The sequence below is a fragment of the Balaenoptera acutorostrata genome, chromosome 3 (genome assembly GCF_949987535.1).
Source record: "Balaenoptera acutorostrata chromosome 3, mBalAcu1.1, whole genome shotgun sequence".
Lineage (NCBI taxonomy): Eukaryota > Metazoa > Chordata > Mammalia > Artiodactyla > Balaenopteridae > Balaenoptera > Balaenoptera acutorostrata.
The window spans coordinates 84,995,984-85,140,162 of NC_080066.1; the positions used below are offsets into that span (position 1 = coordinate 84,995,984).

General features: G+C 40.3%; 3 protein-coding genes across 9 annotated transcripts; 1 reads left to right on the forward strand and 2 right to left on the reverse strand.

The window, feature by feature from the left end:
* Nucleotides 1–3,402: 3,402 nt before the first annotated feature.
* On the reverse strand, nucleotides 3,403–64,194 carry TMOD2 (tropomodulin 2). 3 transcript variants are annotated; one of them, XM_057544207.1, is made up of 11 exons: nucleotides 64,074–64,187; nucleotides 51,354–51,446; nucleotides 50,319–50,513; nucleotides 48,671–48,827; nucleotides 43,665–43,787; nucleotides 41,488–41,574; nucleotides 27,856–27,986; nucleotides 26,203–26,310; nucleotides 18,654–18,797; nucleotides 13,217–13,361; nucleotides 3,403–11,291 (listed from the first exon to the last, which is right to left on the reverse strand). In XM_057544207.1, exons 3-11 carry the CDS (start codon nucleotides 50,442–50,444, stop codon nucleotides 11,257–11,259), a joined length of 1,056 nt encoding a protein of 351 aa, XP_057400190.1. In that variant the 5' UTR covers nucleotides 50,445–50,513; nucleotides 51,354–51,446; nucleotides 64,074–64,187; the 3' UTR covers nucleotides 3,403–11,256. The 3 variants fall into 3 exon arrangements, with proteins under 3 accessions (XP_057400190.1, XP_057400189.1, XP_057400188.1); XM_057544206.1 differs by lacking the exon at nucleotides 51,354–51,446 and having other exon boundaries at nucleotides 64,074–64,194; XM_057544205.1 differs by lacking the exon at nucleotides 51,354–51,446 and having other exon boundaries at nucleotides 50,319–50,516; nucleotides 64,074–64,181.
* Nucleotides 64,195–79,343: 15,149 nt separating this feature from the next.
* LYSMD2 (LysM domain containing 2) lies at nucleotides 79,344–95,404 on the forward strand. Of its 5 annotated transcripts, XM_057544516.1 has the most exons (4): nucleotides 79,344–79,401; nucleotides 79,717–80,183; nucleotides 93,464–93,792; nucleotides 94,820–95,404. In XM_057544516.1, exons 2-4 carry the CDS (start codon nucleotides 79,911–79,913, stop codon nucleotides 94,860–94,862), a joined length of 645 nt encoding a protein of 214 aa, XP_057400499.1. In that variant the 5' UTR covers nucleotides 79,344–79,401; nucleotides 79,717–79,910; the 3' UTR covers nucleotides 94,863–95,404. The 5 variants fall into 5 exon arrangements, with proteins under 5 accessions (XP_057400499.1, XP_057400500.1, XP_007194940.2 ...); XM_057544517.1 differs by lacking the exon at nucleotides 79,344–79,401 and having other exon boundaries at nucleotides 79,707–80,183; XM_007194878.2 differs by lacking the exons at nucleotides 79,344–79,401; nucleotides 79,717–80,183 and adding an exon at nucleotides 80,197–80,527.
* A 2,846-nt stretch (nucleotides 95,405–98,250) lies between these two features.
* SCG3 (secretogranin III) lies at nucleotides 98,251–134,728 on the reverse strand. The gene is made up of 12 exons (XM_007194876.3): nucleotides 134,332–134,728; nucleotides 133,594–133,646; nucleotides 133,049–133,094; nucleotides 132,738–132,953; nucleotides 128,619–128,761; nucleotides 127,642–127,791; nucleotides 124,592–124,769; nucleotides 121,964–122,080; nucleotides 117,782–117,865; nucleotides 116,048–116,185; nucleotides 102,951–103,031; nucleotides 98,251–98,574 (listed from the first exon to the last, which is right to left on the reverse strand). Exons 1-12 carry the CDS (start codon nucleotides 134,420–134,422, stop codon nucleotides 98,456–98,458), a joined length of 1,416 nt encoding a protein of 471 aa, XP_007194938.2. The 5' UTR covers nucleotides 134,423–134,728; the 3' UTR covers nucleotides 98,251–98,455.
* Between the last annotated feature and the right edge of the window lie 9,451 nt (nucleotides 134,729–144,179).

Sequence of the window (144,179 nt, forward strand, 5' to 3'; positions counted from 1 at the left end):
TTTAAAATGTTAGTGCTAAAATAGTAAAGTTTAACATAGTATAGCATAGGAACAATAATTTCCCAGTTCTGTGAGCTGTTAGACTCTCCTACAGTCACTGGAGAGTCAGATTTCAGCAGAGGCGAGTGGATGAACAAGAGCCATGTCCTAAATGGAACTAAATAAGAATTAAATTCTGGTTTTAAATTATACATGCTAGGTACACCAAAGATTTCTATAAAGAATAATAGTATGATGTAATCTCTACTTATCTTTCCTTGTATTATTATTTTAAAATTTTAAGCATATATTGACTAAAAAAGATATTCTTGTTCTTCCTAAGTTATCTAATGCAGTCTCCCTTTATATTTGTAGTAACTGTCAACCTATTTCCCTACTTATCTACTTGAAAGTTCTTAATACTTTTTAATAGTTTTTGAATTAATTTATTTTTAATTGATGTTGAAGACAAAAGAAACCTTTCACAATCAGCAATTATTACAGCATTTTACTTATCCAATTAGCAATATACATTTATATTTGATAGAATTTCAACAAATAAATAACAGATTTTTCACTCAGATTAAATCTAGAATACCTGCCTATATCTGAAAATCAATATTCATAAAATAATAGCAAATCTAAATGACATACTTTGTTCTTATCAGTGACACTGTTGACTGATTAGATATAAGAATTACCTTTAAAAATACCTATCACCAACCATGCCAAAGTTCAAGGATGATGGGAATAATATTGAAGTAGGCATTCCAAAAGCTGAGGCCCAAAGCCCAGGACAAATAACAGATTTTTGGACAAATATCAAGACTCTTTGTCTACTGTCACTGAAGCTAGAGTTGGCTTTTAGGCAGGCTCATTCTACTTCCTACTCACAGTTAAGCTTTTAGTCAACACCAAAGTCTTTATCCACACAGATGGCAATTAAGTCACATTTTTCCCATTCTATCTTTTGTAGTTGACTTTTTGGATTAAAAGGAGAAAACTAGAGACTTTCCTGGTGGCACAGTGAATAAGAATCCGCCTGCCGATGCAAGGGATATGGGTTCGATCCCTGGTCCAGGAAGATCTCACGTGTTGCTGAGCAATTAACTCCATGCACCACAACTACTGAGCCTGCGCTCTAGAGCCCGCGAGCCACAACTACTGAGCCCGTGTGCCACAACTACTGAAGCCCACGTGCCTAGACTAGCCCGAGCTCCGCAACAAGAGAAGCCACCGCAATGAGAAGCCCACGCACCGCAACAAAGGGTAGCCCCCGCTTGCCACGTGCAGCAACCAAGACCCAACACAGCCAAAAATAAATAAATAAATTTATATATATATTAAAAAAAAAGTAGAAAACTACTATTGTTTCTATTCAATTTCATCTGATTAGACACAGGCTTAGATTTTGGCCTGTCCAGATATTTTTGAACCTCTCGAAGTATTCCTTATCTCTCCCAGTGCCCATTAGTTAAAGACTCAGTCTGTATTCCATGAGTATCACATCCAAATTACTGATGAACTGCTAACCAAAACTCATCAAGGAAAGAGCCATGTAGTGGCTAAGCCCTCCTGGTTGAAATTCTTCCATTCATCAGCCTTTACTTATGATCATGAGTCAAAAAAAAAAAAAAAAAAAGACTGTTTAAACCAGTCATTTAACTATTTAGTTGAACTGTTATACAGCCCACATTTCTCAAGGGTGTTGAGACTTTCTCAAATGTCTTGATGAAATCCAAACACAGTATGTTCTTTTGACTGTACTCTCATGATTTCCTATCATTTAATATAAGTGAATTTGTGCTACCTGTTAGAGATCACTGCTTCACTTCTAAGTGCTTACAAACCACTACAGCGGATAATACACTTTTCTAAGATTTTGCTCAGGATTGATAAGTTCAGTGGTCTACAATTTGGAGACCTCCCCCACCTCCACCCGGCCTCCACCACCACGCCTTTTGAGTCATGCATTGATTTTCCTACATCATCTCCCTTCTTAGGTTGGTTGGGCCAAAGCATAGCGCCGCCTCATCCAAGCTCATGTACATCTAGTTCCTACAGAGGCCCTGTGATATGTGGGATAATTGCAGGAAGCTGTGGGCATCTGACTGTGTTCCCTGACTGGTGGGCTGAGAAGCAAGCTGTTCGCTGAGGCAGGGAGGGTGTGGGGCACCACTTCTTACAGCCCCAGAGAAAGGCTGAATGATCAAGAAAGGGTGGTCCATAACAGAGTCAAGTCTAATATACAACACACCCAAAGTCAAGGAGTCACTGCTCAAAGCCAGACTGCCAAATCCAAAGGAGGGCACCCAGAAAGCAGGGCAAGTACAAGCAAGTTGAAACATCAGGGAATTCATGAGGAGCTAAATGAGAGGGTGGGTCAGGAGTAACTTCTGAGTCAGCTGTATCTTATTTATATCTGATTCTTGGAGTGATGGGGGAGGGCCTGTCTGCCAGAAGGGAATGGACAGTGGAAACACAAAAATGAGTAAGATTCAGTCCTCCTTAAATTCCTGACATTGTCAGCATTAAACAGGGAACTTTGTTGCTGTTAATATCCATGGATATTAATTTAGGTTAGAATTTAGGATACTAATACCTAAGTGCCTTCTGTATGCCAGGCACTGCTCTAAGTATTTTTACACATGAATCCTCATAATAGTCCTACTGTGAAGTATGACTGTGATTCCTATTTCAGAGGTGAAGAGACTGAGGCTAGGTAATTTGCAGAAATTCACACAACAGAAGTGAGATCTGAACTAGGCAAGTCTGACCCCAAAGTGCACACCTGTAACTCCCATTCATTACAGCCTCAGAGACTGAGAGAATTCTTCAGAGAAAATAATTACTTTACCTCCTTGACCATGAAAAGGTATGAGACAGCAAATATAGAAATTAGATACAGGCCTTCTATGCTTCTTCTTGGACCTCATCATCAGTCTAGGTGACGAAGAGTTAGGGCAGAGTTCAACAGGGTGGCAGAAAGAGTAGGTTTTCTTGTTTTTCCAGGACAAGCCTTTACAATGTTACTTTATTTTTAGTGTTCCCTGTTTTGAATCCCAGCATAGCTTACAAAAAATTTAATTCCAAAGTTAATATAAAAGATTCAAGGTAAAATACTTAACGCATTTGGGGTTAAGTATATCTGTATTCTTGCTCCCATTTATTCTAACAAATGTTGACTGTTTAGCTGAATGTGTGTGTGTGTGTGTGTGTATTTTCATTTTAATACGGAGGTCTTGTTTCTCCTCTGGCTACTTCTGGTTGTCTGTCTACTTCTTATCTTCCTCATGGTAAGGGCACTCTATGGTCCTTTCTAGCAAATGTACTTTTCTAATATGAGAACATGGTGCCAATCATTTATTTTAAAGAGACAATGTGTCTTAAAATTATCTAGATTAAATCAGTCTTTACTTTCATTTTAAAAGAAAAGTTTATTATTCCTAATGTTCTGTACATTTTCACTTGGAAATTTCATTCCAGACACAAATGAATACATTACATCTTTGAAAGCAGAAAGATCTTGATTAATTAAAACAGTATACCTTTACCTTAGCATTAGGTCAGGCTGGCAAATTCCAAAAGGCCAAACACTGCACTTATCTGTGCCGACTGGGATCCTTATTAATTATCATGGTAAAAGTATTTCATGCTTCATACATTTTGCTTTTTTACACATTTATTTCCCACATAATGTTCAATTTCACATTTAAAAGGCAAATTAATCTTTAATTCCCTAATGAATATAATCAATGTCTACCTTTGAAAAGTTTCAAAATGAAAAATGAAACTATGTGGATTTATCAATAACTGCTTAGCCAGATAAATGTTGCCAATATAAGTTTAAACAGCTTACTAAGTATTATTTCCTTTGTTCTCTTCAAAACAATACAGGTACACATAAGGTCACACATTACAGGCATCTGAACTGGTAAGATATTACACATTGGTGGCATGCAAGTATTTTACATTTTTAAATGCAATGAAAAATGCTGCTTATTTGTTTTCTTTAAATAGATGAAACAGAATTAAGATAAAGTTTTAATTAAAATATAAATATTATTCCATGAATATAATGGGGTTTTTTAAAACCAAAGTGGCAGAGATGAGAATTTTAGTTCAGAATAATTTCTTTCTTAACTAAAGATTGTCACTGGCAAAATTTGGTACTAAAATAAAATTTCCTTAAAAAGTACATTTTCTATCCATCTCATTTCACCATATGGCCAATTCTTATCTATCCACATTTAGATTATCCATGGGAAAGTTTTAATCCTGGACCAGCTTCTCCCAATCACACAGTGTACTTCTGATTCTGATTGGCTTCTCTCTGTTATCCAGTCAATATGTGCTCAGTCAGACACACACACACACACACACACACACACACACACTCCTCTCTCTCTCTCTCTCTCTCTCTCTCTCTCTCTCTCTCTCTCTCTCTCTCTCTCTCCCTAAATAAAAACCTATGAAAAACATGCCATGTTTACTGTGCTCAGTTTCTTTCTTTGCATTTCCTCCTCTCTTTCTCCACCATGAGAAATAAAATACAAGGAGAAAATACCATACATTTTAAAATGTCAAAAAGGCTGCTCCTCCAGAACTATTCTGAAAACAGTAAAAACCGCTGCAGAGGAACAAATAACTCTGTGGAATGTTCAGACCTCTTCCTCTGAACAAAGCCTATGGAGGAGAGATGGAGCCGCAAGGGAGGCATTGCGCACCCGCACCCAAGTTCAGAGGCAATGGAAACATTTAGAATCACAGGATTGTAACATTTGGGAGCTGGAAGGGACCTTAGAGAGCATCTAACTCACTTCATTTTACAAACGAAATGAAGACAAGATAGATGGAAAGACCTGCCCAAAGTCACACATAGCTGACATACAAATCAGTACTATTTTCCAAAAATATCACTTGGTGGAAAATTGAGCATAATTCTTGTGGGGTTGGAGGATAATTCAATTCAAGCAACATTTATTAAGCACCTGTTATATACAAGGCACCTTACTAGATGTTACTGAAGATGCAAAGATTGATGAGACAGTCCCTGCTTCCCAGTACTTATGAAAGTTCCTTGAGGCTATGTTTCAATATCTTTCTTAGCAGAAAATAATACTGACCAGGACTAAGGTTGCTGGTGATAACAAAGCAGCTGATGCCCAGGAGAGCTGATCTCACAAGTAACACTTTCTCCCTTTCCCCATCAGGGCTCGAGCCTGTTACACAGCTGTTGGGGCCCTAAGGACAGTCTTCCTTCCTAGGCCTCCAATCACACCTCAAATCTTAGCCTACCCCACCCCCTGAGTAGTGACAAAGCTGACAGGAGGGCAGCAGTGCGCCAGCCCCTCCTCTCAACTCTTAATCACTGTTTGCTCTCCCCTTAGTGTCTCTGCAAGGGTCCTGATCACGTCCCAGGGTACTGTCGAAGTGGCCCAGGAAAACGCCCACCCACATACTTCACTGGTATATCTAACACCCACTGCGCCCATCAAACACTTCTCCCACCTCTATGTTGAAAGTAAAATAATTCCAGTCCCCTACATCATACCCATGTTTTAATTCCTCATATTCAAAAAGATGTGAGAGATGTAATTGTTGGTTAGAAGAAAATAAAATGGATTCAAGAGGCAGTGGAAAACGTTAGTGAATAGATAATAAAAATGATCTCCCACTTTTGTATAGCCCTTTCCAGTATAGTGTTTTCATCCCATTATCTGATTATATTCTCACCACAAGTCTGTGAGGTAGTTAGTGAAGTTTATTCCCATTATAGTATAGCTGAAGAACCTAAGGCTTGAGAGACTAAGTGGCTTGCCCCAAAGTCTCCCAGCTAAGAAAGTATGGAGCCAAGTGTCCAAGTTTCTTGACTCCAAATCCAGTGCTCTTCCCCCTATATAGTCTATAATTGTCAGGCAATTGAATGAATTGCCCATGATCATATACCTGCTAAGTGTTGGTGATGGGATTAGGAGTCAGCCTCCAAACCTGTTAGTATGGTGCCCTTCCACCATACCAACTAGCAGAGCCAATGTGCTCAGAATGACTACCATGGAAGATGTCAGAGAAAAGTCTAGTTTCCTTCACCCTCTCCCAAGTCAATGGTGCATCACAAAACTGGGATAACCTCTGGTACGTGTACAACCTTCCTAGAATAGTACCCAGAGGCAGGTTATAAATTCAAACCTTGCAACTCCTCCATCCATCTACTGAATGTTTAATTATAGCTGTTAGGGGCAGATGGGAAAGAGGTAAGCTGAGCAGAGCTTACTCCTACCCTTAAGCAAATTAAAACCTTTAATTTCCATCTTCCTTTCCCACAGCACTTAGCCCCTCCACTCTACTAAACTCCTGAACCACAAAACAAAATTCAATCTGACCTAGAGTTGGGAGCAAGAACAATGAATACATGCTTAAGGTTCTGGGTACTTTTCTCTCTCCAGCTTGTTATCAGGGGGCCCGATCATGTGATTTTCATCCAGAGGGCTCACCTGATGCTCCCAAGCATTCTCACACTTCTCCTTTGCATGTGTCTCAATCCTTGAGCATTGAGGACGGCATGGTGAGTGGTGGGGATATTTTAAATGAGGAGCAATAAGGGGAAACTGCTACTGGAAGGCAGAGCTAAAATATTTCTTCTTAGTTCTCTATTCATTAAAATTGAAAATAGCCGTCATTGCTTCATTAGTGGAAGAGAGAAAGGAAGCTTCAGAATCATGACTTAAAACCCAACTCCAGAAACAGTTCCACTGAGTACAGGTAACACAGCACAGAACAAAGTATCCACAGCTTACTGCCCCCTGCCCGTTTTTGCTTATGCAATCAATACTTGAGCTAAAGATGGTATCCACTTTTCAATAAGGCACTCTACCCCAAAACCCAGAAACACAGATCAAATTATATTAATCCAGAGTTCTTTCACTTCCTGTCTCCTTCACAGTGCCTAGAAGAGGGCTAAGTACGTCACACCCACAAAAATGGAAAATACCCCCAAACGCTTTTGTAAATTTTAAAGGGCTATCTTACATTTAAAACATGTTGATGCTTAAACTGGTTTCAAGTTTGACTGTCTGAGATATTCTCATGGTAGTTATTCAGAACACACTGGTTTCCCTAATGCTGGTGACCTGCCAGGGGCCACATTTCTGTCTGGAAGAGAAGCAGCTGTTCTTTTGGTTTGCTGGGCCAGGCTTCCCTTAGGGAAACTGTTTTGAGGAGTATAGGCATTGGGATGCTTTCTCAGTTTTTAAATGGAGATGGGCTTTTATTGTAAGATGAGCTGCGTGCTCTAAGATGGGTGAGTTGCATGAGCCCCTCCAGGTTAGTGATTCTCTACCTAACCTAGGCCCGCAGCAACTCTGAGAAGGAAAGGGGAGAGAGAGGGACTGGGAGACAGCACCTCCCTTCAATCAGGAGTCCAGCTTTGGCCAAACACCTCCTTACAGTATTTGGCGATCTTTATGTACAAAATATTTATATACAATATATCCTACAAAGATGGAAGGAAGGGGCTTAATCATGTGGATGAAGATGAAAGTGCTTTCACCCATACACTTTAGGCATATGGAGAGATTTGGTGCTGGAACAATGAAATGATTTCCAGGCTTCTGATATTCATTCCCTAAGAGTTATCTTCCATACATGCTGTGAAATTTGGTGGTTGGTGACATAAGCCACAAACTCTAGGGAGTGATTTCACATTTCACCTGGGCCTGAAGCAACTCTAAAAAGGACAAGGGAAATGGGTCTGGGGAGAGAGTACCTCCCTTCAATCAGTGGTCCAGATGCAGTCAAATACCCAGTTAGATATTTGGATATTTGGCAACATACACACACGCACCCACACGCGCGCGCGCGTATTTACATTATGCCCTACCGAGATGAAAGGAGGGATTTAATCATGCTGATGAGGATAAAAGTTTCCGTTATACACTTCTGGCAGATGGGGAGATGTAGTGCTAAACTAATTATATGATCTCTCTAGACTTCCAAAATGTATCTCCTAAAAGTCATCTTCCACATATGCTGTGATGGGTGTTGGTGATAGGAGCCTGCAAGTCCAGGTGAGTGATTTTACACTTAGAGTGGGCCTGTACAAGTCTAAAAGGGGAAAGAAGGTGGTCTGGGGAGAGATGATCTCCTTTCAATCAATTGTCCAGATGTTGCCAAATATCTCGATATAATATTTGGCAAAATGCATACATATAAAAATATTTTATATACATTATGCCCCACCATGATGGATGGTAAGGGATTAATCATGCTCAGGATCACGAAAGAGCTTCTACTTACACACACTTGGCAGACAGGGAAATGAAGTCCTAGGCTAATTAAATGATTTATAGGCTCCCCCAAATGTAAGTTTATCTTCTAATAGTTATATGAATACTCATGGAAATGTCACCTTTCGAGCTACTACAAAAACACAGGTAATGATAAGATAAACTGATTAACAATAAATATTTGATTTAATAGACTCTATATACATGTGACCCAACTATTTTATAAGCTAAAAACAGTGCTAAATTTTGACAATATCCCATTATCTTGCTTTAATACTGTCGACAACTGCAGCACAGTCACTATCAAGTCCTGATTTTTTTTCTTGCTTTCTGCCAGGGTTTGCCAAGAATTGCTTTAGCCCCCCGTCCACAGCACCTTGGGGCTGCAGGGAACACTCCGTAGGATCCAAGATTTCTTAGGGGTGAAGGCAAGAAAGAGAGTAAATGAGAAAAGAAAGGAAGAAGCCTTACTTAGAGGGGCATGTCAGTGACTCTGCACTTAAACATATTTGCAACAAATCTAAAGGGATAGGAGAAAGACAACTAAGAGATGTGTCTTCCCTGGCAACATGGTAACCAAAACATGTATACAAAAAGAAGAAGAAGAGGGAGAGGGAGGGGGAGAGAGAAAGGGAGAGGGAGAGGAAGAAGAGGAAGAAGAAGGAGAAGAACTGTATACATTTTACCCAGTGGTGTGCTGCTGAATGTTTATTAACCAGCAAACTGGAGGTAGGGGAGATGGGTGAAATTTGAAAGCCATCAAAGGGGTGAAAGCCCTGATTTGTAACATTTGCTAATTTCCATGGTATAAATACTCCCACCATGGCCAATTTCAAACTACCAACAAGAAGTACTGAACTTCTGAGTTGGGAAGAACTACTGAGTTGGGAAGAACTACTGAGCTGGGCAGAGATGTATAAGAGCACACCATGATATAGTATTTCTGCCATACAGACACAATAAGTGCAAATAATCTCAAGAGTATGAAAAATAGTAAAGTGTATTTTTGAGTATTACTTTTGTTTTTTAATATAATTTATTTAATTGTAAGTGCATGTCATTTACTTTTTAATAATGGTTGTGTTTAACAACCAGTTTACAAAATTCTTGATAATTTAATAATGAGTAAGCCTGTGAGTTGGCTCTAACATACCACACCTAAATGAGTAAGAGGGAAAGAAAAAATCAGACTGAAAACTGTCCAATAGTAGTTGCTACAGAGATAGATAGATAGATAGATAGGGAGATGCAGTAGAAAGCTAATTAAAGGATTTTTAGGGTTTCCAAAATTCAACATGCTCTGCTCATTATTCCCTCAAAAAGTATAAAATATTCTTATGTCTCAAAGGATTTTATTTTGTTTTCTTCTATTTTCTTTTCCAAAGGATTTTGGAGATAGAGATGTGGGCACTTATAATACAGGTAAATGTTCAATTTTATAAGGGCTTTCCATCCTAAACAGTTTCCATGTGCTTTATAAACTAACTAGAATAATATATGAATTGTTTTTTCATTTATTTGTTTTACTGCTATCAAGCAACTCAGGAACACTCAATTACTTAGTAAATTCTGGATTGGGCCCACCTTCTGCCTGAGTCAGCAACTTCTTTAGATCCAGTTGTCACCAGGACAAAGGATGTCACCTTTACAAGGCTCAGAATTATAAGGAAAAGAAGAAAAAAGAGAATGAGTTGGAAGGAAAGGAGGTGGGGAAGGGAGGCAGAGGTGCCTAAGGCAGTGTCAGAGGGTCACCAAGTCCAGCCTCAGGCACTGACAGTTACCAACGACCTGTGAGCTGGCGCCAAAGGCTGCAGTCACATGTTTCCTTAGCTTAATATCGCACTGGTGCACTGCTAGACGAAAAGATTCATGCATCTACCATGCAATCATCTCAGTCATACTTTCACAGGCTTTGTCCTTGGGATGACAAACATCTGGATAAACGATAATTCACATTTTTTCCTGATGTTTGAAAATGTCTGGATGGATCATGCCATGTGGACAAAATCTGTATAATTAACCTGAATGTTCACATTTCATCCTGTGATCTTGTTGCCCTAAAGACAAAGCAATAAATGCTTCTAAAATTTGCCAAAATAATGCAATCATGTGCAACAGAAAACCTTAAGGTGCGATTATTATTGTTTTATTTAGGAATATACTATTTTAAAAGCTTCCCTCTTGCTAAAATTTAAAAATTTGCCATCATGGCTGGAAAACTTTAAAACATCTTTGTAAAAAGTTATCCATAGAGTGATGTTAAAGATCGAATTTACATGGAATAATCAGTAAAAGTAGGCATGCTAATTCATTTTGCTACTTGTGAGTCTGGTTTGAAGCTATTTTTGTGGGTGAAAGAATATTTCATACCTATTTGCTAAAGCTATGCTTATGTATCATAATGCTGTCTTCTTTTTATGAAGATGACACCACTGATCTTCAACCAATAGGGCATGTGCATTTTGTGATTTTTCTGGAACTAAGGGAGAATTTGTGTTAAGTTGGTCACATTTTTTCACCCAGTGAAAGATTGGCAATGCTAACTTCTTATGTGGTCAGCAGAACACTTCTGACGTATTTAGCCTAACTCAAAGCTATGCATGTAAACAGAGATAGGCCTCTATCTTAATCACAGTTACAAACACATTTATATACTAAGTTCCTTTCAATGGTTAAAAAAAAAAGTTCATGTAAGAAAGCAAGACCACCCAATATGAAAGTCACTAAACCATTTTCAATTGTTGTCACCCACTAAGATCTGCATAAGTCCATTGGTGCAAGTTGCCAGAGGTGCCCACGAGCAAATAAAACAATCGTATATGTTTAAAAATCCAAGACAAATACGTAGTGCTAAAAAAGAATAACAATTAAATTATTAGTTGTGTGGTTAACGGAAATGAACAACCTTTGATAAAATGGTCCCAATGGAGAAGGAGAAGAGCTTTTGTTTTGAAATTGCCACCATGGTGAAACTTCCTCTTCTTGTGGAAGTTTATCTTCGGTCTCCTTCAACTCGCTTTTTACGAACTAGGTGAGAAAGAAAGGTTTAAAAAGACAAAATGAAGGAATATTTCTTAAACTTCAGACAAACAACAATAATCACACAGAATAGCAATCTCACACACTTGAGAATACAGTTATCAAAAATTTCAATATTTAACTACCCGTGGCAATAAATGGAAATGATAGAATAGTCCAGTGCCTTTTGTAATTTACATTCAAATAAAGCTAAGTCTGATAGTTGGGAACTTGAATGTTAGAGCTTTCCCATTTCTATGGAGTAGAAGGTCCAGAACAAACCCACGAAACAGTGAACTTCTAAATATTTTCATGTTTACTTATCCACAACACATCTTCTCAGCTTCTGTGTAACTCAGTCACCAACTGGCTATAACTAACTCCCCAGGATGACACATTCACAATTCTGATTCTGGATTGAAAACCAGGAGGAGCTGCAAACAGAAATTTAAAGTTTCTAAATCTGTTTTAAATGGAAACTTCGAAGTATCAACCTCCAAGGAAGGTATGATTCAGATGGCTAGCAAACTCAAGAGATTAAGGTTCCTTTAATCTGGTACTTAGTATCAAAGAAGCTGCCCTGACTGCCTTCCCAGTTTCTGCAACCCTCTTCTTCCCCCTTTCACCTCCCCACCTGCAGGCTCCTCTGGTGGATAGGAAGAGGGCTGCTCCAATCTTCCTGGATTTGGCAAAAAAAAAAAAGAAAAGGTGCCCTGGCTGTGGCCCTGCCTCAACTTCCCACTTTAAATAGCCCAGCCTGCTCCTGCTCGGCTGCAGAAAATTCAACAAAAGCTGTTGCCCACAGCTGCCGCTCTTGGTCTCAGTACTGCCTCTCCATTTACTTCAGACCTCTTGTTTTGCCTGTTTTTCTTTGCTCTCCGTGTTGTTCAGATGAGGACCCACGTGTTTTCCCAGGAATCTTCCAACTGCTGCTCTAATCATTCCCCAAAGCCCTGTTTGCTGGGCTGCCCGCTGAGCCTCACCCTTTGCACCTTGGAGGCAGGCATTGCCATATGCCTGGCCAGCCTCTGGGTGCCATTCACTGCACCTTTGCTGGGCCTCAGGGTCTTGGGCAGCAAACAGGACACTAACATGTACCTGCCCCCTTCTGGTTCTAACCCTAAGCTTCCATCTTGTCCACCATCTGAACCCTCTCCATGGCCAGCACTGTACTTGGCAGGACACCTTGTCCAGTTTCCCTGTCCAAGGTCCGGCATTCTATCCCTGAACCTCAGACTGGGGACTGAGCTCTGTTATTGGCAGACTGCTTGCCAAGTGGACTGTCTGCACCTGGATGGCCTTGCTCCACACTGCTTCAGGTGGCTGGGATGTCTCCAGACCAAGCCTTCCCAGTCAGTCCATTCTTCTTTGCTGTGGTTGACCAGGACATGCCTCACCTCATTCTAACAGAAGTTCTCAGCAAAGAGTGGGTAGCAGGAAAGATTAAAGAGAGGCTAACTGAAAAAGCTACTTCTGAGTTTAACCTTTATAAAACATAGCTCTGTTAGGTTATTTCACATGTAAATCACCAATAACCATATTTAACCCCAAGTACAAAAGCACAGTCAGGAGTCAAACATAAGTGAATTGGGAATTTCCATGTCACTGTGTCCATCTTGTGGTATAGATAACAACAGAGGGTGATTACACGTAAGAAGTAAGTAAAGGAGAAGTAAATGCACAAAGGAAATCAAGCAAAAATCAAAGCCTGTCTGGAAAAAAAAGAATAAACAGTTCCTCTTGAAAGAATGCTACAATAAAACTTAAACACTGTGAAGATGATGAGGATTCCTATGACCATGTAATAATGTGCTTCTGATGAAGGGCTGACACCAAAGGCCAGTGGAAAGGTATCTGTGAGATGTTATATCTGGAGAAATGAATGGTCATCCTGCTCTTCTAATTGCTAACAGCACATATTATGGCTGCATTACCCAGGTCATTATTCTTTGTGATGGCAGCTGCCACTCTTGTTCGTGGTCCTTGCTTGGTAAACTGATATCCAAACTTGAGGATCCTTGAATTCTCCTCGAGCATCTGGGCAATTTCCATCTCTACGGCTGTTCCCAACTGCTGTCTCTGATTGCAGGTGTGGACACATACAGAGAATGGCCAAGAAGGAAGAGGAAACAGTTACTCGCATGGGAAAGATGCATGGCTATTTGTTGGATAAAAAGGCAAAAGTCTCAAATTGAAAGGGACAAAATCACTTGAGGTATTTTCTCTCATACAGTTATTTGAGAACTGTTCCTTGAGAAGCAAAATCCAACAGACAGCTGAATCTGCTGGCATGTTAAACTGAAAAGACTAAGCAAATTATTTATGAAGGAAAAGACAATTCCAGATGTAAAATTAAAGCAAAACTAATACTTGGTGTTTCCAATTACCCCAGTACCTGCTGTTTAAACAAAGGGTGTTTTTTTAATAGTGACACTGTCTTATAGCAATCAATCCAATTATGGAATTTTCTGTTCTGGGGTCCATATCCAAAAATAACTGAAGATGGGCCATTCTCTCCCAACAGTCTCACTAGGAGATCCTCAAGAGGCTTTATTAAAGTGGTTTGAACTGTAGCTAGTTGAATTATCGAACACTGAAGGGGTTATTGGGCTACAGGAAAATCCCCTAAGTTTTTAAATTTGGTGGAAAGAGGCTTTTTGTCTGTTTGCTTTTTAAGTTGAGACATCGAATAATAATTTAAAAAGTAGAGTTAAAAAATGGGGCATGTAAATTTAGGAATTTACAGTTAAATTTAAGGAACATAGTATATTTTTTCATACTATATTCATTAATTTTTTTAGAAAGTACAAATAAAAGACAAACAAAAAAAGTGTATAAAATATAAAAGCTCCCTTTCCCCAGTATTCCCATTCCCCATAGAGAAAGCCAGTTTGGCATGTAGTCTTTGAAACATTTTCTGTGCATTCATATGTCTACGTAATCACATGTACATCTACGCTTTTTTTCACATAAATGGGTCACACTAGCATATTGTTCTGAAACATGTTTTTATTCTTCATTTAACATTAAGAACATCTTTTTATGTAGGTAAGTATGTTTCCCTCATCCTTGTAAACAATTGCGCAGCACTGTATTGTAGTAAGTGATCATAATTTATTTAGCTATGCTCTACTGACTGCTACATTCCTTTCCGTTCCTATTCCAAACTATGCTATGGTGAACTTCCCTTGCACACAAAGTACGTCCTGGGGCATTTCTGCCAGTGTGCCTGTAGGGCAAATTATAGCTGGGCCCAAGAGTAAGCATGTTTCAAATTTTGATAAATTACTGACTTACCGTGAAAGGTTGTGACGATTTTTATTCCTGCTGATAGTGTTGGAGAGCTAGTGTTCCCTACTTTAGCCAACACGGGATATTATGAACCTTTTTCACCTTTTTCAATCTAAGGGGTAAAAATTTATTTCACTTGTATTTATTTAATTGCTTTAATTTGCATTTCTCAAATTATGACTAAAAACAATTAATTTTCTTATGCATTTATATTTCTTTGTTTGGAAACTACCAACCTCTGTCATTTGTATATTTTTCTACCAGCTTGTGGTTCCTGTTTTTAAAATTTATATATTAGGAAATTAGCCCTTTGTCAAACATGCTAAAAAAACTTTGCTCAGTTTGTCTTTTGACTTTCTGATTAAGACCTTTTTTCATTTTCATATAGTCAAATTTATTAGTCTCTTAGATATTATGTCATGTTGAGGAAGCCTCTCTACTTCTCATTTCTTCCATTTTTTTTATGATTTCATATATTTTAATATTTAAATCTTCATTTTACCTGGAATGAATTTTAGTAGAAGAATTAAGATAGAGCCCCAACGTAATTTTGTTCCAAAATGTTAGTGAGTCACAACATTGTAAATCAACTATTCTCCAACAGAAATTTAAAGAAAAATGCTAGTGAGTAGTCCCACCATCTTTTACTTCATTCTTTCCCCGCTGAGTTGAAATACTACCTTGCTGCAAAATTCTCAGGTGTACTTGGGTGTGTTTCTGGACCCTATGGCTTTGCCAAGTCTATGTCTGTGCCTGAATCATGCAATTTTGATTATATATATATATATATACACACACCTTTTAAATATATTAAAATATGTAATATATTAAAAGATATATTTAAATATATATATATCTTTTAAATTTGGAAAATTTAAGTATTGAGCAGATGAAGAAGAAAAGTTAATGGAGGAATTTTTGTGTTCTAGGCAAGTTCTAAGGCTTAACTCTGTTCCTCTTCTTTCTTTTCATCCAGCAACCTGTCAAATGAGTCTCTCCCCAAGAAATGAGCAAAATGTGATATTTCCAGTCAGAAAATAACAATTCTGGGTATCCACAGTATAGAGATTACTGTTCTCAGCAGCGTAGGGCCATAGGAGGGAGAGGCAGCAAAAAAGGTAAGAGATACTGACCTCAAAGTTTCATGAGCAACTTTAGTTCATGACACACTTTCAAACAACGGGGCTGTATTAGAGATTGAGACTTGAGCTAAGGTCGGGGCTGCCGTAGTTATGGCTTATGCCCCCGGGGGCGGCCAAAGGTGCTATCCAAGGGCAGAAGGAGCTCAAGATGGATGTAGCTGACTGAGGGGGATGACATAACACCCCTCTATTTCCCCTCACAAATCTTAGGCATTTGGAGTCTTAGATTTGGGTAATATACAGGTTGAGTGTGCTGTGGTGATAAAAGGATATAAGAGCCGAAGAAAATTATATTGGGAGGAGGGCATATAAAAGAAGGGGAGAAAGTAGTATAGCATAGAGCATCTTTCTTTCTTAGCCTGAGTCTTTTTTTTTTTTGATTTGAGATCTTTTGTGTTGTATAAACCCAGGGCAACAAATGGGCACCAAAATTTCTTATAATTTGGATGTTTCTCTTTTTTATTTTAAGTCACTAAATACAAAGAAAAAGAAACAAAAGCACACAGTCCTTCAGATCACCTTTTTTGTGACCTTTTTTCTCTACTCAAATTTATTTAGCAGTTACCCATCTGTTTCATTAATATGCATCACTGATTGTTCTTCTCACAGGGGCACCTGATTAAATCATCACTTGTTTACCTGGAGCTTAGTCATGGCAGCTCATGCCAGTGCTGGATTCTCAGCAGGCCTTCATTTTGGTGCAGCTGCCTGCTGCAATGATGCTAAATTGGTCTCAGCTGCTGGCCCTTCCTGAGGAAACTGTCTTAGAGATTATTTTATTTCAAACCCTTCACTGTACAGATGAGGAAATTGAGGTCTACTTCTAACAGTCTATGAGTCAATGAAGAAAATCTGGATGGAAGAGAAGTTTTGAGTCTGAATTTCCTTCATTGGAATAAAGCAAATAATTTTTCCAGTTGCTTTAGAACTTAACACTCTTTCTTATCACAAGTAAAGAGAAGCCATTTCAGAAGCATATTGCAAGATGAAAGTTGAAAAATTACACAAATCCATCCCTAGATGACTGAGGACGGGAGATGAGGTTTGATGCTTCAGAGGGATTTAAGAGAGCAGACTTTATATTTCAGGGTCTTCTTCACATGCATTCTAAAAAGCTACTCTATTCTAAATTTTCAGGATTTCAGCTCATTTAATAGGTATAAGGTTGCTAGATTTAGTAAATAAAAATACAGGACACACAATTAAATTTGAATTTCAATAAATAACAAATAATTTTTTAGTATAAGTATGTCCCAAATGTTTCATGGGACATACTTGTACTAAAAATAATTCATTGTTTATCTGAAATTCAAATTTAACTGTATTTTATCTGGCAACCCTAACTAGGTAGTATCTTACAAGGAACTGGTAACAAAGCACGTGGAACATTATTTCAGATATGGGGTTTCACAGTGGCCTGAACCAACAGAGAAAGTTAAACATACTTTGGAACGAGGTATCCAATTCTGTCTTAGCACTCCTGGAAATATTTACTAAGAGTCCTCATAACTTCTTCCTGATACTAGCCTATTTGATATATATCCCTGAGCTATCACTTCTTTTCACTCACTTAATATTTCCCTCTAGCTTGTTTTCCTACTCTCCCACGCCCTAATTTACTAGCAGCTGGACACATTAGGATACACAGGAGCGAGCTTCCTAAGTGTGTACAGCCACGTGTGCACATTCCCAGGGATTCACTCCACACCTCTGCAAGGGAAAGCTGTTTTGATAATGCATCCCTTCTAGGGAGGGTGAGAGTGAGGGAGTGCCTGTCTCCTGGTGGGGTTCCCCTGCTCCCCTGGCAACAAGGCTCAGGAGGAGTCTAGGGACAGAGGACCTGCACTGAAACAGCCCACTTGTTCCGGTTAGCAAAAAAAAAAAAAAAAAAAAGGAGAGTAGAACTATTCACGGGATCTGCTGGGGGTCTCCAGGCTTAGGCAATAGTCTTGGGTGGGACCCTGGGGCTTCATCACATCTTGGAGGGTCTAGACCAGGGATTTTCCTAGCCATGCAGGGATCACTTCCCCTACTGCCCATCCCGTCACCCCACAGGGGAATGCTCACAGCACAGGTCTCCTTGCTTTCTCCTCTTTCTGGTCCATTCCAAGGCCCTTTATTCCAACTATACAGTGTCTAGACCTCGCAGATTCACTGAATCCCACTGCAGACACGTCCCTGTAGCCAAAGGGGAAGGGCACAGCATCATGCTGAGAACTGAGAGCTGCTGTCTGGGAGCAGGAACCAGCTGAAACCAGCAGAGCGACTACAGCAACACTGTAGGCTGACGCTGGGAAAAAGAGGTCTTCGGGGTACAGGAGGGGGTGGCTCCAGGGAAAAGCGCCTTTTGCTTTGGCTGTTGGTGGGACCTGGAGTCTTGCTGCAACAGAGCTGAGACTGTGATCACACTGTGGGTGTGGACTACTACTCTAAGCCAGGCCATCTACTAGAACCCCGAGTCCTTGAAACAAGGCTCTGTGTCCAGCACCAGACAGCAGGAGCCCGGGACTGCTCTTTTGGCTCTGGCAGCCTCCAACCAAGGACACGGAGTCTGTTTCTGGGTGTGGCCACTCTGCTTTTCTCATAGTCCCAGCGAGAGGCAACAGCAAGGCTGGGGCAGGACTGCGCTGAAGTTCCTGCTAAGAGGCAAGGATGATGAAGGCTGAACAAAGCAGCTGTCAACAACTCTGCCCCCATCTCCTCTTTTTCCTCCTCTGGTGCCTGACTAGCGCAGGGCTGGGGAAAGCTTTCTGTCTCAGGCTTCCCCACTGTGCACCGTTTAATCATTAATATGCTCTCCCACACACCCTCCACATGCCGGAAGCTGTCATAATTTACCAGAAAGCCAGAACATCAAACTGAGTCACAGAACTTTGTCTTTTAACTCCCTCCATTGTGGTATTCCTCCCTTTCACATGTACCCTGTGCGTTAACTCACCTGGTTGTCGATCTTGATCTCTGTCAAGGTGTCATTTTCTTTGAGTGCCTCTACAAGGGCCAGGATCCCAGTACCAGTGATAAAATTGGATTCTATGTTTAGACTTTTCAAGGTCTTGTTTACTTTTAGCATATCTGCAAAAGCCTTATTATGTGAAAAAGAAAATAACCATTAGGGTTTCTGAAGATTTATTTACTAAGCTTCCCACCCCCACATTAAATACATATTTTTTACAGTACTTAAAGAAAACCTTAGTTAAATCATACTTTCACCTCCAAGTAACAAAGATAATAATTAAAAAATGCAAAAAGATAGTTCAGTTCAGCAGTCCAGACTTATGAATTTCATATACATGCAAAACTAAAAAAAAAAAAAGATATTGACATAGAATTAACAACTTTGTTTTATTAAGTAAGGACATTAAAAAAAACTCACTACCATCTGTTATCATTGTCAATTTTTTTCTTTTTTTGAGAAAAGGCATTTTAACATTAGGAAAAGTGTAGAAACGACATAGTCTCAGAATTATTTCCCTTTTACTATGAATGGATAAAAATTTTTTATCATTGACTAGCATTTGGGCACTACTTCAGGTCATCACAAATCAGGATTTTTCAAAGATAACTTTTGGAACAAAATCAACACTCAGAGTGGCAGAACTGCTAAAGACTCCTCCCAGTTCAAGACAGCAGACTGTACACATGAACCTGTCTGCTCCCTTTATTCCCAAAGCTTCCCACTGTCATGAAGAAAAGATATAATTTTTAAGTGGCTGAAACTCTCACAGTGCAAGAAAACAAAAAAAGAGGGCCATTATCTTGAAGAATCGCTAAAACACAGAAAACAGAAAGATTGGTGGAGAAATTAGCACAAAATTGCCTGAGATGCCAGAGGTAAGAGCTGATTAGGGCGTCTCATTAAAGAGCTACCTTAGGAACAGGTGGATCAGCTAGAGCAGGTGGCGAGCACACCATCCCTCCCTGTGGCTTCCCTGAAAAAGAGCGACTGCCTGCATAACCATCAGTGAGAAATCTCCCAGGAAGGGGCTCTAGTGAGGGTGCTAGGTCCCAAGAGAGAAGCAGTGCAGAAACTGAGGCACCTCCAGATCTTCCACCAGATACTGTGTCGGAGAAGGGAGAGGAGAGGCGGCGATTGCCCAGGAAGGAAATATACTGAAATGTATCCCTTGCAGAGTGAAGCCCTACTAACTGGAGCACTTGCAGAGGACTCCCTGGTTGCCTGCCAGCTTCTCATGCACACACTGCAGGGAAGGCCGCCAATCAATTCACCTGCCTGCTTACAAAAGCACTCACTCATTCAACCAAAAAAGACTATTTATCAGGCTTCTACTGTGTGCTAGCAGTAGAGAAAAGAAAAATCCCTGTTCTAGGGAGCTTATATTTGAGTAGGAGGGGCAGAGTCAATAATTAATAAATAAAATATGTGGCCTGTCAGTTGGTAACAAATGGAGAAACATAAAGGGGCTTCCCTTATAAGGGAGAGATCTGTTGGTGAACCAGATCGACATAACAGGAGAGGAAATAGTCCCGGTTTACACAAATCAGTTTTGTTCTCTATTTGGAAATATGACCAGGCAACCAATGATTACTAGACATATTAAGAAAACCAACACCATGAAAGAGAGAAGCCAAGTTGACCAAACAGGAGAACATGCCATACAGGGACAGAGATTATTCAGAAAACAGAAATATGTAAAACTTCTAATTGTTATAGTCTCTCTGCACCCTGCCCTACTTCAAAAAAAAAAGAAAAGAAAAGAAAAAGGAGAAAGAAAAAACATTGTAGCCATAAAATAAATAAAGACTGGCTATTACATATATTTTAAAAAAGAGGACAAAGAACAAGAAAAAGTTTTGAAAATCTGTACTACATTGAAATTTTAAAAAGCAATGGGCAGGGCTTCCCTGGTGGCGCAGTGGTTGAGAATCTGCCTGCCAATGCAGGGGACACGGGTTCGAGCCCTGGTCTGGGAAAATCCCACATGCCGCGGAGCAACTAGGCCCATGAGCCACAACTACTGAGCCTGCGCGTCTGGAGCCTGTGCTCCGCAACAAGAGAGGCCGCGACAGTGAGAGGCCCGTGCACCGCGATGAAGAGTGGCCCCCACTTGCCGCAACTAGAGAAAGCCCTCGCACAGAAACGAAGACCCAACACAGCCATAAATAAATAAATAAATAAAAAATTTTTAAAAAAAGCAATGGGCATTTAGAATTATAAAATGATCATTGCTGAAGAGCCAGTTGGTGATCTAGAACATGGAACTCAGGATGTTTTAAAAAATGTAGAGTAAAAGACAAAGAGAAAATACAAGAGAAATGTTAGGAGGTATGGAGGGAAAGATCCAGAAGCTCAACATTCATCTTATTGGAGTTTCAGAAGGACCAAAAAAAAAAAAAAAAAGACAACAGAAAGGAAGAAACTATAAAATAATAGGGAAAAATTTCCCAGAGTTGAAGAAAGCTTCAAGTTTTTATTTGAAAGAACCTGCTGGATGCTCAGCAGACTAAATAAAAGACTCATATGTGGGCACATACAGGTGAAATTTCAGAACTCCAGGAGAAAAGAGAGAGTCCTAAAAGTTTTTAGCAAGAAAAATTTACTCACAAAGGAACAAGAATCAGACTGCCATTAGTCACCAGATTTTAAGGCCCATGAGAACAGAGATTTATATATTTATACAGCCAGATAATTGTAAATGCTGGTGATGTTTTAATTTTTTTGGAGTCACTCTATACACATAACAGAATATAATGACATAAAATGTATAAAGCTCAAATGTGTGAAATGATAGAATAACTACAACTCAGAGGTAGAAAAGGAAGGAGGAATAGAAGGGAGAGTGAGTACAGAACTGCCCTCATCTTTTCTAATGGAGAATCAAAAATTGTCTAAGATAAGAAATCAAAAATATAAGTGCATGTATATTAGTGCTTTTCTACCCTGGTTGCATATTAGAATGACCTGGAAGCTTTAAAAAATATAGCAGTGCGTGGGTCCCACCCCAGATGAATTAAATCAGAATCTCAGGCTGTGGCCTGGACAGTTGTTTTTTTGTTTTGTTTTGTTTTTTGTTATTGAAGTGTAGTTGATTTACAACTGCATTTTTGAAAAGTTCTCCAGGTGACTAATGTTCAGCAAGGATTGAAAACCACTTTAATTAAAGTCATACAGACAATGAGAAGAATGAAAAACAAACTGCTAACAGTGATTGCTCTGGGGAGTAGAACAAGGAACTTCTGAACTATTTTAACTGCTTTTATGGCAGAAAAGACAAGAAGAAGGAAGAGGAGAAGGAATCCAACTTGGGACAAGAACAGGGTTTCCAACCTCGGGTCTACTGACATGAAGCTGGATAATTCTTTGTTGTGGGAGGTTGTCCTGTGTATTGTAGGAGGTTTAGCAGTCTCTGAGACCCACGAAATGCCAACAGTACCCCTCCCAGTCATGACAACCCAAAATATCTCCAGACACTGCCAAATGTTCCTGGAGGGCACAATCACCCTGAGTTGACAATCACTGGACTAGAAGAATAATCAATCCTGTGTATTAGTCAAGCAGTTGCTTGAACTACCAGGAAGCTCAAGGATTTGGACTGATGTTATTGTACACCATGTAAACTAAAGTGCATTTATTCAGTGCTACGTCTTTAGTTAGAATTAAGTGTATGCATTTTAATTAGAGCCCCAGAAGGGAATGCATCAAGCCTTTCCTTATGGACGCTCCAAGCTTTGGGATTTACTTCTATTTCTAGACTAACAAAATGTCAGAGCAATTAGACCTTTGTAAAAAAGTTGCAGGACCTCTTGGCAAGTAGCCATGATCCTGCCAATTTCTCTTAAACTTGAGAAAACACTTTTCACATATTGAACAAAACAGGGAAGAGAGATCCAGCCAAACATAATGCTGGGCTGTAGGCCCAGGTTCACCACAGTTCAGCAAATATTTGAGCATCTATTACACGTGCTGGGGATAATAACATTAGTAAAACAAAGACTAGATTTCTTAAAGGTTACATAAATAATTAGAGTAGAAATACATTTTTAAAGAGAAGGTTTTGCTTTCAGTACTTTATAGAATTGCCTGGAGGGGCTTCCCTGGTGGCGCGGTGGTTGAGAGTCTGCCTGCCAATGTAGGGGACGCGGGTTCGAGCCCTGGTCTGGGAAGATCCCACATGCCGCGGAGCAACTGGGCCCATGAGCCACAACTACTGAGCCTGCGCGTCTGGAGCCTGTGCTCCGCAACGGGAGAGGCCGCGATAGTGAGAGGCCCGCGCACCGCGATGAAGAGTGGCCCTCGCTTGCCACAACTAGAGAAAGCCCTCGCACAGAAACGAAGACCCAACACAGCCATAAATAAATAAATAAATAATAAAAATAAAGGAATTCCTTAAAAAAAAATAAAATAAAATAATTGCCTGGAAAAGCAGTTTCCCACACTGTCCAAACCTGTACCACCCCAGTGGTAGGCACAGAACACAGGTGGCTATGAAGCCCTTAAAAAGCGTCTGTTCTGAATCAAGATGTGCTGTAAATGTAAAACATGAATTGGATTTCAAAGATGTAGTATGGAAAAATACTATAAAAGACCTCATTACATCTTCACATTACATTTTGAAATGATGATATTTTGGATATGGTGGTTTAAATAACATACATTATTAAGTTTAATTTCACCGTTTTTTTTTGTTTTTTTTTAAATGTGGTTACTGGAAAATTTAGTTACACATGTGGCTTACATTTGTGGTTCTCATTTTATTCCTATTGGACAGTGCTGTCCGAAACTTCTGATTTTTATGTGGCATATCTGTTAATAACACGTAATAGCATTTTTTTACATATTTGGGCCTTTTCTCTACATCGGCATTCATTACTGTGGCAAGTTTCATTAATACTCCCTGCTATAGGTGTGATTATATGGAAGTGCTTGGAGCATGGCAAACTGAATTTGATTACAGGTCACTTAAGTTTGCTTCCTGGCTTGGCCACATGCTGGGTAATCTTAGTTAAATTACTCAAACTCTGAGCCTCAGTTGCCACATCTGTAAAATGGGGATAATGTCATCTCACATACACATAGCTGGCCTATATTCACAATAATCCCACAAGTACTTTGTTGAATCTGTTTCTGAACCTTACATAGAAAAGTCTCTTGAAGCTCTTGCTTTAATGCTGATTTGTAATTCTCAACAGCAAGTTGAGACAACAGCAAGTTCTCAACAGCAAGTTCAGCCATAATCACAGTCTGAATATCTCTGTTGCCTGTGGGGTGATCAACCAAATTACAACCTACAGAAAAGTTCTTTCCTGACTATAGCACAGCTGAAAGGGGAACTACCTGGGGTCAGCCAGGTGAGGGCTGGACCATGTGAAGCCATCCAGGCATAAGGCTGAAAGAGGCTTTTCTTTTCACACCCTCAAGGATAATAGTTTTTCCTTGCAGTTGTATGGATTGCTTGTCACATGGCATACATTCAATACATAGTTGTTGGATTAAAAACAGTAACAAAGAGATTATTATATTTGAAATTTATTTAGTCCATTTAGCAAGTTATCTATTTGACTTAGAGTAGAAGTTAGACTGCTTACTAGTAGTGCTGACAATGAACTATACACTATTTGCATCCCTGCCATTTTACTGTAAATAATATATTAAACAGAAACGACAAATCATTTATTTATCCCTTTAGTTACTTACTTACAAAATGTACCGTGAATATTTTTGCTTTATTGAAAACAAGCCTACTAAAGGGCAGAGATTATAACACAAAATCATACACAGATAAGAACCCTTAAATTGCTAAATTCACCTTACCAATAATCTAGTTCTGCTCTTTTGCTATTTTAATGATAGGTTTCAAATTCAAAACTGCTTTCAACCTACAAATTTAGATATGTAAGACTTGCTGGTGAAAACCTCAGTTCTGTAGCTTAGCCCCTCTTTTACATGAGTGCTTAATTCAAATTTGCTATCGTCATCATGGAAATATTGTCTAATGCTGAGAGGTTGGAGGGCATGCTCATTCATTCATTTAACAAGTATTTTTCAAATATCTACTCTGTGCCAACACTGTGATGGGTAGTCATTACTTTCATGTTGTCCGTTTTTAATGCTATTTTTTTTTTAACTTATTTTTGGCTGCGTTGGGTCCTCATTGCCGCACACGGGCTTTTCTCTAGTTGCGGCGAGCAGGGGCTACTCTTTGTTGCAGTGCACGGGCTTCTCATTGCGGTGGCTTCTCTTGCTGCGAAGCATGGGCTCTAGGCGCGCAGGCTTCAGTAGTTGCGGCACGTGGGCTCAGTAGTTGTGGCTCGCGGGCTCTAGAGCACAGGCTCAGGCACACAGGCTTAGTTGCTCCGCGGCATGTGCGATCTTCCCGGACCAGGGATCAAACCCGTGTCCCCTGCGTTGGCAGGCGGATTCTTAACCACTGCGCCACCAGGGAAGTCCCTAATGCTCTTTTAGATCTTCCAAAAGACATGTTACTTTAAATCGCATCATCAAGTCAAGAAAACTTTCATTTTTCTAGCTTAATTCAAGTGCTGAGAATCAGATGCTGTAGAACCACTAATGTAGCCTGATGCTCAGGCTTCTGACAACTGCCATAGTTTAGCAAATGTACGACAGTGAGACAGTATGTAAATATAGCATAGCTTGGTGGTTAGGCATCCTGGTTGTGGAACAAGAAAGACCTGGTGGTGAATCCTGGCTCTGCCACTTGCTGGTTGTGTTACTTTGGAAAAGTTACTTAACCTTTCGGAGCCTCAAATTGCTCATTTGTTAGAGTGGGAACTAATAATAGTATATACCTCACTGTATTATAGTGAGGATTAGGTGAGATGATGCGAGTAAAGCACAGAGATCAGCACTGGCATTTACTAATTGCTCAAGAAATGGGAGCTATTAATAGGAGGGTTAACACTGATGATGGCAATGGCAGTAGTATTTACTTGGGTCCAGGGGCTTCCTTATTTACCTGAATTATCTAAAGTGCATAGGAAGGAATAGGGCTTTTGGTTGTTTATTTTATTTTTTTCATATTCTGGTTAACAGTATCAAACAAAAAATGTTTCAAGATTTGGTTGTTTAAAATATTTTTGAGACACATTAATCCATTTCAAAGATTAAAATGAAATATATGTTAACAATTTTTATATGGGCCGAGTTCCTGTAGGCTTTGGGGGGGGTGTCTCATAATATCCATTTACTGGGACAGAATGTTACTGTAGATACAAACGTTTCAGAAAATTTGTACTAAGCACAGAACAAAATCTAAATATTTATTTAGCTAAATACCAAATCTAATCTTGTTTCTTTCTCCAAAAAGTGTAGTGCTAACAAAATTCTAGTGAATTCAAGGTGCCTGACGGTTGGGTTCTTGTTTTACTGTCTCATTATAACTAATTTTGTTTATTAACTATACAAAAAATAAATTTACCCGATCTGAACATTGTTAATTGATAAAACAAATTAAAAATAGCTTCTAATGAATTAAATATTTTCATGTTATATTTCTAAGAATTTTACTCACAATCGCCACAGGGTCATTGCTGCGGGTTGCGGCCAGGCTGAACTTTTTCACGTGAGTATTGGTCTCCAGAGCCTTTGCAAATTCCTTCAGGGTTGGAATTGGAATGTTCTAAGATGAGGAAGACACAGATCTTTGATGAATCATTCTGCAGCACCTTCACACCAAGCTAAGGACCAACAGCTTTTAAATACCTTGTATGTTTAGATGTTAGCCTCTCTAAAAGACATTCATCACCCATTCTCTAGCAACCAACCTATCCTAAGCCAAATAGCACCACTTAGTGTCCAATAAGGGAATCTAACACAATGTGACATTCTGGCATCACTTCTGTTTACCCTACTGTCCAAATTATGCATACAGCACACTTTCCTCTTTTCTTCTTTCATTCTCTATATTTTAGTCAGACTGACCTGCTTGCCATTCTTTTACCATCCCATGGTCTTTCTTTCGTCCATACCTTTAGATATGCTTTTCCTTTTGCCTAGAAATTCCTTTATCCTTTGCTCTAATTCCTACTCAGCCTTCAAGACCCAGCAGAATTATCACCTCCTTGGTTTATTGGCTCTCCTAGGCAGGATCAAAATTTTCCTTACCCGCAATTCCACATGTGGGGGCTGACCACATCATGTTGTAATTATTCGCTTAGTGTTTTTCTCGTAATTTAAGTTCTTCAGAATGAATACCACGTGACTCTTACTTCCTCTTCCACAGCACTTAGCCTAGTACTGGGCACTGGGGAGGCAGACAATACGGGGCACAGCTAGAGGCTAATGTGAGTTCACAGAGCACTACAGGCCAGCTCTGTGACTGTGGGCAACTGAACCTCTTTAAGTCCCACTAAGGATTCAATGAAATAATGAATTTCAAGTATTTAGCAAAGGATATGGCACATAGCGAGTACTTAATAAAAATCAGTTAATATTATTAAATGCTAGAAATTGGCCCAAAAAGAATGAGCAAAAAAGATGTCAGGCAGTGCTCTCTCTCTCTCTCACACACACACACACATCTTACCCTCCCTTTGAGAGTGACATGACTTATGGTCAAAGCAGAAGTGACAATGTATGACTTCAGAGAATAGGTCATAAAAGGAACTGTGGCTTCCAGCTTAGTCTCTCTTTTTTTCTTTTGGATCACTTGCTCTGGGGGAAGCCAGTTGTCATGATGTGAGGACACTCAGGCAGCCCTATTGAGAGATCCACGTTCTGAGAAACTGAGGCCTCCTGCCAACAGCCACATGACTGCGCCACCTTGGAAATGGATTTCTGTGCCCTCGTCAAGCCTTCACACAAGTGCAGCTCTGGCTGACAGCTTTACTATAGCCTCATTTGAGACCCTGAGCCACAACAACCCAGTCCAGTCACTCCCAGATTCCTGACACTCAGAAATTATGTGAAATAATAACTGTTTGTTGTTTTGGAGTAATTTGTTACTCAGCAGTAGATAACTAATACACTGTGTATAACACAAGTACTGTGATTCTTTTCAAAGAATTCTAGGAATCACTCTTTTTTTAAAACCCATTTCTTTCAAATAGGATATTGTGCCTCAAAATCCAGTGAGTACACAGAATTTTAAACAGGTGTAAAACAGGCAATCAGTCATCTCCAGTAAGTTTTCTGACCTCAATGGACAACAATCGTAATGAAATACCTTAATGTTGTTGAGGTTGACTTCTTGCAGGCTGGGGTCATTGGCTTTCATCTGCTGCAGACTTACTTCCACATTTGTGGGATTGGGTGGTTCCTCAAATACTGGCTTGACCTTTTCACCTTTGACCACATCTAAGACACAAGTTTTAATTTTAAAAATAAAATGTAAGGGCTCTCCCATAAAAATCAGAGATGATGTCCCCCAAAATGACCTTCCTTTCATATGCTCTGATTCCAATAATACTCCGATATCAATGACAGTAAGCTTACTCTCAACTAAGCAAGCACAGGAATGGTATGGTTCTGAGTTACAGCCTCAAAGGTTGGTGTTTTTCACCTGCAATGAGAAGTCTCAGTGGCTGATGCTCCATGGGGCCAAAAGTGCAGGAGGCCCTACAGCAACACCCAAAAGAATATCCATGGGTAGTTACTGCTGCTCCATATGGACCTCTTTCAGACTATATTAACCAAACCAAAGAATCTAAGATGCAAAAACATGAGTCTCTGTATTTCCCAAACCTTAATCCTCCCCTGGCCCACCCTCCTCTGAGTTCCATTTTGGAGCTTTAATTTTGAGGATGGTATGGGAAGAGAAAGGAATAGAAAAGAAGAATGGAAGAATTCTCAAAAGCAGTTAACAGAAAATGTTTGCAATATATGTAACATACAAAGGGTTCATATTCCAATATACAAAGAGCTCCGACAAGCCAATAAGACAACCCAATTGAAAATGAACAACTAATGATCAGAGGAATCTCTATCAGTCAACCAAAAAATATAATAAGTAATTAAGCTCTGAAATTTAAAAATGAGATACCATCTGATTAGCCAAAAAATGTGAAAAGATAATATTCAGAGTTGGCAACAATGTGGAGGAAAAAGCATCCTCATACATTGTTGGTGGGAATGTAAACTGGTACAAATTTTCTGGAAGAGTAATTTGGCATTATCTTTTTTTTTTTTAATTTATTTTTATTTTTGGCTGCGTTGGGTCTTCGTTGCAGTGCGCGGGCTTCTCATTGCAGTGGCTTCTCTTATTGCGGAGCACGGTGCGCGGGCTTCAGTAGTGGTGGCTCACGGGCTTAGTTGCTCTGCGGCATGTGGGATCTGCCCGGGCCAGGGCTCGAACCCGTGTCCCCTGCATTGGCAGGCGGATTCTTAACCACTGTGCCACCAGGGAAGCCCGGCATTATCTATTCAAATATAAAATGTGGATACTTTATGACCCAGCAATTCTATATCTAAAAGTCTAATCTACAGAAAAACTAGCATGAATATATGAAGCTATATATTCATGGATGTTCACTGACACGTTACTTGCAACAGCAAAACATGATAAACAAATGTCCATCAATGCAAAAATGTTAAACAAGTTATAGCATAATCACATAATACGATGCTATCTATTCATTAAAAGAATGAGGTAAACCTACAGGTACTGATAAGAGAAGAGAATCACAACTTGAAAAAAATGTTAATGAAAAATGAAAGGGACTTCCCTGGCGCAGTGGTTGAGAATCCGCCTGCCAATGCAGGGGACACGGGTTCGATCCCTGGTCCGGGAAGATCCCACATGCTGCTGAGCAACTAAGCCTGTGCGCCACAACTACTGAGCCTGCACTCTAGAGCCCGCGAGCCACAACTACTGAGCCCGTGCGTCACAACTACTGAAGCCCACGCGCCTAGAGCCCATGCTCTGCAACAAGAGAAGCCACCGCAGTGAGAAGCCCGCGCACCGCAACGAAGAGTAGCCCCCGCTCGCTGCAACTGGAGAAAGCCTGTGCGCAGCAACGAAGACCCAACACAGCCAAAAATAAATAAATAAATAAATAAATTTTTTTTAATGAAATACTTAGGTATAAGTCTAACTATATATATATATATATAATCTGCATGAAGAAAACTACAAACCTGTACTGAAAGAAATCAAAGAAGAACTAAATGGAGAGATATTCCATGGATAGAAAGATTCAATATTGTCAAGATGTCAGTTCTTCCCAAATTGACCTATAGATTCAATGCAATCCCAATCAAAATCCCAGAAAGTTATTTTGTAGATATCAAAAAACTGATTCTAAAGGTTATATAAAGAGGCAAAATACTCAGAATAGCCAACACAATATTGAAAGAGAAGAACAAAATTAGAGAACTGACACTATCCAACTTCAAGACTTAAAGCTATAGAAAGCAAGACAGTGTGGTATTGGTGAAAATATACAAATAGATCAGTGGAACAGAATAGAGAATCCATAAATAGACCCACGTAAATATAGTCAACTGATCTTTGACAAAGGAGCAAAGGTAATACAGTGGAGAAAAAATATTCTTTCAACAAATGGTGCTGGAACAACTGGACATCCACATTAAAAAAAAAGTTAATCTAGGCACAGACCTTACACCCTTCACAAAAATTAACTCAAAATGGATCACAGACCTAAATATAAAATGCAAAACTATGAGACAGATAGATAACATAGGATAAAATCTAGATGACCTTGGGTTTGGAGATGAATTTTTAGACACAGCCCCAAAGGCATAATCCATGAAAGGAAGAATTGATAACCTGGATTGCATTAAAGTAAAAAATTTCCACTCTGTGAAAAATACTCTCAAGAGAATGAGGATATGAACCACAGACTGGGAGAAATGTTTGCAAAAGAATATCTGATAGACTCACAGATATAGCGAACAGACTAGTTGTTACCAGTAGGGAGAGGGAAGAGGGGAGGGGCAATATAGGGGTAGAGGGAAAAAAAGGGTTATTATGGGATTATTTGAAATCGTGTGTATGAAACTTTTGAAATTTGTAAAGCACTATAGAATTTTTTAAAATCTTTCATTCATTAAAAAAAAAATCAGAAAAAAAGACACATCTGATAAAGGACTTATCCAATATATACAAAGAACTCTTGAAACTCAACAATAAGAAAACAACCTGATTTTTAAAATGGGCCAAAGAACTTAACAGATATCTCACCAAAGAAGATATACAAATGACAAATATGCATATGAAAAGATGTTCCACATCATATTTGTCAGGGAAATGCAAATTAAAATAATGAGATACAACTACACACCTATTAGAATGCCCAAAATCTGGAACACTGGCAAAACCAAATGCTGGTGAGGATGTGGAGCAACAGGAACTCTCATTCTTTGCTGCTGGGAATCCAAAATGGTACAGCCATTTTGGAAGACAGTTTTGTGGTTTCTTACAAAACCAAACATCTTGTCGTAAGATCCAGCAATCAGGCTCCTTGATATTTACCCAAAGGAGCAGGAAATTTATGTCTAAAACCTGAACACAGACATTTATAGCAGTTTTATTCATAATTTCCAAAATTTGGAAGCAACCAAGATGTCCTTCAGTAGTTGAATTGATAAATAAACTGTGGTATATCCAGATAACAGAATACTATTCAGCATTAAAAAGAAATGATCTATCTCTACCATATGACTCAGCAATTCCACTACTGGGTATATGTCTGAAAAAAAACAAAAACACTAACTTGAAAAGATACATGCACCCCAATGTTCATAGCAGCATTATTTACAATTGCCAAGATATGGAAGCAACCTAAGTGTACATCAACAGATGAATGGATAATATATATGGAATACTACTCAGTCATAATAAAGAATGAAATTTTACCATTTACAACAACATGGATGAACTTGGAGGGTATTATGTTAAGTGAAATAAGTCAGACAGAGAAAGACAAATCCTGTATGATGTCACTTATATGTGGAATCTAAAAAATAAAACAAATTAGTCAGTGTAACAAAAAGGACAGACTCACAGATACAGAGAACAAACTAGTAGTTACCAGTGGGGAGAGGGAAGGGGGGAGGGGCAAGACAGGGGTAGGGGATTAAGAAGTACAAATAAATAAACTATAGGGATATATTATACAACACAGGGAATATAGCCAATATTTTATAATAACTATAAATGGAGTATAACCTTTAAAAATTGCAAATCACTATGTTGTACACCTGTAACAGGCAATATTGTACATCAACTATATCTCAATAAAAAAAATAAATGATCTATGAAGCCATGAAAAGACACAGAGCAACCTTAAATGCAGATTATTAAGTAAAAGAAGCCAGTCTGAATAGGCTACATACTGTATGATTCCAACTATATGACATTCTGGAAAAGGCAAAATAATGGAGACAGTTAAAAGATCAGGGGTTGCCAGAGGTTAGCGGGGAAGGAGAAGTAAATAGGCAGAGCACAGAGGAACTTTAGGGCAGTGAAACTACTCTGCCTGATACTGTAAAGGTGGAAATATGTCATTGTACATTTGTCCAAACCCAGAGAATGTACAACTCCAAGAGTGAGCCCTAATGTAAACTATGGACTCGGTGATAACGATGCGTCAATGTAAGTTCATCAATTGTAACAACTGTACCACTCTGTGCAGGATGTTGGTAATGGCGGAGGCTGTGCATGTGGAGGGTCAGGGGGTATATGGGAAATCTCTGTGCCTTTCTCTCAATTTTGCCATGAACACAAAACTGCTCTAAAAAAATGAAGTCTTTTAAAAAGTTAATGATATGTGTGTGTATGTGTACGTATAAAAGCCCAGAAGGTTACGCACCAGACTTTTGATGTGGACCATTTTTTTAAAAAATTATTTATTTATTTATTTATGGCTGTGTTGGGTCTTCGTTTCTGTGCGAGGGCTTTCTCTAGTTGCGGCAAGCGGGGGCCACTCTTCATCGCGGTGCGCGGGCCTCTCACTATCGCGGCCTCCCTTGTTGCGGAGCACAGGCTCCAGACGCGCAGGCTCAGTAATTGTGGCTCACGGGCCCAGTTGCTCCACAGCATGTGGGATCTTCCCAGACCAGGGCTCGAACCCGTGTCCCCTGCATTGGCAGGCAGATTCTCAACCACTGCGCCACCAGGGAAGCCCATCAGACTTTTTTTTTTTTTTTTTTCATCAGACTTTTAATAACAAACATGTTGTCAGAATGTTATCCTTTGATACTGAAATTAAAAGGATGAATACTTTTCATCTGTATGCATAAGAAAACAGAAGGTAAATAAAAGGAATATTGCTCATTGTCTGGGTAAATTACCCAGTATAAACAGCGACTGATAAATATACTGCTGAGACTAGAAAGCATTGCCCAAATCACCATCAAAGAGAATAAAATATAATTAATCTAAAAAAAGCTGTGATCTTCTGTGAGTTTTCATAGCACCTGGATCACACTGTAGTGAAATTACCTCTCTACTGATCCGTCCCTCCCACGGATAGATAAGTTCCTTTGGGCAGGGACCATCTTTTTTGCCTTTGTACCTAAGCCTAGAACATTCCTGAAACAGCAGGTATTTAGTAAATGACTGATGAATGAGTGAGAGAGTCCAGTGAATTGTACGTTTCTCCAGAAAATGGTGACATAGAAGATAGCGGTCTGGTATATTCTGTGCCAGCAAGTCCATGCCAGTGTGTCTTTCATGCTCTCTGGGGGAAGCGGGTATTCAAATTCTAATGACAAACATCCGTTATGAGACAAAAAGGCACTCGAATAGAGTAGGAAACTTATCTGATACTATAGTTAATTAAAACATCGTTAAGAACATAAAACTCGCTCCCTCTTGCGAGAGCACCAGAATCACAACTGGCTGCTGGACAATCATTGACAGGAAGACCCTGGACTTCACCAAGGAGGATACCCCACATCCAAGGACAGAGGAGAAGCCACAGTGAGACGGTAGGAGGGGCGCAATCAGAGTAAAATCAAATCCCATAACTGCTGGGTGGGTGACTCACAGACTGGCAAACACTTATACCACAGAAGTCCACCCGCGGGAGTGAAGGTTCTGAGCCCCACGTCAGGCTTCCCAACCTGGGGGTCCGGCAACGGGAGGAGGAATTCCTAGAGAATCAGACTTTGAAGTCTAGTGGGAATTGATTGCAGGACTGTGACAGGACTGGGGGAAACAGAGACCCCACTCTTGGAGGGCACACACAAAGTAATGTGTGCATCGGGACCCAGGGGAAGGAGCAGTGACCCTGGGGGAGACTGAACCAGACGTACCTGCTGGTGTTGGGGGGTCTCCTGCAGAGGCAAGTGGTGGCTCTGTTTCAACGTGGGGATAAGGACACTGGCAGCAGAGGTCCTGGGAAGTTCTCCTTGGCGTGAGCCCTCCCAGAGTCTGCCATTAACCCCACCAAAGAGCACGGGTAGGCTCCAGTGTTGGGTTGCCTCAGGCAAAACAACCAACAGGGAGGGAACCCAGCCCCACCCATCAACAGTCAAGTGGATTAAGGTTTTACTGAGCTCTGACCGCCACAGCAACAGGGAGGGAACCCAGCCCCACCCATCAACAGTCAAGTGGATTAAGGTTTTACTGAGCTCTGACCGCCACAGCAACAGTCAGCTCTACCCACCACCAGAGCCTCCCATCAAGCCTCTTAGATAGCCTCAACCACCAGAGGGCAGACAACAGAAGCAAGAAAAACTACAATCCTGCAGCCTGTGGACCAAAAACCACAGTTACAGAAAGACAGAGAAGATGAAAAGGCAGAGGGCTATGTACCAGATGAAGGAACAAGAAAAAACCCCAGAAAAACAACTAAATGAAGTGGAGATAGGCAACCTTCCAGAAAAAGAATTCAGAATAATGATAGTGAAGATGATCCAGGACCTCGGAATAAGAATGGAGGCAAAGATTGAGAAGATGCAAGAAATGATTAACAAAGACCTAGAAGAATTAAAGAACAAACAAACAGAGATGACCAATACAATAACTGAAATGAAAACTACACTAGAAGGAATCAATAGCAGAATAACTGAGGCAGAAGAACGGATAAGTGACCTGGAAGACAGAATGGTGGAATTCACTGCTGCAGAACAGACTAAAGAAAAAAGAATGAAAAGAAATGAAGACAGCCTAAGAGACCTCTGGGACAACATGAAACGCTACAACATTCGCATTATAGGGGTCCCAGAAGGAGAAGAGAGAGAGAAAGGACCAGAGAAAATATTTGAAGAGATTATAGTCGAAAACTTCCCTAACATGGGAAAGGAAATAGCCACCCAAGTCCAGGAAGCGCAGAGAGTCCCATACAGAATAAACCCAAGGAGAAACATGCCGAGACACATAGTAATCAAAGTGGCAAAAATTAAAGACAAAGAAAAATTACTGAAAGCAGCAAGGGAAAAACGACAAATAACATACAAGGGAACTCCCATAAGGTTAACAGCTGATTTCTCAGCAGAAACTCTGCAAGCCAGAAGGGAGTGGCATGATATACTTCAAGTGATGAAAGGGAAGAACCTACAACCAAGATTACTCTACCCAGCAAGGATCTCATTTAGATTTGATGGAGAAATCAAAAGCTTTACAGACAAGCAAAAGCTAAGAGAATTCAGCACCACCAAACCAGCTCTACAACAAATGCTAAAGGAACTTCTCTAATGGGAAACACAAGAGAAGAAAAGGGCCTACAAAAACAAACCCAAAACAATTAAGAAAATGGTCATAGGAACATACATATCGATAATTACCTTAAACGTGAATGGATTAAATGCCCCAACCAAAAGACATAGACTGGCTGAATGGATACAAAAACAAGACCCATATATATGCTGTCTACAAGAGACCCACTTCAGACCTAGGGACACATACAGACTGAAAGTGAGGGGATGGAAAAAGATATTCCATGCAAATGGAAATCAAAAGAAAGCTGGAGTAGCTATACTCATATCAGATAAAATAGACTTTAAAATAAAGAATGTTACAAGAGACAAGGAAGGACACTACGTAATGATCCAGGGATCAATCCAAGAAGAAGATATAACAATTATAAATATATATGCACCCAACATAGGAGCACCTCAATACATAAGGCAACTGCTAACAGCTATAAAAGAGGAAATCGACAGTAACACAATAATAGTGGGGGACTTTAACACCTCACTTACACCAATGGACAGATCATCCAAAATGAAAATAAATAAGGAAACAGAAGCTTTAAATGACACAATAGACCAGATAGATTTAATTGATATATATAGGACATTCCATCCAAAAACGGCAGATTACACGTTCTTCTCAAGTGCGCACGGAACATTCTCCAGGATAGATCACATCTTGGGTCACAAATCAAGCCTCAGTAAATTTAAGAAAATTGAAATCATATCAAGCATCTTTTCTGACCACAACGCTATGAGATTAGAAATGAATTACAGGGAAAAAAAACGTAAAAAAGACAAACACATGGAGGCTAAACAATACGTTACTAAATAACCAAGAGATCACTGAAGAAATCAAACAGGAAATAAAAAAATACCTAGAGACAAATGACAATGAAAACACGATGACCCAAAACCTATGGGATGCAGCAAAAGCGGTTCTAAGAGGGAAGTTTATAGCTATACAAGCCTACCTAAAGAAACAAGAAAAATCTCAAGTAAACAATCTAACCTTACACCTAAAGAAACTAGAGAAAGAAGAACAAACAAAACCCAGAGTTAGCAGAAGGAAAGAAATCATAAAGATCAGAGCAGAAATAAATGAAATAGAAACAAAGAAAACAATAGCAAAGATCAATAAAACTAAAAGTTGGTTCTTTGAGAAGATAAACAAAATTGATAAGCCATTAGCCAGACTCATCAAGAAAAAGAGGGAGAGGACTCAAATCAATAAAATCAGAAACGAAAAAGGAGAAGTTACAACAGACACCGCAGAAATACAAAACATCCTAAGAGACTACTACAAGCAACTTTATGCCAATAAAATGGACAACCTGGAAGAAATGGACAAATTCTTAGAAAGGTATAACCTTCCAAGACTGAATCAGGAAGAAACAGAAAATATGAACAGACCAATCACAAGTAATGAAATTGAAACTGTGATTAAAAATCTTCCAACAAACAAAAGTCCAGGACCAGATGGCTTCACAGGTGAATTCTATCAAACATTTAGAGAAGAGCTAACACCCATCCTTCTCAAACTCTTCCAAAAAATTGCAGAGGAAGGAACACTCCCAAACTCATTCTATGAGGCCACCATCACCCTGATACCAAAACCAGACAAAGACACTACAAAAAAAGAAAATTACAGACCAATATCACTGATGAATATAGACGCAAAAATCCTCAACAAAATACTAGCAAACAGAATCCAACAACACATTAAAAGGATCATACACCACGATCAAGTGGGATTTATCCCAGGGATGCAAGGATTCTTCAATATACGCAAATCAATCAATGTGATACACCATATTAACAAATTGAAGAATAAAAACCATATGATCATCTCAATAGATGCAGAAAAAGCTTTTGACAAAATTCAACACCCATTTATGATAAAAACTCTCCAGAAAGTGGGCATAGAGGGAACCTACCTCAACATAATAAAGGCCATATATGACAAACCCACAGCAAACATCATTCTCAATGGTGAAAAACTGAAAGCATTTCCTCTAAGATCAGGAACGAGACAAGGATGTCCACTCTCACCACTATTATTCAACATAGTTCTGGAAGTCCTAGCCACGGCAATCAGAGAAGAAAAAGAAATAAAAGGAATACAAATTGGAAAAGAAGAAGTAAAACTGTCACTGTTTGCAGATGACATGATACTATACATAGAGAATCCTAAAACTGCCACCAGAAAACTGCTAGAGCTAATTAATGAATATGGTAAAGTTGCAGGTTACAAAATTAATGCACAGAAATCTCTTGCATTCCTATACACTAATGATGAAAAATCTGAAAGAGAAATTATGGAAACACTCCCATTTACCATTGCAACAAAAAGAATAAAATACCTAGGAATAAACCTACCTAGGGAGACAAAAGACCTGTATACAGAAAACTATAAGACACTGATGAAAGAAATTAAAGATGATACCAACAGATGGAGAGATATACCATGTTCTTGGATTGGAAGAATCAACATTGTGAAAATGAGTATACTACCCAAAGCAATCTACAGATTCAATGCAATCCCTATCAAATTACCAATGGCATTTTTTACGGAGCTAGAACAAATCATCTTAAAATTTGTATGGAAACACAAAAGACCCCGAAGAGCCAAAGCAGTCTTGAGGCAAAAAAATGGAGCTGGAGGAATCAGACTCCTTGACTTCAGACTATACTACACAGCTACAGTAATCAAGACAATATGGTACTGGCACAAAAACAGAAACATAGATCAATGGAACAAGATAGAAAGCCCAGAGATTAACCCACGCACCTATGGTCAACTAATCTATGACACAGGAGGCAAAGATATACAATGGAGAAAAGACAGTCTCTTCAATAAGTGGTGCTGGGAAAACTGGACAGCTACATGTAAAAGAATGAAATTAGAATACTCCCTAACACCGTACACAAAAATAAACTCAAAATGGATTAGAGACCTAAATATAAGACTGGACACTATAAAACTCTTAGAGGAAAACATAGGAAGAACACTCTTTGACATAAATCACAGCAAGATCTTTTTTGATCCACCTCCTAGAGTAATGGAAATAAAAACAAAAATAAACAAGTGGGACCTAATGAAACTTCAAAGCTTTTGCACAGCAAAGGAAACCATAAACAAGACGAAAAGACAACCCTCAGAATGGGAGAAAATATTTGCAAATGAATCAACGGACAAAGGATTAATCTCCAAAATATATAAACAGCTCATCCAGCTCAATATCAAAGAAACAAACACCCCAACCCAAAAATGGGCAGAAGACCTAAATAGACATTTCTCCAAAGAAGACATACAGACGGCCACGAAGCACATGAAAAGATGCTCAACATCACTAATTATTAGAGAAATGCAAATCAAAACTACAATGAGGTATCACCTCACTCCTGTTAGAATGGGCATCATCAGAAAATCTACAAACAACAAATGCTGGAGAGGGTGTGGAGAAAAGGGAACCCTCTTGCACTGTTGGTGGGAATGTAAATTGATACAGCCACTATGGAGAACAATATGGAGGTTCCTTAAAAAACTAAAAATAGAATTACCATATGACCCAGCAATCCCACTACTGGGCATATACCCAGAGAAAACCGTAATTCAAAAAGACACATGCACCCGAATGTTCATTGCAGCACTATTTACAATAGCCAGGTCATGGAAGCAACCTAAATGCCCATCAACAGACGAATGGATAAAGAAGTTGTGGTACATATATACAATGGAATATTACTCAGCCATAAAAAGGAACGAAATTGAGTCATTTGTTGAGACGTGGATGGATCTAGAGACTGTCATACAGAGTGAAGTAAGTCAGAAAGAGAAAAACAAATATCGTATATTAATGCATGTATGTGGAACCTAGAAAAATGGTACAGATGAGCCAGTTTGCAGGGCAGAAGTTGAGACGCAGATGTAGAGAATGGACATATGGACACCAAGGGGGGAAAACTGCGGTGAGGTGGGGATGGTGGTGTGCTGAATTGGGCGATTGGGATTGACATGTATACACTGATGTGTATAAAACTGATGCCTAATAAGAACCTGCAGTATAAAAAAACAAACAAAACAACTAATACTAAACTTTCATTGGGTTATTTGTATGGAAATATGTTAATATAAATGTTTCAGACATTACATGAAATTTCTAAAAATCTTATATTTGTATTTGTATGGAAATACGTATGGAAATATGTTAATATAAATGTTTCAGACATTACATGAAATTTCTAAAAATCTTATATTTGTATATGTATGGAAATATGTTAATATAAATGTTTCAGACATTACAGGAAACTTCTAAAAATCTTATATGTTCTGGTATAATGTTATAAGTAATAATCTTAGTTATTACGTTAAAATGTATATCTCAGAAATATCTAATTTTCTTGTCAACTGCATTATTATGAACTTTCATCAAATCTTTAACCATGGTCATTTTTAAGTCTTTTGTCATTTACAGACAGTTCTGGGTGTACTCTGATGATTTTGCAAATATGTTCCTATAAAAGGGTTTCATCTTCAAGAAATTCATGGAAAAGACTCTGACAAGTACAGGTTTCTGGTAACTGACTGTACTGCTGAAATGAATGAATAAGCATTTTCAGAACTCTAATGAAAAACTGATGAACTCATAAAAGTGGTAACAAAAGATCAAGATGAAAAAAAAAATTAATTACATGGGACTGAGTGAACTGATGAGGATGAGTATAATTTTTGTGACTTTCTGTCTGAATTAAAAAAAAAAAAATCCCACAAGGACTCAGAGGCAAAGAATATACAAATCAATTTTCACTGCAAAGTAAAGGAGCTGTTACAGTGGAGGATTACTGGACTGAATGTCAATATTATGACATAGTATGAGTGTGTTTCATGTTTGGTAACTGCAATCATTGTTGCTTTTGTTGTGGTCATCCATGTACAATGCTTGGTGTCAGTCTATTTATCTCTTGTAAAAATAAAATACAGTGTGTGTGTGTGGAAAAAAAAAAATTGAATATTGGTTTGGGTATTAGGTTCCTGTTGCTTCTATAACAAATTACCACATATTAAGTGTCTTAAAACAAATTTATCATCTTATAATTATGGAGGTCAGGGTCCAAAATCAGTCTCACTGGGCTAAAGTCAGGGTGTCGACAGGGCTGGTTCCTTCTGGAGGCTTCAGGGGCAAATCGATTCCCTTGCTTTTTTAAAAATGTCTAAGACTGCCTGCACTCTTTGGCTTGTGACCCTCCCTCACATCACTCCAAGCTCCTCCTTCCCTGGTCACATCTCCTACTACTGCCTGCCTCCCTCTTAAAAGGACCCTTGTGATTACATTAGACCCGCCTGGATAATCCAAGATCATCTCCCCATCTCAAAATCCTTAACTTAATCACATCAGCAAAGCACCTTTTGCTATGTAAGGTAATATATTTACACAGTCTAGGTTTTAGGGCATGGACATCTTTGGGGGTCCTTCTGTCTACCACAGTCCCTGAGACATTTCAGCGAGCAGAGCCCCACCTGCCAAGCTGCATTAGACACGCAATATGAGTGAAAAATAAACTTTTACGGCATTGAGTCACTAAGATTCAGGGGGTTGTTACTGATGCACAATTTAGTCCACATTTATACCCTGTTTCTTTTCTGTCGCCTGTCTATATTTTGAAAAAATTTTAAATAACTTAAAGTATTATATTACTATTTCCTGCATAAAGTACACTTTAAAAATAGTGTACCATAAACAATCTATGAGCAACCCAGGGGGGGTTTTTTTGGTTGTTGTTCCTGAACAAAAGTAACTTTAGATCTGTAAACTAGACCTAAAAATAAATATTGTACATATTCAACACCCAAAAAAAAAAAAAAAAGAACATAAAACTCTGCATTTTGTGCTGACTAAGCAACCTTTTTTATCAGTAATTTTCTCTTTTGACCGAACAGACCTATCAAGACTGTGTTCTGGGCAAAACACACTGATTGGTACTAGTTACGCTGCCAGACAGAGCTCCCAGTATTGGCTAGTCTATCCTGGTTTGACTGCTCAGAGCCCAGTGATCCTTGGTAAACTGGCAAAATCCACCTTCAAAGCCTAAAAGAATTCTGGACTCCCCAGGGGGCCCAGTCAACAAGCCTCTTTCCTACCAGCAACATCAGGAGGCTCCCAAGTTTCATAAAACCACAGATTTCATGTCAGCTTACTTCTCACAGGCCCTTTGCCGCCTTTCGTGCTGGCTGTTTCTTCATCAAACTTGGGATTGTTGAGCAAATTGTGTACTCCAAGAACAGCTGAAAGCAAAGATAATCAGTGAATAAACCTTAAGTTTGAGAAAGCATGTTAAGATGTCCACATTGTTAATTTGCCCCTCGAAGAACAATTCTTCATATCATAAAGATAAGTCTCTAGACCCTCTTGCCTTGCAAAGTGCATGACACATGTATAGTATGAAATAAGCTTATTAAAAAAAAAAAAAAGAAACCCTCCTCCCAAGACCACTAGCAATCTTCACATGTCTTTCTACATCTATACGTGTAGAATTATGTAGGATCTGAGGGACAATGGTCTCGTCACAGCTCCACACTGAAAATCTGCATAGACGTCCTAGTTAATTAAGTAGATTCATCCCTTATGTTTTCTCATCTGTAAAATGTGAACGTAGGACTGAGTCTAAGGATAGTTTAAGATCTAACATAATACAGACTATGGCATGTAGTTTTTCCAGAGACAAAGAGCAGAAAGATCATGGGTCTTTTTCAATGTAAGCCTCCCCATCTCTCCCATCTCTCAGTACCAAAAAGAGTGGTTCTTTTCCCATCTAGAACATCCCAGGGTGGGAAATAAGAGACGTCAACAATAGAAAGTCAGATAAGCAGGCTGAGATTTTTGAGTCTCTTGTACTACATGGAACTTACACCAGGGGGCAGTACAGTATGCAGGGGACAGCACTGGGGTGACAACACTGAGCATGCTCTAACTGCAACTGCCCAGCTTTCCCTCTGCTAAGGAAATTCCAGGTGAGAAATTACAGGTGGCCGCCTGGGCAAGGATCCCAGAATAGCCTGCCAACAGGTGGCAGAGGCGCACCTGAGCTCCTCATGCACTGTAATCTATACCTTAGAAGGAGGGGGGCAGCCCGTACAGCTGAGAAAGGGCAAATGTTCAGAACCAGCGAGTCTAGGGGTTTAGAGTGGCAGTCAGGAGCAGTCAGCCAGAGCTTAAATCCAAGCTCTGTCATGTACTATCTGTATGACTTGAGAAGTTTTTAAATGCCTCTGAGGCTCAGTTTCCCCATCTGTAAAATAGGGATAATAATTACACTTTACCTATTACAAACGTTAAATGACTTCCTATGTGTTAGATGCAGGTGCCTCAACTCCTGCAGTGACTTCTGAGAGGGGTTCAAATATGTGAGCTTAATATTGACCACTGATATCATCACAGAAGGAATGAAAATGTAGCTGAGATGGTTGGCATGCTATTAGAATAAGGCATAGCTGGTTCTCCTGGGAGGAAGGAGATTATTATTACTTACATATTCCAATATTCCAATGGAATAACAATGTGAGAATTCTTGCCAAAGCTGTGGACTGTTTCTCAAAGCACCTCTATCCTGTGAGGACCTAATGACCCTAATAATCCAAATTTTCATCCAATTAGTACACAAATATGCTGGTACATGCATGGAGTCTTTTTCGAAGGAAATGTAAGAAATGGGAGGGGACCTAGGAACGAGGGTGAGAGACTTTTCATTACATATTCTTTTGTACTATTTGGGGTTTTTTTTCTATCTGCACATATAACCAATCCACATAATTATTATATTGTTGCTATTGTTAAGAAAACTAGAAAAAATCAGCAGATTGGGCTGAATATGGATTTACTTTACTGGGGAAACGTAACAGTAAAATGGTCCTGTTCCATGCTTAGGCTAACAGAATCAAAACTGAACAGTGACTGTCGGGAAGAACAAGAAATTTTGTGATGGAAACGGAAATTCTGTGATGATAAAATGCCAAATGTGAAGCTCTTTAGAAAGCATAAGGGCTGTGTTTTATTAAGTTCTGAATACTCCTTCATATTTATTCTCTTTGATTTCTCACAGTAACTCTCGGATTTTGTAGGACAGGTACTATTTGGAGTACTTTACAGCTGAAATATGATTTTACATTTTACAGCTGAGATACAGCAAAATGTTTGCTCAGAGAGGTTTAAGTCACCTGCATCCAGCCTTATAGCTGCCTAATGGCTGAAGTCAACCTGGTATCACAGTAACAATCAATAGTTACACAGGAGCTCAAAGGCTGCTGCCAGGGGGGGTCAGTGCCCATCTGGAGGTCACAGAGCCAGACAGGAAAGTTTCCCAGAGCTGAGGACTAACCTGCAAGATCGTAGAGTTCAGTGTCAGAGGCGCTGGCCAAAGCTTCTTCCAGTTCTGGGTCAAGGGTCACTTTTTCTTCTTTACGAGTTTCTATGGGCTTTTCTTTGGGGATAAAGACTCTCCCTTTAAATCAGAAGAAAAACAAAAACCATTGCGTGCTGCTGCCTTGTTGTAGGGTAAGTGAACTAACCAGAGAATGTGCAGCTCTGGCCACTAAGAGCTGAAGCATTAGACCACTGCACATCTAACTGGGATTCCTTAATTTCTGGGATGATGCCAATATCAATAATCCACTATTAGAGGAAGGAAGGTCAGAGGAGGAATCCTGCATTCTGCAACACAGAGACCTGAGGCGGCAGAGAGGGAAACAGTGGCTCCTACCTCCCTATCATGGGCAGCACTGCCCTTAGACCTGGGCAAGAGGGGCCCTGCCATGAGCCCTTTGCTCTAGAGGGGCCCAACTCTGGTCTCTTCTGGATGCACACCCCTCCTCACTGCCTGCATCCCACCGAGGGAGGAGTCACGGGGACAAAGGGACATTCCCATCCAGAATACAGGCCACCTGCGAGACTATACCCCAGGCACCTGGGGCCCTGCAATTCCCTGCCAAAGAGCTCTGAACCTGTTTCCAGGGCCTGCATGAGTCCCTTCCCCATGTCCATCCTCCTGAAGGCAGGTCACACTGCTGGGGTGTGTACCCACGGGCCAACAGGATGCTGTCTGTGAGTGAGTATGGATGAAGCTTGGATATGTGATATGTAGGCTGGGGTGTTAGCCATGGTGCTTGAGGCGTTGGCAGTGCAGGATGGACCCATATCCCTATGTGGAACTCTTGGAAGTCCAAGAATATTGGCCTAGGTAGGAGGACAGCACATACTTTAACAGTTTGTTAGCTTTTAAATATTTATAAAAATGGCACATGGACTTCTATTTGTATTCTTGCCTTGGATCCTGCATATGGGGGGCAGATGCGTCCAAACAGCCCCAGGGGTTCCTGAGAGACAAACTGGTGATCCCCCTCCTAGAGTTTTCCTCCTACCAACTGAGATTGTAGGCAACGAGCATGCTATATCTAGGGTACCTGACTAGTGTAGTGACCTGGGGACACAGTCACCTTTCTAGAGCACATCAAAGTCAGCCTGACTTAAAAGGAAACATCAGGGTTGTCATATTTAGAGATGTGGAGTTCTGAGCAGCAACACACTGTGCTACCCAAATATGCACTCTCTGCCACCACCTCCCACTTCATCATCCTGTCAGGCTGATTCCATTTATTTTGCCCCCTACTCACTTCTGAATATGCTGAAATCTGTAGCACCACCACCACCGCCCCCGCAAGCCCAAACCTCTGGACTGATGATCACAGTTCTGGGAGGATGGCACATGACCTTCTCCTAACTTCCAGCCGGGCCAACAAAGCCACATCCCACGTGTGCAGTGGCTCCTCAAGGTAAACCCAGGCCACTACAGAGCCACCATAGGAGACCCCAGACCTACTCACACTCTTTTCCAATTCCTCCCAGCTTTGACTCTTGGTTTCCCTCTGTTGGAGCTGCTCTTACCTCTTGGCATGATCTTTGAAATTGGCCTCTTCCGTTTTGATCGTTGGAGGTCCCTAAAGACTCACCCCTCTATTGCTTTTCCTCTTTGTCACCTTAGAACAGACAGCTGGCTCCAGCTTCAGACAATCAGAACCCAAGCTCTTGCCAGGTCTCCTGGGCTAGCCTGGCCATCCCCACTCTCATGGGAAAGGAAAGGGTCATAACCCAAGTCAAGTACTCCCTCATGAAAACTCTCCAGGAGACTCCCCTGGTTACAGGGCTACATACTTCCTGCTGGTTTACCAGACCTTCAAATGGTTGGATACATAAACAGGGGCCAGGCAGAACTGGGCACCCCAAAGAGGCACCACTGCTGTGGTCAGTCTGGGCTATCCTGACCACAAGGTCTCTCTCACTGACCATCACATAAGCTGCCACATTTCCCAGAAAGAAGGGAAACAGACTGGGAAACAAAACAGGAAAATAGCCAGAGAATAGAAAAGGAAAAAAAAATCAAATCAATCCATCAATCAGTAACATCTCAGACAGTGAGGCTCCTCCCAGACTTTTGCGTAGCGTCTGCAGCCCGAAGCATTTTCTTTCTGGTGCCAAGATCTTGGATCCAGAGTCAAAACAGGGTTTCTGAGTTCCTAACTCCTGGTACCATTTAGGATTACTCTGAACACTAGGTGCACAGGTGGCCCAGCTATCAGTATTCAGGATAACTGCTACTGCATATCCATTCCTGGGGTCCAACTGAACGACAAGCTCTAAATGAATAATGTAGCCCAGCAACCTGAAGGCCCAGGGCACCTGGCATTCAGAACTGAGGCTGGGCAGTCCCTCTCCCGAAGCCCTCACCACAGCCTGCCACTGCTCCTGCATCACCGCTGTTCTTCCAGGGGCCCTGCACACGCCTCACTCTGATCTTTCCGCTCTTTCTGGAAAACTTGCTCTCTGCTCATTTAGCTCAATCGTGTTGCTTCTCAGCCTTCTCCTAAGCTCCCTGGTGCAGCTGTGCACCCCTTCTGTACCCCCACTTATTACTCTGACTGCTCCTGTACTCCTAACGCCCTAAGAACCATCTGTAGATTAATCTGGATCAGGAGGTAATACCTAATCCAGATTAATTAATCCAGGTAATTAATTAATTACCATAGCTGTTCCTCAGACCACTGCTCTGAGAACAGAAGACAGCAGCTTCCCTCTTATTATTCTTTCACTACCCTAATACTGGATGTTAACTGGGATTTTATTGAAGATTTGACATTATAATTTATTTTTCCCTTCACAATTAAATTAGTCTAACAATAACCGTGCTGCCATAGAAACAGCTCCATATTCCTACAGCAATCCTCGGTTATCTGCCCAGTTTGTCAGTGCCCAACTTTACCTTCTTAATAAAATGACATTATGAGTGGTGCACAAGCCATTGGATGTGCATGATTCAGCGGAGCCAGGAGGCTGCATAGAGAAGGCAGCAGCCAAGCGGCCGGTGCTCCTGCTCCCCGTGGCCACGGCACAAAAGCTCAGAGATGGCATTTATTCCACGTTTATCTAGTGCCTCCCCTGTGTCAGTTTCTGTGCCATGATGCAAGAGAGACACAGCCCCACTGTTAATCTCAGTCTCCTATGGAAAACACACAAATCCTAAAGTAAGTAAACAAAAGGATGAACTCTGTCACAGTGCTAAGAAAGCAATAAATGGGGTCTGTTTTAGACAGAGAGGTCAGGGAAAGCTGGAGGCCCTGACATTTAAGCCGGAGCTTTTAGGAGGTGAAGAACAGGGATGTGGGTCAGAGGGAAGAAGACCCTGAGATGGGAGAAGAACTTGACAAGTTTGGGGAACGAAGTGAGGAGAGTGGGGCCCAGGCTTAGTGAGGGTAGGAGAGATGCAGTCAGAGAGGTGGGCAAGGTGAGCTCTGCCAGGACCCTGAGGACCACGGCAATGATTTGGGACTTTAAGCAGGACTTTACTGACATGATCTGATTTGTGTTTTAAAAAGACCGTAGTTACTATGAAGTTATCAGGAATTCCAGTCGGATCTTTAGACCCAAGTCACTGCTTATAGCTGAGGAACCTGGACAGGTGATTGGTATCCACTTTTCCTCCAAAGAGGAGCTCAGGGTCAGGAGCTAGGGAGGAGGATTTTCCTTGTCTTAGTTCAGAGCTCACCCCCTGTGTGGAGAAACATCCCCTTATTCCTCAGGCCTTTCCAGATCTATCAGAGTGTTTCTCGCCGGACCACATGCTCCTTGAGGGCAGGGCAGGGTCTCATTCCCTGTGGTCCCAGCACATGGCACAGGGCTCTGCACCCAGGAGGTGGTTGGTACATGCTGGATGAACGGATGATTGACTGCACTGGCCTCTAATGGTAGCATCTAACGGAATAGAGGCAACGCCTCGACCTGGAGTAGACTCCTGCAGCTAGGAAAGCCCCGGGCTAAGAGGAACACGCCAATGCCGTGAGACCCTCTTTTAAGCCCGACGCTACTTTACACTTCCAAAACTGCTTCTTTGGGGCTTAAGATTTTTTTTTACAAAAGTAATGTGAGTACCATTACACTCTAAGTATTCAGTTAATTAGCTTACATATTCCTTTTTCTTTCCCCCTTACTCAAGCAGATTATTTTTATCAATTATGGTTACCTGCATGTGTTTCAGAAGCAAGATTCATACCTTTCTAATGACAATTTTCTTTCTTTTGAACTGGTAGCTTTTTTGTTGTTGTTGCTATTCAGATCTTTAATTTCTCTGCACAACACTGTGTTTTTTTAAAATTTTACTGAAGTATAGTTGATTTACAATATTATATTAGTTTCAGGTGTACAACACAGTGATTCAATATTTTTATAGATTAATTCCATTTAAAGTTATTAAAAAGAATGTTTATGTTTCCCTGTGTTGTACAATAGATCTTGTTGCTTACTTATTTTATACATAGTAGTTTGTGTTTCTTAATCCCATACCTCTGTCTCACCCTTCCTCTCCTCCCTCTCCCCTCTGGTAACCACTAGTTTGTTCTCTATACCTGCAGCCTTCATATTCTGCCATGGTTCTTTTTTTTTTTTTTTTAATTAATAAACTTTATTTTTTGGAGCAGCTTTAGGTTAGCAGAGGAAAGTACAGAGAGTTCCTGTGTCCCCCCTCCCCCTTCCCTACACTCACACCCTCCTCTCTAATGACAGCCCACAGCACAGTGTACATTTGTTACAACTGATGAACCCACATTGACATCATCATCACCCCAAATCTACAGTTTACATTAGGGCTCACTCTTGGTGGTGTACAGTCTGTGAGTCTGGACAAGTGTACACAGACATGTATCCACCAGCCACAGTTCTTTTTAATACTGAATCCAGTTCGTGGTCTTATTTCCCCCTTTCAGGTCAGTTCTGTTACTTGACCTTCCATGACAATACCTTAGGAGTACCTACATTCCCAGATGCTGCCTGTGGTCTTACCTTTCTTTTCTCCAGTGAAGGGCACAAAGTCTTCCCTGTCTTTCTGTTCTAAAGCTTCCTTCTCCAGGTACATGAGGAGGTGCTCGCGGTCAAACGGGCCGGTGGCTGCTTTCTGTGTCTGGTCTTTCTGTCGAAATCCAGCTGGCAGCAGTGCGCTCTGACAAGACAGAGGCGTGAGCAGGAAGCAGGGTGTGTGCCTGACTGATACCTGTTACCTCCCCTACCCCTGCTGTGTATGGGGAGATGGGGGATGTGGGTGTGAGCTGTGGGCTAGGGCTCTGGCATATCTTTGAGGCCCCACCTGCTCTAACATTCTGTGCTGAGACGGGGGCTCCCGGTGAGCTCAGGCAGAACACACATGGCTGCAGCGGCCTGTCTCCTGCAGCTGCCTTCTAAGAACGTGGTAGCAAAAGGCCAGCCGCCCTTCACGACCTTTTTCTTCGTAGATCCCTCTTAGGTTTGGCCAGGTCTGCACCCAAAGTGCTCCCAGGCAGGCGTGTGGATGAGCCAATGCGACCACACTCTGTTATTTCTAACCTCTCCTGGGAAACATCCAAGCTGGTAAGTGAGTATTATGGTAGATGTTGATACCTGCTTGATTAAATATAGAGGTATCTTTCTTAAGTTTAAAAAATTAAAAAAAGGATACTCGTATTTTTTAAAGTAAAAACAATATCCAAATTATCTGGCATAATGGAATATCATATAAATATTTTAGTGACATTTTTATTTATAGGAAAATCACTATTTTAGATGCCTCCTATTCTATGTTTGAAATAATATTAGCAGGGCTGAAGAAAGTGCTTGCTAAACAATCACTATAACAAGCTAATTACCTTTTCAAGAGCTCATAAAAACATGAGAAGCTCCATTTAAATTTACCTGATATTATGGTTACATTTATTTATTTATTTTTATTTTATTTTATTTTTTTATTTTTTAATACTTAAAAAAAATTTGTTTTTGGCCATACCATGTAGTATGTGGGATCTTAGTTCCCCGACCAGGGATCGAACCCACACCCCCTGCACTGGGAGCGTGGAGTCTTAACCACTGGACCGTCAGGGAACTCCCTGGTGACATTTACTGTAATCTATCCATTGTTGTGGGATCATCAAAGATTTCAAGTTGTTTATACATGTTAAAGAAACAAGATATAAAAAAGATCTGCTTTTGTGGTTAAAGATCTGGTTTAAATACCATCTCTGACATTTACCAGTATAGGATCTTATGTAAATTACTTCTCCTGGTGTGTCTCCTCATTTATGAAATGGGGATAATACAATTTATCTCAAGCGCTGCTGGGCCCAGCAGAGTGTATGAATCATAGAAGATACTCAGTCATATTTGTTTCCTCTCCCTCCTCCCTTTCTTTTTCCCTAAGTCAGTCTAGTCCTTTTTCAGCCAATGGAAAATACTTTCCCCCATTTACATTAAACTGGTTTTTGAGAAATACAATTGCTGTATCATAGGTGTGGCTACTGAGGTTCTCCATGGGTTTATAAAAGTAACGACCCACAGCCAATCAGGGAAGAACACATAATTTGCATTTAGAGATCGGGAATTCCTACACTATTGTTTAAGGACCACACCACACCGTTTATCCCATCCTATCACTAACCACCTGCTTCAGTTCCAGGTCACTAACCTCGGGATCTAGGTCATCAAGAACATTTTCCAACTGTTTCAGTTCGTCTTCTGAGAGTTTGCCAAGAAGCTCATCTTCATCAATGTTCTTGTATTTCTCCAGGTCTTTTTGAAAGGGGAGTGCCATGGTTTCCTATACGCCTTTCTCATGGGCCATGCACATTTAACCGCACCAGCTTCCTGAGACTTCAGAATACTGCTGAGAAGAAAGAAACACTGTTATCTCCTTTGGGTAAACAGGACTTATTAGCAGGAGACAGGGCTATGCTATGTGCCAATGGGGTCTCTCCCTTGACGAATAACTCAACAAAGTAAGTAATATCACCTTCATTCGCAGAGCAGCCTGACTGCTTATAAAGTATTTTCATATATGTTATCTCACTTATTTAGATCTTTACAATGACCTGGAAAGGAAGCCTGGACAGATATTGATAAACCATTTTACAGATGAAGATTCTCAGGTCGAAGGGGCTGAGGGCATCGCTGGAGGGGCTGGAGCTGGGATGTACCAGGCCCTTGAGTCCCTGTGGAGTGAGTGCCTTTCCCACCAGACGACTCTGCCTCCTGCTTTCCACAGAGAACAATGAAGAACAATGCACTAATTGTAAGGCAGTGTAAGGAGCAGACTTGTGTCTTTTCAGAGGGAGAGTGATGTGAAGAATACAAAATGGGGTTCATTCAGGAAAGAGAGTTTGGACGTCCATGTGAGAAAGCCTCGTCCAGAAACTCCCCTGCAATTAAGCTAAGTAAGAGTCTAAAATCCTGGTACTCTCTCCACTTTTCTCCCCTCCTTTCTTCTTTCTTCATCTCCTATTCTCTTTCTAGTCCCATTTCCTTTTTGTTTCTTAAGCCATCCTCCCTAATTCTTTACACCCCTAGTCCATTCTTTTTTTCAACCTCCTCTTTTTATATCACCTCCCTCCTAAACTTCCACTCAAAACAAAATTTTTCCTCAATCCCTTCTTTCTGGCAGAGGATTTTACAGACCTTCCCTCAAAAGATAATACTGCACTCAGGAAATAGCAATGTACTTAACTGATTGTGCTTCTCCTTTGGCCATATTAATATCAAGCAGATCTTTCAAGGCAGTGAATACTTGCTGTCAACCTACTATTTGCCAGGTATGGTTCTAAAAAACAGGAATACACAGATAAAACAAGATATGACCCTTTCCCCAAGGAGAACACAACTCAGTGAGACATACATATATAGGGATAATACCACTGGATAAGTGTGTGGACTAAGAATGCCGCCTGCCAGATCAGCAAAGGATGCAACCCTCAAACACTACAGCCACCCCCAGTGGTGCACCCTCAGGGCACTCAGGATGGCAAAGAACAGAATACTGGCCCTAGATAGTTAAGGTTTATATCAGAGGAATGACTTCAGTGAGCCCAGACTTTTGCATCTTCCCCTAGTCGACTTAAAAAAAAATACATGCACAACGTGAGAGTTGCGAGTTAAATTTTATTTGGGGCAAAATGAGGACTGCAGCCCGGGAGAGAGCGTTTCAGATAACTCCGAGAAACTGCTCCAAGGAGGCGGGGGGAGGAGCTAGGATATGTAGGAGTTTTGCAACAATGAGCAGGTAATTGGGAACGTCAAAAGATTATTGTTAAATAAAGAAAACCAGACATCTCAGGTTAAGGAATTTAGTGCTTTTCTATGTATGGGAAGATGAAAGAGTCTGGGCTCACTGAAATCATTCCTTTGATATGTATCTTATCTATCTGGGGCCTGTGTTTTCACATCCTGAGTTTCCTCAGGGCTCACCGCAGGGACTGGCTGCAGTCTGCTGGCTGCTAGATGGCACGTATTCTTTTTTTTTTTGTATGTTGTTTTTCTTTTTTAACATCTTTATTGGAGTATAATTGCTTTACAATGGTGTGTCAGTTTCTGCTTTATAACAAAGTGAATCAGTTATACATATACATATGTTCCCATATCTCTTCCCTCTTGCGTCTCCCTCCCTCCCACCCTCCCTATCCCGCCCCTCTAGGTGGTCACAAAGCACCGAGCTGATCTCCCTGTGCTATGCGGTTGCTTCCCACTAGCTATCTATTTTACATTTGGTAGTGTATATATGTCCATGTCACTCTCTCACTTTGTCACAGCTTACCCTTCCCCCTCCCCATATCCTCAAGTCCATTCTCTAGTAGGTCTGTCTTTATTCCCGTCTTTCCCCTAGGTTCTTCATGACCTTTTTTTTTTTTTCCTTAGATTCCATATATATGTGTTAGCATACCGTATATGTTTTTCTCTTTCTGACTCACTTCACTCTGTGTGACAGACTCTATGGTTTCCTCAGGGCTCACCAGCTTACGTTGGAGGGCTGCAATCATTGGTGACTGTGACATCCTTTGTTTACTGATATGGCAGGAAATATTCCATTTATAAATATTCCATTTATCACCCTACGCAGAAAAGTGCTGAATTCATTAACTTGAGATGTTGGGTTTTAACTAATAGTAATCTTTTGATGTTCGGACTCCCTAGGTTTTGTAGCAAAAACCCCTATACATCCTGGCTCCTGTCGTACACAGCTTTCTGAGAAACTGCCTCCTGGGCTTGAGTCCTCAGAAAGTCCACTGAAGAAAACATAATTCTCAACTTTTAGGTTGTGCTTTTTTTTTTTTTTTCAGTTGACAAGTGTTATAACAGAAGTCATGTACACAGTAGGTTTAAAACACATGAGGAAATAATCCTTGGATGCGGATGGGGGTTTTGAGTTGACACTGAAAGAAGTTGTGTTTGAGCCTTGAAGGAAGAGGTCCTAAGGTGGATGTGGGCAGGGAAAGCTCCTTCCAGGAAAATGGAATAGCATAAACAAAGGCACAAAGATAAGAAAGTACATGATGCTTGGTGAATGGTTGGTGTGGCTAGAGGGGAGGAGGGGGAAGAGGAGAGGAAACAACTAAAGGTGAGGACGGGACAACTGTGAAGGGCCTTTCCTATACGTCTTGCCAAAGAACCTGGGCTTTATTCTGTTGGAGATGGGGAGTCACCACAAATGTTTAAAGTAGAGGAATTGATCTGAGAAGACCTGTTTTCAATAAGGTAATTCAAACGGTAAGAATGAAAAACAGGTTGTCATGGAAAGAGATTGGTTGTAGGCGGGGCCACTTAAGGGCTATTGGAATGTTGTTCCTCTGTCCTTACTTCAACTGCTCACCACGTTCCAGTTTGTGGTTTTTTATTTTGGTGTCTTTTCCATATACAATGTAACTCTCTTTCCCTTCCATCATTCCACCTTCTTTTAAGCTTTAATTGTAATATTCCAGTAAAAAAATAAAGCCAAACCAAAACAGACAAAAAAATCCTCTCCCACTAAAGTCAAAGAAACCAGCTGGGTCATATACACTTTGTTCTGGTCCCAACTACCACTAATTTATTGTGTGAGTCTAAGAAGGCCGCCTGCCGTATCAGCAAAGGATGCCCTCAGCCACTTACAGCCATCCCCAACAGTGCACCCTGAGGGGACTCAAGATGAGAAAGAACAGGATACAGGCCCTAGATAGTTAAGTTGCGTATCTGCCAGGCTCTTAGCCATCAAATAAACTGACTGAATTACCCTATCCAACAGATTCTAAGATGCACAGTTTCCCACACTTAACACTCAGAAATTGTGTGTCCTGCAACTGATGGTCCTACAATTATTGCCGACCCAGCAGCGGTCAAGATGTCATACTTGTCATTGCCTATGTATGCATAAATAACAAAAGCACCAGCTTCAAAAGTAGCAAAAGGGGTGTCAGGAGTTTGGAAAATATCTCAGGGACTTTTTAAAATAGTGGAATACTCTTTTAAAACCTAACATAATTTACAGAGTAGGTTTAAGAGCCAACACCAAAGGCTTTTAGTTCTTTTACAGATTTTTTTTTTTTTAATTACCACTCTTGATGGCACAGAGGAGATACTGTGTGGAAAAGACCAGACACTGATGAATATGAGTGATTCAAAAAGTTGGAGTCTGAACATGAAGAAGCTTTAAGAATATTAACCAGGGGCTTCCCTGGTGGTACAGTGGTTAAGAATATGCCTGTCAATGCAGGGAACACGGGTTGGAGCCCTGGTCCGGGAAGATCCCACATGCTGTGGAGCAACTAAACCCGTGCGCCACAACTACTGAATCCCGCGCGCCTAGAGCCCGTGCTCCGCCACAAGAGAAGCCACCGCGATGAGAAGCCCATGCACCGTAACGAAGAGTAGCCCCTGCTGGCCACAAGTAGAGAAAGCCCGTGCACAGCAATGAAGACCCAACGTAGCCAAAAATTAATTAATTAATTAATTAGTTTTTTTAAAAAAAGAATATTAACCCATTCATTTCCATTTTCCCTTTTTCTGTATGCACAGAGGTGATATATTATTTTTTTAAATGTATGTGTATTCATAGCAGCTTTATTTGTAATAGCCCAAACCGTAAATAACCTGAATGATCATTAGTAGGTGAGTGGATAAACAAATTGTGGTATATCCACATAATGGAATCTACTCAGAAATAAAAATAATGAACTATTGATACACACAGTAACTTGGATGAACCTCAAAACAATTATACTGAATGAAAGAAGCCAGATCAAAAAGAATGTATATGGCATGATTCCATTTGTCTAAAATTCTAGAAAATGTAAACTGCTCTATATGACAGCAAGCAAATCAGTAGTTGCTTAGGGATGGGAGAGAGGTAGGGAGGGGAAGAGGCTTACGAAGGGGCATGAGGAAATTTTGGGGGTTTGATTGTGGTGATGGCTTCACAAGTGCATGCATATGTCAAAATTCATCAAATTGCATTGGTTTAAATATGTGCAATTTGTTGAATGTCAGTTCAAAAAATCTATGTGTAAGTCTAAAACAGCTCTTCAATAAAGTAAAAAAATTATATTTTTAAGAAGGGTCACTTTTTTTTTTTTTCTTTTTGGCCACACCGTGTGGCTTGCAGGATCTTAGTTCCCCGACCAGGGATTGAACCTGGGCCCTGGCAGTGAAAGTGCCAAGTCCTAACCACTGGACCGCCAGGGAATTCCCAAGAAGGGTCACATTTTAATTGGCAGCATTTTTCTTCTCCGTGGTATGTAAAATACTGGTGCATTTCACAACTGATGGTATCTTATAGAGTTGATAAGATTCTATTTGCAGTTCTATTCCAGGATTCTACAACTATACCCCAACTTCTTATCTTCCCCTGAAACAGACTTGCTCTCCTGGTTTTCTGGATCATACTATTAATCTACCCGTCAGTCACTGCCAAAACTCAGACCACTTGAGTTTCTTTTCCTTCTTTCCCTGTTTCGTTGGTTACCACCTCCTGTGGATTCTTATTGTACAATACTTTTCACACCATCCCTTCCTGTCACTCTTGCTTTAGATCTTTGTTCTTTCAGACCTGGAGTACTCTCATTGCATCTTGAAAGGATTCTATTCTTCCCTCTAAGCCACCCAGAGCACCATGGTTAGATCATCTTTCTTCACACTGCTAACAAGCCACTTCCCTGATTAAGGACTTACAATGGCTCCCTCTTGTCTACACAATGAAATTCAGACAGTCTAGCATCACAAACTCCTATTATTTGGCTTTGATCTGCACTTTCTGTTTTCTGTCTTCATTACTTTCCTAGGGAGCCCTCCAATCCAGCCAAAATTGTTTATTCGCTCTCTGTGGTTGGCAGAATAATGGCCCCCTAAAGATGTCCATATGCTAATCCCCAGAACCTGGGAATATGTTACTTCACATGGCAAAAGGGACTGGGTGTGATTAAATCAAGGATCTTAAACTAGGGAGACTATCCTGGATTATCTGGGTGGGTGCAATGTAATCACAGGGCTCTTAAAAGATGGAAGAGAAAGGCAGAAGAGTCAGAGAATGAGATGTGATGACCAAAGCAGAGGGACAGAGTGATGCAATTGCTGGCTTTGAAGATGGAAGAAGCGGCCGAGAGACAAGAAATGTGTGCATCCTTTAGAAGCTGGAAAAGGCTTGGAAATGAATTCTCCCCAGAGCCTTCAGAAAGGAATGCAGCCCTGCTGATGCCCTGATTTTAGCCCAAAGAAACCTGCTTTGGACTTCAACCTCCAAAACTGTGCAATAATAAATTTGTGTTGTTTTAGGCCCCTGCATTTGTGACAGCAGCAACAGGAAACTAACATACTCTCTTATTCATAGACTTCCGTTTTCCAAGATAATTGTTCTGGATATCTCGTTTGCCCTCCCAATTCACTTCCCACCCTGCTCTGCACCCTAGGAAGATGCTGTATTTACACGGCATCAAGGCTCCCTTGCTCTCTGGCTTCTGTTTGGCCAACAGGAGGCACTAGCAGGAAAATGGAGGGCAGGCGGAGAGGGAGGTTGGTCCAGAAGGCCACATTGCCTACCAGGAAGCCCCCTCTACACAGCTGCCCCTACACCCTTGCTGACTTCAGGCCTGGGGGTGGTGAAGGGTTCCTATGTGGCTAGTGCCAGATTTCTGCCTTGTTGGATTCCTCAAACCCTCCTTACAACTTTGTAAATAGCCTCTTTATTAAAATTCCCTCAAATTATTCAGTTTGAGTGTGTCCTCTGTTTCTTGTTGGGACCTTGGCTGATATAGTAATATTACTTGGAATGCCCTTCTCTATTCTCATGGTCAATCCATGTGCTCTGCTTTTGAGACCTGGCTCAGATCCCAGCTCTGCAGGACCACAGAACGTCAGGGCTGAGTGAGGCCTTAACGATCATACAGTCCAGCAACACAGATGGTTTTTCTCCTGCTTCTCTGATCACTCCTTGGTCTCTTTTGGCAATTCTTCTTCCTCTACCTTAAATACTGGCATGTTACAAGATCCTGTCTTAGCATTTCTTTTCTTACACTGTACACTTTCCCTGGGGAAACTCATCCCCTCCAAAGTTTTAATTATAATCCATCACCTGAAGACCCCCAAATCCATATCTTTGATCTAGACTTTGTTCCTTGAGGGTTACGTCCATATATTTCCATTGCCGAACCAACATCTCTACTTCGCTGAATCAGGCTCAAATGTCAGAAGTATTCACATCATCTTTCCTTCCAAATAGCTTCTCCACTGGAATTTCCAATTTTAGGAATTTGGCCAAGAAACCAGGGAGCCATCCTTGACATCTTCTCTTCCTTGTCTCCTCCCCGCCCACCAATAACCAAATCTGGTCCATACCTAAACATGTTGAGAATCCGCCTACGTCACTTGCCTGCACTGCCACATCCAGCCTTAGTCCATCTGCATCCATTCTCCATACAAATGGCCCAAGTGATCTTTTTAACCAACTCTGCCCTAGTTACTTAAAATCCTCCAGTGGCTTCCCTTCGCTTGGAGGGTAAGGTTCAAATTCACAGTCTGACCTCTGTCATCCTCATCAGCCTCATCCTGCACTGCACTCCCCATCTCCTCCTGGCTCCAGCCCCCTGGACCACTTCCAACTCCTGGATCATGCCTTATGTTGTTTCCTCTGCTCAGAGCACTCTTACCCCCTCTTTCTCCGGCTGACTGGTAGCCAACTCATCTTCCAGTCTCAATGTAAGCTTCAATTCCTCAGAGAGGCCTTGTTCAGACCCCCAGGCAGGTCTGAGTCACTCCCCACCCCATGGCACACCCCTTATGCAGACCTCTCCTTGACTTTATTACGATTGCTTGTTTTATCTCTGTCTTCCTTGCTAAGCTCTGTGAGGGTGGAGGCTGTATCAGTTTTAGTCATTGTTATAATCCCGGCTCTCAGCACAGGTCTTGACCCAGAGAAGACATCCAACAAGTATTGTGCAACAAATGTCAAATGAAGGAAATGAGCTCAGAGAGGTGAAGTGACCCGTTGGTCCAGAGATCACTCCACCATATCCACAGCCTGCACCCTCTGTCACGGAACTTTCTGAGGCCACCTAAACGCACAGAAGTTGCTCTGTTTCCTAAATCTCGTTGCCTATGTCACCAGTTGAGTGTTCATCTCTCTCTCATTATTTTTTATGTATGCTACATAAATGGTTCTCTCTCCAACTACACCACCAACTCGTAGAGGACAGGGATGACGTCATAATTCTTTATATTCCTGGGCTTCTTGTATATACATTCAACAAATATCTACTGAAAGCCCACCTTTTCCAATGCTGGGACAAAAGCAGTGAACAGAACAGATGATATCTTGTGCCCTAACTAAGCTTACAGTTTGGCAGTGAGAGAGACTTTAATTAAGTAGTTACAATAACATGTTAATACTATGTAACAGTACCTGTTAAAACAAATTGCATATGTTGTGCCAGTGCATCACGGGAGTCTTAAAGCCAGAGGAGAAGAAAAACAGTGTATCCTCTGGGAGCACAACTCTGATTTAAAGATTTGGGGGAAAGCTGGTTTTATTTTTAATAACAAATATAGATATATGTGAATACATTATTCACATAGCTTTTAAAGTCAAATCACAGATTTCTAGCTCATAGCTAGCCTGCTTTAGCCCCTACCCAGGCCTCCCAGAGTTCATATTTGTTCTCTTCAGAAAGCTTCCAAAGAGTTGCCGCAGCCTCACCTCCAGCAGAGTGTGTCCCATGGCAAGCTCTCAACATGCAACGAGAAACTAATACGTACACTGCAGTGAAGCAAGCGCCAAACAGAGCTTCCAGGAGTCCAGGTGGGCATGTACACCAACCGGTTAGAAAATGGACAAGAGGAGCAAGGACTTGAGCTGAAGGGAGGATGATTCGGGCCCTCTGATAACTCTTCCTGTTACCAAAGATACGAGCCCGGAGAAGGAAAACAAGCAGTGTGGCTTCCTTCGCTTCTCTTTCCGCTACCTTATTTGTATAACTGTGGCATGAAAGAGGGAAATCAGATACAGCACGAAGTGCCCAGCCTTTGGCCCTCCCTCCCCACACAATTAGAACCAAAGCCAAAACAAGCAGCCCTATTTATTAAATCTGATCCAAACCAAAGACCAATGTTTACAAAAGAGTAAGAAAAAAATACTTGTAAAACCTAGTGAGAAGTTTTTTAAATGGGTAAAACAGTGCCATAAATTGTTTTGGAGCACTGATGATGATTTAGTCCCAAGGGGGGTAGTCAGTAAGTGAGAAGTTATTATTCTTTATTATATATCGTCAATATTTTTTTTTTTTAATTTGTTTATTTATTTATTTTGGCTGTGTTGGGTCTTCGTTTCTGTGCGAGGGCTTTCTCTAGTTGCGTCAAGCGGGGGCCACTCTTCATGGGCCACTCTTCATCGCGGTGCGCGGGCCTCTCTCACTATCGCGGCCTCTCTTGTTGGGAGCACAGGCTCCAGACGCGCAGGCTCAGTAGCTGTGGCTCGCGGGCCTAGTTGCTCCGCGGCATGTGGGATCTTCCCAGACCAGGGCTCGAACCCGTGTCCCCTGCATTGGCAGGCAGATTCTTAACCACTGCGCCACCAGGGAAGCCCTATCGTCAATATTTTATAGTAATCTTTAAACAATCAATGAACCAGTTTGCACAAGAGCCAAACCTACATTTTCTAAAACTAGTAAGTTAGAAGAAAATCAGCTTATCGATATATCCTCCAACAAAACAGGAATTGATCCTATATATTTAATTCTTTTCTAGCTGCAGGAAAATACAAAGATGTGTACAAAACACATCCTGTGTTTTGGAATCTAGCTATTTGAAGAGGGCCCATTCAAGTCTGTTTTTTTGTTTTTTTGGTTTTTTTAACCAAATGGCTCCTGCCATATCCTGGGAAATATCTGCAGGAGATGCAGGACAGAGAATGGGGTGTGATAAGGAGGAATTTCAGGCAAAAAATATGAGAAGGCAATTGGAAGGGGCAAGCTGAATGGGGAATGAGGAACAGATCTTACCAGAATGAAGAGTTTGTCTCTGAGACCATTTGTTCTTAACTTCCCAATCTTACAACGCAGAAGTTGCCATAGCTCAAACTGTGCTTGAAAACGGTCTCCTTTTAAAACAATGTGCCCACCAGTAACCACCCCCTCCAGGTTCAGAAGAGCACAGAAGACAAAAAGCATGGGCCTTGGAGTCAGCCAGCCCTTGAACTGATGGTTACAGATCCATGTGCGAGTAACAACCTCTCCAAGCCTCTGTCCCTTCCTCTGTAAAACAGGCAAAGAGCAGTACTTATCTCAGAGGGTGTTTCCCTCCGTTAACCTTGTCAGAATCTGTTGAACGTGGAGAGGCAGCACCCTATAGGAGCCCTGGGTCAGCACTGCCAGGTGTAGCAAGCCGCCATGGGTAGGCTGGCCAAAGTATGAGATAGGTTTCCACCTGGGCAGGAAGTTGCCACGAAGCTTCCTGGCGGGGGCAGAAGGGCTCTAGCATGGAAGTCTCACTGTCTGTCCAGACTGCCACCTGGTTTCTAATTATCTTGGCAGGTCCTACTCCCTGCTGCTGCCCTACCCCTTTGTCTGGCCCTATTCTCTGTTTTCTGAGGAGTTCTTGTTTCTTGACTTCTAACTCCTTGCCTTCCACATGGGTGTCTGGGTCTTTCTGGTTTTCAACTGCCTATTGGTTCTAGCCATGTCCCCTCATCTTGGCTTCAGGAAGTTATGGGCTTCTCACTTCTTGACTGGCACTATGGTTTCTCTACTTTTTGTCTTTTCTGCCTGCTTATGCGTCTTTGACCCACCTATCTTCTCTCCTTCTCTGGCTGTATCCCAGTTAGGTTTTGATCAAAGCTTTGTTATGACTTACAGGTGCTATGTGCACCTTGACTCATGACTGCTTATCAAGATGATATGCAGAATATTTAACTGGTCTGAAATGGGCACTGTCCTATAAGAATGGTTGTCAGCTATAAACGACAGGGATGGCTGACCCTGTATATACTGGCTGAACAGCAGCCCAGCTCCCTAGCCTCAAGACCCCTCCCACTGCTCTGACAAGAGGCCTCCTGGTTCTTTCATTGGGCTGGTGCCTCAGATTGGCTCCTTACTCCTCATGTCCTGGCTTGGCATGGCTGGCCTTGCACCTTGTTTCATGAGCTCCTATTACCCACAGTCCTAGAGCTGACCTTCTCATTCCTACTCTACTCAGCCGTCACCAGGGAAACCCAGGAATACTGGCGACACACAGGAAAGAGATGGGGTAGCCCTGATGCCAAAACAGGGGGGCAGAACATAAAAGCATATATATATATATATTTCAGGTATAGGAAAAACATCCTTGCAGCAAAAGGTTCTGTATAAAATTAAGTGTTGTATCTTAAGAATTGGTTCTGTTTTCTTGGTCTGGTAATAGGTAATAGTTCTCTTCTGCATCTGCCTTCTATGAGCCTCTTTGAGCCACATGGGTGCAGATCTTGAACTCAGAGAGGAAAGGGATAGCACTTTCAGAATGGTTCTTGGGTAGGGCTAGAATTTCTAAGGTTTGGGAATTATTAATACTTTAAGGTTGGAGTTAGGGGATGAGATGTCTTAAGAATAAATGATTCATAGTAGCCAAGACAAACCAAAAAAGAGAACTTCCCCTGACCCAACTCACACCTCCAATAGGATTTAAATCTTGGGAACCTGAAGCCACAGACTCACTGTGAGTCCCCCGCAGATCCACTGCTTTATTCTGTCACTAACCACGCTGTCCTCTACAATCCTTTCCTTTGTTTACTTATCTATTTTATTGATCACCTCAATTTTTATTTAAAAAGTTCAAATCTACAGAAAACGTAAAATAGTACAATAAACACCTGTATACAACTCTCTTTAATTCACCAGCTGTCATCATTTTGCTGCATTCTCGAGCGTCCTCCCCAACTCTTCTAATCCCCCTCCACCCTGAACCCGCTGAAAGGTGCAGACATCATGACACTGTGCCTCAAATACCCACATCTCAAAAGAAAAAAACAGTGTCCTACATGACCACAGTACCACCACTGCACCTAAGAAAATGAAAAGTAATTCCATAATATTATCTAATATGCAGTCCGTATTCAAATCTCTCCAATTGTCCCCAACTCATCATTTATAGCTATTTTTTATTTATTTTTTCTGATCTAGGATCCAAAGTTCACACATCCTGATTGGTTATCACTTGAATATTTTAATCTACAGTATCCCATTCCCACCGTCTTTGGGGGAGGAACACCACACACGTGAAGTTGTGACCTTCTTATTGCATCCCAACAAGAGATGCAAGATAGGTGTTGGTAAGCTTGATCATTCAGCTAAGGTGATGACTTCCTCATCTCTCCATTGTAAGGACACATTTTCCCTAGGTAATCTGTGCCGAGATACTTTGAAAAGATGTGAAAATCCTGTTCCCCAACCTTTTGCTCAAAGGTTTTGTACCCCTGGATGAATCCTTGCCTGAATCAGTTACATTAGGGTTGCATAGCACTGGTTTTCTGGTTCTCTCATTCCTTCTATTGTGTATTTATTATTCAAACAATGACCCATCAGTACTCATCCTCTCTATCCTCAGTGTCTGTACTCTCTGCTTACTTTTTGCTGCGGTTTCCTCCCCCTCCTCCTTGCTGACCACATCTGACTGCTCTGCCCAGCACGGGGGAGCCATTTGCTTCTCCCTTTACCTGCTGGTCCCATCACTTCACCTTCAGCAAATTAAAAACAAACACGGAACATCCACAGCCTGTTGCTGTCTACCAATTTATAGTAATTTACAAAAAATAAAAGTTGTAATGCATATTTATTGGGTTAGACTGCAGAGAGTAGATAGAGGAAATTGGTTTTATTTTTTAAGAAATCAGGTTGCCTAAACCCTGAAAAATCTTTCCTCCTCACTAGGTAAAGCTGCTTGTTCTGTCACAATTAGGTTTTTGTAATGGTGTTGAACACCAGCACCCCTCATCTCCTCAGTTCCCTGATAATGAGAGTCTTGGAAGAACAGAGGTTTAGAAATCATGTAACCCGCATGCCCCGTTTTACCATGGAGAAAGAGGATAAGAGAGGTGAAGGGACTTGTCCAGGGTCCCTCAGCTCCTTAGTGGTAGAGCTGGAAAAGGGTTTTGTAAATACCTTCTCCGATTGTCTTTTCATTCCCTTCCCAAGGACCTGGTGATTCAGATGTTTAGTAGGCAAGAGGAAGCCCGTAGCATTCACAGCCTCCTTCATTGCTAATTTGCATTTTGCCCGTATCACCTTCCCACCTCTGAATACGTTAAATAAAAATTCTCTTTAGGAGCCATTATTATTATTATTATTATTAAAAAGCAATTTTCATTTCTGCAGGTCAACAGGGAAAATTTAGGAAGACTCAAGGGAGCACATGCTACCATTACTTTAACCAGAAAAAAAATGAGTCCCGAGGACCTGCATCAGGCCGCTCTCGGAACGCTGCTTTCTCGGAGGCTGAAACGCCCTGCGGGTGACAGCTCCAGCCGGAGTCTACCCTTCCCCGTCGCCTGCTCTAACGCTGCAGTGACAGCATTAGGCTCCAGGAGCTTGTCAAACGTTAACAGGAGAGGATAAAATGGGGAACAAAGCCCAGCGTGGAAAATCCCGGCCCCGCAGCTCAGGGAGGACAGAGACCGCGCCCTCACTGCGGCGGCCCGGGCGCTGCAGAGACTGCGGAGCCGCAGTGCAGGGCGTGGGACCCACACCCGCCGGGCGCCTCCGGCCCGCGCCGCCCTCTCCTCCGCACCGCCCGTCGAGCCGAGGAGGCCAGAGGCGGCCCCGGCCTCGAGCGCCCGCCCGGCCGAGCGCCGACGCCGCGGAGCATCCTCCCGAGGGCAGGGAGGGCGCGGCCGCCCCACGCTGCGGGCCGGGGGCTGCAGACCGCGCCTCGCCCGGGCAGGCCCCCACCCAGCCCCCGGCGCGCTCACCCGTCAGCGCGCCCATCCCGGAGCCGGCGGTGCTGGCCGTCAGTCGGTCTGCCCCGAGGTAGAGGGGCCGGCGAGCAGGGCGGCGCCGTGGCCGGGGCGAGCGCGGCAATCAACAGGCAGCTCCCGGCCGGGCGCGGCGCCGGGGCGCGCGGCTGCTGCGGAGCAGGCTGGGAAGCGTAGTTCGAGGCGGCGTGCGGCGGCCGCGCGGAGGCGGGACCCCCTACCCCCTGGCTGCCACCCCGGGCTTCCTCACCCCTCCCCTGAAGGTGTCCTCGCCCGGAATCTGCGTCCCGACCCCGTAACCGCTGTGCAGGCGAGGAGGACCTCAGCCTTGGGACCAAGCTGTGCGGGCTCTTTGGAGAAGCTCGGGGCTACGGATAGGGTGGGTGGCAAAGGCTCTCCAAGCTTGTGAAGAGCTGTTGGGTGAGTGAGCATCTTTTAGTGGAAGCATTGTTAACACCGGGTCAGAGACAGGGCAGGCCTGCCCTAGGCTTTATTGGCTTTACGCCGGCCTAGGGTGGGGCGTGGGGAGGAGTAGCTGGGGTACATGCCTGGGGGTAGGGAGGTGGCGTGTAGCGAGGCCGATCTAAAGTTTGTGGGTGAGAATGTTCTAGAGCCCACGCACACGCAGTGGCGTCACTAGAGGAGAGGCTGGCTAATTTAGCCTCTCTGTGCCTTAGCATCCTTATCTGTAAGGTAGGCTTAAAGCTTGAAGACATGTTGTGAGGACTAAACGCATTTTAGGTGCATATGTGAAAGCACCTGTATCTGGCACTTAGCACATACTCAATAAATGTTCCTTCCTCGGGAGTTGCAAGGGAGACCCGGGCACACTTCCGGCCTCGAAAGCCCTACGTATAATGCTAAGCTAAAGATAGTCGACATCGTTGGTCTAGATAAATAAATGTTACAACCTTCCAGGTTTGCTATTGTCAGCCGTTTAGCAGGCTCACTTCATCCGGAATGTAAACTGTGATGTGTCCTCTATGCCAGGTTCTTGGGAACTACAAAGATAGAGAAAATACTGTCTGGTCTCTGAAGCATGAAGTGGGGTGGGGTGACATTGGACAAAGATTGGAATTATGAAAATATATGGCATAATAGGATTACCTTCCAGAAACATTTTCTAATCAGATGTGATATCTCTCCTTTTTGAACCCTTGCTGCATATTTTCAGTGCAATATTTCACATTATGGTGGGATTTGCATCTTCCAGATGTGGTGGAAGGAAAATGAACCAAAGAGATGGATGCACCATTGCTGGCATAATCTCTGAAATAGGCAAAGGGTGAATGGAGGTGAAACAGTATCATAATCTGGCATGACCTGTGCAGTAATCATGTGACCAAAACAAAAAGTGCCGCAGAGAATTCCATGTTTGAAAATAGTAGCATCACTTTGCATTTGTGGAAGTACTTTCCTATCCATGTTCTCACTTGATTTTTGCAACAACCCTGTAAGAGACAGAGTGAGGATTTTCTTCAGTTAGAGTTCTAAGAGACACAGAGAGGTGATATGAGTTATTCGGTCATCCAGCTGGTCATTAAGCCTATCTTCTCTCCTTCAGCCCTGACCTTCCCCAAAGAGGCACTCACAGCACTCTCTTTCCTTTGTACATTTCAAAACAGGGCCATACCTTCCCCAGCAAGAGGGCTGAATCAGAAAATAAAGTTAATTCTCAGAGGTTCTTGGAACTATAAAGATGAACAATGGCATACAGTAGCTGCTGATTGAGATACCAGTGTCGTTTCCACTATCAACACTATAGTAATGGACTACAGTTTTGGCCTCCTCACCAGAATGACTAATCTGAGAGGGAAGGAGTGAACTTAAATGGAGGTGTGACCAAATCAATTTAAATCACATTCCCAAGTTTTCCTATACGTTTGTTATTCCAAATATCCTATGTAACAGACCAGATGTCTTTGACTTTGACTTTTTTATGTTGTACATTTGTCACAAATTATAGCTTTCTGTTAAATAAGAATAGGACTGCTTACAGTAGCTTCCTTGGAGAAAGCTGATGGTAGGCATAAGCTGAAAATAATAAAGCAATTTTATTCAGATTTGAAGAAAGTGTAGCAAAGGTTTGATATAGCAAAGATCCTTAGTGGTGTACTATCTTTCTCATTGGCTTCCTTGTGATTCCCTGAAAGGAAAATGTCTACATGTGATGAAGTGAATGGAGCACTGCTTCAGATGAAGATTGTGAAAGGAAGCAGGCATAGAAATGATTTCTTAGGTTAAAGTCATAGTTGGCAGCCAAAGCAGAGATACAAGAGCTATCCAACAGTCCCAGCCCCATTTATATGAAAATGTAAAATTGAAACACAACTCCTAGAGCTGGGAGGGACCTTACAGATCATCTTGTCTAGCCTCTTCATGCAATGAGGAGGCTGATACATCGACAGTAAATTCGCAATGGAATATGTAGCATACATCATTTGGAACACATAGTAGATACTGTTGCTTGCCTACTCAACATCCATTCCCCCCTTTTCCTTCTTCTTTGCAGAAGCCTGTAAAGGTGTTCACCCATTAGGGAACCTGACCCTATTACCATCCCATACCAACCTATCATGGGCAAGAGGAATACAATCCTCTTGACTGGCCACTGAGAGATTAGGGGTGGGCATGTGACCCAGTTCTGGCCAGTGAGGCCTGAGGAGGGGTCAGCTGAAGTCCTTCTAGGAAAGGTTTTCTTGCTCTTAAATAGAGGCGTGCAGGGAAACATGCCACCATCTCCATGGGATGTTGTTGCACCTGGCCGTGTTACCTCAAACTGGAATAGCCATCTTAGGGGATCCAGCCTTAAGACAAAGCCAACACACTGATGATGGCAGAGTAAAGAGATAGAATGAACTTGGGTCTGTGATGTTGTTGTTGAGTCAGTAAACCAATCAGCCCTGGTGCTGCCCTACTTCTGGATTTATTATTATATGAGATAATAAATATCCTTATTGTTGAGCCCACTTGAGATGGAGTTTTCTGTTACTTGAAACTGAAAGAATCCTAAGTGTTGCAGATGAAATGTGAAAGTAAGTTCTTTGGATGGACTGAAGGACAACTTCCCAGAGTTAATAAAAACAAACAACAACCACAACCCAGGCAAAGGATAGGGATATTATCACATAATGGATAGAAGTATGCATTTTAACTATGGTTAAACTGTGGTTTCCAATCCAGACAGACCTGGGTCGAACCCATATATTTACTGCTTGCTTGACTGTGGCCAAGTTTCTTTAACCTTTCTAAGCCTCATTTTCTTCATCTCTAAGCTGGGGATAATAATACTTACCACATGAGGTTGTTATGAAGATGAAATGAGATAATTTGTGTTAAGTATGCTACAAAGGATATGGTGCCTATTAAGCACTAAAGGAGTGGTGACTATCTTGATGAACTATGAATTATCTTATTTATAGTGTAATAAATAACACTATAACAGCCCTGGTGCTGCATCTGAAAGTGAATCACTATATAATAGTGATCATATTAAATGACACCACAGTGATGCAAGCAACAAATTCCAGAATGTGGGAAACTCTACATGACAACCCAGTTCTTCAATAAATTGCAAGAAAAATAAAGTAAGGAGAGCTTATAGATACACAGAAATAGAAGAGGCAAATAACCAAATGTAGTGTGTTGATCTTGATTTGAACAAAGCAGCCGTTAAAAAAAAATCACATTTATGAGACAACTGGGGGGAATGTGAACACAGAATATTTGATTATATTAGGGTATTATTTTAAAATTGTTTGGATGTGATAATGGTATCATGTTATTTTTTAAAAAAGAGTCATCTTTTGGAAAGATACTACTGAATATTACTGAAAAAATACTGAATATTTACAGAAGAAATAATATCTGGGATTTGCTTTTCAAATAATCCAGCATGAGAGTAGTGGTAAGGTGGCAGGGTGGAGGTATCGATGAAACAAGATAGGCCATGAGTTGATAATGTTGAAGCTGAGTAATGGAGCTTTATTAAACCATTCTCTCTGCATTTTTTTTTTTTGGTACCTTTTGACCCCCTTCCATGTGATGAGAACTTTTTAAGATCTATTCTCTTAACAACTTTCAAATATGCAATACAGTATTATTAACTATAGTCACATGCTGTACATTACATCCCCATGACTGATTTATTTTATAACTGTAAGTTTGTATCTTTTGACCCTCTACACCCATTTCACCCACTCCCCACTCCTTGCCTCTGGCAACCACTGGTCTGTTCTCTGTATCTACAAACTTGGTTTTTGTTTTTGTTTTTGTTTTAGATTCCACATGTAAGTGAGATCACACAGTATTTGTCTTTCTCATCTGACTTATTTCACTAAGCACAATGCTCTCAAGGTCCATCCATGTTGTCGCAAATGGCAAGATTTCATTCTTTTTTGTGGCCGAATAATCTCTGTATTTTTAAAATACGGCTTCCCTGAGATGTATTTCACATACCATAAATTTACCCTCTTTAAAATCTACAATTCTGGGCTTCCCTGGTAGCGCAGTGGTTGAGAATCCGCTTGCCGAGGCAGGGGACACGGGTTCGAGCCCTGGTCCAGGAAGATCCCACATGCCGCAGAGCAACTAAGCCCGTGCGCCACGACTACTGAGCCTGCGCTCTAGAGCCCGTGCTCCGCAACAAGAGAAGCCACCACAAAGAGAAGCCCGCGCACCGCAATGAAGAGTATACCCCGCTTGCCGCAACTAGAGAAAGCCCGCACACAGCAACAAAGATCAAATGCAGCCAAAAATAAATACATAAATAAATTTTAAAAATTCTTTTGCCTACTTTTTATTTGGGCTATTTGTCTTTTTTTTTTTTTTTTAAAGAAATTCACGTTCTTTTATTTATTTATTTATTTATTTATTTATTTATTTATTTATGGCTGTGTTGGGTCTTCGTTTCTGTGCGAGGGCTTTCTCCAGCTGCGGCGAGCGGGGGCCACTCTTCATCGCGGTGCGCGGGCCTCTCACCATCGCGGCCTCTCTTGCTGCAGAGCACAGGCTCCAGACGCGCAGGCTCAGTAATTGTGGCTCACGGGCCCAGTTGCTCTGTGGCATGTGGGATCTTCCCAGACCAGGGCCCGAACCCGTGTCCCCTGCATTGGCAGGCAGATTCCCAACCACTGCGCCACCAGGGAAGCCCTTGTCTTTTTATTATTGATCTATAAATGTTTTTTATGTGTTCTGATTATAAATTCCTTATCAGACATATTATTTGCACGTATTTTCTCCCATTCTGTGGGTTGTTCTTTTTTCTAATTTCTTGATGGTATCCTTTGGTAAACACCCTTCATCAGTTTGAAGAGGTTCTGGTCTATTCCTACTTTGTTCAATGCTTTTATCATGAAAGGGTGTTAGATTGCACCAAAGACTTTTTCCGTGTCTGTTAAGATGATCATGTGGGTTTTTTCATTTATTCTATTAATATGGTGTATTACATTTATTTTCAGATCTTAAATTAACTATTCATTCCTGAGATAAATCCTACTTGGTCATGGTGTATAATCCTCTTTATATATCGTTGGAATTGGTTTGCTAGTATTTTGTTGAAAACCTGTTGTGTCCATATTCATAGGAAATATTGGTCAGTAGTTTTCTTATCTTTTGATGCTTTGACTAGTTTTGGTATCAGAGTAATACTAGCCTTATAGAATGAGTTAGGAAGTGTTGCTTTCTCTTCTAATTTTGGGAAGCATTTATGAAGGACTGGTATTAATTCTTTAAATTCTTTAAATGTTTGGTAGAATTTACCAATGAAACCATCTGGGCCTTGGCTTTTTTTGTTGGAAATTTAAAAATTACTAATTCAGTCTTTTTGGTTGAATTCAGATTATGTATTTCTTCTTGAGTCAGTTTTGTTAGTTTGTGTCTTTCTAGGAATTTATCCATTTCATCTAAGTTACCTTGTTTGTTGGCAAACAGTTGTTCATAATATTTCTTTATTATCCTTTTTCTTTCTGTAATATCAGTAGAGATATGAAGATCTAGGAGATGTTCCCTCCTTCATTCCTAATTTTAGTATATGCATCTCTTTCTTTTTTTCTTGGTCAGTCTACCTAAAGGTTTGTCAATTTTGTTGATCTTTTCAAAGAACCAACTTTTGGTTTTGTTGATTTTCTCTATTGTTTTTCTAGTCTCCATTTCATTTATTTTTGCTATAATCCTTATTAACTTTACTATGGCTGAGATGGTTTCACTCGTGAATTCTACCAAGCATTTAAGGAAGAAATGATACCAATTCTCTATAATCTCTTCCAGAAAATAGAAGCAGAGGAACACTTCCTAACTCATTCTATGAGGCCGGTATTACCCTAATACCAATGCCAGACAAAGATATTACAAGAAAGAATAATTACAAGTCAGTATCTCTCATGAAAATAGATGCAAAAGTCTTCAACAAAATATTAATAAATTGAGTTCAGCAATGCATAAAAAGAATCTTACATTACTAGCAAGTGGGTTTATTCCAGGTATGCAAGTCCGGTTCACCATTTAAAAAATCAATTAATCCATCACATCAGCAGGCTGAAGAAGAAAAAACTTATATGATCATATCAATAATATGGAAAAGGCATTTGACAAAATCCAACATTCATTCATGATAGAAAGCACACAGAAAACTAGGAATAGAGGGGATCGTCCTTGATATGATAAAGAAGATATATAAAAACTACAGCTGACATACTTAATGGTGAGAAACTGGATGCTTTCCCCCTAAGATCAGAAACGAGGCAAGGATATCTCCTCTCATTATTCCTATTCAACATCATACTGAAAATCCTAGTTAGTGCAGCGAGACTAGTAGGGGAGGGAAGGTATATACAGATTGGGAAGGAAGAAATGAAAGTCTTTGTTCATAGATGACATGATTGTCTATGTAGAAAATGCAAAATAATTATTTTAAAAACCTTTTGGAACTAATAAGTGATTATAGCAAGGTTGTTAAGTTACAAGGTCAATAGACAAAGGCAATTGCTTTCCTGTAATTGTAAATTAAAAACACAACATCATTTATTTTAGTACCAAAAAAAGGAAGAAAGAAAGAAAAAAATACTTAGGTATATGTATCTATATGAGGGAAACGACAAACTCTGATGAAAGGAGTCAAAGAAAATTTAAATGGTGAGATATTTCATGTTTATAGAGAGAAAAACTCAGTGTTATTAGGATGCCATTTCTTCCCAACTTGACCTATAGATTCAGGGCAATCCCAATCAAAATCTGAACAAGTTATTTTGTAGGTATCAACCAACTAATTCCAAAGTTTATATGGAAAGGTAAAAGACCCAGATTAGTCATACAATACTGAAGAGGAAGAAAAAAGTCAAAGGACTTACACTACCAAACTTCAAGACTTACTATAAAGCTACAGTAATCATGACAGTGTGGTATTGGTGAAAAAAATAGACAAATAGATCAATGAAACAGAATAGAGAGCCCAGAAATAGACTCACACAAATACAATTAACTTATCTTTGACAAAGAAGCAAAGACGACTCAATAGAGAAAGGATAGTCTTTTCAACCAGTGGTGCTTAGCAACTGGACATCCACACGCAAAACAATAAATCTAAACACAGAATTCTCACCATTCATAAATATTAACTGAAGATGGATCATAGACCTAACTTCAAAACACAAAACTATAAGACTTACAGGAAATAACATAGGACAAAATCCAGGTGACTTTGGATTTGATGATGACTTTTTAGATACAACACCAGAAGCAGATTCGGGAAAGAAAAAATTGATAAGTTGGGCTTTATGAAAGTTGAAAACTGCTCTGAGAAAGACACTGTTAAAAGAATGAAAAGGCAAGCCACAGACTGGGAAAAATATTTGTTGGCAAAGATGTGGAGAAATTGGAACCTGCATACATTGCTGCAAGTGGGAATGTGAAACGGTGCAGATGCTATGGAAAACAGTTTGGTGGTGTCTCAAAAAGCTAAACATATGACCCAGCAATTTCAGTCCTAGGTATCTTTCTAAAGAAATCTAAAGTAAGGACTTGAACAGATACTTATATGCCAGTGTTTACTGCAGTATTATTTACAATTGCCAAAACGTGGAAACAACCCAACAAGTATCCATCAGCCGATGAATGGACAACAAAATGTGATATATCCATACAATGAAGTATTATTCAACCATAAAAAGGAATGAAGTTCTGACACGTGCTACAACATGGATGAACCTTGAGGACATTATGTTAAGTGAAACAAACCATACACAAAGGACAAATATTGTAAGTTTCTTTTTGTAAGAAATTTCTAGAATAGGCAAATTCATAGAGATAGAAAGTAGATTAGAGGTTACCAGGGGCTGTGGGAAGTAGGAATCGGAAGTTGCTGCTTAGTGTTTATAGTTTCTGTTTGGAGTGATGAAAACGTTTTGGAGATAGACAGTGTTGGGATGGTGGTACCACATTGTGAATGGTATTTTGTGCCACTAAATTGTATACTTAAAAATGGTTAAAGTGGTTAATTTTATATTATATTATATTATACATATATATTTTACCACAAATTAAAAAACTAATAATGCAATGTGAATGTGAAACATTTTATATGGGTGAATTGTATGGTATGTGAACTATTTCTCAATAAGCGTGTTAAAATATGCAATTATATAATTATAGCACAATTTACTTATCTGTTCTGCTGCTGAATAATTGATTATTTCCAGTTTTTGTTTTTCTGAATGATGCTGCTATGGACGTTTTCACAACATGTCTCCTGGTGTATAGGTACGAGATTTTCAACAGGGGATATACAGTGTCTAGTATTGGAATTTCTGGCTTGTAGGGAATGCGCATGTACAGTTTTGCAAGATAGTGGCAGAGTGTTTTTCAAAGTGGCTGTACCCAATTGTACTCCTCCCAGCAGTGCATAGAATTTCTATCTTCACTGGTAACTGGTCTTGCCAAACTTAGATTTTGCCCATCTGGTGAGTGTAAAAGGGTTACTCTTTGTGGTCTTAATGTGAATTTTTCTGATTTTAATGAGATTGAGTATCTTTTCCTATGTTTATTCACAATTAGGATTTTTTTCTTCTATAAAATTCTAGTTATCCCATTGGATTATGTCTTTTTCTTACTGTTATGTAGGAATTAGCTCTTTAAATATTCTAGATATTAATCTTTGTTTGATTGCATATGTTACAAATAGACATTCCTTGCTACCAGAATTTATGAAGTTTCTGAATTCAGATAACCAGAGTTCAAATAATGAAGAATACCTAGTTTTCAGAATCTATTTCATTCTTGATTTTCATATAAAAGTTAGCTAGAATTTGGATAATGAGACAATTCAACATTTTTTTCAAATATTTTTGGTTCCTGGGACACCTGTTTCTTCTCTTAGTTTCTAATTTGTCTTTATTTTCTTTAAGATATCTTTTTTGTTAGAAGTTCTTAATTTTAACGTTGTCATGCTTATCAATGTTTTATGAATAGAGCATTTTTTCATCCTACTAAAGAAATCTTTTCTTGTCCTGAGATCATAAAGATATTTTTCTCTATATTCTTCTAAAAGTTTTAAAGTTTTATCTTTCACATTTAATCTGTAATTCAACTGAACTTAAATTTTGTGTGTGGTAGGAAGTAGAGATTCTACCATGTGGATAACTAACTGTCCTGACATCATGTGTTTTATAGACCATTTCCCAGTGACCTACAATGCAACCTTTGTCATAGATGAAGTTCTCATACATTTGTGATTGTGTTTCTGGGTGCACTACTCTTATCCATTGGTTTCCCAGCATCAATATCACTCTGGCTTAACTATTATAGCTTCATAATAATTCTTGTTATCTGGTAGGGCAGTTTCCCTTTCCTTATTCTTCAAAAATATCTTGGCTGTCTGTGGGTTGCTTTTCCATATCAACTTTAGAATTAGCTTGTCATGTTTCTTGCAAACCCATTGCTGTTGCATAGAATATACGATCAATTTGTAGAGTACTGACATTTTGTATGATATTGAGTCTTCCTGTCCGTGAACATGGTGTAGTATTTCCATTTATTTAAGTCTTCTTTAATGTATTTTCATATATTAAAATTTTTTTCTCTGTAAAGGTCTTGCCCATCCTTTATTAGATTCATTCCTTTGTTCTATTTATTCTGTCATTTAATCTATTAATGTCTTAATATTAAGGCACCCTTGAATTTCTGGGATAAAGTCATCTTGTTTATGATGGATTATCTTTTGTATGCACTGCTAGATTTGGCTTAATAATATTTTAAGATTCTTATATCCATCTTTATGAGCGTGATACCTTCCTCAACTGGTTTTGGTCATGGTTATACCATGATAGATATGGGATTGGGTGTATGGTTATATTACGAACTAAGTTGAAGATTGTTCCTGCTACTTCTTTTCTCTGAAAGAGTTCACATAAAATTGGATTGATCTGTTCTTTGAAAGGTTGATAGAATCTTCCAATAAGATCTTCTGATGCTGACTTTTTTTTGGTAACAAGATTTTTAACTCTAGTACTGATTCAGTTTCTTTAATGGTTATAGAACCATTCAGACTTTCTATTTTGCCACATATTAGTTTAGGCAAGTTGTTTATGGTTCTAGCTTACAAATCCCTCTTGTTTTGATACATAAGGCTGTCCCTTTTTTATTGCCAGCTCAATTATGAATTTCATTAAAAAATTAAATTATAAATACTTATATTAGGAGGACTTCAAGTTAGTTTAGACTTCCAGCTTGCCAGAACCAGAACCAGATATGAATTTCTTCAACTTTACTAGATATTGTCCCACAGCTCTTCAAAGTGGTTGCACCTATTTATACTGCCACCAACACTGTTTGAGAATTTCCGTTGTTCAACAGGAATCTTACCAATACTTAGAATTGTCCAGTTCTTTAATTTTTGCTGGTCTTATGCCTATGAAATTGTAGTTTTAAATGGAATTTCTCTGCTTTTTGGTAAGGTTGTGCATCTTTCCATTGGCCATTTGAGTTTTATCTTCTGTAAATTGTTCATATCTTTTGACCATTTTTCTAGTGGGTGTTTTTCTTCTAATAACTTGTAGGCATTTTAACATACTCTGGATAGTAATACTTTGTCAGTTATAGGTATTCAAATATATTTTCCCATTTTACACCTTGTCTATCGAAATTTTTCAGGTGCTTTTTCAGGACAGAGGTTTTTATGTTTATATATAGAATTTGCCAGTTTTTTTCTTTGTAGTTTGTATTTTTGGTATCTTGCTTAAGAAATTCTTTGCTATCCTAAGGTTATAAAGATATTCTAAAAGTGGTAAAGTTTGCTTTTCCCAATTATATATTTAATCAATCTATAATTGATTTTGGCATATGGTGTAAGGTAGAGATCTACAATTTTTTTCCACGTGGATGGCTAATTGTGGCAGCAGCATTTATTATCATAGATTCATTTCTGTGGTATGTGTGGGTCTGCTTCTGGGCTTTCTTTGTTGTCCCCTTCTTACATTTATTTGTCTTTCCCAGCATCACTACTGTAATAGTTTAGTTCTCATCACTTTTTTTGTAAATCTTGATGATTGTAAAGTTAAGTCTCCCTTCCTCATTCTTCTTCAGGAATGTCTTGGCTCTTCTTAGCCTTTATCTTCCATATGAATTTTAAGATAAGCCTGTCATGGGGCTTCCCTGGTGGCGCAGTGGTTGAGAATCTGCCTGCTAATGCAGGGGACACAGGTTCGAGCCCTGGTTCTGGGAAGATCCCACATGCCGCGGAGCAACTAGGCCCGTGAACCACAACTACTGAACCTGCGCGTCTGGAGCCTGTGCTCCGCACGCAACAAGAGAGGCCACGATAGTGAAGAGGCCCGCGCACCACGATGAAGAGTGGCCCCCACTTGCCACAACTGGAGAAAGCCCTCACACAGAAACGAAGACCCATCACAGCCAAAAATAAATATAAAAATAACTAACTAAATAAAAGATTACTATTAAAAAAATAATAAATAAATAAGACACTTACATTTAAAAAAAAAAAAGATAAGCCTGTCATGTCCTTTGAAGAATCCTATAGGGATTTTGGTTGGAATTTCAATGAATTTATATATTAGTTTGGGAAGGAAATGAAAATTTTGCATGTCCCCATTTATAAACATGGTATATCTGTTTTTGTTTAAATCTTCTTTTATGTCCTTTAATAGAATGTAATAATTTTTCCATATAAAGCATGCTTCTCTTTTGTTAAGTTTATTCCTAAATTTTTTTTTTTTTTTGGTATCTAAAAGGTTGTCTTTTCCACAAAATATTTTCTGATTGAGGCAATTGATATTTGCATAATGTGTCTTATAGTCTTATGTCTTATAGTTTGAACAGTTCCAATGTAGACATTATCTGTGTTATCTGTAAACATTTTAGTATTATTATTGGCAAATAACAGTTTATTTCTTTTCAATCTTCATTTCCCTTTCTCCTTCTTTTTCTTATTGCACTGGCTAGGACCTCCAGAACAAAATTAAACAGGAGTAGTAACAGAAGCCTTCCTGTTCTTATTCTTGATCTCAAAGGGAGTGCTTCTAATGTTCACTACTAATGATGAGGTTTGTTCTATGTTGTAGGTAGATATACATAAAACTAATTTTGAAGTTCTGATTGAAGAAGGAAAAATAAATGTACAAAAAATTCAATCTGAGCCACAAATTGTAGATATTAACTTTGGATTAGGGAGAGATTGATATAAAATTCACAGGGGCTTCCCTGGTGGCGCAGTGGTTAAGAATCCTCCGGCCAGGGCTTCCTTGGTGGCGCAGTGGTTGAGAATCTGCCTGCCAATGCAGGGGACACGGGTTCGAGCCCTGGTCTGGGAAGATCCCACATGCCATGGAGCAACTAAGCCTGTATGCCACAAGTACTGAGCCTGTGTTCTAGAGCCCGCGAGCCACAACTACTGAGCCTGTGTGCCACAGCTACGGAAGCCCGCGCACCTAGAGCCCGTGCTCTGCAACAAAGAGAAGCCACCGCAATGAGAAGCCCGTGCACCAAACGAAGAGTAGCCCCTGCTCGTAGCAACTACAGAAAGCCTGCGTGCAGCAATGAAGACCCAACACAGCCAAAAATAAAAATAAATAAATAAATAAATTTATTTAAAAAAATTCACAGGAACACTAGATATTTGACAACAGCTCAAATCTATCTAGGAAAAAACAACTCACAGAGAACCCTAACCATGAAACATCAAATAAGTACTTATTTCAGCCGATTAATTTCTGAGAGCTAGAGGAAACGCTAGTGAAGATCACAGAAAGGAATCATGGAGAAAATTCTGAGAACTGTGTTGAATTTATTTCAGAGCATTTTAGAATTGTTCTGGAGGTGTTTTCTGACCCAGGATTTCTTATGGCTGGAGAAATTGAAAATAACTAGGGACAGCTTAGAAATTAGCTCTGATAAGAGAGAAGTGGGATGGCTTTCGAATCTCCATACATTTCTGGTGATAACTTTTCCCTTGCACTTTTACAGAGGACTTGGTCTTTTTGTAAAGGAATTAAGTGATCATCACCTAGCCTTTTTCCTTCCTGGCTCATTTTCTGCCTACTTATGTATACTGTTCTGCCTTTTGGGAATCTCTGACTCCCAAAGCTATCTTCCTGGTTCCTTATTTAGGCCTGTTTTTCCCCACTTTAATTCAGCATTTCCAAAATTGTAAAAATTCTGAGAAAAAAAGGGGTTCCATGGTCAAATGAGTTTGGGAAATATGGTGTCAAGCAAAATCCAATATCTTATTTTACTACAGGACTTATAGAGCCTTCAGTATCCTAACGTGCACTGTGAGTCTCCAAAAGGGAAGCATATATCGCAGTGTTTCTCCAATTAATTGATCATGGAACCCTTTTCAAACAACACCTAATAATACTTTATAGAACCCAGTTCATTAATTTTCAAATAAAAACTTCCAGTTCTTCAGTAAACTTTTCTTTAGTGGAAGACATGTTATATGCTATCTCTCTACTAGACTGTCAACTCTGAGGGCAATTTCTCCTGTTTTCTTGAAGTATTACCTGATCTCATTTATATATTTAAACTCTGGGGTTCTGCCTCTTTCTTAGGCCCTGGGATAGGCACACTGGATACCACCCAAGAGTTCATCTATGGCAGACTCTTGCTAAATTACCTAATTTAGCTTTCAGGATCTTTTTACTACACCTCAATTCAACCACTCTTGATGCTTTATTCAAGGCACTGAGCTAGGTAGGCACTGCTGGAGCTAAAAAGGATGAGTAAGATCTAGTTATACCTCCCAGGAGTATGTATAGAGGAGATAAGACAAGTACATGACACAAAACACGAGTTAAATGCTAAACAAGAGGTACAAACCACCTTGATATTCAATGGAGAAACAATAACAATTGGGCAGTTGGGGGAGGGGGACAGGTGGGAAGAATCAGGAAAGATGTCATTTTGGGATGTTTCATTTGGGATGGACCTTAATATTTTCTTAAATGTAGACAGAGAGTATTGGAAGAGTGGGGTTACAGGTGGAGGGTATAGCATATGCAAGGCATGAGGGTAAGAAGTTCAAGTGGCAGGAGTATATGGAGTTTGCAGGATGAGTTGTAGATGGGGTAACGGCCAGAGCATGAATAATAAAAATGGAAATAAGAGTTGAATGCCAGTGTGAGTTAATACTGCTGTCCACAGGGAGCCACTGAAGAATTTTTGAGCGGGAGGGTGACTGGGGGTCCACGTGTTCCTCCCCCACTCTCGTCCTGTCTCCTAAACTCTAGTTCCTTTGCCTCTGTCCAGCACAGCAACATATCAAAACTTCAGCCAATGAATCAAACCTCCAGTCTCCTAACCTGCCTGTAGGGTACTTCCTCCTGGAGAGCTGTCCAGAGTACAACAGAATCCTGAGCGCTAGATTCTAGTAAACGCACACCCACTCTGTGTAGAATACGATCGGAAGCCAGAAAGTTGAGGAGAGGGTGTTCAGATAAAGACTACAAATAAGAGGTCATTGATGGCGTTAATGACAAAACTTTGGGGAGTCATGATTTCAGGGTATTAAAGAGGAAACATAAGAAAAAATTGGGTGCAGATAGTAAATTCTAAGCAGTGAGCCAGGAGAATGGATGGTAGCTAGGCAGACTTTCAAGGCAGCACAGGACTAAAATTGGCACTGGTGTGCAATGAAGAGTGAAAGCAAAGCAACTGGAGGGTTAGTTTGAGGTCAGCCACCCGGCCTTAGAAGCACTATCCCCCCTGGAGTGTTGAGTACACCGGACCCTCCAGGCTGTTGAGATGGGCCTGGAGAAACTGTGTGTGTTTAATGGTCTTAATGTTTTCTGTGAGGTCCTGGGGTAATCGGGTGGGAGCGGTAAGTACCCTTGGCTGGGGGAGCTTGAAGGTCTGAGGAAGCGGGCGCCTGCTGAGGAATCAATAAAGTAGGCAGAGCAAAGCTTTGGTGTTTTGCTGTGTGCAGGGCAGAGCTCTAACCAGGCTGTGTCGGCCCGGCGTGGGGTTCCCTCCGGGGCCGAGGGCGCCTAGGGATGAGGCCCCGTAGATCCACGGCGAGGGGCCTTGGCGCGCCCCGCTCCTCGCACCGCAGGGCCAGCTGGGTCCCGGCGCGCAGGGTGGAGCCGGGGCGTCGGCTGGGCAGCAGCCGGAGCTTGTTTCGCTCTCCTCCCTGCAGGTGCGCCGGGGAAGGCGGGACGCATAGGAGCAGGTGCCCGCCATGGCCGGCCCGCAGCTTTCCGCCGCGGCCTCCAGCCCGCCGCCCCCGCGGAACGGCCTTCCGCAGCCCCTGTGAGGAGGAAGAGGAGGCGGTGGCGGACGAGGCGCCGCCCTCTTGGCGAGCTTCCCGACCCAGCGGCCTCCGCAGGACCCATGGCTGATTCCTCGCCCGCGCGGTCCCTGCGGGCAGGGGGACCCCGCGCGCCCCGGCCCTCGGCCCCCTCGCCGCCGCCGCCGTCGCGCTCGCTCTCCGAGGCCGAGGAGGCCGAGCTGTCGCTGAGCCTGGCGCGGACCAAGACCCGCTCGTACGGCAGCACGGCCAGCGTGCGGGCGCCGCTGGGCGCCGGCGTCATCGAGCGCCATGTGGAGCATCGGGTCCGCCCCGGCGACACGCTGCAGGGCATCGCGCTGAAGTACGGAGTCTCGGTGAGCAGCGCTGGCGGCTGCGGGCGGGGGCGCAGCGAGTAGCGGGGCGTGGGGGAGGGAGCCAGCCGTCCCCCGGCGGCTCGGCCCCGAGCGCTCGCCCAGCGCGCGCTGCCGGGACAGCTACGGTCGCCAGAGCCTGTCTTGCAGCCAGAGGGGCGGGCCGCCAAGGCTCCCTCCCCGGGTGGGTGCATCCAGTTCTCGGTGCCCTGCCCGCACTCGGACCGGATCTGCCGCGTGAGGAAGGAAGGCCAAAGAGGACCAGGGCGTTGGCACCCTGGGAGCCAAATTCGCCCGATTTTGAGTCCCGTTCGTACTGCTATATATTTCCTGAAAGCCGAACTGAGGTGCGGACTTGGGCAGAGAATTTTGTTTTCTGGGTAAACAAGCGCTGTGATGAGTCAGGAAGGGTACAGTTGTTCCCGCAGGATGGTTCTGTTTCTATTGATTATGCTTCTTTATTTAGAAGTGAAATTACACCCCTGGGCTCACTGGCAACTGTGAATGTGACTCCTGTCGCTAAGCAGCGGCCAAGAATGTGGTCTAGGTGAGCTGCAGAGCTGTGTTTATTATAAATTTATAAATGTGTGTGTCTTGGGCCTATTGCATTACACCTCTAGGAAGAACATGGAAAGCTGAGGGAACATACTGTTTCATTAAAATTACTTATAATTAACTCTGAACTATGTGATGGCCTTTTTACATTTGAGTTCTATATCAGTTTTCAATGTTCTTTCCTGAAGCACCCTAGACAGCAATGGGAAGAAAGGTGATCTTATCTTTATCTTTCTCTTTAAGTGAAACTCTTTTTGGCCCTTCACCAGTGACAGAGACTGAGTCATCTCCTTTGCACACCCACGCTGGTATGTGTTTACCTGGCAGGTCCTTCTAGCCTTTAAACATTTTGAGAGCAGGGATCTTGCTGTGCAGGCATGTACTGAAGACTTCATGCCATGGTTAGTCCTATTCCGCCCTCTTGGGAGTTTCTAAATGTGAACATAGAACTTCAATTCTTGTATTTGCGTTCATGGGGCCTGGTTTGAGTCAGAGCCAGAGGAAAGCAGCGTTGGGAAGTATCAGCAGCTACTTTCTGCTGAATGCCTGCTGCATTTGTCTTGTTCCATCTTGTTCTTATTCAATTTGATTTTCCTAGTAAGCCTTGGAGATAGGTGTAATTAATCTCCTTTTTACAGATGTGAAGGTGGATGAGAGGTAAGGATATTTTCCAAGTATGCTTATTCATTGAGACCAGCTTGAATTAGCACAGTGACAAAGCATTTGCTTTGCCCTAGGTATTACTTCTGATATCCATCCTTATTTTTATCCTAGTCTTAATCAAGAGCTCTCTTAGCATCTGAAGAAGGGAGGTCTTTTTTGTCTGGTTTATGTGCATCTTATCTACTAGGCCAGGCTGACTGCACCTAGGAATCCATGATACCCAGAGAAATGTTGTTTCCCTGGTCCCTACCCACAGCAATCTCTCTGCATCCCACTGCCCTCCATGACTTCATTTGGGTTGCTTAGAGCTCCCGAACATCTGCTCACTGCGGTTCTCCACCTTTGATCAAATGCTTTCTTTCTTTTTTTTAAAATAAATTTATTTATTTATTTATTTATTTTTGGCTGCGTTGGGTCTTCATTGCTGAGTGTGGGCTATCTCTAGTTGTGGCGAGCGGGAGCTACGCTTCGTTGCAGTGCGCGGGCTTCTCACTGCGGTGGCTTCTCTTGTTGCGGAGCACAGGCTCTAGGCGCGCAGGCTTCAGTAGTTGTGGCTCGCAGACTCAGTAGTTGTGGCTCGAAGGCTCTAGAGTGCAGGCTCAGTAGCTCTAGAGCACAGGCTTAGTAGTTGTGGCGCAGGGGCTTAGTTGCTCCGTGGCATGTGGGATCTTCCCAGACCAGGAAGATTCTTAACCAGGATTGTTAACCACTGTGCCATCAGGTAAGTCCTGATCAAATGCTTTCTAATTCCTGTTTTCACTGATGTAGATCCTGTTACTTATAAATTTATCCCTTTTCATTAAAGCGTAAATCAGGTTTTTCATTACCTTTATAAAGACTTGATTTTAAGATGTTAAGCTCAAGTGTAATGAATTGGGAACTATAATCTGTAGCCGCAGACAGTCTGTTTCAGGGTTTCTCAACTGCAGCCCTATTGATACTATGGACTGGATAATTCTTTGTCTTGGGGGGCTGTTCTGTGCATTGTAGGATGTTTAGCAGCATCTCTGGCCTCTGCCCACTAGATACCAGTAGCACTGCCCTCCTCTCCCCCATCCAGAAATGGCCAGATATTCCCTGAGAAGCACTCACTGTTGGTTGAGAATCACTGGTTCTCATTTACTTTGGACCCTGAACTCTAGTTGATGCAATTGTTAGAGACTCTTTCCACTGGTTCTATAGAACGAGTGAAAGTGAAGATAATCACCATAACAGTGAAGTGATATTCTTGCAGATATTAACTACAGACATTAATCGGATTTACTCATTGAAATTGATATTTTAGGTGGAAGTTAAAAAGGCAGAAATGTTTTTTTCATTCCCCGGCTGAACAGAAAGAAGTTGAGTGAGTTAAGTTTCTAATATTGACTGCCAAGATCACCCACATCGTATTTCGACTGTTTTTGGTTTTTTTTTTTGGCTGCGCGGCATGGGGGATCCTAGTCCCCCCTCCCAGCCCCAGGGATCCAGCCCATGCCCCCTGCAGTGGAAGCTGGGAGTCCCAACCACTGGACCACCAGGGCAGTCCCACCCACATTGTATTTAAATTCATGTTTAAAGGAGTAGGTGATGAGATGTTGGAAATTTAGAGCCTACCTTGAACCTGCTGGATCAGAATATCCAGTAAAGGAGCCCAGGAATGTTCCTGTTTTACAAGCAGGGCCTCTTTGCTCTTTCCCAGTGCACTGCCCCTTCTTGGGGTCTTTGCCTTTGCTGTTGCATCCATCTGTTGGGAACACTTTCCCTGATAGCTGCATGCAGGGCCACAGGTACGTGCAGATGTGGGACCTGTGTAGTCACATAGGCCCTATGCTTAGAAGAGCCCTGCACTTAATGCTCTGCTGTTGCTGTCTTGAAATTTTTAATAATTTGTGAACAGATGCCCCACATTTTCACGTTTCTCTGGGACCTACAAATCACGTAGCTGATATTGGCTGTGTGACTTGCTGCCTCACTGCCTTCAAGTCTGCGTAAATGCAGACCACTCCATGTCAGACTGCAACCCTCCCTCATCCCAGTGCCCCTCCCCCCTTTCCTGTTTTGTTTTCTCAACAGTGTTTATCATTCATCTGATTTTTCTTTCCTCTTTTTTTCCAGCTTCTACCTTTCTGGTGATACATTAGTGAATAAATAAAAATCCATGCCCTCATGGAGCTTATATTTTAGTCAGTGGAGACAGTTAGTAAACAAACAAATATGTTATATATCAGGTATTGATAAGCAAAATGAAAAAAAAATTAGGAAGGGAAAGGAGACAGGGCTGCTGGAGGTGGCTGCAATTTCAAATGGTGTGGCTGTGGAAGACCTCACAGAGAGAAACTGAAACTGCTGGGGATGAATTGAGAAACTATTAAATGTAATTCAGATCTCAGACACAGACGTTGGGCTGGAATTTCCTGGGCTTTGCTTATCTCCACTGAGACATTAAGTCTCCTCCCCCAACCCAGTATTCTAGATTTTGCTACAGCTTTTGTGGTGATCCCAGCTCCTTTCAGTTGGAGGCAAGCCTCTGGAGGGAACTGACCAGCTCCAGGCAGCTGCTGTGAACTTTTTGTTAGGAAGCCCTGTATATATAAACAGAAAGTGGGTGAAAGGCAGTGAGGGAAACTGTTATTTGCACAAACTTTTTCTTCATCTTTTTGTTCCCCCCTGGAAACTTCCCTGTCCTCTACCCTCTCCAGACCATTGCCCCCCATATCCTGAGTCATTTCCTATCCAATTTTATTCCCGGGGTCTTCTCTTTCTCCTCCAATGAGCTGCTAAGCCCACTTGCTTCTTCACACTTCTCCTATCAGATGTCACCTTGCTGAGAAAAGGTGAAATGATTATCATTTTAGGGGGAGCAAGTGCAGTGAGTTAGAAATATAAGTGTATATAAATCTTTTGTGTTTATAACTTTAGCTTCTGCTCTTGCTGGAAATTGTTGACCTTTGCTGGTCAAAGGGAAGAGAACCATAACTAAATAGTGCCACCTGTAGTAAGAAGTATGGTAAAGTAGCCCTTAGTAGTTTTAGGTTTTAATAGATTCTCATGCATTCTTTATTTAAAAACAGCTTTATTGATGTATAATTTACATATTACAGAATTCACCCATCTTAAGTGTACAATTCAAGGACTTTTAGTAAATTTACAGAGTTGTGCAACCATCACCACAATCCAATTTTAGAACAGTTCCATCACCCTGAAAAGATCCCTTACTCCCCGTTCTCTTCTATTGTCCCAGATAACCATGAATTAGCTTTCTAATCTATAGATTTGCCTTTTCTGGACATTTCATAAATGGGATCTCATGTATTCTTCTGAGATAGCATGGAGAAGAAAAAATCCTTTCCCTTATTAGCACATGGCAATGGAGGAGGCTGATCGCCGCCAACACCTAGCACTTAACAGGAGACAGTGGGGTGAGGAGGTTGAATCCAGCACTTACTAGAACATGATCTTGAGAGAATGCTTTAATGTTTAAGTCTTTTTCTCTATAATGATGATAATAATCAAATGAGAGTTGTGTGTGTATGGAAATATTCCATAAGCAACACAGTGCTGTGTAAATGTTAGTTATCATGGGTCCTGAAATGTTTTCAGAACAGTTTGTCTTTTTTTAAGGAATGGAGAGGAAGAAAAAGAAGCTTTGAATGTTGCATTCCCAGTTAGGCAGGTGGCCTAATGAAGCTGATCGAAAGTAGCCTTTGGGGAGAGTTCTTGATCATGCCCAGCAGCAGCTATTGAGATAACTTGGGGGCAGGGGACATTTTGTGAGTTCCCTCCAGAGTGAATTCACCTTTACAAATGTATTTACAGGGGAGTCATTTTAAACAAGTTGTTGATGGTATTTGTTCTACCTGATTTCACCACGGTGGACCTTGTGGCCATCCTGTCAGCTCTTACTTGATTATTCCATAAATTGTTTCTTAGTAAGCAGATGGTAAATTTCACTGAATCATGCTACTCAATCCTGATTAGGAGAGCTTTAAAATGAAAGCATTTTGTTGCTGTATCTCCCCCACTAGTCATTCGCTCTCAAGAAACAGAGGGTAGTTCTGCATTACTTTGAAAAGGTCACACTTTCTATTCACAGCATTCATTGGGTAGTAGGAAATATTGAACAGAGGGCAGGTGGTAAAGCTGTAGGGTTTTTCAGCTCTTCCTTGTATTGGATCATGACTTTTCTTAGATTTATGTGAGGTGAAATTCCCAGAACACTAGAACCATCCAAGTTCAGATAAAAGTATAAAACATTCCAAAGCAAATTAAAACATCATTTCACTGTTTGGGATTATTTATATTTCTTATCTGTGCTATTGCAGTTTCTTCCATAACTGGGCTTCCTGTTTCCACTAATGCCTCTTTCTTACCAATCCATTTTCCATAAAGCTGCTGGAGTGATATTCAAATCATGTCACTCCCTTCCTTTACCCTCCAATGGCTTCCCATCACATTTAAAGTAAAATCCAAATTTTATTTATTATATGAGTGGCCTGCAGCTTGCTCATTACTCCCTATTTCAGCCACACCATTTTTTCCTGCTCTGGGGCCTTGTAACTACTCTTTCTGGAAGGACTCCTTTTTTTCTTTTTCCCTGGCTTTTTGCGTGGCTGGTTTCATTCCTTAACTTCACTACTGGTAATAGAGTTTGGAGCCTATGGTTGTAAAGGAGAACAAGTTAAGATCAAATTAAATACCTTATGGAAAAAAACGCTCACACCTCAGGGCAGTGACAAGATATTATGTTATTCATCTGGGCTTGTTTATATGAAATTTTCTTTATATATTTTTACTTTGTGGGAGAAATATTTTTTATGGAGAAAAAATTCCTACCTCCTTCCTTCTCATTTGCTGAATACATGTTAGGATCTGCCCTTACTTGCTGCTTTCTCACTTTTAACCAAGTTTAATGATAGTTGCTAACATTTTTGAGTGCTTCCTGTGTGCCATGCATTGTTCTAAGTGTTTTACATGAATTAACTCATTTAATTCTCATAATAATCATATTGTGTGGAAAGTACTATTTTCCTTACTTTACAGAAAAGAAAATAGACATAGGGGATGATTAGAAAGTAGTAAAGCCAGGATTTGAACCTAGAAAGTATGGCCCCAGAGCCCTTGTTTCTGGCTACTACCTTATATTAACCTCTTTTATCTGTTTTCACCTTCAGTTTCAAATCTGCCCAGCCTTAGATTGGTTCCCACCTTGATGCTAACTATGTCTGGATATCCCTGATGTCCTTGATGCTGGCAACCATGTGTCATCTTAGAGTCTACACCATAAGGGTCAACATACACCTTAAATGCTTTCTGGCAATGCTGAGATGGAGAAGAAGCAGTCCCTGACATTGGGAAGCTCATAGACTTGTTAAAAGAGGCAGTTCTATTGGTGAATCAATGGTAGAATGGCATGCACGAGAGCTAGGAGAGCCCTGCCCTTCACTCCCTATGGACTCCCTGACTACACCCAGCCTTTTACTCAGTCCATTTGTCTTGTGCTTCCTGTCTTCGGCCCCTTGCCTGGCTATGATGGCCTGTCTTTCTCTGAGTGATGGATGTATCAGGGTCCCCACAGAATACGTTTAGCGCACTCAGAGGATGTGGCCAGAGAGGGTTTAATGCAGGGACATTTACAGAAGTGTGAATAGGATTAAGAGAACCAGGAAGGGATGGTGCAGCACCCGAGACTAGCAACAGCAGGGAGACATTACCCCTAGGCCTGAGGGCCAGGGGAAGGAGTGGGGTACCCGACACCGAGGAGAACGGGAGGAGTGGACAAGGGGCTGCCTGGTAGGAACTCTGCTGTGGAGGGATGCACACTTAACTCCCTTGAGTCTCCCTTTCTTCATCTGTAAAAAGGAGGTGATAATATCTAGCTTGCAGTACTGTTAGCAAAGTTAAATGAGGTAACATATGTAAATTCCATCCCCCCTTTCACCCCTACCTGCTATCCCCATTTCTTTGATTTGGAGGAATTCACAGGGTATGAAAGAGTTTGAAGTTTTTTTTTTTGTTTTTTTAATGTCTGGAACATTTATATTAACATATTTCCATACATATTTCCATACAAATACAAATATAAGATTTTTAGAAATTTCATGTAATGTCTGAAACATTTATATTAACATATTTCCATACAAATAACCCAATGAAAGTTTAGTATTAGTTGTTTTGTTTGTTTTTTTTTACTGCAGGTTCTTATTAGGCATCAGTTTTATACACATCAGTGTATACATGTCAATCCCAATCGCCCAATTCAGCACACCACCATCCCCACCTCACCGCTGTTTTCCCCCCTTGGTGTCCATATGTCCATTCTCTACATCTGCGTCTCAACTTCTGCCCTGCAAACTGGCTCATCTGTACCATTTTTCTAGGTTCCACATACATGCATTAATATACGATATTTGTTTTTCTCTTTCTGACTTACTTCACTCTGTATGACAGTCTCTAGATCCATCCACGTCTCAACAAATGACTCAATTTCGTTCCTTTTTATGGCTGAGTAATATTCCATTGTATATATGTACCACAACTTCTTTATCCATTCGTCTGTTGATGGGCATTTAGGTTGCTTCCATGACCTGGCTATTGTAAATAGTGCTGCAATGAACATTCGGGTGCATGTGTCTTTTTGAATTACGGTTTTCTCTGGGTATATGCCCAGTAGTGGGATTGCTGGGTCATATGGTAATTCTATTTTTAGTTTTTTAAGGAACCTCCATATTGTTCTCCATAGTGGCTGTATCAATTTACATTCCCACCAACAGTGCAAGAGGGTTCCCTTTTCTCCACACCCTCTCCAGCATTTGTTGTTTGTAGATTTTCTGATGATGCCCATTCTAACAGGAGTGAGGTGATACCTCATTGTAGTTTTGATTTGCATTTCTCTAATAATTAGTGATGTTGAGCATCTTTTCATGTGCTTCGTGGCCGTCTGTATGTCTTCTTTGGAGAAATGTCTATTTAGGTCTTCTGCCCATTTTTGGATTGGGGTGTTTGTTTCTTTGATATTGAGCTGAATGAGCTGTTTATAGATTTTGGAGATTAATCCTTTGTCCGTTGATTCATTTGCAAATATTTTCTCCCATTCTGAGCGTTGTCTTTTCGTCTTGTTTATGGTTTCCTTTGCTGTGCAAAAGCTTTGAAGTTTCATTAGGTCCCACTTGTTTATTTTTGGTTTTATTTCCATTACTCTAGGAGGTGGATCAAAAAAGATCTTGCTGTGATTTATGTCAAAGAGTGTTCTTCCTATGTTTTCCTCTAAGAGTTTTATAGTGTCCAGTCTTATATTTAGGTCTCTAATCCATTTTGAGTTTATTTTTGTGTACGGTGTTAGGGAGTATTCTAATTTCATTCTTTTACATGTAGCTGTCCAGTTTTCCCAGCACCACTTATTGAAGAGACTGTCTTTTCTCCATTGTATATCTTTGCCTCCTGTGTCATAGATTAGTTGACCATAGGTGCGTGGGTTAATCTCTGGGCTTTCTATCTTGTTCCATTGATCTATGTTTCTGTTTTTGTGCCAGTACCATATTGTCTTGATTACTGTAGCTTTGTAGTATAGTCTGAAGTCAGGGAGTCTGATTCCTCCAGCTCCATTTTTTTGCCTCAAGACTGCTTTGGCTATTCGGGGTCTTTTGTGTCTCCATACAAATTTTAAGATGATTTGTTCTAGTTCTGTAAAAAATGCCATTGGTAATTTGATAGGGATTGCATTGAATCTGTAGATTGCTTTGGGTAGTATACTCATTTTCACAATGTTGATTCTTCCAATCCAAGAACATGGTATATCTCTCCATCTGTTGGTATCATCTTTAATTTCTTTCATCAGTGTCTTATAGTTTTCTGCATACAGGTCTTTTGTCTCCCTAGGTAGGTTTATTCCTAGGTATTTTATTCTTTTTGTTGCAATGGTAAATGGGAGTGTTTCCATAATTTCTCTTTCAGATTTTTCATCATTAGTGTATAGGAATGCAAGAGATTTCTGTGCATTAATTTTGTAACCTGCAACTTTACCATATTCATTAATTAGCTCTAGCAGTTTTCTGGTGGCAGTTTTAGGATTCTCTATGTATAGTATCATGTCATCCGCAAACAGTGACAGTTTTACTTCTTCTTTTCCAATTTGTATTCCTTTTATTTCTTTTTCTTCTCTGATTGCCGTGGCTAGGACTTCCAGAACTATGTTGAATAATAGTGGTGAGAGTGGACATCCTTGTCTCGTTCCTGATCTTAGAGGAAGTGCTTTCAGTTTTTCACCATTGAGAATGATGTTTGCTGTGGGTTTGTCATATATGGCCTTTATTATGTTGAGGTAGGTTCCCTCTATGCCCACTTTCTGGAGAGTTTTTATCATAAATGGGTGTTGAATTTTGTCAAAAGCTTTTTCTGCATCTATTGAGATGATCATATGGTTTTTATTCTTCAATTTGTTAATATGGTGTATCACATTGATTGATTTGCGTATATTGAAGAATCCTTGCATCCCTGGGATAAATCCCACTTGATCGTGGTGTATGATCCTTTTAATGTGTTGTTGGATTCTGTTTGCTAGTATTTTGTTGAGGATTTTTGCATCTATATTCATCAGTGATATTGGTCTGTAATTTTCTTTTTTTGTAGTGTCTTTGTCTGGTTTTGGTATCAGGGTGATGGTGGCCTCATAGAATGAGTTTGGGAGTGTTCCTTCCTCTGCAATTTTTTGGAAGAGTTTGAGAAGAATGGGTGTTAGCTCTTCTCTAAATGTTTGATAGAATTCACCTGTGAAGCCATCTGGTCCTGGACTTTTGTTTGTTGGAAGATTTTTAATCGCAGTTTCAATTTCATTACTTGTGATTGGTCTGTTCATATTTTCTGTTTCTTCCTGATTCAGTCTTGGAAGGTTATACCTTTCTAAGAATTTGTCCATTTCTTCCAGGTTGTCCATTTTATTGGCATAAAGTTGCTTGTAGTAGTCTCTTAGGATGTTTTGTATTTCTGTGGTGTCTGTTGTAACTTCTCCTTTTTCATTTCTGATTTTATTGATTTGAGTCCTCTCCCTCTTTTTCTTGATGAGTCTGGCTAATGGCTTATCAATTTTGTTTATCTTCTCAAAGAAACAACTTTTAGTTTTATTGATCTTTGCTATTGTTTTCTTTGCTTCTATTTCATTTATTTCTGCTCTGATCTTTATGATTTCTTTCCTTCTGCTAACTTTGGGTTTTGTTTGTTCTTCTTTCTCTAGTTTCTTTAGGTGTAAGGTTAGATTGTTTACTTGAGATTTTTCTTGTTTCTTTAGGTAGGCTTGTATAGCTATAAACGTCCCTCTTAGAACCGCTTTTGCTGTGTCCCATAGGTTTTGGGTCGTCGTGCTTTCATTTTCATTTGTCTCTAGGTATTTTTTTATTTCCTGTTTGATTTCTTCAGTGATCTCTTGGTTATTTAGTAACGTATTGTTTAGCCTCCATGTGTTTGTCTTTTTTACGTTTTTTTCCCTGTAATTCATTTCTAATCTCATAGCGTTGTGGTCAGAAAAGATGCTTGATATGATTTCAATTTTCTTAAATTTACTGAGGCTTGATTTGTGACCCAAGATGTGATCTATCCTGGAGAATGTTCCGTGCGCACTTGAGAAGAACGTGTAATCTGCCGTTTTTGGATGGAATGTCCTATATATATCAATTAAATCTATCTGGTCTATTGTGTCATTTAAAGCTTCTGTTTCCTTATTTATTTTCATTTTGGATGATCTGTCCATTGGTGTAAGTGAGGTGTTAAAGTCCCCCACTATTATTGTGTTACTGTCGATTTCCTCTTTTATAGCTGTTAGCAGTTGCCTTATGTATTGAGGTGCTCCTATGTTGGGTGCATATATATTTATAATTGTTATATCTTCTTCTTGGATTGATCCCTGGATCATTATGTAGTGTCCTTCCTTGTCTCTTGTAACATTCTTTATTTTAAAGTCTATTTTATCTGATATGAGTATAGCTACTCCAGCTTTCTTTTGATTTCCATTTGCATGGAATATCTTTTTCCATCCCCTCACTTTCAGTCTGTATGTGTCCCTAGGTCTGAAGTGGGTCTCTTGTAGACAGCATATATATGGGTCTTGTTTTTGTATCCATTCAGCCAGTCTATGTCTTTTGGTTGGGGCATTTAATCCATTCACGTTTAAGGTAATTATCGATATGTATGTTCCTATGACCATTTTCTTAATTCTTTTGGGTTTGTTTTTGTAGGTCCTTTTCTTCTCTTGTGTTTCCCATTAGAGAAGTTCCTTTAGCATTTGTTGTAGAGCTGGTTTGGTGGTGCTGAATTCTCTTAGCTTTTGCTTGTCTGTAAAGCTTTTGATTTCTCCATCAAATCTAAATGAGATCCTTGCCGGGTAGAGTAATCTTGGTTGTAGGTTCTTCCCTTTCATCACTTGAAGTATATCATGCCACTCCCTTCTGGCTTGCAGAGTTTCTGCTGAGGAATCAGCTGTTAACCTTATGGGAGTTCCCTTGTATGTTATTTGTCGTTTTTCCCTTGCTGCTTTCAGTAATTTTTCTTTGTCTTTAATTTTTGCCACTTTGATTACTATGTGTCTCGGCGTGTTTCTCCTTGGGTTTATTCTGTATGGGACTCTCTGCGCTTCCTGGACTTGGGTGGCTATTTCCTTTCCCATGTTAGGGAAGTTTTCGACTATAATCTCTTCAAATATTTTCTCTGGTCCTTTCTCTCTCTCTTCTCCTTCTGAGACCCCTATAATGCGAATGTTGTAGCGTTTCATGTTGTCCCAGAGGTCTCTTAGGCTGTCTTCATTTCTTTTCATTCTTTTTTCTTTAGTCTGTTCTGCAGCAGTGAATTCCACCATTCTGTCTTCCAGGTCACTTATCCATTCTTCTGCCTCAGTTATTCTGCTATTGATTCCTTCTAGTGTAGTTTTCATTTCAGTTATTGTATTGGTCATCTCTGTTTGTTTGTTCTTTAATTCTTCTAGGTCTTTGTTAATCATTTCTTGCATCTTCTCAATCTTTGCCTCCATTCTTATTCCGAGGTCCTGGATCATCTTCACTATCATTATTCTGAATTCTTTTTCTGGAAGGTTGCCTATCTCCACTTCATTTAGTTGTTTTTCTGGGGTTTTTTCTTGTTCCTTCATCTGGTACATAGCCCTCTGCCTTTTCATCTTCTCTGTCTTTCTGTAACTGTGGTTTTTGGTCCACAGGCTGCAGGATTGTAGTTTTTCTTGCTTCTGTTGTCTGCCCTCTGGTGGTTGAGGCTATCTAAGAGGCTTGATGGGAGACTCTGGTGGTGGGTAGAGCTGACTCGAGTTTGAAGTTTTGAAACCTGTATTAAAGTCTAGCTTCTTCATCTGCTGGTTGTATGATGATTCCATGATACATAATCTCCTTGAGTTTTGTTTCTTTTATTTGAAAAGTGGATCTTCAAATACCTAATCCGTAAGGTAGAAAAAATAAGATACTCTATGTAAAGTGCTCCCTACCTCTTTTCCTTACCTGTCCTACTTCTACCCATTCTTCAAGGCCCATCTAAAGTCAAAAGAATCAAAATCAGAACCCCACCTTCTCTGTGAGGCCTTTCTTAATGACTGCAGCCCCAGCCTACACCATTCTTCCTAATTCTCGTTGTACTTTTTTCTTTACCACCTCCTGTATCCATTAAATTTACCGAACACAATTCTAGAGATGGGAAGCACTCCATAAGGAAAATCACAGCACTAAGAATTTTGTTTTTTTAAATCAGATAATAGAAATGTTAAAATAAGATTGAAGTGTATTAAATAAGGGCTAAATATTCTACATTTTTTAACTTCAGGGATTTAAGGCTGCTTGGTAAAAGCTGCCTTGTAGGGGAAATAATATAGCAGGGGAAAAACTAGTCTTTCTTCTTATAAAATTGTGAAAGAATTTTCTGGCACCTCTTGAAATAACCGGGGGTATCTGGGGAGGTGACTAACCCCGAATTAAGAATTTCAGATCCAGAGATAGCATTGCACACATTTTGCTTATGAATATTTTATTTTGTGTTGTGTAATAAACCCTACTTTTGGATTTATTTATATGTAACTCTGTTGCTTTTTTAAAATATTTTAGATGGAGCAGATTAAAAGGGCAAATAAACTGTTTACCAATGATTGTATATTTCTGAAGAAAACTTTGAACATCCCAGTTATATCAGAGAAGCCTTTGCTGTTTAATGGACTTAACTCGATAGATTCTCCAGAAAATGAAACTGTTGATAGTTTTTCTCATGAAGAAGACCTGGTAGCGGCTGGGGAAGACCTTTCCCCTCCCAGTCCTCAAGAATCTGATGCTCAGCCCATGCAGCCCAAGGAAGTGTCAGCCAGAGATTTCCTGCAGAGGCTGGACTTGCAGATTAAGTTATCAACACAGGCAGCCAAGAAACTAAAGGAAGAGAGCAGGTAAAAATATGCTGCAAAAATGTCAGAGGCTGAACAAATTACTCTTAAGATGTCCTTGCTTGGTCAAATTCTCTTTTCTTTTTTTGCTTTAAAAGCTAGATTTTAATTCTAGACAGGCATTTTTAATGTATAAAGTCTAAACAGAGCCACTGCATTCTGCATAAAGCTTTATCTGTGGCAGTGCTTTTGTTTTTGTTACTTCTTATAAAAAGTTTATTTCTTTGCTTTAATAGCATAACTATCCAGCTAGCAGTTCTGGAGAGCATCCAAGTAGACATCTAGTTGACACCATCAGAGGAAGCAGTGCCCTAGAGAATACTTGTAAAATACTGTTCTTTATAAAACTTGCCAAAGACATTTATTACTTGTTACCAGGTGTTTCCTATATAAGATCTCATGTGAGCTTTTTTTCTTTGTTCTTTAATTTGGTACTAGGGCAAAATTTTCTCTCTCCTATAGAATTGGCTTCCTTCTTCCTTTATCATTCCAAGAATGGCACAACCTATTGTGTTTTCTTTTTTGCCCTGGCTATGAGGAAGCTTGCAGCCAAAACTGGTCCTCAGTTCAACTACTACAATATTGCTAATGGTTAATATATTTGTATCCTCCTTTCCTTAGTCGTGATTTTTAATTTCTATTTTATTCATATTATATGTATGCTATTTGTTGTAGGTACCTCAAATCCTTTTGAGAAAGAGGTAGAATATTAAAAATATAAACAAATATAAATGTGAATATAATTAATTTATAATTTAATATAAATTTATATAATATAAACAAATACAAATATATAACAAGTACCATTCTTTATTCCAATAACTGAGACAGCAGTAAAATGGGGACAATGAAGTATTCCTTAGTGAGTGTTTGCATTTCGTACAACTTTCAAGGCATGCATGATATTATAAGTTGATATAACTCCTGCCCTTCTTTGGCAAGTGGATATTAAGTTGTATAATGAATATGTGTGTTAGTTTTCTGAGTACAGTTTTTAAACACTGATTTATGCTGTGTTTCTTTTTTTCAGAGATGAAGAAAGTCCCTTTGCAGCTTCCCTCTATCACAGTTAGATGATCAGGGGGCATAATCTAACCTGGGTTAAGAGATGGTTAGATCATAAAGAAACCAACAACTGATGATGATTCCAAAGCATCCCTTTTGGATTCTCATGGCATACATCTTTAAATCACGATTAAGTAGTTCCACCTACGGCAATTGCACTGACGTTACTAGCTCCCTCTGGCTTTCTATGATTTTCAGTCTTTATTATGGCATGATAGCAAAATTGTATCTTAAAGCTCATCACTTTTGCAAGCGGTGGTAGTTTTTAGACTAGCTTTTGTAAATACTAGTTGACATAAAGCCACAAAGACTGTTTACATATTCAAGGTAAAAATGTTTATTTCCTGAGAAATCCTAATTATGTGAAAAACATGGTTGCTGTTTAAGTGATGCTGATTTTGCTATGTGTTTATAACTTAAGTGCTCTATATATATATATTTCGATATGTATTACATATTCTGTATTACTATAAAGAAACAAATTTTGTCTGCTATTTTGTAAAAATAAACTCCAAAAGTCTGAATGAGAAAATAAACTATGTTTTCATATTTTAGTCTTCAATTTTTTTCAACAAATGGGAATATTAAATTGATTTTTAAATTATAGTTTTATAGGTGACAGCTTCTCCTCGACTTTAATGGTCTTTATTATTATTACTGCAGTTTTGAAAAAGGTTTCAATAATCTAAAAGCAAATACATTGCAATTACTAGTAACCTTTGCATTTAAATAATATCTGACTTGGTGTGTTTCAGATACAGTGAAAACATGGAATATATCAAAAGAAGAAGTAAACAACACCATGACTGGATACACTGGTGAATTTTAGCTTAGATTTCATTGATAAGTCACTTTATAGAATGTTTTACAGCATTTTTACAGCAAAAAAAAATTTTTTTTGCTCTCCATTTCTATTCAAGTATCAGGTTAAATAAATCTTTAAGCTTCCACAAAAATTCCTTGTATTTATCCCTCACCAACATCGCAAAAGGAGTCTGCTTTTTGTGAGGCAAGAAGGACCTTGTTTCCCTTCTCTTCTCCCTCTTTTCTTTTTCCTCATTTTCTTCTCCCTGCCTTGCTCCTCCAGGTCTTCCATTAAGCAGGAAACAAGTGCCCTTAGGTGTTGGTGCAGCAGAACTTGTAGAACCAGAACTGCGTACATCCACCCCTTGAGACTAACAGGGACATGAATGGGAAAACAGTAGCTGTTTGCCCATGTCTTGAATTTCTTGTTTGTTCATAACGTCCACAATATCTTGTATTTTGGGTTTTTTTCCTCATTATTTTTTCTCATGATAACCTGTTTTTATTTCTCATGGTTTTTTTTCCTCACGTTATTATCATCTTTGCTATAGGGTGGTCTCCTTGTCATGCTTTGCTATTTTCTTGTATCCACCACTACCTGAAATATGGGGAGGTAGTTGGAAAAGCAGAAAGCTAAAAGAAAAAAATAAAGGAAGGGAAACAGTTATGTATGTAAGAAAAGGTCAAGGCCTCTAAAAAAAAGTCCAGGGATTTTTTTTTTTAATGTTAATAGTTTTTATGCTATTTAACATAAAATAATCTGAAATTTGAGAGTAATCCAAAAGACGCAAATCCAAAAACACTATCCAAAAGACATAAGTTCAAATTTGAAATGAAGACCACAATCTCAAAAACATTTTTCTGAGTATTTTATTTTTGCCTAAGGTCTGTCTTAGCAATTCCTAGCCAAAACATCTCTGCCCTCATCTTCAAGTTACTAAAAACTGAATTCACTGAGACCACAGTTGAAACGTCCTGGACTAGAGTTCTTTATTCGCTGCCTTGCACACGGAAGTGCTGTGGAGGAGGGAACTAAGACAAGAACATGGGTTCTAATCCTGGCTTTACCACTTCTTGGCCATCAGCGTTTGAGCATGTCCAGTGCTCTTTTTGTGAACCTCATGTATGAAACAGGACTGAAGATCTCCCTTCTGTCCTTATCAATAGGAGCTAATGAACGTCAATGTGCTCTGAAAGCTACAATGAACTCCCTTAGTAAATGTCTCATTTTTAAAAATACTGCATAGATATTTAGATAAACTATAGAAAAGTGAATGGATAAAATGCTTGAGTCACAATCAGTTAATTCTCTCTAAGGTAGAAGCAGCGTGTTTGGACTACAGGCCATGGTGAAGTCGAGTCAGCCATGTTATCAAAGATGACTCATTCAAACAGTCTGACTCATTGTGCTTTGGCAAGTATAGTTCCGGCAAAGACGTTTTTAGTTCCCTCTCACTATTCACCAGTGGGTATTGGCTTCTCTAGAACATACTGAGTTTTGTTTCTGTGTGTGTCAGGCTGTGGTTTTTGTTTTTGCAATTCTAGAGAGGGTGGGGGAAGAGCAGCAGTGGTCTCCTCCCTGTGAAAACAGCCTCTTGTAGCTTCCTGGTATGTTCCCCGGTCCTCTCCAAAAACTGAATATGAGGTAGGGACGTTCAAGACAGGTGTCAGAAGCCATCTGAAGTAGTGACAGCTGATATACAAAGCATTAAGTTATTTTTATGATTTTCAACTGAAATGTATAGAAAAATATTTATGTAATTAATTTATACTGAATAATAACATTTTCAAAGCATTCTTTGGTTTGTTAATTCGAAGCATTAACACTTCCGGAGGACCTTGGGTCACTGTGTGTTGTTTCCAGGACTGTGTTGGTGGTGGTGGCCGAGGAAGAGGGGTTGCAGGGATCTGACATTCATTAACCCTGTCCTCTAGGGAAACTCATCTACCAGCTGTGGTTCACAGGGGAGGGAATGATTTTTATCTCTATATCTACCCTACTTCCTGGCCCTCTTGCTCTCTGTTGAGAAATCTTGGCTTGGATCAAATTCCGTTTAGATAACTCAGACCTGGCATCAATTTTTATCTTGCTTTATGTAGCATTTATGACCTCATTTATCTTGGAGAGTACATAGGTAGGTATCCCTCTTAAGAGAAAAACTCAATGTCTGCAAACTCACTAATAGAAAATGTTGAGAGTGGGGGGGAATTGTTAATAAATCCAGCAAATCCTATGCCCATTTTTCAGGTTCCTTTCTGTGCCATTGGGCCTGATAAAGAGCCAGCAGGAGCAGGCGAAAAGTAGATAGCTATACTTTAAGCTATAGAGGCTATGAGGAAATGTGAATTTATTTCAACTCCCCAAAGGGAAGAGGTATGGAAATGACATAACAGAGATATCCTATGAGGTGCTTTGGTACGCAGCATGCCTTGAAAACAGAACCCCCTAATTCTTCAGGGGGTGCTTGTATGTGTGACACAGTGGGATGAGGTTTGTTTTAAGTTCAGTCCATTACAGGCTTTTCCAAAGCAACATATATCTGCTTATAAAATGTAAATCTATAAGGAAATAAGGATTCTATATACAAAATCTCAGCTTACGTACAACTTTACTTTTTGGATAGTTTTTATGGCAAGAAAGCTATGTTTTAACCACTTCTAACAGATTAACTACTGTAAATTCAGCACTTTCTAATAATCCTTGGGTCAAAATAACTTTAATCACAGAATTAGAAGTGTTTTAAGCTACACTATGTTTTCTGAAACAGTTAAAAGACTCTTGGGTCATTTGCCATTTTTACAGGGTGCTGTAAATACGCTTAATGGCATCGGCTTCTTCTTTATCCAGGATGCCTTTCTCCACATAAGCATCAGCTTGTTGGTTGATGAAGTCCCTCATCTTTGAAAGGTCATAATCTGGAAAATATCATTAGAGTATCATGAGCAAAGATAAGGAAAGCACAGCCCATTACAGTGATTACCATTAACGAAGAAGCATTTTGTAGAACATCATTACCATGCCCTGTCTTTCACGTTGGAAGGCATTTTAGTTCTTGGCATTTGTGCTGTAGTTTGCAGCTTCAAATCACGTTTACACGCATTATGTTATCCCATCTGCTCTTCATCACAACTTTTCGAGGTGTTCAGGTGGGGAGAACAGCCCTCATTTGACCAGAGTGGGAACAGGCTCATAAACCAGGCCTTGGAAAACTTTAATATTTATACCAATCACCTGGGGCTTTTGGAAAGTTGCAAATTTGTATTCAGTAGGCCTGAGGTGGTGCCCCGGATTCTGCATTTTAAACAAGGTCCCAGGAGATGTTGATGCTGCTGGTTCAGGAAACACACTTGGGGTAACAAGACCCTAAAGCTTAAGTGCCTTATTCAAGGTCACACAGCTAGTAAAAGTTATGATCAGAACCAGGTGTTCTGACTTGAACTTGTTACACTGGTTAAGCCCATGTTGCTGTGACAACCCACTTTTTTTTTCCATATTAAGAATTACCTTGATTTTCATGTTGTTTGAATTATATGCATGGAGTGAAAAACGAAACCATAACCTCTTTGTGGTTCCTCTGTCCTACTTAAACAAAAAATTTAGGTAAACCATTGAACCGTCCACAAAAAACAAAGAGATCCTCAACCAAGTAAGGAGGCTGCTGGTGGCATCTTTCTGAAGGCTTGAAAAAAACCCCACATCTTCCCTTGATTCTTTAAGTGTTATATGCTTATTGTTTTAAAATATGGAAAATACAGAAACATGAAAATAAAATTTAAATCACCTGAATTCTATTAATCATTGATAACCAGAGTGGATATTTTGTTCTGTTTCCTTTTAGCTTTTGGATGTATCTTTCTCAACACAGTTATGATCACAGGGTACATTCAACCTTATACCTAATTCCTTTCACTCAGTTTACACAGTGAGCATTGATATTCCTCAGAAACACCATTTTTAATGGCTACATACAATACATCCTAGGGAGGAGAAAGGAGAGAGGGGGATACAGAAGCTCAGAGCATTCCATGGCCACCTTTAGCTACCCTGAATAGAAGCTGAACCTGGGTCACTTGGGCATCTTTAAGCCCCTGCATGAAAGGAAAACCAGACTTGAAGGACCTCTGTACAAGCACCAGGTGTTTATCATACCACGCTGAGCTGAGGCTCAGAGAGAGGTTGTTTCCTCTCCACCCAGGAGGGCATTTGCTTCTTTCAGTTTGGGCTCAGCCATGAGGATGGAAGAGAGAACTCCTAGCACTGGACACTTTACAACCATCATCTTATTTGCTCCTCACAAAACCCCATGAGGAAAGCGTTAGTGTCCCCGTTTCAGAGATGAAGAAACAGGACAGAGGAGGTAAGTCACTTGCTCCGGTCATAATAGAGTCAGGTTCTGAATTCAGGTCTGTCTGTAGTCACTGCTTTGACCACTCTACGGCCTTGAAGTAGTGAATATGAAGCATCTAACACGTGCAGAACATTCAATAAGTGTTTGGAGGCTCAGTTTTGTTTTGGTTGTTGACTTTCCCTTTCTCTCAGGCGCGAGTTAGAGAATCAAGCTGAGTGTACATTCTGTGTGCACCTCCCGAGCTGATTCCTGACCGACTCATAGGGCACAAAGGGGCACCTTTTAATCATCACTGGTTCTTCAGAATCGGTTCTGGGTCAGTATCTTTAGTGGGACAAAAGGCAGACTCCCCAAAACAGCTGTGAAGTGGTCCAGGTGATTTGAATGGACAAACAGGAAAATATTTTGCTTTCTTTTGAGATGGAAAAATGGTCTCTTGATGACATGGCTGTCACTGTGTGGCATGGGAAAACTGGCATGGTGCAGAGGAAAGGCCACTGGAGTCCATCCCAGCTCTGCCCTAGCTGGCTGTTAGAGTACACCAGGAGTAGCTAACTTGCTACTTAAAAGAGGTTTTAAGGCGGTAAGGCTCAAAAGAGATAAGGGCTATAATTCACTTTTCTAAAAGTACAGACTTTCTTTTTAAGGCTCCATAAGATTTCATCATCTTCCTCACTGTCACATCACATGGACTTCCCTTTCCTGGATTTGGGAAGGAGATTCAGGTCACCCAGGCCCCTGTCAAGCAAAGGGCATCTGCAGAGGTTAAGGAAGGTCAGAACTAATAGTAAGACTTCCTGCTCCCACAGCTGCAGAAGCTGTATGGCTCTAGGACTGGGTCGCCACAGGCTTTGAGAGATGGCCCAAGTCAGGCAGAGCACATATGAAGGCAGGGGAAGAAGAGCTCTCTGTTTCTGCCTTCAGAAGGGTGAACTGCATGTCACCCTCACTTCCTGGAGGCAGAAGGGAGCCTCATACCCACCACTGTCATTGGGAAGCTTGCTCACAGAGCCTTCAATAAGCATGCACTAGAGTTCCATGATTTACTAGGTTGGGCGTTTCTGGAACTGGAAGACTGAATTGCAGGATGTTGCTGATTATGATCAGGAGTCAGATTCATGTGTTAGTCAGTGAAAGAAATAACATAAATACTCTAAATGGTTGGTCCCTAAAATTTACATTGGTTTCAGAATGCATTTTGGTACACACTGTATTACACTAAGATAAACTTTAAAAAATTTTTAAAGTCTTTGCCATAATTGATGGCATGTTCTAATTTTTCTTCTGTAGTGGTACATGAAACAATGGTGCATTTTTCAATCAATGACAGATTTGATGAACTATGGTTCATGTGAATTTTAATGGAACTGATAGCCCAGAAATTCATATCATTTTGAACCAAATAAAGTATGTGTAAAGACCTGATAATTGTTTCCATCTCACTCAACTTGTACGATCACAGGCTAAAGGGGTGCTGAAAACACATACCTCTTGCTCCCACTGTGTTCTATCTCATCGGTTTTCAAACTTGGTTGCACAGTGGAATCATGAAAGTTTAAAAAATACTGATGCCTGGGTCCTGCCCCTCAAGTTTGATTTAGTGGTCTTGTGGGCATTAGGATATTTGGAAGCTCCACAGGTGATTTGAATGCATTTTCAAGTTCGAAAAGCACTGCTAATCTCATTTTAAAAGCATCACTTTGCAACTGCTCTGGCCAGACACCTGGGAATCATACTAGAATCCTCTCTCCACAGAGCTCTTGAGCCTCTCCCTTCTTCTTTATTTCCTCTGCTTTGCCTTGGTTTAAGCCGCATTATATCTGCTCCAGATCCTTACTTCCCATCTCTTGCCTGGCTTCTGGGGTTTTATTTTTTCAATCTGTAACCATACTGCTGCCAGAGAGATTTCTCAGTCCTTAACGTAATTAAGCCCTAATTTTAAGCCCTTGGGCTAAAATTAACCTCCTTTGCAGGGTGCACAAGCCTCCTCCTGACTTGGCCGCTGCCCACCTCCCCAGCCCTGTCTGCAGACCTCAGTGCTCCTGGAAAACTGGCTCCAGTTCCCGTAATGCATCACTCTCTTTTGTCCCTTCATGTCTTTGCACCAGTGTTCCCTCTGCCTCTATCTCTCCTCACTCGTAAATTCTTCCTTGCCTTTCCAGCAAAGGCTTTCCTGCAGCTCTTTCTCCCGATGTAAGGAGGTGTGCCCCCTCCTCTCACCTCCTTCCACCACCACGTTATCTGTGTTAGCCCTGAGCAGGGCCCGCCGGAGGCTTATTGATGGTGTGAGCAACCTGGCAGGGGGTGAGGGGCTGCCTCTTATGGTCCTTCACAGCTCTGGCACTCAGAACAGAGTCTGGTTGTGTTTTGTTTTAACTAAGTGGGCGGCTACCTTTGTGACTGCAGGGTGCACCTAATACGTGCTCAGGAAACATCATTGTTTAAGATACTCCAAGAGAAGGGGGGCGGGTGGGTACACAAAACAAGATTGGCAAAATGTTGATAATTACTGAAGGTGGGTAATGGATGCATGGTAATTCATTATACTGTTCTCTGCTCCTGGTTGACATTTTTTATAATAGAATGGAAAAGAAAAGAAAATGCCTTTGCTTGAAAGGCTGATTTGAAAAATAAGAGAAATGGAGGTCTATTCCCTTCCGCATCTGAGAAGCACCTAGAGTCTTTTGGGCTCTGAGAGGGGACTTTAGCCTACTTTGATTGTGGGAATCTTTAATAAGAGCTCCTGGGAATTCCCTGGCAGTCTAGTGGTTAGGACTCCATGCTTTCACTGCCGTGGGCCCGGGTTCAATCCCTGATTGGGGAACTAAGATCCCACAAGCCACTCAGCCAAAAAAATAAAATAAAATAAAATAAAAAAATAAAAAATAAGAGCTCCTGACAAATTGGTGAAGTTTGCAATTTATAATGACACTAATTCCTTACCTTCTTTATTTTCTTTTTTGTTGTGTTTCTTCAACCATTCAATATTTTTTCTAATGGCTTCCAAATAGGCTTCTGTTTTCCCTGGAAAAGGCAAGAGAACCCATATTAAACACTCATAAAAATATCACTGCATCCCTTTTTAAAGACCACACTTATGTTTGAGACCATGAACAAATATTGGACTTATCAAGCACTTGGTGGGGACCGTCCCTAAGTAGGTGGTGTGAATATTTCTGTGGGTGGGTGGGATAAGAGTCCAGGAGGCAGATCCAGGCTGGCAATGTCAAGAGGCCATTATCCCCCAACACAAATAAATACAGTTTGATGTCCTGGCAGAGAAGAGTTTTGATTCAGTTCACTGGATGGGTGGGTCCCTACCAGTCTCAGATTGGGTCATTTCCAGTTAGGGATGGTTCTTTCAAACTGAAGAGTATTATCAGGTCAAGAACTGAATCAGAGTGGCAGATACTTAAGACTCCATCACCAAATAAATGATAAGTAAGTCCAAGTTTGTGGCTTTGTGTAAGCTGCTATACAGGTCTTCTGCCCAATCTGTTAGGGAGTATGTAAAAACTCAGATGAAGAAGAGACCTGAACCTCATTTCAAGGCTGGATAGTGAAACTTAGAACTCCTTCTAGTAAAATTCCCCTGGATGTAAACATTCTCTGATGGGCTTTAAGTGTGGCAGGAGAATACCAGGCATCACTGAAGCACCCGCCGTGTGACACCCTTTAGATGCCTTGTTGTCTGCAAGTGGGTATGATCATTAACTTAGAGATGAGGAAACTAAGGCTCAGAGAAGCTAATTGATTTGGCTGAGGCCATACAGGAAATAACAGAGGTGAAATTTGGACTCTAGTCTGGCCAAGTTTCTGTTACCTGCACTATCTGAAAGATAAGCCTTGTACTCAGACATGAGCACTGATGTACCTTTGTTCTGTCTCAAAGAAATCAACCATCCCCTTAATCAGGTGGGTCCCTAATGCTCAGAGTGTCTGCACCAAGAGATCAGGTGATCTGGAGAGTACCGGATGGCCTAAGAAAAGAGACCTTTAAAGTCCAGGGCCTTTGCAGAAGCAATGGCTGTCAGAGCTCAGTGTGGTGACCACCTGTTCTGAACCCCCTTTGAACCCTGTTACCCCTAGTCTACTGCCCAGACCTCTTGGTTGAGCTACCTGTACTGTGTGCTTACTATGTGCCAGGGGCTGTGTTTTGTGCTCCAAAATACATTCTCTCTTTCATTCTTCACAACAACCTTTTGACGCAGTCCTATTTAATCCCCATTTTAGAGGTGAAGAAACCGAGGCTTAGAGAGAGGAAGTAAGGCTACTACTTACTAGCCTTGTGAAGTAAGATCACAAGGCCAGTAAGTAGTAGAGCCAGGCTTGAATCTGGGTACATCTGACTACAGTCCATGAACAGTAACATTGCCTTAAGATTTGCTGATGTTCCAATTTCCACCACAACATTTACTTAAGTGACTTCCTGAGCATCTTTCTTCCTGATCTTGTGAGCTCACTCTTACGTCACCACTGGGGTTCCATGTTACCTGGTCCCCAGTGAAGCACAAAGAAACTCCTTTGCAAAAAGGGGTAAGTGGACAAAAGGAGAGAGCCACAATTTTCAGCCCCTATTCAGTTCAATTGCCTGTGTAAATGATTTTAATTCTTTGCTTTTAAGAACGTTAGAGCATGTGAAAGACCAATGTCCTCCTGACTGATGCTATAATATTGCAGCACAATGAATGTAGAGATTTTCATAGTCTGTTGCCCATTTGCTAAGAAGGTCATCAGATTTGGTAACAACAACAAAACAAACAAAAAGCAAAACCAAAAAACACAGCATTATTTCAAATTAATTCGGTTAGAAAAAAGCATTTTGAAGAAGGAAAGAAATCTTAGACTATTTCTAAAGAATGCAACTTCGTTATTTTTAAAGAATTTAAATCAAATTAGTGGTTCTCATAGGGCTTGCTTTAATGAATAGATAATAATGATTTGTCATTAGCACATGAGGTAATTAGGGCTTCTGAAACTTTTGAGGATGTGTGAAAATAGTCTTGCTCTAAAGACGCAGATGGCAGACGCAGACGTACAGAATGGACTTGAGGACATAGGGAGGGGGAAGGGTAAGCTGGGACAAAGTGAGAGAGTAGCATTGACATATATACACTACCAAATGTAACATAGATAGCAAGTGGAAAGCAGCCACATAGCACAGGGAGATCAGCTCAGTGCTTTGTGACCATCTAGAAGGGTGGGATAGGGAGGGTGGGAGGGAGACGCAAGAGGGAGGAGATATGGTGATATATGTATATGTATAGCTGATTCACTTTGTTATAAAGCAGAAACTAACACACCATTGTAAAGCAATTATACTCCAATAAAGATGTTTAAAAAAAAAAGAAAGTCTTGCTCTTTGAATAAATGTAAGCATTCTTCCCACAATCTTACCTATGATATTATATCCTAATATGGAGAGCTTATTTTTTTTAATAAATTTATTTATTTATTTTTATTTTTGGCTGCATTGGGTCTTCACTGCTGCACGCGGGCTTTCTCTAGTTGCAGCGAGCAGGGGCTACACTTTGTTGCGGTGCGTGGGCTTCTCATTGCTGTGGCTTCTCTTGCTGCGGAGCACAGGCTCTAGGTGCACGGATTTCAGTAGTTGTGGTACGTGATCTCAGTAGTTGTGGCTCACGGGCTGTAGACTGCAGGCTCAGTAGCTGTGGAGCACGGGCTTAGCTGCTCCACGGCATGTGGGATCTTCCTGGACCAGGGCTTGAACCCCTGTCCCCTGCATTGGCAGGAGGATTCTTAACCACTGCGCCACCAGGGAAGTCCCCTTATTTTTAATTTTTTTTAAGTTTTAAAATTTATTGAAGTATAGTTGATTTACAATGTTGTGTTAATTTGTGCTGTACAGCAAAATGATTCAGTTATATATATGCACACATATATATACATTCTTTTTCATATTCTTTTCTATTATGGTTTATCACAAGATATTGAATATAGTCCCCTGAGCTGTACAGTAGGACCTTGTTGTTTATCCATCCTATATATAATAGTTTGCCTCTGCTAATCCCAAACTCCCAATCCATGCCCTCCCCTGCCACCGGCAACCACAAGTCTGTTTTCTATGTCTATAAGTCTGTTTCTGTTTCATAGATAAGTTCATTTGTGTCATATTTTAGATTTCACATATAAGTGATATATGATATTTGTCTTTCTCTTTCTGACTTACTTCACTTAGTATGATAATCTCTAGGTCCATCCATGTTGCTGCAAATGGCATTATTTCATTTTTTTTAATGGCTGAGTAGTATTCCATTTACATACCACATTTTTTTTAAACATCTTTATTGGAGTATAATTGCTTTACAATGTTGTTAGTTTCTGCTGTACAACAAAGTGAATCAGCTATATGTATACATATATCCCCAAATCCTCTCGCTCTTGAGCCTCCCTCCTACCCTCCCTATCCCACCCCTCTAAGTTGTCACTAAGCATCAAGCTGATCTCCCTGTGCTATGCAGCTGCTTCCCACTAGCCATCCATTTTACATTTGGTAGTGTATATATGTCAGTGCTACTCTCTCACTTTGTCCCAGCTTCCCCTTCCCCCTCCCCGTGTCTTCAAGTCCATTCTCTACATCTGCGTCTTTATTCCTGCCCTGCCACTAGGTTCATCAATACCGTTTTTTAGATTCCATATTATATGCGTTAGCATACGGTACTTGTTTTTCTTTTTCTGACTTACTTCACTCTGTATGACAGACTCTAGTTCCATCCACCTCATTACAAATAAGTCAATTTTGTTCCTTTTTATGGCTGAGTGATGTACCATATCTTCTTTATCCATTTATCTGTCGATGGACATTTAGGTTGTTTCCATGTCTTGGCTATTGAAAACAGTGCTGCAATGAACATTGGGGTGCATGTATCTTTTCGAATTATGGTTTTTTCCAGATATATGCCCAGGAGTGGGATTGCTGGATCATATGGTAGTTCTATTTTTAGTTTTTTAAGGAACGTCCATACTGTTCTCCGTAGTGGCTGCACCAATTTACACTCCCACCAACAATGTAGGAGGGTTCCCTTTTCTCCACACCCTGTGGAGAGCTTATTTGGGAAAAGGAATATCCCAGCTTAGACTCTGTTTAGGCACTATATTAAAAATTCTGAATTAGGAGAGTAAAATATAAATATGAGGTTTTGGCCATAGTGTAGCAGACACTGTTGATTCCCCACCCACATGCTTCCCGTATTTTAGATATGCTAATAGAGGAGCCCTCAGCCAGTGATGGACAGGATTGGCAGATACACACCCCAGCTTCCTCACTCCTCGGGCTCGGTCCACATGGTCCCCAGAGGTCCTCACGGGACTGAGCCCCACACCCACAGCTGAAGTCTGCTCATTAACACACCACAGTGGCTTCTTTCCCTTCCCTGTCTCATGGACCTATCCTCCAGTAGAGCTTCCTGGGGTCACCTGCCAATTAAAAACTCCACCTCAAGTCCTCCTCTAGGTCTGCTTTGGAGGGAACCCAACCTAAGACAATTGGAAGTAGGGGACTCAGCGTCATCTTGTCAGGTTGCTTTCCGCTCAGTGACCAATTACCTATAAAAATGGTGTTGAATTTTTAGAAGTATGAAATGCATGAAAAATAATTTTATTCACCATATTAACATTATCATCCCACAATAAAGACTGAGTTTACTGCAGCTTAAAGAAAGCTAGACTGTAATCCATTAAAAGACTACTATCTTGTGGATCATAACATACATGATTAGGGCTGTTTCTCTAACTTAAAATAGAATCCCCCCCGCCCCCATCACCCTCATTCCCATTTCTGCTTTATTTTTATCCATAGTATGTATCACTTTCTACCGTATCACATAGTTTATTTATTAAACTTATTATTTGTCTTCCTCCCTTAGAAATATTTCTTGTTTGCTGATGTACTCCCATGCCTAGAATAAAGCCTAATACACAATAGGCACTAAGTAAATATTTGTTGAGTGAGTAAATGGATGAAGGCTTCTTATATAGAAGCTAATCATAATCAGAAGATTGTTTGGTGAGCATGGAATCCAAACTAGGGAAACTACAATTTTTAAAAAGAATAAATGGTATAAGTCTTCCTTCCTTCCTTCCTTCCTTCCTTCCTTCCTTCCTTCCCTCCCTCCCTCCCTCCCTCCCTTCCTTCCTTCCCTCCTTCCTCAAAAAATGAATTGTTTATTTACAAGACTTGAAATTCAATGGATTCTGAATTTAAATGATAATTACATCAGAAAAAATTTAAAACACCTACGAGGGCTTCCCTGGTGGCACATTGGCAGGTGGATTCTGCATTGGCAGAATCCTCCTGCCAATGCAGGGGACACGGGTTCGAGCCCTGGTCCAGGAAGATCCACATGCCGCAGAGCAGCTAAGCCCGCGAGCCACAGCTACTGAGCCCACGTGCCACAACTACTGAAGCCCAAGCACCCAGAGCCCATGCTCCACAACAAGAAGCCACCACAATGAGAAGCCTGTGCATCGCAACAAAGAGTAGCCGCTGCTCATTGCTACTAGAGAAAGCCCGTGTGCAGCAACGAAGACCCAACGCAGCCAAAAATAAATAAATAAATAAATAAAACACCTACCAATGTGCTAAACATACTATATCCATGTGTCGCTTAATCTTCACAGAGCCCTATGAAATAAGCATTATTGTTCCCATTTTACTCATGAGGGAACTCAGGCTCTGAGAGGCTAAGTGATATGCCCAAGCAGACAGCTGAGTAAGGGTCAGAGCCTGATCTTGAACCGGAATGAATCTGGAACCTCTAATGAGTGGAACTGGGTAAAATTCACCTTTTCGACTAGAGATTTAGTGACTGTTGTTGTCATTACCAAACTGGCCAACAGGCAGTGGTTCTCAAGCTTGGCTGCACATTGGAATCACTTGGGGGAGTTTTAAAAGTCCTGATGCCTGGGTAACTCCTCATACCAAATAGATCAGAATATCCGGAGGAGGGACTAAGTATCAGGATTTTTTTAAAGCAATCCTGAGATGATTCGAATGTGGGGCAAAGTTTGGGAACCACTGCCACCAGTGGTGGGACCTCCACACATTTGCTGGGGCACTGGAAACAACGGGAATAAAAGCAGGTGTTCCTCTGCTCTTAGAGACAAGCAGCTGGTTCCTGTTTACATTTTCTCTTCTCGGGAGCTGTGAAGCAAATCTCCTATTTACACAGTGTGCATTAAAAGCCCATGAGAGTCCACTTTGGAAAACTGGCCTATTTTTTTCAAATTAATTTCAGCTTCCTTTGGAAAAAAATAGCTCATGGCTGAGGTAATATGGCACAAGCCTTAAAACATATGCTGAAGCAGATGGGAAGAGGGCCAGAGTCAAGATGCAGCCCTATTTTTCTGGCTGTTCTGGTTCTCAGCCCTGCAAGAGAAATATCCTTTATTACACATGAATTTGTCCTGATCCTGATATGCTCCCCTGACCTGCAAACATCCCCCTCAACAAAACCAAACCAAACCAAGACAAAACAAACAACTCTGTAGAAATCAATAGCTTTAACCTACTGAATATTGGATATACTAAAGATATTAGATGTTTGAAAAGAGTGCTTATGAAAATTGTTTGATATAATGCTTAAAATTCCATATAATAAAGATTATATGATTATAGGTTTGAACAAAGCAACTGATACTGGTATCATGGATGTCAAGGTGGGCCCCAGAGCCATTCAATTAAAGAATTTTTGTGGGAATTCCCTGGTGGTCCAGTGGTTAGGACTTGGCGCTTTCATTGCCGAGGGCCTGGGTTCAATCCCTGGTCAGGGAAATAAGATCTCACAAGCTGGGCTTCCCTGGTGGCACAGTGGTTAAGAATATGCCTGCTAATGCAGGGGACACGGGTTCGAGCCCTGGTCCAGGAAGATCCCACATGCCGCAGAGCAACTAAACCTGTGTACCACAACTACTGAGCCTGTGCTCTAGAGCCCGCGAGCCACAACTACTGAGCCCACGTGCCACAACTGCTGCCTAGAGCCCATGCTCTGCAACAAGAGAAGCCACAGCAATGAGAAGCTCGTGCACTGCAACAATGAGTAGCCCCCACTCGCACAACTAGAGAAAGCCCACGGGCAGCAACAAAAACCCAACGCAGCCCCCCCCCCACAAAAAAATAATAATAATGATCCCACAAGCCGAATGGCGCTGCCAAAAAAAAAAAAAAGAACTTGTGCAAAATGATGCCATTTGACGTGCCTGCGAGATGCAGCATGGGATGCTGGGATGAGCGCTGGTGGGAGTCAAGGGACAGAAGTTCAAGCCCCAGCTCTGCCACTCTTTGCCTATGAGCTCTTGGGCGAGACTGTTCATTTTCTAAGGCTTGGTTTACTTATTTGTAAATTAAGGAGTTAATTCTGAAAAGAAGATCTGCGGTTTCTGTATATGGGGAGAAATTCTCCTTTGCTGTCCTGGAAAATCCTGTGTTGGTGGTAGGTCTCTGGCCTGCCTTAGCTCCTGGCACACTTGCTGACTCATAGGGAAGAAGACGGCCTCACTATTTTTGGACATTTCCAACAGAATGCCTTGGGGCTTGAATAAAGACACGAATTCTCCCCTCCTGTGTTGCTTTAAAAATAAAAGCATCCCCGTGAGTTAGTCAACTTATTATCAATTTATTAATTAAATAAGCTGTTTTCTCTTTTCTGGCTTCTGTAAAGAAGATACGGGGGGACTTCCCTGGTGGCGCAGTGGTTAAGAATCCACCTGTCAGTGCAGGGGACACGGGTTCAAGCCCTGGTCTGGGAAGATCCCACATGCCGAAGAGCAACTAAGTCTGTACGCCCCAACTACTGAGCCTGTGCTCTAGAGTCCGCGAGCCACAACTAGTGAGTCCGCATGCCTGGAGCCCGTGCTCCACAAGAGAAGCCACTGCTATGAGAAGCCACACACTGCAATGAAGAGTAGCCCCTACTCGCTGCAACTAGAGAAAGCCTGCATGCAGCAACGAAGACCCAACACAGCCAAAAATAAATAAATAAATAAAGTTTTAAAAAGATTAAAAAAAAAAAAAGATAGGGGAATGATAGGATATTTAGGGGAAAGTTATCTTAGAGATGACCTTTTCATCTTAATTCCATTATCTAGCCTAGCCATAAACTTGACAAATGATAGCATTGGAATGAGTTTATGGGTATTGTAATGCTTATTTCACCCCTTGGATGATTTTTTAAGATTTTCAGTGACTCATAGAGCAGAAGTGAATGAGTAACATCAAACTGGCAAAAAGAGCCCCACTTAGATCATGGAATAAAACTTTAAAGTTCTTCGGTCTCCAGAGAGCAATTTATTTGAAAAATTAAGCACCATTATAGATATGGTTGAAATTGGAGTAAATTTGACTTCATTGGCATATCCCTATATTTAGGAATAATTATCAAATCATTCAAATAACTGCACCAACTAGAAATCGATATCTTAAAATATTATTCTTAGTGTGAGTCCCTGTAGAAAGCAAGGGTTTAAATAGTCTAAAAATATTTTCAAAGGTGAACGTGTCATTTTTCATCACTGGTAATTAAATTGGATTTTTTACATTTAGCCTGAAGTGAGATGCATGTAAACTTGCTTTGTAAGTTGAAGAGTGACATAAATGTAGTTTGTTGTTGTTGTTATTCCTCTTCCTCACAGGCCTCAGCATATGCTTGGCATGGTTAATCAATATTCGCTTTTGTTGGATGGGGCCATCACTTCACATCGCAAGACCAAAACAGACTCCCTACAGATATTCCTGCCAATGTGTCCTGCTTATAATTATTTCCTTAAGTGGTTTTAGCTATTACCTCATCTCTTGCTCTGCTCTGTAATGTCCTCCAGCTTTCTCTCTGAAGGGAGCCTCTTCTGCACGCTGCTGACTCATCAGTAAGGGAGAGACATATGTGGCTTGCGTTGTATTTGCCTACATATGACTTAAGTTCTAAGGTCATTTCAGAGCTTGCCTGAGTCCTCAAAGGCAGGCATTGGTCCTTAAATTCCTTCTGTAGCTTTCTGAGCACAGTGTCAGACATGCCATTGGAATAAATGTTTATTTATTGCTGAATAAATGTCTCAAGAAACCCAGCCAACCCTGCCTTCACCCACGTAGATTCTTTTATTTTTCTGCCTAGAGACAACAGGTGTTTTCTCCCTGGGTTTTATAACAGAGAAGCAAAATAGCCTTTGAGAAAAGTGCAAATAAAGCAACTGTGAATACAAAGATACATGTCATAATATGTCCTTTTGGGCATTAATTACATCTTTTCCAAGAAATGTTGGCCCTTGGCTTAAGCTCAGTTTGGTGTTTTCTAAACCATACTAGAATCAGTTTTTCTTATCCCAGAGTAAATAGGATCAGGGGTAGCATGAGTAAATTAAGTCTCTAAATAATGGGGGGGGGGGACTAATTTTAGCCCCAATCCCTACACTTTTCCTAATGTTTCAGGAGAGCCATTACAAAGATTAACACTAACTGGATGGAGTTTTACTCTTCTCTCTCCCCGTTATTACCTGATGGAAATCCTAATGAGAAATCTAACCTCATCATTAGTCTCCACACACTCACACCCTAAATAGGAAGTAGTGGGCTACCAAGAATCAACTCCTTCATATTCCTTTTTTACATAATGCTTTCCTAAAACAAGTAAGAGACCTGGTAGCACCCATTCCTAGGGATATTTGCACAACGATATAAGGTGTCGTCCTAAGCAATGAGCATACTGCCTCAGTGAGTCAGTTGAACTAGATAGATATGGCTTGCTCTGTTCTAGGGAAGGATGGTCATCACACGTGGGTTACTCCCGGAGGAGATGATCCAGGCACACTGAGCTGTAGTCCTTTGTGCTGCCCAATTCCTAGCTCTCTATCTCAGGCCACAGGACCACTCTTTTCCTGCTTAGCTATCTTTCAAAAGTTTACCACTCATCCTCCACCTCACATCCATTAGGATGGCCACCATAAAAACAAAACAAAACAAAAAACCACCAGAAAATAAAAGTGTTGGTGAGGATATGGAGAAACTGGAACTTTTGCACACTGTTGGTGGGAATGTAAAAGGGTGAAACCACTATGGAAAACAGTGGTTTCTCAAAAAATTAAAAATAGAATTATCATATGATCTAGAAATTCCACTTCTAGGAATATTCCCCCTGCCCAAATTGAATATTTTTTAGTCTTGAGATATTTGTTCAGAGGAGCATTATTTACAATAGCCAAAATGTGGAAGCAACACAAGTGTCCATAGGCAAATAGATGGATAAACAAAATGTGGTATATACATTCAATGGGCTATTACTCAGCCTGAAAAAGGAAGGAAATTCTTACACTCATTACAACATAGATGAAGCTTGAGGACATTATGTTAAGTGAAATAAGCTGGTCGCAAAAGAACAAATGCTGCATGATTCCACTTATCTGAAGTACCTAGAGTAGTCAAACTCATAGAGATGGAAAGTAGAATGGTGGTTGCCAGGGGCTGAAGAGGGATGGGGAATGGGGAGTTACTATTTAATGAGTTTAGAGTTTCAATTTTGCAAGATGAAAAGAGTTCTGGAAATGGATGGTGGTGATGGTAGCACAATGATATGAATGTACTTAATGCCACTGAACTGTACACTTAAAAATGCTACAATGGTAAATTTTGTTATGTATATTTTACTATAATTTTAAAAAGATATTAAAAAAAGTTTACCACTCATCCAAAGTGGGCCTAGGATTGATTGGAAGTATCAAGGCAGCATGACTGGTCAGCAAAGGCGACACATATATCACCAATTCCTCGTTTCCATGCCCATGACAAACATTATTAATTAATCATCGTAACATTCTTTCCTTCTGAGTCTAGATGCAACCTCATAATCTTTCCCAGCATAGGCTACTAGCAAACAATTAGAGTTCATACGTCAGTAATGTCAATATAGGAGAAAATTGTGGTGGTCTATGAAATCCATCCTAGAGAGAAGAAGGGTGTAATAATCTAAAACTTCATGATATAGGAAAAATCGACATGAACTTGATATATTAAGAAAAAATTTCTTTTTCGGCCCTGTGTCAAAAAGTCCCAATAACTGGAATACAAGCAGTACCTTTGGCCAATATCATCACTCATTTGAACTCATGTAACTAAGGTTGGATTTTCTATATTTTCTACATAAAGGAAAGAGAACTCTTTGAAGGAGAATTGATTTCAAGTTTTGGGACAGGAAAATTCAGAGTAGGTCTAGAATAGCCTGTTTAGGAGTTTGGGATTAACAGATACACACTGCTATATATAAATAAACAACACGGACCTACTGTATAGCACAGGGAACTATATTCAGTATCTTGTAATAACCTATAATGGAAAAGAATCTGAAAATATATATATATATATATATTTTGCTGTATACCTAAAACTAATACAACATTTTTCTGTAGTTCAGTTAAAAAAAAAATAGCCTGTTGTTGCCAGAGAGAATAGCTGCTTTAAAAACCACTGGGTACAGGGCAAAAAGGACAAAGGAGAAACTTGGAAGCAGGGTTACTGCCCAAGCTACACCAATTTAAACAGAAAAATCATCATCGTCATCATTATCATCATTAACTGGAACAACTTACATAAATGGAGAAATTTAATATAAAGTGTTAACAAAGAGTAGTAATATAAGAGAGAAATAGTTTGTACTTTTATTGCTGTTAAGTTACAAGGTATTAAATACATAGCTAGCTTCTTTCTTTTCTACTTAATACATAGACACTGTTAAGCATGGGTCTATTATCAAGTATGAATGTGAACCTGTTTCTATCTGTATGAGCAAGAGAGATTGGGAACTTGTATGTGGGCCAAGCAGTCTCTTCAAAATTAAGAGCTATACCATGAACATGATCAGCTTTTGTGGTCTCATATCATATTACAGCAAGGAATAAGCAAAGTCCGTCAGTTCATTGCCACTAATGATTATATGTAATGAACAATGAAAAGGGAGCCCAATGGTGTGTTTCCAGATGATAAATTAGCTGAATGTCGCACTTGCTACCCCCTCCCCCAAGAGAGCAATGACCCATTCCCTCAGCTATCAGGGAAGGAAACCTCTAGATGACCCTACTAATGAGATACAGAAAAGATATAAATAGGGTTCCAGTTATACCAAAGAGTTCAATATATCATGACAAAAAAATAAAGTAGGTTTAAGCCATCTGTTCACAGCTTCTGGTAAAGACACTGAGTTTCAGAAAAAGAATATCTATCTGAGATACAGACATAAATGTTCTGTGATGTAACCAGCACACTTTGTAATTAAAGGGGCTTGAAACACTGGACTGTGCAACCAGATCCCACATCCTGACCTGAAATCAGAGGGTTAATGACTTTGAACTTGCAACTTCATAGGGTCTTTTTCTTTGGGTATAGTAAAGTTTCTCAAACCTTGGAAGATGTGAATTTATATCATATAGACTTACTAGAGCTAAGTAAAAATTTGACCCCAGGAATGTGTTAAGAATAAGGATAAAAACAAGTTTTATAATTACTGGGCTAGTTTAGTGTGTGCTTTTTTGCTTTTTAAGGTATTTAGGTTATTTAAAGAAATGTAATATATTTGATTTATGATTTTTAATCAATTCTTTGAAAGTGTCAGATTGCAATCAGTATAAATGATGAAGAAAACTTGCTTTGTTAAGTCCATAAATTTTGTTGACTTTGTTAAATAAGTAGTATGTGACTATTAAAAGGAGTGTCAATTATGTTTAAATGAATATTGCTTAATAAATTCATAAGATCATAAATTGGACATTGAACAATGCACAAATGGTCATGAGTGTTCCTCCCAAAGTGCAAAAGCCCATTGGACGTTAAAGTCCATCAAAAGATGAAACCAGTTTGCCATTCCAGGAGACTCAAGACCATTAAAAAAATTGCTATTCAAATAAAGGTACCACGTACGGAATCTTCTGTTTACAGATGATGTTAATTTCTCTGATTTGGTGGGGCTTGACTTTTGGATGACCCTTCAAGTGAAAGTTTTTGCTTCCCCAATTTCATTGTCAACGTAGAGCTGTCAATTCCATACCTTTTGGCTCATCTGTCTTTCCTCTTGGGCTGGAGTCATCATATTTTGTGGAATCCTTCAAGGTTCCATATTCCTTTTCCATCTTAGCAGCTTCTTCCTTGGTACTGTCTGTTTCTTCATGACTCTTCTCTGATGGCACTGTAATCAGATTGTGCACTATTATAACCCTATTTCCTATCTATTAATTAATTCCTAGTGTAGAAATAAATTTTATTAAAAAGGTATAGTTTGAGGTCAGATCATTTTTTGAGCTGAAAGAGATCTTAGTGATTATCTAGTGTGACTCCTCCCTCCCCACCATTTCACAGAAGAGGAAACTGAGGCCCAAAGCGGGGAGAGATGTGCCGAAGGCCACCCGTTGAGTTAGCAGAAGAGCTGGGCCAACACCCCCCAACCCCAGCTTTCTGGATTCTGGTTGCGTTTTTTCTGTTCTGCCACACTGTGTTATTAGAGTGTAGATTATTCTCCTTATTTTAATCAATGTTGGCATTCAAGTGGGATAGGTCACTTTCCAAAGTAAATTTGAGTCTTGATTCCAAATGAAAATAACTCTGTAGTTGCCCCATCTCTCCTTGATGTTGTTTTTGAAGAACAGTCTGTTACTCAGAGTAGCACCTAAGGGTTTGGAGCTATGGCTGGACTTCTCTCCGGCCTCTTTCTTCATACTCCCTTATCCCTGGTCACCCTAATGCAAAGAAGAGTATTGGACCCTTGCTGTCAATAATAATGCTTGCTCACTTCTCACTTAAAAATAACTATACTTCCTTCTAGAAATCCTATATTGAATTAAAGAATCATAAAACTTGAAGTAGGTAACCCCTTGAAAACAATGGTAATGCATGCCTGTAGTCAGTAAAATAGGGAATGTCAAGCAGTCTAATGATAAGCTTTTTTCTTTTTTCAATAAAAGGTTTATTACTACAGAAAAATAGGAAAAAAGAAAAATCAGTTATTGTCTCATTAAACATCCACTACTAGTGTTGTAGTATATATATATATACTTTTTTGATGCATATTTTTTTCATACTTGTGGCACAGTTTTGTTCCTTGCTTTTGTCATTAGCATCATTATGGAAGAATGTTTCCAGGTTATTAAAAACTGCTTGAAAACATCATTTTAAAGGGCTGTATATTCTATCAAATATAGGTACATAATTTCTGTGATAGGGACACAAAATTAAAGTGTAAGAGTTTGTGATCTTTTCTCTTTTTGCGCCTTCCTCATCCCTGAAATTCTCCTTTGCACAGACAGCTCTGCTCCATGGTGTTCGCCACGCTAAGCAGGGTGATGGGTAGAGATGCAGAAGTGAAGAAACCAAGAGAAGGGCATAAATCATACCACACGGGGGCACAGACTGTCCCAGAGGAGAGAGAAGAGCTGGGAGGGGACAGCAGGAGGGGACAGAGGGTCAGGGACAGTGGTGATCTGGGGAGAGAAAACAGATGCCTAAAGGAGAATTTTAGGAAGGATTGCTCAACTTGTGATATAGCTCTCACCTTTGCCCACCAGCCACCACTTCAGTAAAGTCCTCATTTCTTTTCAATGCTTCTTGGGATTAAATTTCTGTGCTGACTAGCCAAGGTTATAGCTACTTAATCCCATGGTTGGATTTCAGGTTTTCAAACTTTTTGAAATCTGTAATTCTTTATCAGTGTTTATTGAAGTTCATGATTTACCACTCAAAAGGGTTATTTTGCTAAAAGCTGGGGGAAGAATACTAAAATAAATCATACCTGGGAAAAGCTTGCTCTTATTGTCAGTAACATTTTTTTCTAGCTTGTTCTTGGTCTGAAGAGCAATTGTTTCATCCAAGTTTTCTGGAGGGGAGAGGAGAAGAAATAAAATTTTATGTCCTAAAAGGCGATTTCAAAGTTTTACTAAAAATGTTTAAATCTCACCAGAAATAGCACAACAGCAATTCCACAATATTAGCACTGCTAGTAAGGGGCTTTGATATGGATTATATTTCATTGACTCTCAAGATGGAAAGGCATACAATTTGAGATCCTCAAGTTCAGCTTCCTACTCAGTTAATTGCAGAAGTCCCTTCCACATTTCTGTGACCACTGTTAGAAAACATCCAGGATTGGGGCCTATAATGGACAGCTGTGGTTTTGGCCTACTCAACGCCTTCTGGTAACTACACCTTGATTTTCCTCTGGAGAACCCAGACCTCTCCCACTTTCAGCATATTTGCTCCACTGGTGGCTGAATAACCCAGGCCTGGCTCCTCCAGCCCTCAGGCTATGGTGATTGGTTCAAGTAGGAGCACATGACTCAAGCCAGGCCAGTGAGATTCAATGCTAAGAGAAAGAGGCTCTCTTTCCACTAGGATTACTATACTGGGCGGATGTGAGATTGGGGCTGTACCAGCCATCTTGTCTCCAGAATGGAGCAGTTTATCTGGAATGAATCAACATACAAAAAGTCAGTGAGATGGGGAGGGATAGATTCCTCACACTGTGGTGGGCTTCACAAACCTGAAGCCAGACTACCCCCGCCCCTGGACTTTTCAGTTACATGAGGAAATAAATTCCCTTGTTGCTTAAGCCAAACAGTTGGATTTCTGTCATTCAGGGCTCTCACTAATTCATGAGGCAGCCAGTTCTATTGTTAGTCTTAAAAAATATTTTTTTCACTGATAGAACAGTGTAAGTTTAAGATACAGTACAAAATACTGATCTGATACACTTATATTCTGCAAAATGATTACCACGGTTAGCTAACACCTCCATCATGTTAGATGTCTTAAGGGCGAGAATTTCTCTATTCATATTAAGCTGAAATCTGTATTCTTGTCTTTGTCCTAATTCTGCTCTTTGGAGTAACATCTTGTAGGTGTTACCAGGCAGGAATCTAGACTGTGACCACCTCAAGGCAGTCAATGAATTAGAATCCACAACCCTGGTATTCAGTTATTTAACCAGTCACATATCCATCTTACTAATAGGACAGGGCTATTTGCAAACAAGCATTTCTTTGCAATTAGTCTATAAAGATTCCATTATTACTTTGTATTACTTCTCCCCAAGAAAATTCTTCCTTCTACCCTACCCCATCCCTTTTTGAGAAGAAAATCAGGATATCCTATTGTGTGACACATTCTGCTTTCTTCTTTGAAATAGCGACCACAGCTGGCAAACTTTGTAGTCACCATACATTGTTGGGAGCAGAACAGAAGGGTAGATCACTGATCATTGTTTGTCACATGCTGAGATGGAGGAGAGGAGGTTAGTTAATCCTCTCTCTTCTACCCATGCTGCCCCTGAGCCCTCGAGGCTCTGAGGGTGTAGCTTCATGGCAGCGACAGTCAAAAGCCAACATGCTTGTACAGAAAAATTCTCTATATACAACTCATTTTCTGATTGTAAAAGTTATATACGAAAATGAACAGAAAATTATAAGGAAAAAATAACACTTACTATGCCCAGATAATGTTTTGGTATATTTCTTTCCAACATTTTTTTTTTCCAACTTTCTTTCTTTATGCATATCCATTTTTTAACACCAAAATTAAGGTCATATTCTAAATGGCTTTAAGCATTCAATAGTATATCATGAACATTTCCCCCATCATTAGTCTTTATAAACAATATTTATTTATTTATTGTTTATAAACACTATAATTATTAAAAATTTGTTTATAAAATATTGTTTATAAACAATATTAAAACACAATTTATAAACATGCAATGATTAAAAACGCAAACATTAAAAAATAAAATTTAGTCTAAATAAGAATTAATAATTTATTTATTTATTATTTATTTTATTTCTTTTAAAGTTTGTGGGTTTTTTAAAAATTTATTTTTATTTTATTTATCTTCGGCTGTGTTGGGTCTTCGTTTCTGTGTGAGGGCTTTCTCTAGCTGTGGCAAGCGGGGGCCACTCTTCATCGCGGTGCGCGGGCCTCTCACTATCGCGGCCTCTCTTGTTGCGGAGCACAGGCTCCAGACGCGCAGGCTCAGTAATTGTGGCTCACGGGCCTAGTTGCTCCGCGGCATGTGGGATCTTCCCAGACCAGGGCTCGAACCTGTGTCCCCTGCATTGGCAGGCAGACTCTCAACCACTGCGCCACCAGGGAAGCCCAAGAATTAATAATTTATATAGTCTCCTCTTGTGGGGTAGCAAGTTTATTTCTATTGTTTTGTTTCTATAAGCCAGTGCTGTCCAATAGAACTTTCTGCAATGATGGAAATACTCACTTCTGTGCTGTTCAGTATGGTAGCCACAAGCTACCTGTGGCAAGTGAGCACTTGAAATATGCCTAGAGCAACTGAGAAACCAGATTTTTAATTTTGCTTCATTTTAATTACTGTTAATTTAAATAGCAACATGTCACTATCACACTGGACAGCACAGCTATAAATAATAGTGGAAATATCTGGCTTGCACACAAGCCTTTGCGGCATCTCTGATTTATTTCCATAGGATAAATGACTTAAGTGTGAAATGTGAGTCACAGGGTATTGATATGAAACAATGATTGATTTGAAACAATGTTTTAGATCTACTATTAAGTGGGTAAAGTAGTCCACAAAGCACAGTGTGTAACTTAAGCCCATTTTTTGTTAAATAAGATAAAAGAAAAAAATGACATAGGTATGTATGTGTATGTGCGTGCACACGCACACACACACACACACAAAAACATCTGGAAGGATATAAATCAGACTGTTACTGGATGCTAGTATTATGAGTGATTTTTCACTGTCTTTTAATATCTTTTTGCATTGACTGATTTTTTAAAATAAATATGTTCTTTTATAATCAGAAAAAAAACAGTAAAACTAGTTTTCATGTAGAAAAAAATGGCATTTATACAGAACAACTCTGGATTACTCTATCCTATGAGATTTTCTCTTCCATTTAATTCTCCCTCCCCCATCAGTGATCAGAGTAAGGGGCCATGAGTTCATCTTGCCCAAAGGACCTCTGAGATGAATGGTATTTGGTGATTAACTAAACCAAGCAGGAAAACAAAAGGCTTTTCTTCTTTTAACAACCTACATGCAGAATCAAAGATTGTTTAAGCTGATCTATAAAGTTCAAGGAATCAAAGGGCCAGTTAGTAAGTATTTTTCTATAAAGGGCCACTTAGTAAGTATTTTTGGCTTTGCAGGCCATATGCAGCTACTCAGCGTTGTCATGGTAGCACAAAAGTAGCCATGGACAACACTAAAACAAAGAAGCACAGCTGTGTTCCAATAAAACTTGATTACGGATGCTGAAATTTGAATTTTATGTAGTTTTCTCATGTCACAAAACACTATTATTTTGATTTTTTTTTCAACCATTAAAATAATATAAAAGCTATTTTTAGCTTGTGTGCTATACAAAGATAGGTGATGGGACAGATTGGCCCCTGGCCAGTAGTTTACCAGCCCCGGTTAGAGGTAACAGAGTCCTTTATTTCACAGATACAGAAACTGAGGCCCAGAAAGGTGAGTGCCTTCCCCAGCCTGACAGACCTGGTCTGAGGCAGAGCTGGGACCAGGAAGCAGAACTTCTGATGCCTAGTCCAGTGCTCCTTCCTCCTCACCACACACAGGCCTCACTGGTTAAAATCAAGACTCTTTTTGTCCCAACCATGCAAACACAATTGGAAAAAAAAAAAAAAAGTCAAATTTTAATAATATTGTCTCTGAGGAGATTATTCGAACATGTGAAAATGACAAAATATAACAAAGGCGAAATGTTTGTACTTGAACTGGATCTATAAATATAAAGAGTTGAAAACGTCTGGTTCATTTTATTTGTATGCGTTGTCAAGCTGGGCAATTCTGATTACCCAGATGATTCAGGCTACTTTGGCATAAATGATCAAATTAGTAAAATAATTGTTGCCCAATCTCTCATTCATTTTGGACAATGAAAACTAACCCCTGTGAAAACAAAAGAGGTAGGACTCTCACCAAGGTAGGAAACACCTTCTTCTGGAGATACGGTGCCATATTTTACCATCATCTTCACAAAGTCGATCAACGTTTTCATGATAGTAATCAGGGTTTCTTTCTCTTTTGCCTCTTTTTCTATATAAAAGAACAAAATAATTTTTTAGAAACTAGTGGAGTATAGCTTCATCTTTCAATGTTAATTTATGAAACTCAGCATCTTATTGAAATAGTTTTCCCTACATTTATAGCTAAACCATTAATAGCTAAAATATATTTAATTTCTGAAAAGCCCAAGACTTGATTGGGAATACAGAACAATGTACAGGTATACTGAACTTTTTCAGAAATGGGTAATTATAACTTCTCCAAAAAGGTTTACCTTAATCTAAAATATTTTATTGATAAGAGTAGATGATAAAGACAGTTTGCAACCTGAGATAATATAAACTCAAAAGGAAAGTTAGAAGATTGGTAACCCAACAACCTTTCTCTACTCTGGTCATATGTTTTTGAGGAAAGGAATGACCTGTTTTCATTAATCAAGCTTAATATTTGAAATAGGAACACACATGTTTATTTTTTAAATGCAATGTTGATTTTTTAACAGTAGTATATATTGCTTTCTAACATTTATTTCATTTGAAAGAATAAACGCATATAGTGAAAATATTCCAATGGTACAGAAATAAACAGTGAAAGCAATATTCTCTTCCTCTCCCTCCCCACAACTCCTACTTCCTATAGAGGCAACCACTATTAACAGTTTCTGGGAAACGCTTCACATTTGACATACTGTTCTGTATCTTGATAGAACAAGATGGCCAATGATTCCATAATAGTTCAGTGGCTATATTCATTCTAAAATCCGAAAAAAAAAAATCTATTTCCATTTTTGAAGGAAAGAAAAACTAAGTTGCTAGAGGACAGCTTCCCTATTCTTTCAGCTGCCAGGAAGGATTTTCTCTACATACTTCTAGCCTTTCCCCCCATTTTTTCATCCTCCTTACAGATGAGGTTGGTAGCCAACAGCCATTAGTCTACTTTTCTTGACGGATGGGGATTTGGAATCTTTCTTCTTTCCGTTCCCCTGGAACAGTGGAAGGCAGGGACCTGAAAAATGTGCCTGCTGTGCAGACTCAAACTCTTCCAGGATTGGCTGTTCCAAGAGCTAGACTGAGGGTACGGAGTAGACAAGCCCACTGCTGGCTCTCACACCAAGCTACATTCTACAACCCGGTCTGTACCAGTAGCAAAGATATTTTGGTTTTCTGTCTGTTTTAAAATTTCTCAATTGGTTCAGACCTTGGGTAAAAAAGATGGGTACTATCAAAGACCTCAGTGTACGTACTTAAATTAAAAGTCTATAAAAATAAAGGCAATAAGGAATGGAGGCAAGGAAACTGAAAGACAAAAACACACAAAATAAAGAATATTCCATACAGTGGAATCTTAAAAATACCACAAAAGTCACAAAGTTGGGAGAGAGGAAGGTGGGAGAAGAGGTGGGGGAGAGAAATCCTGGAAAAGGGCAGGTAAATAATAACTTCAGCAATCACATTATTTGCTCAAGGTCACATCCATATAAATATTTGGTATTATGCTGATACACTTCACTGACAAGAAATGACTCACCAGGATGACAGAGGTTCTGAGCTGGGTATCTGCCAACCAGTGGGGCAAGATGGATCGGAATAGACCCTCAAGATGTACAAGCCCTGCAGACACCAGCAGGGGGGCTGGTGCCATCTGGCCAATGTCTGGGATTGAAGGACCAAAGGATGCTCCCCAGAAATGAAGTCTACTCTAAGGTCACTTCTTGGGGAAAGATGTTACAATTACAGAAATCTTTATTACAAATGTTCAATCTGGGGATGAATCTTTAAACAGAAAGAAGAAAAGCTAGAAGGCAGCGCAGGGCAGCTATCTGGACAATAACAACAGAAAACTGGCACATTATTATCCTCCTTGCAGATTAACCAAAAATAAACATGAACTGAAATCTTCAGTCAACTTATTTTGGTGCACATATAAAAGAAAAGAGCGCAACACATTAAGGACTTTTTTTAAAAAAAAAAGCAGAACATTTCCCAAGCGTGTTTTGGGCTCCTGACCTTCATTAGTCCAATGTTTAGTTCAATTCATTTGAAGACAAGTTGAAAATATCTAAAAAGCAAAATTCTGAATCATTTAAAATCATTTAAAAATAATAACATAATAAATTATGTTCCATACACTTCTTACTAAGAGAGGAAAATAAAGCCTTTTTGAAAAGAGACTTGCAATAAAAGTTGAGGCTGAACTGGGTCAGGCTCTCTGATTCATCTCTATATGGGTACAAGGTTCACTACAATCCCAGGAACACAGCATGTGTTCAATACCTGTTTATTGAACAAATAAATGAACCCTCTGTTAACATGAAGATTAAATTATCCAGAAATTCCACCTTTCCTGATTACCCTTTCCTAAATATTTCCATGGCTAGTACACTTCTTCTGAAAAAAATCAATGTGAACTATTTTCCCCGAGGCCATAATATATGTCATTGATGGTTGAATTTAGAAATTGAAAACAGGAAGAAAAAAAACCCACCCACACATTTCCTGGAATTACTGTTTCTGTTCCACATGGTCAGAAAACAATGTTTACCTGAATCAATACTTTTCAGTAGTGCATAGAAGTTTGGGAAATACTGGAGTTCCTCAAAGTTGTCTTCACTGTAGGTTTTAGTTCTCCTTTCCAAGCCATTCGTCAAGGTTAAGGTGTTAGATACTGTTTCGTCATTTTCTCCATTAGCAAAACCATCTTGAATTGCTGCCATTGGAGTCTCCAGTGGGGGAAAAATCAATACAAAATAAACATTTTTGTTAGAATTGATGACAATCCAGGATGATTCTTTCCTCTGTGATGCCCTTGAATGTGAAGTGCAAGATTATCTCTTCCTTTGTAAGCTCCTGCAGGATCAAACTCTATTGCAGGAGTGTGGGCATCTAGTTACATGGGAAGGTCATTGGGATTTAGAGACAGGTGCTTGACCTGAAGACCCTGGCTCCTGCTCAGGGGAGAATAGACAGGTTCCTGCTCTGGCCAAGTTTCCCTCCACCAGTTCTCATGAGTGTTTCTTCATAAAACTGCCTTTCACCAAGGAGGGGAGCTTTGAGTTTATAGAATCTACCAAGAGGGATAGTGCCAAGATACAGGAAAGCCTGTCACAATGTCTAATACTAGCAGAGCAGTCATACCTTAGTGATTCCTGGGTGACATTTTAAACGCCAGCTGGGAGGGTACATAAGACTCTTTTTCCTAAACCTGATGTGTGTCCAGTGTTCCCTATCTTAATGATCCATTCTCCATTGAGTGAACTGGACAGAAATGTAAGAGCCTTTCTTGCCTCTTCTTCTTCATCTCCCTGCATTCGATCCATCAGTAGCCTTATTGGCCATACTGTCTAAATTTATCCCAAATTTGTACATTTCTCACTGTCTCCACTACCCCACTCTAGTCCAAGCTACCTTCACTCCTTACTTTTTAAGTGGTACACCACCCACCTTCCAATCTATTCCCAACCCTGCATTTTCCACATTCTAGCCAGTTATCTTTTTAAAAATATGATCATGTAACTCCTTTGCTTAAAATCCTTCAGTGTTTTCCCATTGCTTTTATGATAAAGATCAGAATCTCTACATGGCTGATAAGACCCTGCTGATCTGGCCTGGGTCCACCTCCCCAGTCCCATCTCTCATTGCTCTCTCTGTGTTTCAGCCACACTGTCCTTGTTTCAGTTACTTGGGTACTCCACACATCCTTCTCTACATATTGCCTATCATATTCACAAGTTAACTCCTATTCAGCCTTCAGTTTTTGGCTCAAGTCACCTCCTCCAGGAAGCCTTCCCCAAGCCTAAGTCCAAGACAGGTTCCTTTTTTATGAGGTCTAGTAGAACCATGTTTCTTTTCTCAGAGCACTTAATGCAGTCACAATTAAAATACATGACTGGGCTTTCCTGGTGGTGCAGTGGTTAAGAATCCGCCTGCCAATGCAGGGGACATGGGTTTGAGCCCTGGTCCAGGAAGATCCCACATGCCGTGGAGCAACTAACCCTGTGTGCTACAACTACTGAGCCTGAGCTCTAGAGCCTGTGAGCCACAACTACTGAGCCCACGTGCCACAACTACTGAAGCACACGTGCCTAGAGCCCGAGCTCTGCAACAAGAGAAGCCACCGCAACAAGAAGCCCGCGCACCGCAACGAAGAGTAGCCCCCACTCGCCGCAACTAGAGAAAGCCCGCGCGCAGCAATGAAGACCCAACACAGCCAAAAATAAATAAATAAGTAAATTTATTTATTAAAAAAATAAAATAAAATAAAATACATGACTATTTGAAGACCATCTACCTCTTCCCTTAGACCTTAAGCATCATGAGAGCAGGGATTATATCTTTTTAAATGAGCATTGTATCCCCAGTGTTTGGTACATAGGTGGTACCTCAATAAACATTTACTGAAAGAATATTTTGTTTGCATTTATGCATTTAGATAATATGAGTGAGCAGGTCAAGCATATGGACATTTTAGAGATGGGAAGTAAGGAGTACATAATGGGAGTGAAGGATCATGAAAATTGCTATGTCAGTTTTAGTTCAGTTTGGTAAGTTTGAGTAAAAGCCATGAGTTCTGTGATAAATCTAGATAGTTTTTTTTTAGGGTGGGTGGATCTTCAAAAGCTGTTTTTAAAAATGGCAGATGGTGGGGATTGGAAGTAGGGAGAGCAAAGGAGAATTTTTGGCTAGCAGTAAAAAACAAAACAAAAACAATCCATACCAATGTCTGTTTTCTAGCCTTCCCTAAAATAGGACCATAAGTCTATACACCCTTTTTCCTTGTATTTGGGATAGGATGTTGGAGAGCCATGGGGTATGGGTGCTCTGGTGGAGAAAATGAAAGGAGAGGTGAGGAGTTTGATATCCTCTTATATCCTCCTATAGTTAGCTCCATCTAGAAGTTTAAAAAGAATTCAAGGAGGAGAGAATGACTTAAGTAGTTTGGCTGAGGCCAAAGAAAAGATGAAGAGGCAGGGAGTCCAGCAAGGACAAGGACGAATGAATGGCAAGTCTAAGTAAAGGATGACCGACAGGCCTCTGAGCCAATGGAAAGAGGAAGGAGCAAGTGGAAGAACACAGGGTAGACAGAGAGGCAGCATGAGGCAACTAGCTCTGAGGAATATAAAAGCTGGTGTGGAAAAGGATCAAATCAGCCCAAGTTTCTTTTTTGGGGTTTTAGGAGCAGATGATGACATCCACTGTGAACAGAAGTTGGATACCAACTTCTGCTGTGAAATACTTGGATCCAGCACACTGTGATTATACGAATTATTATGTGAAATAACCGTTTCACAATATATTATGCGTTATTTTACTCTGGGGTATAAGGCATAATCTTTACTATGTAATATAACATGCATCTTTATATTATTTTCAAAGTGGAGTTCATTTATATCTTTTAACTCATTGGTATTTCATTAATGTATATATTTTAAGGGGGCTAAAAATGTCACATACCCCAGTTCTTATTTGGTACAAACTGAAGTATTAATTATACACAGATTGTATTAATTATATACAAATACAAGTATACACACACATCCATGCACATGCACATACACATACATAATAGATGCATATACATTTGCATATACATACCACTTTCTCTGGTATTTTTCCGGCCTGACTCTCAGTCCTGTTTGTTGGCTTACTGAGTTCCTCTTCATAACCGTTGGCTTCCTTAGAGATCAGTTTTTGTAAAACCTCTGCAACTTCATCTTCCAGTGTGTGTGCCTGGCTTTCTGTGATCTGTTATAGAGAGTCAAAACATATAACTGTTATTCCCATTTTTGTGATTTAAAAGAAAATCTAGACTAAACTCTTTAGTTGAACACCTATTTTTAGAAGACAAGAGAATGTTCTGGTCCCTCTTCTGAACATCCCTTGATTATGCCTCTACTACATGCTGGCCTTCACAGTGACTGCTCAGCACTCCTGGGAAGAAGTGTCTTTGGGCCCATTGTGCAAGCATCAGTCCTGTCTGTTGGATCCCACAGAATACTTAATTTGAGAAACAACTTGAGGGTTGTTTCTCAGTCCTCAGCTGCAGATCATAGTAGGTAACCTTTGAAACCTGTAAATTTAGTGCTTTCCTAAAGCCTGCCAGGTCTGTGTTAGTATCTGGGAGCCAAGCTGGGGCGGGGTCAGTTTGGATTGCTTAGGGCTTCCCAATCATTGCGTGGCTTTGCACATCTTACTTCCTTCTCATCTAACACATTTTTTTTTTTAAACTTCTGCTGGTTAAATCCTAACCATCCTTCTAAGCTCACTTCAAACACCTCCTCCTCTGAAGCTTTTCCTTATTGCACAACTGGATATAATCCATCCTCTGGCACACTGAACCACTCAGATGGTTCTTAGGCACCTTGCATCATGAGCACTTGTGTACTTGTCTAGTGCCTCTGGTAAACCATAAATTCCTAGAGGGAAAGAATGGTGTCTTACTTGTCCTCAAGACCCATGGTGACTGGTATAAAGTAGATGCATTATAAACATTTGGTTCTTTGAATGAAGTGGCTTGGCTTCTTAGCATATTCCAACCTAAGATTTGGTTTATTCTCATGCATATGACTTACTAGGCCAAGATTCAGCAGTTTAGAAACGATCTTGTCAAATACTCCTCTGTCATTTTCCTCATAAATCCTGGTAGCAATTTTCTGGACAATGTCTTCAGCAGTTAAAGAAGTTCCATCTAGTTGATGAAGTCCATCTGGATCATCTAGACAGAGCAATCACAACTTCACGTTGTGGTGATCACAGACCTATTTCTTGGATTACATTAGATTTATAATCTGTATCTTGTACACTCAAATATGTTTGGAATACGTTTAAGGTGGTGCTTAGTCCATGTAAACTCTTGGTTTAAAATAAAATTTGACTTCAAGTTAAGAACCTAGGATGATAATGGAAATTCTGAAAGCTTTTTATGTGATTATAAGAGGAAGATCTGAAAACAACCCAAAAGGCCTCTCCGTTTTTAGCACTAATAGTACAAAAAGTAAAATACTGTTAGATAGTATGCAGTATTGTTCAAAGCACCCTTCTATATATTATATAATTTGATATTCCATTTCCCCACAAGAGTAGATTGGTATTATCTGCACATGTACTCGCTTTGCAGGCAAATTCCTGGGCTGAGGGTGGGGAAATCTGCCTTACACCCAGAATCAGAGAGTATGTACTGAAGATTTTATGACTTACCTGGAATAACTGTTTACTTGTATGTGTCAGGGCACCTTTATGTAAGGCAGCTTAATGTGACAAGCCTCTTTCTCCAGAGAATAGGGAACTTATTTTATGTGCCTGGAATTTAAGCTTTTAAAATGTGATCACAGGTTTGCACAAAGCAATATGTAAATCTATGTAAATCTCAGCAGAGAAGCTTGCAGATATGTATCCTTGGCTTTCCTGGGAATACATTTGGCAGCAGTACTCCAGACTAAAGCAAGGGCTCTTCCTGAGGGAAAGGAAGGATACAGTAGGGTTGGTGGCAAGGAAGCTTTGCACTATGTCCACAGAGCACTCCCAGGAATTAATTGGTCTTTTCCAATCTATACCACATGGAACAGTATATTCATATATGCAAGTTTACAAGGCACTTAAACTGTCACTTCTAGGCAGCTTGGAAAGATCAGAAATTTAGCTCCAGTGATCCCTCTTGTTATCTATATATCCTTGGACCACTGTAAAGGAAGTTAATAAGAGTATCTATTTCATGGGATTGTGAGGATCAAATGGAATAAAATGTAAAAGCACCTTTTAAATTGCAAAGTATCGTATGAAAGTTAACGTAGTTTTATTATGATGGACCGTAGATTTGTACCTGAAATAAAGGAACTACAATTATCTTCTAGAGAAAATAGACATTGCATCCTTAGCCAAATCCTACCCTAATAATTCTGATCATATTCACTCGAAGAAAGAAGAACCTAGTACATGTTTCTATTCTGATTCTCTCCTTTTCTTCCATAGCTCCTGGGGATTCGTAGACTTTCTAGACTCTATGAAGCTGGAAGTATGTGCAGCCTCAGGCAGAATATCCTCTTCTTGGTGTTTGGAAAGAAGCTTAGGAAAATGAGCAGGGTGAGTACACACAGAGGGCTGGAAGTTCTCTGACAGTATATGACTGCTGAATTGTTGGCCAACCCATGAGCTGTGAGCCCTTTGAGTCCTGTGTAGCAGAGTGATGAATGAGCAGAAAAGTCCCTTAGAAAACCCTGTAAAATCAGTTCCCCTCCTGGCTGACTGAAAATTGGGTTCATCACCCATGTTTTTCAGGAGCAGAGACTCACTATCACTTAGGTCTGATTTTTCCACTTGTGGGTTGCAAGTCAGACTCTCGGGAATATGTGGAGCAGAAACTTCCCTGGGTCTATGCAGAGGTGGAAGCATTTATTTCCCTTCCCACTTATCCCTCGGGATCTGAAAAAGGAAGAATAGTGGTTGCCTGCTGAAGCTGGAAAATAAACGAGATGACTGTTTTTCAGTTCATTTACTTCACAACAGGAAGAACATTAGCAACACTCTGAAGAAACAGCCTCCTCCTCTGCATCGTTGTATTCTCTTGAGCCAGGAACTTCAGGGTCCCCTAGCAGAGCTTAGCTAGATGGGGTTGATAGTTGAGCAGTTGGGCAATGCTCCTTGCCTTCCAGTGATTTCCCCTGCTCCTCTACAATGGACAGAATTACTCAGAATGGCTTCTCTACTGCTGTGAAGGGGTGTTTCACCCTCCTATACAGACCTCAGAGGGAAACCAAACATGAGTTCAACATTTATAAGTTTTTAAAGCATTTACAACTCTAAGTGGATGCAAAAGGGCCTTGTTCAAAGTTGTCATCTGCTCAGTTACATTTGAATCTCCAGGCATCTAATATGGCACTTGACCTTCATTTATTCAATATATTTGTATTAAAGTCTTAATATGGGCCAGGACTGGAAATAGAGTGATAAAGAGTTTAGATGTGGTCCCTAACTGCACAGAGCTTACTGTCTAGCTCATAGACTGATACATAGTAATTGCTCAATGAATATTTGTTTGATGAATGCACACAGGAGCCACAAAGCACTATTTCCTAAAAGAAACTTACAAAAATCCTGAATCATACATACTGTAAAAAACACTGAGAATGAGAATTGGTGGGTCCTGTAGCACAAGCCCATTTACAGGTTTCCTAAAGGTATAAAAACACCCTGCAGAAGTTAGGCCCCTTGCCCTCCCTTCTGGGATGCAAGTCTGCATACCTCTGAGGTTCTAGTCACCTGAGTGGTCCCAAACCTTCTGGTTCCAGAATTACCAGGGTATGAGAGAAAATCAGCAATTCACTCATATCATTCTCTCCAAGAATCTTTTCTGTATACTCAAGTGGACTTAAAATGACCCCTAGGGTAAACCTAGAACCATCAAAACTAGCACTTGGTAGTTCTGAACCTATTTGCATGTTAATAAAATGTTGAACAATTTAAACATAAGTTGCTCAAGTTAGTGACAGATCACAAACAGATCTGCCTCTGTCTGCATGTACAGCCCATCTGACCAAAAAATGCAGTCAAACAAACTTTAGACTATTTTTTTATTTTATTAAATCAAATGGTCGATTCAATCAAAGTGGTTAAATCTATTTTTCATGGGGCTATGCCCAGTGCCTATTTATTTCTAGCCCAAATACTTTAGTTTAAAAAGTAGAATTCAAAAAAAAATTTCCCTGGGAATTCCCTTGTGGTCCAGTGGTTAGGACTCATCGCTTCCACTCCCATGGGTCCACGTTCAATCCCTGGTTGGGGAACTAATATCCCGCAAGCCACGCACAGCACAGCCAAAACAAAACAACAACAACAACAACAAAAACAAAACCCTCACACAAAAAAAACCAAAAAAATTTCCCTGAATAGTAAACAATATGAAATGTGTCAAAATATAGACCATCTCCCCCACCCCATACATATAAAACACACTTCTGAATTCTCCTCAGGCTACAATAGCCTATAAAAGTCAAATTTAATTGGCAGTTGTTTTCTGACAGAGATAATCAGTATAATTCTCTTGTGGTCCGTGGAAAAGAATTAAGACACATAAGAAAACCTGTAGTCACTCCTAAGCACCAGTACTCAGAATGGAAGACACACTGAGGAAGACCTCAATGCCTAGGTACAATAGTTAATTTATTCCCTCATGTATTCTTTTATTTGTGCATTTGTTCATTTATCAATTCATGCAACAAATTCACGAGCTCCAGACACTTGGACTACACCATCTCTGTTCTCATGGAGTTTTCAGTTTAGTTTAGGAGAAAAAGATAAATCATAAGTAGTCATACTCAAAGATGTAAAATTACAAACTGCAATAAGTGCCATGAAGGAAGGAAATAAGGTTTCTATCAGAAATCTTATGATATTTTGCTTGTACTAATAGTTAAACTGGAATGTTAAAATGAATTCAATAACATAAAATATAGAGAGTAGATTTAAATTTTTTTCAAAGCATCAGTAAAGTAACCTTTAAAGAGAAAATAAAATCTGGGCTTCTGTAGAGCTGGAGCTTTGCACATTATCAGTAAGTTTGGGCTTTATCTCAATTTTGGACATGACTAATAAAGGATTGTAAGTGTGTAAGAGATATTTTTAAAATATAGGACTTTCTCTTCACCCATAATGGGAAACTCCAAATTAGAGAAAATAGGTAGCAAAACTTCTTTTACCTTGAAATTTATGATCCAGTCCACTCTTAGTAGAATCATAATCATCAATCAGTCTTCGATTCTTGGTTGAATCAACATCTTCCAGGTTCAATTTATTATCATTTGGAGAACTTTTTACGGACTGTCTTTCTTTGTCATTCTTTTCCTTTTCGGTTATAGCCTTTAGCAGGTTCAAGTTATCAACAAAGGAATAATTGCTCTCACCTGGCTTGTTTTCTGGAAGAAAAGCCCCCGAGCCAGGCACATCCATTTTAGTTAAGCTTCTCATAGCCTACATTATTTAAATTAACATCAGTGTAATTTCTTATTACCTGAAGGGTATGTTTTTTTAACCTTGTCTGCTTCTGCTTCAGCAATCTGTGAAAGAAACAGGAGATAGACCTGGTTTTAAATCATTACTCCACCACTTACCAAATATGACAGCTCAATAATTTAATCTCCGTGGGATTTAGCTTTCTTGTTTGTAAAATGTAGTTAATAATTTCTATCTCAAAGTATGTCATAAGGATTAAATGAGATAAAATAAAGGGCAGGTGGTCTATAAATATTAATTACCACTCTGATAATATTGGTAAAAGATAAATCTCCGATAAAGAAATCTTACAATAGAATGGATGTGATGTTGAGCTTACTGGGTTATTATGCAGTCAGCTTTTTGTATTATACTGAACTCTATATTTAACTGTTGGGACAGAGAAATTACCAAAATTATATTTCCCTTCTTAATTTCAATGTTTATTATTAAGCTCCTGAGGTTTGTGAATTCAAAATGGCTAAAAATTCACAGCATAATTACATTAAATAATAATAACTAAAATAAAATGGAATAGCATTTATAATTTTACTTCTGACCTACCTGCTCATTCAGAGGTCTTTCTGCACTTAATTCTCTATTATGTAGGGGTTTGTCTGGAATAAACACACACAAATACAAATTTAATTGTTCATTGGAAAGACAATATGTCTCATTAAATAAAATCTTCAGGAAAAAGGAGAAATATTTTTGGATGACTGTGAAACAAAAATATATATTAACAAAGATTATCAAGATTATCCAATAACGATGATTATCAGTGTTGCCTTGCTTATTATCTTGGTGTATTTCCTGAGTTAATAGAATTACACTTTTTTTTTTTTGACCAGAAATCTAACATATTGTTCTAACAGTTGGTTTACCAGCTGTTTTCAACTAGACAGAGCATAGTCTGGATTGGTATTATTGGCACATTAAAAGCTTTCTTCATACACTGCACGTTTTATGAATAGAATATCTGAGAAAGGTTGTAAGGTGACTAGGAAAAAAAAAAAAAAACCCAAAACCAAAAAACAAGCCATATATTAGGCGGGAAAGCCACCTCCTCCCAATTTCAAAATAAGATCTTTCAAAACAACTTATGTTATTGTTCTATCATGTAAAAAGTGAGGGAGGAAAATCTGTCTTCTGGCTCTAAATTCGAACTGATTCTCTGTCAACATGCACGGATATGACGTGATCAGAAAATGAGGCAAGGTGATTTACAGCTCGCGGATTATACCAAGCTGTACCTTTTCATGGCGAAATTAAAGGGAGGTGGGAAGAAAAGCGTCCACGTACCTTGGCTGCCTGCCGGTTTGGGGAAAGCTTGAATTGGGCTGCTGTGGAGCACCAACACCACAATCCAAGTGCCGGTCCAAAGGAACCCCATTCTTCCACGCTTGGCTTCAGAAACAGCCTGGTGCCGGGCTCCCGGTGCTATAGCTTTTGTTATGAATGAAAAGGAGGCGTAAAAACAGGAAGAGCGAGGAGGGCGGGCGCGGGGAGGGCGAGTGGAGGGGACTCGGAGCTGGTGGAGCTCTCTGGGGCTCCGGAGTAAAGGGATTAGAAAGACTCTGGGCGCTCGGGACTCAGGTCTTCAGGTGGAGGAGAGCGCTGTCCGCCCCGTGGGTGCTGAAGTTCCTGTGACGCGGAGCGGGCAGCGGGTCTGCTAGGGCGTTGCCTTCTTCTCGCTCCCTCCTTGAGAGGAAGTGAGGATGGAAGCGCATGCTCCCTGCGAGCCAGAGGCGGGAAGGGATGGCGTCAGCGACTCCGATGCAGCTCCAATCCCCACAGGGAGTGGAAGGGGGGAGGACAACAGACTAGCTAGCGTATTTTCTGCGCCGCAGTCCTAGGGGTGCTCCTGCGCTCACGGTCACCTGGATTGCTGTAAGCGTGGACATCGTTGTCGTAACCTCCCAAGTAAACGTTACCTTAGGGACCAAATGCCTTCTCTGCCCGTGCACCTGTCAAGGAAAGCTACATAACCTTGTGCAAGGGGTTCTGCTCAGAGATTATTCTGGGATACCTTCTCTAAAAAGCCCTTCTTTCCATTCCACCTTCTGTACCTAAAAGGTAGATATAATTCTTATATTCTTAGAAAAGCCGTGCCTTTTGTGATTTGGGTTGACGTACCAGGGCTCCCTTGGTGCTCTTATTTGTGTCTCAGCTCTGTGGAGTCCTTTGAATTGGGATATTTAAGGAACATTCTTTCAAATAGATGCTGCAGCACACTCTCACTCTCCTAGATGAGGAAACAGAACAACAGCAACAAAAATCATTGTTTGTTCCCCTAAGGGTGAATATCCTCATCAGTCCAGGGTAGGTGAGAAATAGGGGGCCAGTTTCAATAAAAAATTTCCCCTTTCTCACCATGGGAAACCCCTCTTCAAGGAAAGAAAGGAAAAAAAAGAAAAGAAAAAAAAAAGCAGCAGTTTTGTAAAATTCTTCCCTAGGATTCAATTATGCCTAAGGACTTGGTTGTTCCAGCGTTCCTTGAAGAGAGTGGGTAGTTATGAAAAGCATTTTTCATCATAACTAGGTCAGGGAGGTTCTTCCTATATTTTGAGAATATTCCCAGAAGCCTAAGATTATTGCATAAAAGGAGCTATCAAAAGACTTTAAAATGATGAATACAAGCAACACTAATGTGAGCAGGGTGCTGAGTAAGCTGTTTAGTCTCTGATTTTTTTTTAAATTAATTAATTTATTTTTGGCTGTGTTGAGTCTTCGTTTCTGCGCGAGGGCTTTCTCTAGTTGCAGCAAGCGGGGCCACTCTTCATCGCGGTGCGCGGGCCTCTCACTGTCGCGGCCTCTCTTGTTGCGGAGCACAGGCTCCAGACGCGCAGGCTCAGTAGTTGTGGCTCACGGGCCCAGTTGCTCCGCGGCATGTGGGATCTTCCCAGACCAGGGCTCGAACCCGTGTCCCCTGCATTGGCAGGCGGATTCTCAACCACTGCGCCGCCAGGGAAGCCCTAGTCTCTGATTTTTAAACAGAGCTTGGACCCTTTCCTTTGGACTGTGGCATGCTGGGAACTAGTCTGAATAATGACCAAAGAGAAGAATTCAGCACAATCAGGCCTTTGATTTCTGCACCCCTGCTTTTCAAGGAGCAAGTTAGTTGTTCAAGTACCTAAAAATAAACAAATGAATCTCCCTCATTCTGGAGGTCTTTGAATTTGGATATCACTCAAATATTTTCTTTAAGAATCTAAAGAGTACTTTTGATCTAACACCTACTTCAAAACAAATAGTTGTTTCTTGGCAGTGATGACATAGCATTAATATCCCAGTAGGCTGAATAAAAAAAAATTGTCTCCCAATTTGAAATCCCAGCCAAGTGAAGGGAAAATTTCCTTATTTTCCTCTTCTTTAAAACAGAGGTGGCAGGCTCTGTTTACCTTAGAGTGTAATCGTGGAGAACAATTGAGTACATGTCTTGATCAAATCATTTTGATGCCAGGAATATTTTGACACAGCCTAAAAAATAAGTTATGAAGCGTTTTCAGCTTTTCAGAAACATTACCAAATATTAGGTGAAATAGCCAGTCACTGAGATTTACTCTGTCACCTCAGCCTCACTGCATCCTTTGTCCTGTCCTTAACTTACCCCTCCCCACAATGTATGTTTGCAGTTGGGAGGGACTCAGGATGGAATTAAGGGAAGGGATGGCTATTGAGCACAATGTATTGCTTGCCAAAAATGAAAAAGGTATTTGACTTTTCTCTGCCATTTGTACTCAAAGTGACTGTGTTAAATCTAAGAACATGTTCTGTTGCTGACCAAATGAGCTGTGGAGCACTAAGTAAACTGTAAGGCATGAATTCATTTACATTCCTCAGTCTTACGGATGTTTCTGCCAGACGTAGTATAGGTCTATGAGAGGAGTAATCCTAAGTTTCATTTATTCATTCATTCATTTAAGAGATATTTATTGAGTACTCAAAATGTACCAGGTATTGAGATAATTGCTGGGTATACAAAGATAAGTAAGGTATGGTCACTGCTGGTCTTACAGCCTGAAAGAAAGGACTGTGATTATAAAAGCACCACCACAACTATTTACTGAATAGGTTTCATGTGCTACACATTGATCTCACTTAAATGTAAGTGAACAAATAAACATGAGAGTGTGTTATGGGTTCCCTGTTGTACATGCAGAGTTCAGACGGGGTGCAAATAATGGAGTGAATGATCAGGAAAGGTTTCAAAGAGAAGATCTCTTTCCTTAATAATAAAAAATTAAGATGTCTGATTCTTGTGTGTAAGCACACTATAAACATTGAATAATATAAAAATATATGTTGAAGTTGCAAGACAAGTGTCACTGACACAGATCAGGTGATCATGAAATAGACAACATACAATGCACAGTGACTTTGTCAATGCTGCTTGTGTATGTGTGAACACACACGTGGATTGATTGTTGTATGCTCATTCACTGGTATAGAAGATGCCTTTTGTGCTGAGTCTTGAAGATAGAGATATTTGAACTTGTTTATATTTATTTGAGGAAAAATTTTATATTAATTATATAATTAATTTTATATTAATTATATTAATAATTTATTAATTTTAATTTATTAATGTTATAATTAATTTTATATTAATTATATAATTATATTAATTATTATTATAGAAAATTTCAAACACAAAAGGAGTAAAAAAACTGAAACAAACTCTTGGAATTCATTACCTAACTTCAATAATCATTAACTCATGACCACTGTTTTTATTTTATATTCCCAACCAATGGATGATTTACGTGTAAAAATCCCAAACTTCATATCATTTCATCCACAAGTATGTCAGTATGTTTACCTAAAAGATAAGGTTCTTTTTTGTCCTAGCATTACTGTAATACCTTTATCATATCTCATAATAATAATATTCCTTTAGTATCATCACATATCCAGTCAGAGTTCAAATTTCCCCACTTGCCTTATAAATATTTTTACAGATGGTTTGCTTACACCAGAATCCAAATAAGGCCATATGTTGCATTTGGTTGGCATGTGAGAGACCCATATGAGTATAAGATATTGCAAGGTTTTCTTTCCCTTCCCCAGACAAGTTGCTTCCTTAGAATACTGTGCACACTTCCAATGTAGCATGTATCCCATTGTGCTGCTTTTTGTACATGATTCTTTTCTCTTCATTTCAAAAATAATAAATATACACTGAAGGAAAAATTCTGAAAAGACAGTAAGCAAAAAGGGAGAAAAATCATCTGATAGAGATAACCACTGCTAACTTTGGGCATATTTCCTTTTGGTGCATGTTTTTCTAAGAAGATATTTTACACACATATTTATAAAATCGTATCTCTCACTGTAATTATCTCCTTACATATTTAGCTGTCTATCCCACTAAATTGTGAACTCTTTAAGGGAAAGGATCTTATCTTGCTTACCCTTCATTTCTCAGCCCTTCTTACAGCATCTGGAAATCCATTTGCTTAAGTAAATTAATGAAGTGATGAAGGGTTGCCTGTTTACCTTTGGTCTTCAAATGCTGAGACCATGATGGCTGTCCCACATTGGAGGATCATGACGGTCTTGCAGGGCCAGGAGCTGCCAGTTCCTTCAAGAGCTGTTAGTCACTCTGTCAGCATGATTATCCACTCAGCATTTTCTTTATAGAAGAGTAGTCTTGCAGAAGAGTATTCATGAAAGGCCTAAGAATAGAGAGCCAGAGCTGGCAAAGGCTCACACAGCTACAGAGCTATAGGAATGGATCCATTGCTGTTGAAAAGACTGACACAGGATGCCAACACTAGAGATGGCTACTGGTGTAGCTCAAAAGAGAAATGTGGAATCTGGAAATTCACCATTAGAGGAAAGTTGAAGTAACCAAGGATGACGGAAATGAGCAAATAAAAAGACTAAAACAAGGAAAGTAAAAACATGGAAGTGAAAAGAGTATATGAATAAAGAAAATGGGCCCAAATGACAAGATGTTATAGGCCACCTACAGAGCGCAAAGTGCCAACACTGAATCTGAGAGTGGGAAGGAGGAGAAGGCGGCTGGATGGCAAAGATTTTTGTTGTTCACTTACCTCGTTTGTACCATGATTGAACCAGATTGTGTCAATCTCTTGCTCCAGAGGTCATGGGAGGAATGTGTGAGTCATACAAGGGCTCTCTCCAGAGATACAAGTGTAGAGCAGTTTCCCAGAAGGAATCAGGGTGAGGGTGTAAGGCAAACAAAAACAACAGATGCTCACTACGCTGTAGAATGTAGTATTGATATTTAAGATAGATTAAACATTACTGAGTAAAAAAAATCAAGTTGCCTATTAGCGGTATGATTCCTATTATAAAAATTGTGTGTGTGTGCCTGTGTGTGCTCGTAAATAGTGATTTGAAAATTTTATTTCCCATAATGTCACAGTGGTTGCCAGGTTAGGATTCTTTTTCTTTGTTAATTAGGCAGTTCAGAATTCCTTGAATTTTCAACATGCATATGTATTCATTTTATAATCAGAAAAAAACCTCAATAAATCAATATAATCTATATTCAATTCAATTCAATAATTCAATTTTATATACTAAAAACATATTCTATTGTGTTTCAGACAATTGTAATGAATTATCTTCTTCTGGGATATGAGAATAGATTGTGATAAGGTCAGCAGAGGGGAAATTAAAATCTAGTACAAGGGTTTTTTTGTCTTTTATGACATTCTGCTACTACTTGAATGCCATTCTAAATGATTTTTACAGTGCGTGGTCATTGTTTATATTTCCTTTTTATTGTGACCTCCTTGAGGGGAGGAGCTGGTCAGGACTCATCTTTTTATCTTGGTGCCTAGTATATTATAAGGAAGTCAGTAAATGTTTGTCGAATGGAATTTTATCACCTTATGAATCTATCCATAGCAGTTCTCTTACATGAGGCTTGACACCTTTTCCCAAGCCACAGGTGTACCTCAAGTAGCCAAACTATGCCGGACACCATCCCTGTCTATCAGCCCTACCCATACTCTCCCTTTTCAGGGGCAAAGCCGCTAGATGGTCTGGGGCATGCTTGAGGTGGGCTAAGGCTTCCCAAGGGCTCCTCAGGTTACTACCCATCCTACACCCTCCCAGGCTCTGCAGCTGGCCTCTGTGGCACTGGGAATTAGGAATAGGGGATTATTCCAGGTTTTTTCCCTGTTCTGTAGTACAGGTTTCGGGGTTGTGGGGAAGGAAGATAAAGGATACAACCTGGGATTCCTTTCAGTAGGGTGTGTTCTAGGAGGATTTGCTAAATTACTGAGGGCATGTGTTTCCTTGTGGATCTTCACAAGGTACTAGTTGCAAGATGTGTTCAGCTTGCATGAAGTCCAGGCCATTCTTGACTTCCTCAAACACAGCAGGCCTACTTCTGCCTCAGGGCCTTTGCACTTGCTGCTTTCTCTTCTTGGAATGTTCTTCTTCCAGATAGTCCCAGGGCTTAATCCCTTACACAGATCATATTTTTGCTAAGAAGTCTCAGTCTTAGGAAGGCTTACTGTCTCAGGTCGAGTTCCCTGGGAAACAGACTCTGAAATGGAGATAAGCAGGCAGGCAGTTTTTAGGGTATTCTCTTGAATCAATACCTATGGAAGGGAAAAAATGGGAAGGATTTACCAGCAGGAGAAATTGAGCCACAATACAATATCAGTGGAGGCTTTAGCCAACCCTACAAGGAGGTCTAAAGATGAGATGATCCTTCAGAGCTGTCCGGAGTTGGAGCAAAAAAAGTAGGCCTTTATACTTCTGCATAGATCAGTCATTGGGTGTAGGCCTTCCCAGGAAGAAGTCAGAACCTTGGGTGAGGTGGTTCTTTTCAGCAGCTAGGGGAATAAGATTTTCAGTCCTGAAGTGGTTAGCATCTGAGCAGTGCATCCCAACCTTCACCACACATACCTTGACCCCCTTATTTAAAGTTGTACCCCCTGTCCTTACATGCTCCCTCCCCCTCCTCTGCCTTATATTTCTCCATTGCACTTACCATCTAACATACCACATAATTCACTTGTTGATTTTATTTATTATCTTTCTCCCCCAACTAGACTGTGAGATTCTTGTGGACAGGGATTTTGTGTATATACTTTTTTTTTCACTGCTGAATTTCAAGCATCTAGAATAGTGTCTGACATATAGTAAGTGCACAATACATATTGATGCCTGGAATATGCTTTAAAACCCCAAGAATATGCTTTAAGTTCCCAGGAATGGGAATTCCCTGGTGGTCCAGTGGTTAGGACTCTGTGCTTTCACTGCCTAGGGCCTGGGTTCAATCCCTGGTTGGGGAACTAAGATCCTGCAAGCCACTTGGGGCACCACCCCAACCAAAAAAACCAAAAACCAAAAACCAAAAAAAAAAAAAACAGGAAAAAATATATAGCTAGCTAGATAAATAGAAAAAATAAGATTGGCCATTAGTTGATCATCATTGAAAATCTGGGTAATGAGTGCATGTACACAGATTCAGTATACTATCCTCTCTAATTTTGTATAAGCTTGAAAATCTTCATAATAAAAAGCTTTAAAAGAAAAGGTTTATTTAAAATTTACTGCTCACCAGTAGAGACAGCAGGAAGAGAGACTGTTTTTCTTTCTTCTTCTTTCTCCCTAAGGTGTATCCGAAAATACAAGTAAACATCTTTCTCAGTGGAACAGAAAATCAATATTTTGCTCTGGTGTTCCAAAGCCCATCCTCCAGTCATCCCTGTAGGCATGCTGCTGCCATGGGGACCCCAGATGACTCAGCTGCCAATGCCCCTGCAGGGTTAGTGGTACAATTTCAGTTTTCTCCTCCTAGGATGTCAACATTTTACAGACATCGGAGAATTAAGCCAGCATTTCTTGCTAGACACTGCGTAGATACAATTAGACAGGACTTATGCATTCTGAGAAACTAAGAATGATTGCTGGATTTCCCCTCCCATCTGTCACAGAACAGTGGACAGGAGGAGGCCGTGTGAGAGCGCTCACCTCTCCACAAAGTGGAGGCTAGGTTGACCCGCAAAGGAGTTCCCTCTTCTCTGCCCCCTCTACCCCAAACACATCCCCAAGAAAGGCCCTGCATGGTATGATTCCTGTAGCCTCTCTGACCTCATTCCCTTCCACTCACCCCCAGGCCTCTGAGATCCAGCTACCCCGGCCTCTGCTGTTCCAGGCATGGTCAGACTAGCCCTCGCATTAGTTCTTTTACAGTGACTTCCTCCTCTGCCTGGAACAGTCTCCACACGGCTCATTTCTTCACCTCCTCCAAATCTTGGCTCGTGTCACCTTCTCCCTGATGGATTATTTAAAATTGTATCACTTCTGCCACCCCTGTACTCCCTACCCTTCTACCTTGCTCTACTTGTTCATTATTCTTTGCCAATTTTCTCTTTCAACATACTATGTAAATTTTAATCTATCTATCCCAAATGTCAATAATAGTGCCTAGAACATAGTTATTGAAGACACTGAATGAATGAATGGAGCTCAGAGTCCTGTGTTTCTCAGCCAGTGACCATACATTCAAGATTTTCAAGTCAGTTCTGGTTTTAACTCTGTTCCTGTCAATATCTCTCTGCTTCCCTTCCTCTTGCCCTATTATCTCCATCCCTCCAGTTCATACTTTAAAGCAACCAGAGTGATCTTTAAAAAGTGGAAGTCTGATCAAAGGTAAGGATGGAGCTTGGGCAAAGCAACATGGAGAGGTGCAGTACCCTGTGCCTGGTCACAGGTGGGAGACATTACCACCCAAGGCCTGAGCCTGGTATGAGCTGTGTAAGAGGCCCAGCTTTCAGGACTGTGGCCTTCAGTAGAGGATGCAGCCAACAGGAGACAATCTAACAGGGAGGGAGCCAAGGAAATAAATCTCCCGACACCACTCTCCTCTCTTCCAGTCATCTCCTACAACTGGCCCCCAGTGACTGAACTCAACTACAAACCAGAGGGCAAGGGAGTCACTGAGACAGTCCTTAGAAGTTAGCCTTCTTGGGCACAGGACAGGGTGAACAGTGAATCTGGGGTAGGGGCGGGGGAGGGGAGAAGATCGAAAATATCCACTTTTTCTCTTCTTTCATGCTGCTCCACTCCCATGACCCTTTATATCATTCCCAGATTATGACAAGATTTCCCTCAACACAGGACTTCTGCACTTGCTTCTGCCTGGAGTGCTCCTTCACAGACCCAGCTCCTTCTCATTCTGGCGGATGTCCCTTCCGCAGACAGGCCTTCCCTGATCAATGTCCTCACTCAGTTATCTTCTGCTGCATCATTCTATTTCTTTCTTTCTTAGCATTTATTACAACCTTTAATAAATTTGTTTCATTGTCCATCTCCTCCTCCAGACTATGCAAGCTCTCTAAAGGCAGGAACTTTGTCTTTTTTAAAATTCCAACACCAGGAGCAGAGTCTGGCATCTCGTAGGTGCTCAATAAATATTTTTTAAATGAATGAACAGATAAATAACCAAGAAAATTCTAAAAGAAAATGAAGGGAAATTTCTTACAGATATTAAATTATAAAGCTACAGTAACAAGAACATTGTGACCCTGACACAGCAATAGAATACCATAGTCCAGAAATAGAACCACTGCAATAGCTTCCTGACTGTTTTCCCTGCAATATGGTGATTCACTATATGATAAAAGTGGCACTTAAAAATCAGTGGGGAAAAGATAATTCATAAATGATGTTGGGATAATTGACTAGCAGTTTTTTAAATGATAGATGTATTCCTTACACCTTCATTGAAATAAGTTGTGTATAGATCAAAGATTTAAATATGAAAACATGAAAAATTGTGTGAATACTTTTATGATCTTGAGAAGAGAAATGCTATTCTAAATATTATAGACAAAACAGAAAACATAAAGGAAAAGAATGATACATTAACTACCTAAAATTTATCTTTTTATAAAATATGTTATAACAAGTTTGAAAAACTGTGGAAAATACTTGCAAAAATAAATTTACATAATATATAAAAAGTTCTTAATAGGCAATAATAAAATAGAGTAGTCCAAAAGAAAAATGGGCAAAGGACATAAACAGGAGCCAGCTTGAAGAGATCCCCAATTACAAACTCAGAACACTTTTATCATCAAAATAATGGCATAGGATAACTGAAAGTAACACACAGGAAAAATAATCCATGGGTCCATAATGGATGCTTAGAAAGG

Bases quoted from the DNA above. Each gene is read 5' to 3' on its own strand.
- SCG3 (XM_007194876.3), bottom strand. From the start codon at position 134,422: ATGGGGTTCCTTTGGACCGGCACTTGGATTGTGGTGTTGGTGCTCCAC. The intron at 133,647-134,331 runs GTACGTGGACGC...TGTTTATTCCAG, and splicing joins CAAACCGGCAGGCAGCCAAG to ACAAACCCCTACATAATAGA. The intron at 98,575-102,950 runs GTAAGGAATTAG...GATATTTTCCAG, and splicing joins CAAAAAAGAAAATAAAGAAG to ATTATGACCTTTCAAAGATG.
- LYSMD2 (XM_057544516.1), top strand. From the start codon at position 79,911: ATGGCTGATTCCTCGCCCGCGCGGTCCCTGCGGGCAGGGGGACCCCGC. The intron at 80,184-93,463 runs GTGAGCAGCGCT...AAAATATTTTAG, and splicing joins CGCTGAAGTACGGAGTCTCG to ATGGAGCAGATTAAAAGGGC. The intron at 93,793-94,819 runs GTAAAAATATGC...TCTTTTTTTCAG, and splicing joins AAACTAAAGGAAGAGAGCAG to AGATGAAGAAAGTCCCTTTG.
- TMOD2 (XM_057544206.1), bottom strand. From the start codon at position 50,444: ATGGCACTCCCCTTTCAAAAAGACCTGGAGAAATACAAGAACATTGAT. The intron at 41,575-43,664 runs GTTAGTCCTCAG...CTTTGCTTTCAG, and splicing joins TGAACTCTACGATCTTGCAG to CTGTTCTTGGAGTACACAAT. The intron at 13,362-18,653 runs GTGAGTTAACGC...ACCTGCAATCAG, and splicing joins AGATCAAGATCGACAACCAG to AGACAGCAGTTGGGAACAGC.